Source organism: Oratosquilla oratoria, chromosome 20 (assembly GCF_046742065.1).
Source record: "Oratosquilla oratoria isolate Oo_2021 chromosome 20, ASM4674206v1, whole genome shotgun sequence".
NCBI lineage: Eukaryota > Metazoa > Arthropoda > Malacostraca > Stomatopoda > Squillidae > Oratosquilla > Oratosquilla oratoria.
In genome coordinates this window covers 51,762,484-51,893,145 of record NC_134796.1, presented here as the reverse complement: position 1 = coordinate 51,893,145, position 130,662 = coordinate 51,762,484, and the positions used below count along the sequence as shown (strand labels likewise).

At 41.1% G+C, this 130,662-nt stretch overlaps 2 protein-coding genes across 8 annotated transcripts; both read right to left on the bottom strand.

Annotated features, from left to right (window-relative positions):
* Positions 1 to 16,736: 16,736 nt before the first annotated feature.
* Positions 16,737 to 60,839, bottom strand: Ankle2 (ankyrin repeat and LEM domain-containing protein 2). 5 transcript variants are annotated; one of them, XR_012967377.1, is made up of 16 exons: positions 60,406 to 60,645; positions 56,329 to 56,483; positions 54,985 to 55,172; positions 53,090 to 53,239; positions 51,028 to 51,161; positions 48,382 to 48,507; positions 47,225 to 47,470; positions 45,577 to 45,810; positions 44,205 to 44,365; positions 39,761 to 39,887; positions 38,817 to 38,946; positions 29,026 to 29,188; positions 26,141 to 27,262; positions 24,397 to 24,528; positions 23,592 to 23,694; positions 21,571 to 21,709 (listed from the first exon to the last, which is right to left on the bottom strand). XR_012967377.1 is itself a non-coding variant. In XM_076204123.1 (15 exons), exons 2-15 carry the CDS (start codon positions 56,439 to 56,441, stop codon positions 21,520 to 21,522), a joined length of 3,216 nt encoding a protein of 1,071 aa, XP_076060238.1. In that variant the 5' UTR covers positions 56,442 to 56,483; positions 60,753 to 60,839; the 3' UTR covers positions 16,737 to 21,519. The 5 variants fall into 5 exon arrangements, 4 of the variants coding, with proteins under 4 accessions (XP_076060238.1, XP_076060240.1, XP_076060239.1 ...); XM_076204123.1 differs by lacking the exons at positions 23,592 to 23,694; positions 60,406 to 60,645 and adding an exon at positions 60,753 to 60,839 and having other exon boundaries at positions 16,737 to 21,709; XM_076204125.1 differs by lacking the exons at positions 23,592 to 23,694; positions 60,406 to 60,645 and adding an exon at positions 60,695 to 60,733 and having other exon boundaries at positions 16,737 to 21,709.
* A 2,960-nt stretch (positions 60,840 to 63,799) lies between these two features.
* On the bottom strand, positions 63,800 to 127,962 carry LOC143036578 (protein regulator of cytokinesis 1-like). 3 transcript variants are annotated; one of them, XM_076204121.1, is made up of 14 exons: positions 127,855 to 127,962; positions 124,998 to 125,124; positions 123,736 to 123,834; positions 123,475 to 123,618; positions 123,170 to 123,283; positions 120,831 to 120,986; positions 119,889 to 120,053; positions 118,851 to 118,998; positions 118,092 to 118,315; positions 116,071 to 116,229; positions 112,749 to 112,925; positions 106,783 to 106,920; positions 89,853 to 89,970; positions 63,800 to 64,117 (listed from the first exon to the last, which is right to left on the bottom strand). In XM_076204121.1, exons 1-13 carry the CDS (start codon positions 127,866 to 127,868, stop codon positions 89,875 to 89,877), a joined length of 1,761 nt encoding a protein of 586 aa, XP_076060236.1. In that variant the 5' UTR covers positions 127,869 to 127,962; the 3' UTR covers positions 63,800 to 64,117; positions 89,853 to 89,874. The 3 variants fall into 3 exon arrangements, with proteins under 3 accessions (XP_076060236.1, XP_076060234.1, XP_076060235.1); XM_076204120.1 differs by lacking the exon at positions 63,800 to 64,117 and adding an exon at positions 78,799 to 78,938; XM_076204119.1 differs by lacking the exons at positions 63,800 to 64,117; positions 89,853 to 89,970 and adding an exon at positions 76,312 to 78,938.
* Between the last annotated feature and the right edge of the window lie 2,700 nt (positions 127,963 to 130,662).

Sequence of the window (130,662 nt, the reverse complement as noted above, 5' to 3'; positions counted from 1 at the left end):
ATAGAGAAGGAATTGTCATTATGAAGTTTTTTCAATTTCATTTTAGGTTGTCGAAACCAAAAATGAAACGTACTATATACTACACTGAAGATGAGTTAGCACAGCATGTAAACTCTCATGAGTTTCAACGTGGTTGTGATAATACGGCGGTGACAATAAATGAAAGTAATATAACCATCGTGACTGTAAATGAGGGTTCTAGGAGAGAGTGCCAAGGTGGCACAGTGCACGCAACATCACCTATTTATAGTTTTTGCGTCGCCAGAGACATTTATTGAATGCTTAGAAGGTCCTCATAGGGATTTGAGTGCTGTCATTACATCCTGTCTTCCCCTCCCCCTCTATATTCCACATCCGGTTACCTCCTCTCCCTCAGTGCATAGGCCTACGCACCAAACCCCCCCTCCCCCTCTCACACTCCACTTCCGTCTCTAAGTGCAATTTCATACAAAGAATATATTTTTCACATAGAAACACAATTTCATAAAAGAAAAATAATTACATGCATCATTTTTACACATTACACATATTAATTCATTTCCAAAATCACCCATTTTCATTTAGTCAGGACGAAGTTTTTTTTGTACAATTGAGGTTTTAAAGGTTTTGTGTGAGATGAATTGACATATGTAGGTCATTGTTATAATGTTTTTTTTTACCAAGTTCCTCTTATATTAGGCTCAGGAACACGTAATCTCAATCCTTTGATTTTCTGTCAAAGTTTTTTTCAATTGTTCATAGTTGTCATTTTTTATTTTGGAATTACGTTAATTTTGTATTAGCAGGACTCTACGAACCCTATATTTATATTATAGTAACTTTAAATGGACAAAAAACACACGCATATATTTTATTTTAATTTTTTATTGTGTATCCATCTGGATACATGCCCACCGGAATCGCCAGCGCGCGCCACCTCCACCAATCTAGGGCATTAGGAAGTTGCTCACCAAATACTGTTGTAAAAATAAAATTCCGACATAGTATTTTACTTAGCAAATGTTAGTTTGTAGACTATAATAATTAAGTTCTTCTTGGTAGAATGTTAAACCTAGAATTACCTTCGCAGTCCATTGACCCGTATAATTCCATGACAGAACTGCACGTACACTCCAGTAAACAGTACAGTAACAGTTAGCTAAATGTATTGTTGCGATGAGATGATAATCTATATTTGAAAAAAAAAGTTATGACATGAAGTATGGGTTTTATAGTGCCTTTGACATTATCAGAATTAACTTAAAAGATAGGCTTATCACTGTGTTGTCGTGGACAATGCATATGAAAATTGCTGGAGATATTCAGTTGTTGTGATGAGGTGCGTAAAGAGAATAAAAGTGGCAAGATCCTCTTCTGCTCAGAAACAAGAGATTAGCTGAGCCCCGCTTACGTCTGTGTCAGCTTTCTACGTTATTAAATTATCTACTAGAGACTTTTGTTGAGATAATTTGATAACATAAAAGGGCAGAAGTAAAAATAAACGGGACAGTCCCACCAGTGGCGGATCCAGGATAAAAATTTGGGGGGGGTTAACCTGAATTCCTTCCTCTGAGTAGTCTGATGTATCAGAAGTCTGAGGTATACTTAACTTAATAATGTTTTTTCAGATTTTTCTGTATTTTAGACATATATAATAGAATGTATATTCGTTTTATATTGTTACACGCTTGTGCTAGTCAGTGATAAGGCACTGGCACGCGTATACTCTCGCAGAGATAAATTATTGCAGGATCCGTGTGTAGTGTTAGTGCACATGGACTCATGGAAGTAATAAAAAATCAAAGTAGCTTTAAAAAACAGAAATACAAACAAAAACGTGTATGAACTTCTGAACCTGTTAATAAAAGTATCTAAATTACACTAACACACAGCATTGTTCATGGGATCTCACACGAACATCAACCTCCAGTTTTTTGTTTTTTTTTGTTTTTTTGGCAAATACATTGATTACACTGTCTGTTTCAATATTGATGTCGGGAATAAATCCCGACAGAGGCATTTTTTTAGAGTAATAGACTATTATTACATATTAATATAGACATCTGTGGTTTCGGCCTCAGTTAATTTAGTGAATTGATAGCTGTAGAATTAGGATTAAGATTGAAATACAGCAATTAAGCATATCAAGCTGTATGAAATTGGTATTCTAGAGACTTAGTATATGAAAGCATGCATAACAGATTATACAGTATTACTTTTTCCATTTAGATAGAGTGGCCTATCATTTTTGTTTCTATATACGAAAATATTATATAAAGCATTTTGTAAGGACTCGACACCCCTTAGTTACCACAAGCCGGTTGTTCTAACCCCTCTCAGGAATGTCGAGTTACCGATACGTCATTTTCATTATTAATCATTTTATTTACCACTTGGTGTCTTCTCCGTCTTGAGTATTGGTTCTGGTGTATTACCCAGCTATAGTTCCTATGCATGGGGATCATATGATATATGTATCGTGCAACATTTTCACTTCAGTTAAGGTGAAGTTGTACTTCCCATAGACCCTTGGCAACGAGAGGCCAAAGGTCACTAGGAGTTCGGCACCAAGGAGGCCCCTCTGGCGCCAAAACAGGCAGTGTTGGCGTGGTTGAGTTCAAGTTGAGGACAAGACAAGTCCGAGACAAGAAATGTAATTGACCAAAGTGTTAGTGATTAGTGACTAGGGGATGATATGAATTCACCCCAATCACAGACCTCATATAAATCATGTGTGAAGTGCATATACGACGAAGCGTGTCTTAAACCAGTGAGGGGATTCTGTGAGAGAACCATTTCCCCTCAGCCTACCTATATCCTTTCCCATCCCCATACTCCCCCTCCATGCCACGCCCGAAGTTCGTTACGCACATCACCGTCATTAACCAGAACAAGACGAAGAAGATTTCCAAGTGGCCCCAAGGCCACGGTAAGTCACAAATTTAGTTCAATGAAATATTCAAACCAATATGAATAATGGAAATAATTACATATTCATAAAGATACATGATGCTTTGTGATGCCATTATACGTTTCAGGGTTCGATGAGTTCCCTGCTGTTCACAGGTACGTAGTTTTGGAGTGTTGAATGTTGTATACAAAGTTCACGCAGAGTATCCCAGTATTAACTCGGTGGGACGGTCACCTAGATTATCTTATACCGTCAACATTCGTATTAAAAGAGATGGGAAATCTGTTGGAAGTCATAATATTCTCCACAGATTGCATAGTCCAATTTTCTTTTAAGCTGTGGTCCACAGATTGCATAGTCCAATTTTCTTTTAATACGAATAATTTACTAGCCAAATCTCTGAGTATAAAGGATCTTTGAGAACCTTGGTCAAAAAATGCTCGTGTTCTTTCTACCTTTCCGGCTCTTGAACACACTGTCACAGTTGCTGTTGGCAAGGCTACACTATAATTGGCTCCCTGTCTTTTGTCAGAGATGACCGACATAACCTGCGTGGCAGATTTTGGACCTCGTGAGTTACCAGAATCTGACGAGTCATCATTTGTTTCAGGCTGGGGTTTAGACTTTCCAGTCAGTTCAACGGAATCACTGTACTGATCATTCCGATTGCCGCTATTAGCTTTATGAACATTAACTACATTAGATAGTTTTTGTTTGCTTGATAAGTTGCTTACGCACAAAAAGGAGTGATGTTTTCCCTTTTGACAGTGAGGGCATACTCCAAGTACGGTAGTGCATTCATTTGTGTCATGTGCCTTGACGCACCTTTGACATCTATTCATTTCCTTGAGTTTATCCTTTCTGGCCGGCAGTGTGTTGTATTGTGTACAATCATAACTTTTATGATCTTGCTTGCAAAAGAAGCATGACCTCCAGCCTACTGTAGTTGAATAAGTTCCTATTGATGCTGCTATGTTGACGCGTTTCGGAACTTGGTTACTGTTATCAGGACGTTTAGCTATCGTTTTGGTTAGTGTGACTTTCTTTTGACTTACCTCCGGAATCATTATTCCTAGAGTTTGGTCTACACCCATAAATTCTACTAGGGTTTTAAGTCCCTCTTTAATCTGGTCTATAGTATAGTACATTGACTTGTAAAAATCGCAGAACCACTTGCTTAAGTCACCTGGGAATTTCAGCAGGAGTAATTCCTCAATCACCCAACTCCCACCTTGTATATCTACACGTGGATGATGTTCCAACTGCTTTAATGTATTATCTATTTCCAATTTGAAGCGTAACATGTCTTGCTTGTTATACTTCGGTGATTCAAGTTGGATGAGTTTCCTTATCAGGGTTCGAGTAACTTTCTTCTCGTCCCCGTAATGTTGCTTAAGGGATGTGACCGCTGTGTCATAGTCGGACGCTTGTCCCTTAAGTCCTGTGAGGTATTGCCTAGCTGAGCCCTTTATACATTGATTGAGGTAGGTAAATTTCGTACTCTCACCAATGTCGGACCTTTCATGTACCATGGAATTGAACTGGTTCCAGAATTGGGTCCATTCTAAATGATTTCCATGGAATTCCGCTAATTTGATATCAGGGAGTTTTGCTCTAAAACCTAGATGGCTGGGACTTGCAGATCGAGAGGGAGTTGGTTGCGCCCCCTGGCATGTGACGTATTTGGCTGCCTGCACTCGTAAGTCCTGGATCTCTTCTACAAATTTTAAATGGCTAGCTAATTTCTCATCGTAGTCATTTTCCTCCGAATGGATTAGAGAGAATTCTAACCATTTATCTACATAGGTCTCCAATTTAATTTCTAATTTATTGTTGGCCTTTTCTATAAATCCAACACCAACAATATCATTAACCCACTTCATCAGTTCATTTTTCGCGCACGTTACGTGGCCGCGATAGCTTGTAATACTATTCCATCTGACTTCGTTAGCCATGATGATGGTACTAAATGGTACATATAATTGACCTGTAAACTATGAAGCTTCTTCTTGAAGCGTAAATGACTGGCAAATAACCAATATACATTATTTATGATCATGAATGCAATGTTTGTTTATAGGTCAATTAAAATGGTAATAACAAGTATGTAGTTTTGCGTAATGAACGTTGTAATGTTCACAATCCACAGGGTATCCGGTTCGAAGGACCAGCTTAAAAGAAAATTGGACTATGCAATCTGTTGGAAGTCATAATATTCTCCACAATTGATTTCATTGTGAACGCCGAGTAGCACCAGGCCGTTGAGGCGATCTTGACCCATAGTATTCCTTAGGTAGGTCTTCAGTCGCTTCAGGGTTGAAAATGAACGTTCGGCCTCTGTGTTCGAGACTGGGAGCGTGATCAAAACTCGGAGGAGCTTGGCCAGGTTCGGATACATTCGGGTCTGGGCGTGGGCCAGGGCATCTCCAATGGATTCGAACTTCATTGTTGTTGAATACCAGCGCTCTGCTTCCGCCTTCACGAGGCTCAAGGTCTCAATGTCAGCCTCATAAGCCTTTGCCGCTTCCAGTACAGCAGCAATATCTCCGTCAGCGCTGCTGAGCAGATTCTTGATCTTGAAGCCAACAGGAATAGTATCATTCCCGAACCGGGTCTGCAGCTCAGTCAATACATGGTCGAGGAATGGGACATATACAGATCTTCGGTAATACTCCTCAGCTGTCTGGAAGTGTAAATTCGCTCGCTGCGTTTGGCGCTTGCAAACTCGAGGTACAGGAATGGTGTCGTGTGATGAACCGATCTCCTGGAGGAGCCCCTCTGCCTTCTTGAAGATGTCCTGGAAGCTGGTCAGTGCACCTTCCCGGTATTGGTGGGCAGATACCGGTAACAACCTTAATGGTACTTTACCGGTAAAAAATCTGGTACCGTCAAGGTTCCGTTAACCGATAACTCGACAAGCTATACCATAACACTCAGACAGCGGTAAGCACGTCTCGCCTTGGTGGTACTGAGTGACGGACTGACGGCACGGGCCCAGTGTGCCGCTAACTTTACCGGTAAAATACCGTTAAGGGGTGAACCGCTAAGGTCTCGGTAAGCGCGTCTCGGCTTGGCGGTACTGGCGGCATGCTGGGCCCAATGTGCCGCTAACTTTACCGGTAAAATACCGTTAAGGGGTGTCCCGCTAAGGTCTCGGTAAGCGCGTCTCGGCTTGGCGGTATTGACGGCCTGACGGGCCCAGTGTGCCGCTAACTTTACCGGTAAAATACCGTTAAGGGGTGTACCGCTAAGGTCTCGGTAAGCGCGTATCGGCTTGGCGGTACTGACGGGCCCAGTGTCCCGCTAATTTTACCGGTTAAACTTTTACCATTAACAAGTATGTACCGCTAAGGTCTCGGTAATTTTTTACCATTAAAACAGTTTTTTCGGCACTTTTTTAAATTCTCAATAGCATTAATGTTATTTCTGTGATCAGCATACGAAACTATATTAATTGTGAAAGTTTCATAAAAAATTCCGCGTGTCGCCAAACGAAGACCCACATATATATATATATATATATATATATATATATATATATATATATATATATCTATATATATATATATATATATATATATATATATATATATATAGTGATGACGTTACAAAACTTGAGTTGTGACTACATAGTAGGATGATTTTTTTTTAAAGATTTAAGTCATAAAGGCGAGTCGAACTTGGAACGTCACTACTACCTCACGAGTCTTTTACCGGTAAAGTACCGGTAATTCCGGTAAAGGCATTGTTGTTTACCGGTAAATCCGGTACTGAAATTAGCGGTATTTGCCCAGCACTACTTCCAGGGTCTTGTTTAGATGCGTCACCACATCACCAATCGTAGCGTACGCTGAGACTAGATCGACCATAGGGGACTGCAGGGCTCGGCTCGGCTCCACAGTGTGAGCTAGCACAGACTCAGCGATGGCGAGACCAATCAGAAAGCGCGGCTCTCGGATTGCTATTAGTAGTAGTCCCGCCGTCGCGTCCGAGTTGCTCTCGTTCTCCAGAAAGACGGCAATAACTGGCGGGAATTCCATAAACACAATGACTGAGTCGTGTCGCTCAACCCATCTAGTAGCGCAGAGGCTGACCAGCTTCTTCCGCTTCGTGGACGTGTGGTCTTTTACGAGCTCAGTAAACCTCATCGAGCGCATGTTTGAGGAATAGATGTAGTTATACACTTTGCTGGGAGTCTGGAGAGCGAGCTTTACCTCCTTGGTGTCACAGGCCTTGGTCAAGACGAGGTTGAGACGATGACTGAAACAATGAATCGTCTTTGCGAGCGGGTATTCTCGCACTACCACAGCTGCACACCCGCGAAACTTTCCCATCATGGCACTGGCACCATCAAAACAGAGGCCACGGCAGTTGCCCATGTTGAGGCCGACACTCTTTACTGTGCTAAGCAGGAGGCCAGCCAGGCCTTCCCCAGTCAGATCCTTGGCGTGAACAAAGCCAAGGAAGTCCTCCCTTAGCGGACCTCCGCTGAAGTGACGGACGCAAATGGTGGCCTGTTCTTTCCCTGAAACGTCGGTCGTCTCGTCCATCATGATGGCTAAGACCCCAGAAACTGATGATACCACCTTCTCTTGCACCAATCGCCCTGCAAACAAGATATTTAACCCCCGGACCTGGTAAAACATCATTAAGTACTAAAATCGATTAAATGACATCCTTCCAATGATTCATGGAAGAACAATTTTTTTTTGGGGGGGGGCTTCAGCCCCCTCAGACCCCCCCCTGGATCCGCGCCTGAGTCCCACCCAAATGAGTGTGGGACAAAACTCCCCTGGACGTAACACCCCTCGGACAAAACACCCCTAATATATTTAACCAATTCACTTACCAGAGAAAGTGCATCATAAATGCCTTTCAATGGTACTAAGTTTGTTAAAATTGAATTGAAGTGAATAAGTGTGAATTACGGAACAATTACCACATTATTTTTTATTAGTATAAGATGTAAATTCGAGGAATATTAAAACCTTTCTGAATCATTCTCGGTAAGATTGCCTGACCATTGCTGTGGATAAGAAATGGATGATATTCTAGAGCACCTGTTGTAGCCCATTTACTAACGATCACTAATTCACGAAAAGAATATGGGTTTTTTGAGTGCTCCCTGGCAATAACGTCTGGAACCGTTTTATCGAGTCTACTCTTCCCACAACAACACGCACTTCCACTGTTTCTTGGGACAATGCATCGGCAATAACTTGCCCAGGTCGTACTCTGTTCGAAGAAATTATGTCTTTTATTTTTGTACGGACCTTCCTTGCACTAGCGGGATTCGTATTTACCTCGTGACCGCGTTTTCTCCCCAATTACCTGTGTCGTCTGAAAAGATAAAAAGTGTCTACTTGTAAAGAGTTTACTTGTAGAAAATCAGTATTCACACTTTGGTATAGTACTAATAAAATATGTGATTCAGTTATTTATAAGATTCAGTGTTTAATTTGTGTGTGGCTTTAGTTTTCATTTGTTAGGTAACCTTGATAGTTTTAAAATTTCATAATAAATGTCTATCTCTTACCTCCAGATCTGTATTACAACAACTGCGACGGTAGAAGTCAACAGCCGACAGCTTACAGCACTGCCCTCGTATGCTACTATTACTGAATTTCTGCTTGTCGTACATAAATCCTTCAAAACACAGTTTCATACCACCTTTGTTCCAAATCCCCTAGACAGTGGAAGAGGAAAAGGTGTCAACCAGCATGAGAATTTCTCACACATAGGGAATTAGAGAAGGGAGGTAGCTACAGTTGGGAGGTGAAGTTTGGGAAACTTCGGGAAAAAGCTGGGACTGTGAACACCCCTTCAATACAAAGTTTCGTAGGACCAGAGAAGTAATGCTTCTCAGAGAGGGAGGGAGGTAATACGTAAAACGTGAAGTAAGAAGTGGGAATATCTGTGTGAATTAATCACGACGTGAAAATCAGACCCCAATCTATTACTTGGACCTTAAACAAGTAGAACTCGCGTTATGCATAGCAATTTTATGCAATGTATTGTCAAGTTTTTTCTCAGAAAGGTCTACAACAATTAGAAAAGATTTTTACATTTATTGCAATTCAAGGTGTCTCCACAATATCCAGACATTGAAGTAACATTATCAATCAAGATTAGAACTTTTCTTACAATCATTTATTTAATGAATTAGTGAGAATGTCTAAACGTAAGATAATATACATGTACATGGTTGGAGATACCTACCCTAGACTAATCCTGCGCGCTCTAGTATCTAGAACACAAATACCTCATCGTAACATTCATCTATTTATCCTGGTGATGCAGCACTAGCTGGATAGAATCTTTTGATTGAGAAACACTCCCAGTCGAACAGGAAGCCCTTGGTAACCACATAGTTTTCAAGTCATGTTGTCGGGGGTGGTGAGACCCAAACGACATCCCTCATGGGCCTCAGAGTTCACGCGGGGTAAATTCACACATCTTTAAACACGATTCACAAGATTTTTGCAGTCTGTTCACATTCTATGCACTTCAAGAGTTATTCATGTGGGCACACGGGCCCCACAATGCAGGATTACTGGGTGCGACTTGCGAAGACCGATCGCTTCATCCCTCCATCCGGGATGTGGTTAGTGAGAGGGTCGAGTAGCTATTAAGTGACGCGACGCTGGGCACAGTGCTAACAGAGCGTGATGCAGTGTTTTTGGTGCGCGAATTTTCCAGTTGTTTATTTGAGGAATGTAGCATGACGTCGGGACAGGAGTTGACGTAATTTTAGGGGGGTCTTGTGAGACAATTAACAGTTATAAGGAAAGGGCCAGATGATTCTAAATAACCTAAGCTAGCTAAAATAAGAAATGGTAAGCGCGCAGGGGGTATGAGATGCCGCTGGCTCTCCAACAAAACAACAATGATGAAAACAAAAGGTGAAACATAGGCAAAAAAATGTATTAAATATAACAAAATGTAAAGACTGTAGGTGTAGATTCGTAGTTGTAGTCGTAATCCCACCGCTGCCACCAGAATGTAGGTTTTGGTACACTACATTTGGAATTGATGAAATAAACTCGGGCGGAGTTCTTGGCTTTAATTTCCCAAGTTTAGATCTAACTACAAAATGTGCGACAAGCCCTCAGTAAGGCTCGGAGGATTGCTAGAAATATATTATCTACATATGTACAGTTGCCATATCAATTGAAGGAAAATTGGAAGGCTGGGTCGCGTCGGTTGAGACGTCGGCCGGTCGTGCAGGTGGCTTGTCAAAAGGGCGTTGTCAAGAAGGTCGGTTGGCTTGGTCACTGAACAATGAATATTCCCTTAGGAGATGGTAGTCTTGGTTGACACTACCATCTCATAGCATATATTTACCTAGTTGTATTATACAGGAAGGGAGCTATGCTCGTGGTGACCCGTCTTTGTATCTTTCAGCATCAAGTTTTTTCTTAAAATCTTGAATAGTATTTGCACACACTGTTTCTTTATCTAAGTTATTCCATATATCCAGCACTCTGTGTGGGAAGCTATTCTTTTTCCAATCTCCTCTGTAGTTGTCCTTTTTTAGTTTCTTTTCATGATCTCTTGTTTTTCCATTGTCATTTTTTAGTCAATCTTTTCTGTCAAGGATTTCCATTCCTTTCATGATTCTAAATATAGTCAGCAGATCACCTCTTTCTCTTCTTTGCTCTAGTGTTGGTAGTTCTAATTTCGATAATCTTTGTTCGTATGTTAATTTGGAGAGAGCTGTGTGCATGCCAGTCATCGAAGGGAGACACAACTACGCGCCTACACCGAATATAGAGATCCAGTGTATTAAATGTAGGATTACACAACCCAGCTAACATGTATAGCTTAGATAACTCCATATTGAAGAAAACAATGTCAAAGGGACAGTGACCTTAAATCCAGGGAACAGTGCATTAGTGCCAGGAATAGGGTTAATAGGGCATTAGGGTTTTGTGTTTATGATACGCAGCTTAACTTACCTTGATGATCTACCGGTACATAGCTGCTGTAGGGCAGGCTGGCAATGTCACTTTTAACTGTCTCACTTACTACTATCCCCTATTTTTAGCCTACGCGTTAACTCTTATAATTTTAGAAGTACCCTTCCCCTAGTTAGCCTTTATTTTTCCTCCCTCTTCACTTCTCTCCCTCACACCTTACGCTCCCCTTTTGCACAAGGAACTGGTCCTGGGCCCCAGCTCCCCTCAGTCAATGCCTCACCCGCATCATATTACAGGTGACCTTTACCCTCGTGCCGAGAGTGCCAGCCTCACACATATTCACACCACACACACTCTTGATCTCAAGATCAATCTATTCTTTGTCCCCCACATCTACTTCATAGTCCTTCATACATCCTGGACACATGTTCCGCTGTGGTCGGTGCAGTGTTGCTCCCCCGTTTACTGCCTTGTGACAACTCTCTTAATTTCTTTCTCCGCCACCCACTACCTGACAAAGGTCCAAGATATGTCGTGGCATTCCATCAACGGAAATATTGTTCCACGAATTTACATCTGTCACAACACCTCTCGTCCACTGTGAGGTACATTTACTATCCCGTGGTTCCACTCAGGGCCGGTTTAAGGAGCTGCGGAGCCCGTAGCACAAAGAACAGCGGGGCCCCCATCCCCATATATATTCATATATGTGTGTATATATATATATATATATATATATTGCATCACACCCACCCTCCATTTTCCTTTGGAAAGAGGAAAGAATGATCTGAATAATTTAAAAGAACTGCTAGTATGACTGGGAGGACTGACAAAAGAGGGTTTTATTTTGTACACTTTTTATTCCTTTTTTGAAGAACACCAAGCATACCCAACCAGTACCTGAGCCAATAGTCTATTTCTGCTGCCTCAGAGAATCTTAGAACCATTTACTGAACTCAGTGCTTCACACCAACTAGTTATGTGGATCATATGATGCACTTATGAGACTTGGCAACAGAAAACTCCTTAATTATCCTTGATGTGTTAATTTCCCTCAGTAATTTGCACTCGGTACTCATTAAAGAGAGATGGCTCAATCTTGTTTGACCCATACTGACTTACTTCATTCTTGATTCTCTTTAATTTTAAAAAGGAATGTTCACCACTGCAGTTGGTAGCCATTAGTTAAATAGATCAACGCAATCTTGACATTAGGAAAACAAGACCCAAAAAAATTATCAACTATCAGATGATACAGTGTCAGTTCATAAAGGTCTTGTTAAGATCCAGTAACAGTATCAGCTAGGTCAGTTTTCAAAAGTTCACTAAATTGGATCAGTTCCTCTTTGAACTCCTTTTCCAATTGTTGAGGTTAAGCATGAATCAATTTTGTTGCACCAGCCTTTACATCATTTGGAGTGAGTTTTGGCAGCTTTCAAAGAGATCCAAACATACCTTTCAACTTCTTATATGCTATCTGCCCTTTTTGAAAGAGCAGCAACCAAGTTGTACACAATAACCAGAAAAGCTCCAATTCTGAATTATTCAAATAGCTGGATGAATTCTATGCTGCTATCATCAGAGTAGAACCATTGTAATGGTCATATCTGTGATTCCTTCGTCTTTGTTGTGAAATGTCCTTGCAGTAGTGATTGCAATCAGTAAGAATTTTGACCTGATCTTCAAAAGCTGTGGAAGTTGGTCAAAGAGCTTCAACATAACCTCACAAAGATTCATACAACACACAAGCAGAAATTAAATCCTGATCTGAGGACTGCAAGGAAATACTGGTTTTCTTATATCTTTCCAGAATTTGATCCCACAGTATGATCATAAATCCTGTCTCCAATGTTTTCATAATTACCAAGAGTCCTTTAGCCTGTTGTCTGCAGTCAGAGTTGACATCAGTATCCTCAGCAATGTCTTCCAACACATTCATGATAATAAAATAGCCTTTATGGAGAGCTAAAATTGCATCTGCTTGAGCAGACCATCTAGTATCAGACATTCTTTTGGACAGTGGAAGGGGAGACTTGCTATTTGATAGTGCCTTTGCAAGGAGGCCCTGTCGATGAGTAGAAGCAGAAAAGAATGTGTGTATATTTTCAACAAAAGCAAAAAACTGACTGCTTTTGGACAACATTTTGCAGCAAATTTTCCTGCCAAGTTGAGGGAATAGACAAAACATGGAATATTACTCCACAAATCTACACCTTACTGATGAATATCTCAACTCAACACTGAAGGTAGCCACTGCTCAATCCTTAGTGCTAAACATTGATGCACTTGTACAGGCCAAGAGGTGCCAAATTGCTGGAATCAGCAGTATTATAAATTAAGGTAAATAATAGGTGGTTTTGCTTTGCACCTTTGTTTTTAGATTACACATGAACACTAGCATAGATTAAATCCACCTTTATTATAATTACTTTTATCATTATTATCATCATTATTATTATATTATTCTCATAATAAGTGGTATCAATCTACTCATGATTATTTGGCCTGTGTAATGTATACTATGATGAAATATGGCCCAATGGGATAAATGAGCTTGACAACCCTGATCTAGAACACTCAGAAAGTTAAAAACAAATTACCATTTGATTTCAACCAAGGAGAAAAAGGAGTTAGAAAACGTATTAAAGCAAATCTGACAAAAATCTCCAACACTCAACTGGGTGAATGCAAACACAATGCAAATATTCATTTATCAGTAGATATCTCTGTTTCTGACTGGCACTTTCTGTATAAAAACTACTAAAAAATGTGTACACGATACAACAGTTCCACAGATTCCTTTAATCCTACAATTAAAAGCTACATTCCATTCACTGGAAAAAAGGATCATCCATGTTTGTGTTCTATAATATCTTAATACTTACTCTTACTCTTACTCTGCTGGTCTTCGGGCCACTTGGTGATCCATAACCGCTTTCAAAGCGTCTCGCCATGTCTTTCTGTCCTTTGCCACCTCTTTCCATTCTCTTGGTTCTATTCTACATATCTGCGCATCTCCTCCAGTCTTTTCTAGGTCGACCAAGTGGTCTTAATATTCATTAAAAATATATATATTTACCAAGAGGCTTCTACTTTACAAGGGAGGTAGGCAGCCAAGGCATACTCCCACCATCACCCATCCCACTGCCTGGGTATGCAATACAGCGAGACAGAGCATATCCACTGTAAGGCCAGCAGTTTCATTTAAACAGCGACTCTCCCACCTTGTCCCTTCATGCAAAGAAAAAAGAGAAGACAAGGAGAAATCTTTTTGAGCTACATCAAAATATCCATACTCAACCATTCTCCACTCACTCTTATGCCCTGCCATCTCCCTTTCCTGGTCAACAGACATTCACCTCTTGCTTAAAGTCCCTTTCACTCAATCCATCTCATTTTTTATTGTCCCCTCATGTTCACTCCACCTGTTTTCATAATCCTTTTGCTAATCTTACTTCACTCATTCTTTCTACATGCCCAAACCTTCCCATAACATTTCATTATCCCTATCTACTAGCTCCCTTCCTATTGCTGCTCTCCTCATTTCTCACTCTATCCATCCTTGTAACCCCCACCATATTTCTCAGGCACTTCATCTCAAAACATTTAAAATTCTCATTTCTGCCACTCTTAAATTCCAAAATATTTAGAAATCACTAATGTTCAATGTCAATAATGTTTACCTAATTTTAAAGCTTGAACAATTATTTTTCTACATAGTCACCATTTTGGTTGATGCATTTTTGTAGGTCCTATGGCAGTTTTTGTATCCCCATGTCATTGAGAAAGCACTGACCTTCATCTTTCACATCATCATAGCTGAAGTGCATTCCAGCCAAATGTTCTTTCAATGTAGGCAACAGGTGGTAGTCACTGGGTGCCATGTCCGAACTATAAGGTAGGAGAGTGATGATGTCCCATCCAAACTGTTGCAGGAGAGCAATAGTTTGATAAGCAACATGGGGGCGAGCGTTGTGGAGAATACTTACACTTTTGCTCAATATTCCTCTTCTCCAGTTCTGAATTGCCTGTCTTGAGTTTTTTCAGTGTCTCACAGTACTTCTCAATATTTATTGTGGTCCCTGAAGCCATGAAGTCAACCAACAATACCCCTTTTCGATCCCAAAACACAGTTGACATGACTTTACCAGCATGGTGGCGAGCTGGTATGATATGGGCATACTAAAATTGCCACAACACCTACAAAAATGTATCAACTGAAATGGCGATTATGTAGAAAAATACATCAATGTTCAATCTTTAAAATGATGTAAGCATTATTGACAAAAAACATTTGTGATTTCTAAATATTTTCGAAACCTTACTTTTGGGATTATCCTCATACATGTGACCTTAACCACTTAAAACTATCCACTTCCTCCTTTAAGACTTACTTCCATCTTGCTGCCACCCTCTCCCCTTGCACACCTCGATCACCTTGCTTTTACCCAAATTTATTTTCAATCAATCCATTGCCCCTGGTTTCTCTTGCAGAAGACCCAGAACCTCCAGGAAACTGGAAACAGTTTCTGGAAGGAACCAAGTCACTTAGAGAAGAGATACTGTGCTGTTGTCTGGGGACAGTCAATGTGGGACATTGTGGTATGAGGGGTTCTGTGTGTCTTCCTCCTATCATATACCTTCCCAAACTCCATCACTACCTTAGATCATCCTCCAACCCAGCCAGATGGGCAAAGTCATCTGTAAACAACTGTTCACCTCCTACTTTTCTCTATCTTTAACCATCTCCAACCCTCTGACCAACATTTAATTCCTGTACCAAACTATCCATGTAGACATTGAACAACTATGCCAACATGACAGCCCTGACACCCCCCCATCTTAAACCACTCACTCTAACCATTCCCAATCCTAACAAAAGATCTACTACTCTTGTAAATACTATTGAGGGCCTTAACAGCTTTCCCCCAATCCCATATATCTGCCATACCTCCTACAATGCCTTCCTGTCTACCCTGTTATACATACATAACCTTCTCCAAATCCATAAACGTCCAAAAACTATCTTTACCTTTTGTAAAACAATTCTTGTAAATCTACCTTTCCACAAAAAAATTATCCACACACCTTCTACCTTTCCTAAACCCAAATTTTACATCCACTGCAGGGCCAGCTGCTTCATTTCCATAGCAATCCCTCCCCCATTTGAAAAATAGATGGCATAAAATCCCACAGAAAAAGACTCCCACACCTAATAAGAACCACAATGGCATGCCTGCACTCAGGACACCAACCAGCTTTATAAACAGTGATATATGATATGGTTTAACATCACAAACTCCCCCTCATTGGAAGGCTAAGATGGTGTCCATCACAGAGGACTTTGTAGCATAGAATTTAATGAACCATACCCTTGGTTCAACTTTGCCGGTGGCAGGATTCAAACCACCATTCCTTCAGTCTTCGCCACAAGTAACAGCGCCCTAACCTGCTCAGCCACCAGCACAAAATAATCCTGGCCACAGATTCAAACTGCCCCAGATACAACAACCACACAAGAAGACACAAAACAACTCATACTTCCTGTGCCCCACACTACCAATCCCTGGACAAGTCAAGAGTGACTTGTAGACCTGACTGGAAGTTGTTGCTGATTACCTGAATGCTGCTTGTCTTCAGCAAGAGAGATAACTGGCAACAGATTGATGAATAGGTCTTTTGCTTACGAGACATTTAATCCAGGATGCACTCAAATGGAAAAAAGTCGAACCAAAACAAAATTGCATCATCAACTGATGTTTGTGATTACCTCTGATAAAGCCATCAATTAAATTGATTTTTGGTTTCTTAAACCAAGAAAAAAGCATGATAAATCAGATATAATTGAAAATAAAGCAAATGGTGGAATAAACTTCCAGATTACAATTTTGCCAGAGGTGAGGCATGAGTTGCAATGAAAAGCAAACTGATGAGAGATCTTTCTTTTATAACGAAGTCAGATAGAGAAAATAATTTTATTCAAGTGCTTACCTAAGTGAATCTTAAAACTTTGAACTGTATTACATTCAACTGCCTTGATTGAAACTTTATTTCTTTTAGTGATGACAGCAGGTGGTAAAACAGTTTCTACCAACTTCTAGGTGAAATCTGTCCTAAAAGCTTCAGGCCACTCTTTCTCTTCTGATTGGCATTTGATGTGAAAGTATTTTCAATTTTATATTACTGATTCCCTTTCAAATCTGAAGTTACCATTTCTATTTCAGTACTTAGTTTGGATCACGTAACTCACTTCTAATAAACATTTCAAAAACATTGCACATAACATATGAGTGATTAAAGGGATGGAAATAATTGAAACAAGAAGGTACATGATCAGATGAAAATCAGTATATATGGTTTCAGGCATCAATAGGTATCTTAGGTACCTAACCTTTGACAATAAAGCAGGTGTTGTATATGATCAGTGGAGAAAAAAAAACAGGACCTCATAAGTGTAACACATTTTCCATTTGTTACAATTAAGTATATACACACATCATCAACAAACAAAAGCCACGTTACATATAATTCAAGGAAATAAAAGATCTACTAGTTATTTGAGGCATATTCTAATCTGCACAATTCACTTCAATATACTTAAATATCTGGCTCTCTATAAGATGGGTCCCTATCCAAAAAATCTGTTTTCCTAGGATAGGCATTTACCTCATTGTAAAATTATGAATTGGATACATCCTAAAACAAGCAATGCCATAAGAGGGTCTGGGAGGAGTTTTCCAACCAGAACTCTATGGTTTGGGTCTTTTAATGTGTGTGGGTGTCATACAGACAAGAGTAAGAGAAGAGATAGTATGTTTGTGAGAAGAAAGATGGATGCATTGGCATTGTGTGAAACTAAGTTGAAAGGGAAGGGCAAGTTTGAGTTTGGGAGCACATTGGGGAGGGTGTCAAGTGTGAAGAGAGGACAAGGGAGACTAGGGGTGGCTATATTAATAAGTGAAGAGATAGGTAAGTGCGTGGTGGAGTTTAAGAGTGAGAAGAGTGTACAGGAAAGGGAAGCTTTTTGAATAGATTTAAATGAGTGCATACAGGGTTTACAGAGAAATGTCAATGTAGTGGTATTGGGAGACCTCAATGCTTGGGTAGGAGATGAACCAATAGACAGAGTGGTTGGAGAGTGTGGAGTGCTAGGAAAAAATCGTAGTGGTGAGTTGATGGTGATGTGTCTAGAGAGCTGATGATAGCTAACACGGTGTTTAGGAAGAAAGTCAAGCATAAGTACATATGGCAGAGGATGGTGGATGGAAGGGTGGTAGACAGGGCTTTAATGGACTATATAGTGGTAACCAAAAGAGTAGGAAGAGCTTTAGATGTACATTTTCTTAGGGGAGTGAGTGATGGAATATCAGATATATTTTTTGGAAGATAAGTTGAGAGTGGAGAATAGATGGAGAAAGAGGAAAAAGACAGAAGGTAGGGAGGTGCTTGGGGACTGCTTAAATGAGAAAGAAAAGGCATAGGAAGCTGAGAGAAGAGTGGTAGGATGATGAAGCAAAGAAGCTTGTAGAAGAAAAGAAATGAGGATTCACAGATTGGTTGCAAAATAGGATGAGAGAATTATATGAGAGGCACATATAAAAGGGAAGTAAAGTGTAAGATAAATGAGGCAAAAAGGAGAGATATGAAATGGGGAAAGAGTATGACAGAAAATTTTGAAAGTAATAAAAAGCTGTTTTAGAAAGAAATTAAGAGAGGAAGGGGAGGCGAATCAAGCAGAGAAGAAAAGGTAAAAGGTGCAGATGGAGAGATGATAATGGAAGAGACAGCAGTAAGACATAGATGGGCAGAGTATTTTAGGGAGTTGTTAAATGTGAAGGAGAATAAGGAGGGAAGGTAGATGCAGTGGGAGGCAATAAGAAAATGACAGTGATGAATGAGGAAAATGGAGAAATAAGAAATGATGTGGTGAAAGTAGTTATTAAGATGATGAGAGTAGGTAAGGCACCTGGGTTAGATGGAAGTCATGCAGTGTCTAAAGAAGGGAGGTACAGTGATGGTGGACTGGCTGGTGAGGTTGTTTAATATTTGTCTAAAGAAGGGTAAAGTGCCAGAGGACTGGAGGAATGCATGTATAGTTATGATTTACAAGAGAAAAGAGGACAAGTGTGAGTGTAGTAGTTTCAGAGGGATCAGTTTGTTGAGTGTAGTTGGAAACTTTTATGGGAAGGTTTTGATTAAAAGGATTAGGAGAGGAACAGAGGGAGCAATTGGTGAGGAACAGTGTGGGTTTAGGAAAGGTAGGGGTTGTGTGGATCAGATTTTTCTGTTAAGGCAGATATACTTACCTAGTTGTATTTACCTAGTTATATTTTACGGGAAGAGAGCTATGCTCGTAGTGACCCGATTTTGTATCTTTCAGCATCCAGGGCAGACAGAAAGGCACTATGGGAGGTATTGCAGATATATGGGACAGGAGGAAAGATGTTAAGAGCAGTCAAGAGTTTTTACAATAGTAGTAGAGCCTGTGTTAGAATAAGAAATGGAGAGAGTGAGTAGTTTAAGGTAAAGGTGGGACTTCACCAGGGATGTGCCATGTTGCCATGGTTGTTCAATTTATACATGGATGGGGTGGTGCGAAAGGTAACTGCAATGGTAATGAGGCCAGGGATTAGAGATTATCAAAGAAAATGGAGAAAAATTGGAGATAAGCCAGTTGTTGTTTGCTGATGACACTGCGCTTTTGGCAGGATCAGAGGAGGGATTAAGGAAGTTAGTGACAGAGTTTGGGAAGGTGTGCAAAAGAAGAAAGTTGAAGATAAATGTGGGTAAAAGTAAGGTGATGAGATGTATAAGGGGAGAGGATGTCAGCAAATTGGAAGCAAGTATTAACCCCTTGAATACAATGATGCCTACATAGGCATCTTGAGGTATGAATGAGTATATGGGGATGCCAGCATTGGCTTCCTGATTATATTTTGTAGTTGTAGCTGAGTGACCCTCTTATTCTGTGAACAGGCTTGATCACTTTTCCAGTGGTTACATTCTGGGTGACAGAGAACAAGTATAACAGTTGTAACTTTATATTTTATAATGTGTATATTGTGATGCATTATCATACATCAGGCAGCTAATGTGCACATGAATATTTGACTTGTATTGAAGAGGTTATGGGAGAGAGTCTGGAGGAAAAGGATAGCTTTAGATGCTTGAGAGTGAATGTGGCAGGAAAGGGAGGAGTGGAGGTGGAGGGAAAATGTAGATTGAAAGAAGCAAGTAAATGCCTTAGTGGATTAAAAAGTGTAATGAGAAAAAGACATTTGGGAACAGATACTAAGAGGAGATGGTATGACGGGATGATTGAGCCGACAGCACTGTATGGCACAGAAACATGGAAAATAAGAGAGGAAGTGTGTGTTTAAATGTGTCTGTAGATGAAATACCTGAGAAGTATGGCAGGGGTTACTAGGCTGGATAGAATGAGAAACAAGATGAGGAGAACGGGGGTGGAAAGGGAGTTGGGAGATAGGGTTGATGAAAGTGTATTGGATAGCTTTAGACACATGGAAAGAATGAGTGAAAAAAGATTAATAAAAGAAGTGTGGAAGGCAGAGGTGGATGGAGTGAACATGAGGGGGTGACCAAGGATGAGATGGATGGATGGGGTAACAGGAGTGTTGGGAAAGAGGGGGATGTCTGTTGAGGAAGGTAGAGGACAGAAGATAAGGGTGAGTGGAGAATAGTTGTGTATAGATGATACTGTGATGCATGGAAGGGAGTGGGTGGGGGATGGGAGGGGAGGTTAGGGAATATGTGTGAATGATATTCTGATGTAGCCCAAAGGTATTTCTCCCAGTCTTCTCTTTTTCTGCCTGAGGGGAGAGAGAGGGGGTTGCTGATTAAATGAAGTGGCCTTGCTGTGGGTGTGCTGTGTCTTGGTGCATTGCTTCTTACCCAGGGCAGTGGGTGAGATGCAGAAATGACCCATCATCCAAGAGGAGGCAAGAAAAGAGGGAGAGAGGGGTGGTGAATGGGTGTGGAGTATGTGGGGATGAAATGGGTGGGAGTGGACTTATGGCTTTGACTTTGGCTACCTCCCTTATAAGGGAGAAGAAGCCCTTGGTATATGTATGTATGGATACATGTTTTTTTAAGATATAATTCAGCCTTCTAAGTGATAAATTTATTCTGATAAATACAAAATTATCATGAAATTCAAAGCAGTGTAACTTCTTCCACTTAAAAAGCATAAATATTTGATATAAATCAGCACAATATATTTTGCTCATCTACAAATGCAGACAGAAAATGGCCTTATCACTAGTAAAAAGTACATTGCTTGACAGTATTTGTGTGTGCATGTGTTTCACTGATGGCCAATTGCAAATTTGATATTTTTGGACAGTGACCTCTATACCACTCAGCCAGGGAGGTTATATGACTGATTACAATATATTCACAATAACAACAGTAGTTAAAATAGTGCTTCTTATATAAAAAATACATAAAAAATTCCATAGCTGCAATACAAAATAAAAAAAATTCTAGTTTATATATCTATACAAATTCCACTTCAACTCATTTTCTATCCTTCAGGTTTATAAGTTTACTATTTCTCAAACCAACAAGTATCAATAGTTGTAGTCTCACAATCTTCATTATTACTGAAGAAGTGAAGTATGTTGTGATTGACAATGTGTGGCGATAGATAGTCATTTTTATGAAAGCAATGACAAGGTCCAATACATTCCATCACTGAAGAATTGGTGAAGATTCTAACTCGTGTAAAGGTCTAAAGAGTGTTCTAGTCGCTGTTAGATGATGAACACTACCAATGCTGCAGTCCAGTTGCTGCCCAGGGGTAGATAATATATTTCTATGTGCAGTTTCCGTCTGAGCAGATAGTCGTCTTCTACGATTTTGTATATATGGTGAAGCCCAACTGTAAGTGCACAACATAAAATATTATATTTTACACATCACTGGTACAAAATAAATCATGTACTTGTAACTTCAACCATTATTTTATCATATGCATCAACTTGTACACATACACACAAATAAAATGATTATACCAGAATTCACTGGAAGGAAGAAAGCATACATATACCAAGGCTTCTTCCCCCTTTCAAGGGAGGTAGCCAAAAAGGGAAAGGCACAAAAACACTCCCACCCATTTCATCCCCAAACACACTCCACACCCCTCCCACCCTCCCTCTCATCTGAGTACCTCCCGGATGACGGGCCATCCCTGCACCCTGCCCACCGCCCTGGGTCAGAAGCAGTGTCGCAAGACACAGCACATCCACATCCACATCCACAGCACATCCAAAGCAATTTTGAAATTGTAGTAGAAAAATGCAAAGATGAATCAAAACTGTTTTACTGGTTCATAAATGGCAAATTGAGACACAGGGAAGAAATCACCAAGTTAATTGTAGATGGTGAGGTCTATGAAAAGGTCTCAGCTCAGGCAGATATAATGAATGAAGGTTTCCAATCAGTCTTCACAAAAGAGCACAAATTTTTTGAGAAAAGCAAGGGGAGCAAAAAATCAGGTTAAGCAGATATAAATATAGAAGTGAAGTGTTCAATCTCCTGGGCTCATTGAATGTAACAAAAGCCTCAGGACCTGATGGGATCTCAAACTGGATACTTAAAGAATGTAAGGAACACCTAGCAGGCAAGATCCAATCTTATTTCATGTTCATTGAAAGAAGGCATTGTGCCATTTGATTGGAAAAGGGCAAATGTGGTGCCAATTAACAAAGGTGGAAACAAGGAAACACCACAAAATTACAAATCAGCATCACTAACCAGCACAATAGTAAAATTATATTAAATGATTTGCAAAAGATCAATGGACCAAATATTTTGAAAAAATGAACATTCTGACAGTCAGAGTAAAAAATTATCCGGAATTTTGCCATAACATATCTTTATTACTGTCACACTGTGTTCTGTGTATGCATGCTTATAGATGGTACTGTTACAAAGGATTACAAAAGAAGAGCATGCTGACAGGAGACCTTTTGGTCCATAACTAGGTTGGATGCTTGATTGCACCATTTTGCTTTCTGCTTTTACAGTGTAAACATAGCCACTCCACTAGCAGTATGCATCAAGGAAGAACAGAGAGCAATGACCCGATTTCTCTTCTCAGGTGTGTCAGAGGCTGAAATTAATCAAAAGCTTTTAGTATAATACTGGGGGCACAGCATTCGTGTGGGCAGAGAAGTTTAAAAGTGGCTACACAAGCAGCCACTTTTCAACTTCTCAATCCACTCATACACATTTGTACACAGTAGTGCAATGTCCCTATATTGTACTAAAAGCCTGATAAATTTCTGCCCAACACACCTTCCAATCAGAGAAATCAGGTCATTACTCTTCGTTCTTCCTTGGTGCATACCATTAGTGAGGCAACCATGTTTACAATGTAAAGACAGAAAGTAAAAGGACATGATCAGGCTCAAACTTCGATTATGTGACCACATTAGTACCAACTATATGCATGCATGCACAGAACATAGTGTGACAATAATAAAGATATGTTATGGTAAAAGTGCAGATAATTTCTTTACTCTCCCTCATATATATGTGCATATACACATATCAAGAATTTAAGAACTTGATGCCGAAGGATACAAAGATGGGTCACCACGAGCATAGCTCCCTTCCCATATAATACAACTAGGTAAATACACACACACATATATAATATACACATTTATACACACCAAAGGTTTTTTTCTCCCTTATAAGAGATATAGCCAGCCAAGGCATGCATCCATTCCCACCCAACCCACACCCATCCAACATACATTTGTTTCCCAATTTATCTTGGCTCCTTGTGGATGAAGGTCCTTTTTCTTGTAAAGCTGAAATGTGCAGACATCCCTCCAGTCCTCTGGGTGATTCCCCTACCTTAAGAACACATTAAAACTCGCTAGTCTAACCATTATAATCATTTCTCCCTTGTTAGACACTCCACATAACCATCTAACCCATGTGGCTAATCATCTTTCAAAGCTCTTTGTACCACATCTTTTTCTACAACCTTTTCATCTTCCTCTCTCATCACAATCACCTTCCTATCACCTCCCACTGCCACAACCAATCCTTTCCTAGTCTCCCCCCCCCCCGACATTCAACAATTCATAGAAATACTCTCCCATTATTTCCTATACTGTTTTCACTTCCACTCATATCTGTCCAAATGCACACTTTACCTTTTCCTTGCCCTCCCTTACACTCCCTTGCCTTCTTTCCAAAACATCTTTAATCTTTTCAAAATTCACTCTCTGTCCCATTTTCCGCCCGCCCTCCTCTTTGCCTCTCTTGCCTAAGGCACTTTGATTCTTCTACCTTCTTATACCTCTCATGTGCTTCCTTAGCTCTACTTTGCAACCAATACTCATACACATGCTTCTTCTCCTACTACTGCCTTCATCTCTCCATTCCACCACTCTCTCCCTTTCCTTCTGTTCCCCCCATTTACAATCACAGTTCCATTGTCATTAACTAATTCTAAAAAGTATCACATTTGTTTCTTATATCACATATCCAACAGCCACCAATATTGGAATGTTGCTTGCTCTAGGGAATCAAGTCTTGTGAAGTACTTACCTTTCCCTTTCCTCTTGTGAATGACTGTTAATGAGATGTAGCCAAGTGGCAACATTGGGGTATAGAGCCTCATCCACCTGACATCCTTCTAGTGCTGTAAGGACATCTTGATCAACTTTGCTCACTGTTGTTCTGCAAAAAAAACAAAAAAAAAAACAGTTAAAATCATCTTAAGTCACATCCTATGCCCCGATACTTGTGCAATTATCACTAGGTTAAGGACATAGTTACATGTTATTATAATGCCTTGGATGTATAGAAGATCAAAGGATAAAGTAAAGGTATACCCTGATTAAAACTGGTATTTCAACTACTTAACATCTATAGGAAGCTTCCCTTTAGTAAGACAGAAACATGTGGGTCTAATGACGATGTCAAAGGGTCAGCCCTGGTTTTGAAGATGGGCAACAGAGAGATTTTGCAGGCACTGGATAATCTTTCCAGTGTCCCTCTTGCAAAGCTACCACCAAGAGGCAGGCTACCCATCATTGGTCCCAACCAATTTAAAATGGACAAGAGGCCCAGAGAAGCAAGTACTGACATCTTGATATTGGAACTACTAATATTAGAGCAAAAAAAGCAAGTATACATGTTTGATTTAAAAACACTTCAGATTGCAAAGTAGAGAGTACAAGCAAAGTGCAACGTGGGAGACAAAGAAGAGAGCAGATATAAGGTATGTGACATTAAATCATCCAGTAGTTGGGACCTTCTTTTCCATTAACAACTATCCCTCTGCTCCCTTTACTTGCTCTCTACCTGATCCACCTTTTCATGCTCATTTCACTTCCTACCACATCTTTTCATTCAAAATTTTAAAACCTGCTATTCTCTTGGCCTCCTCATCTTGTGTTTTGCTTCTACCCTCTTTTCCTCTTATATGCTTCCTGCGACCAATGGCAGGTACCTGCACGAGGTAGTCCTGTGAGATGGACATCACAGTCATCTCCTTGTTACCTTTCTTCAAACCTTGTCAACCATCATCACCTACATCTAGACATGTAGCATTAAAGGGGCTGACACTTTGTGTTTAGATTTCAACTTCAATTCCATCTGATTCTGATTAACATCACAATCAATCCCTTCTCAGAGAGGGCTAGGGCAGTCCCTCCTTAAAGAGCATTTTTTTAAACAAGGAATTTAATGCAGTATGATCTTGCTATGTGACCCCCTCACCCAAATATTAACACTCTAAGGTATCAATCATATTTACTTCCCAATGCCTAGTTAATTCATTCTGCAGATATTGATGTGCAAGTTAAATAATATTAGAGATGAATATTTTGATACTCTTAACCACTTCACTCCGGGGCACATTGCACGTCTGGCAGCATTAGCTGCCAGGCATGTGATGTTGCGTCATAATAATCGCATTATAAGAAATAAAGTCACTGCTCAATCGCTCGTTCTCTTTCACCCGTGAATTTTGATAACCATAGAAAATATGAAGCCAGTTTAGAGAGAATGAGGGTCACACAGGTACAACTACAATAAATATAATCAAGACGCCGACGTCGGTATCATCGTGTACCCACTTGCTCCTCATGACGCCTACATAGGCGTCACCGTAAGGAAGTGGTTAAAATGATCTTGCTATGTGACCCCACACCCAAATATTAACACTCTAAGGTGCTCATCAACCATATTTACTCCCACATGCCTAGTCAATTCTTTCTGCAGATATTGATGAGCAAGTTAAATAATATTAGAGATGAACATTTTGGTACTCTTAAAATTTTCTTACCCATTTATGTAGACTTGGATTCCTTCCTCTGGTGTCATCATGTCCTCATCCACCGATGAAGGAGCAGTGGCAAAACTGTCATCGTCCGCCACCTCTTCATCATTAGCCGTTACTAACTCCTCGCCTTCACTTATGTCCTCTGATGCAGACAAGCAATTGGCTAAACTAGATAACTTTTCCTTTTCCATGACCTTTCTTTGTGATGTTTGCATAATATCACTGCCCCCGACACCAAACTTAACATGCATAACATTATCAGGTTCATCCTCAAAGTTCAACTTTTTAACAATGTCCACATCTTTCTGATTTTCCACCACTGAAGCCTTTGTTACATGAGGTTCTTTCCTGTCACTAAACAGAGTTTCATGGAGGAAGCTGTGCGCTTTGTTGAATTTTCTATTTGACAGCTGCTCTTTTCTCACTGCTGCATCGGTCTCCACAAGTTCCAGTTCACACGTCCAGCTGCAGTGACACTGTCCCAACTGCAATGCTGGACTTTCCTTATGGCCTGGATTTACATCAGATTTCTCAAACACTGTACTATCACAATTGTTATATGCAGCATTTAGTGATTTTTCCAAACACTGAATCACACAATTATAATGTTGTAATACATTTTTCCTTTTCAGTGATTTTTCACTAACATCACTCTGGGCTACTAGGCCACGAGGACTGTCGTCATCTTCATCGGATGAAAATGTTGCATTCACCGAGTTATTGATCAATGCACGAAAGGTCTCAGCTAGAACATTGACATCAGCAAGTGAAAGCTCTTCTTGAATAATTCCTGCTGTTTTAGTAGCCAAGAGAACGTGTATAAAGCTCATGTCTAATTCATTGTTTAGATAATCAGTGCAGCACTTACTTACAACATTCTTAAGACATACTATCTCTGGCTTTAGTTTAGACCACAAAGTTTTGGTTACCAATAGATTCACTACACTGGCATTCTGTAAATCACGTACAAAACTACAAAGAACATCTGCCATCCTGAGTGCGCATACTTTGCATGACTGCATGATGTACAACACCTGCGATTTCATTTCATCTGGTTCCTCCTCCACAACTGCTGTTTCAGTTTTGTCTCTTTCCTTCATATTTTTCATAAACTTCAAATGGTTCCTGAAAATGATGAATACATAATCAAACACTAAGAAGTTACAACACAAAAGTTATAAATATAAATGGAGACCCTCCTTCTCAAAATGTTGTTTTAAACTTAAGACTCTCAATACAGTTATGTACAGTAGGGTGTCCACATTTTGTAGCTTCCACACTTATGGGTCTCACATTTACCCCTCTGGTGAGCAAATGCAGCTGCAAAAAGTGATTTGAATCTCATCACTAAACCCCACCCCCACCACTCTCCTCTGCCTTTCTTCCTTACCCCTACTTAATCAGAGTCCAACCACTGTCATGATAATTTCACACTGCAAATCTACTATAATTTCATTATTGTGGGCTGTAACATTGTTATCTAGTATAATTTATTACAGGGGTGAAGTTCCTAATCCTGGCATTGCTAAATTTAGCTAATTCTGGATGTACACTTGTCCCTCCATTCCATCTGTGTATTTACTAATTGTTGTACACAGGAAAGGAGCTACGTCTCTTATTCTCCAATTTTCATAACTAGTTTTCAATGCCTCTTACTGGGGTATTGACTGCTGGTACCATGCAATAGTGACTGCACAGTAGCATGCAGCCAATGCCTTAGGGACTGTTTTGGTGTGGCCCTACAGACTGGGCCCACACACCAATTATTTATGTTAGCATACTCAACTCACAGAGGAATGATGCTACTTCTGTATGACAACTGTCCCTCCTTGCTATTCCCTTGAAACTGACTTTTACCTTTTCTATGACTTCCTGTTCTTATCCCTTGTAGTTTAACTATATACCATGAGCTTTTCCTTCCTTATAAGGGAGGTAGTCAAGTCAAAAGGCATGCATCCACAAGATAGGTGTGAGTGGAGAATGGTTGTGAATGGACTATAAATTGACATGGCACAAAAGTTTTTCTCATCTTTTGGGAGTGGGATGGGTGGGGTGGATGCATACCTTGGCTAGCTACCTATCTTATAAGGGGAAAGAAGCCTTTAGTATATAAATAAATAGTATCGTGTGGAACAGGTGGCTGGTTATAGCTCAATGCATGCTAATTTTTAGGTCATTTCAAATTTTAGAATACCGAGCTTGGGAATTTCAACTTATAGGTACATACACATTTGCTCACAAGTAATTTGTGCAGTAAATATTCATTGGTATTCTGCATTTGTGGTTGGTCTATGCCCCCCTACCACTACAAATTTGAGGGGTGCCTACTGTACTTTACAGATTTATTCTTCTACATCAGAATACACAATATGACAAGTTTAAGTCTTTTGGCCTGAAAGGAATAAACCTGAATTAGCCAACCCTTTACATATACAGTGAGTCCTCCTTATACAGTAATTCTTTATCTGGTAAATTCACAGTTATGGTATTTGATAATTACTACCCTCGATTCTATTTATGGTAAGAAAAATTCACAGATACGGTATCCGCTAGATATTTTGAAGAGGAAAGAGCAGGGAAAAGGTATGTCTGCCATATCCTATTATCACATGTTATAATGGGTTTGGTATACAGTAATTTCAATTTGCGGTAAGGTTTTCAGGAACGCATATGTACTGTATAACGAGGACTTACTGTATCAATATACTTCAAATTATACTCTGGGTTTAACAACTTTGTTTCACAATGCTGGGTAGTGATATATGGCATTATCAGTTCAAATGCAAAAAGATATATACACCAATATGCCTATGTCATTCATAAATCTTTACAACAGATAGATGTTCAACAGCTAACCAATGCCTGGATACAAATGCAAGCCACCATACCTAGTAACAGTCCTTACTATTCTTTCTTCATGGTCAGGCTGGGGTGACAGAGACATGTTCAGTCTCAAAGCCTCCATTTCATGGCACAGCTGGCTTATAGTGCTACTTGATGTCTGACTTGATCCCGTTACATCAAGTCCCAAAGATAGGTTGCTCCCATCTCCTGTTGTGGAAGTAAACAGTCATAACATGTTCACATGCAATATTCTAGAATCAAATATTCAACTGTTCAACAACAAAGAAAAAGAAAGACAAGTATGTGTGTGTGTGTGCTTGTGTGTATTTACCTAGTTGTATTATATGGGAAGGGGAGCTATGCTCATGATGACCCATCTTTATATCTCTCAGCATCTAGTTCCTTCTTAAATTCTTGTATGGTTTTTGCACACACTTGTTTCGTCCTATTTGTTCTTGACATGCACCACTCTGTGTGGAAAAATGTAATTTTCGCAGGAAAATTAATTTTTCCCTGATACAAACCTGAGGTACTCCTTACACTAGGATACTCTCGCGTAGCGCGAATATTTCTACTGCGAAATTAAAATCCTCACTCTGTGGGTCTGGGCAACGCTTATCCTCAGTAAGGGGCCCCATTGGGGCAAGGGGGGGGGCCCTTGCCCTCCACCACAAGTCTCGCACACTATAACCATTCTCTGAGCCAGGTATGATTTAAGCACAAGGTTGTCAGGCAAGGAGAAGGAACTGTTTAGAGGGGTGGTTGAGGAGGGCCATTAAAGGTAAGGAGTACCTCAGGTTTGTATCAGGGAAAAATTAATTTTCCTGCGAAAATTACATTTGTTCCGAAGAATACAAACTCTTCGGTACTCCTTACACTAGGAGACTCGGACTTAGGAGGGAAGGAAGTTGTTATCTAGCCTGGGAAACCGCTGTAAGGAAAATCTAGTGTGCTAAGACTATGTTGACCAGACCCCTATACATTCCCCTCACTTTGAAGTGCACCCCTTTCTGTTCCCTGGAGTGGAGACAGAAAGGTTATAATCACTTTTGTACCACTGAAGGGCTTGAATTGATTCCCTTGGAATGCTAGAGAGCCCGCGGGTGAGGTAAGGGAATGTAAGAGTATGAGAAGGACTATAGAAAGTTATCCCTGCAGTTGCCGAGCCAGAACCTGGATGAGTTGTCAGGGTCGGCTGTGTGCTCTTGAGGAGGGGTATATAATTTTCAGGACTTCTTGGGCGGCCACTATGGGGCCCAAAGATAAGTTCCCTAAAGATTCCCGCATAACTTCTTTGAGGTAAAAGGAAGTGAACGTATTCTGGCTTTTCCATATACCTGCTTGAAGAACCTGGTTGACTGACCGATTCTTTCTGATGACTAGGGAGGTCCCTACTGCCCTCAGGTCATGGGCAATCTGTGTGGTCCATGTCGCAGGCTCTGCGGATGACTTCCATTGTCCAGTAAGAAAAGGAATTCTTAGTGATGGGCTACCTTTAGTAGAGATGAACAACCACTTTAATTCTGGTCGAAGATGTTCGGTTCTCTTGAGGTAGGTCCGGATGGCTTGTACCGGGCATAGAACTGTTTCAGTCTATTCTCCCCCTGCAAATTCGTCTAAGGATGGAACACTAAAGGACCAGAATCTAGGGTCGGATTTGGCAGGATCTTTGTTTTGGCAATGAATTGAGGCATGAAAGTGAAGGAGACCTCTTTCCATCCTTTGGAATGGGCGACTCTATAAGAGATGGCATGTAACTCCCCTACTCTCTTGGAAGATGCCAGGGCTAGCAGAAAAAACTGTCCTCTAGGAGAGGTCCTTCAGATGTGCCTCTCGGAGAGGTTCGTAAGGGGGACCCCTCAGAGAGTTCAGGACTAATGCCACATCCCGCGGAGGAGAACTGATTTCCCTGGGGGGGGCATGATCTTTGAAGTGCCTGAAGAGCATGGAAATTTCCTGTGAAAAGGCTAGGACCATGCCCTTCAGAGAAAACACCTGATTTAGAGCTGCCCTATAGCTTTGTACTGCCGAGAGGGAGATCTTCCTGGACTTCCTGAGGACGTGGAAGGAGGCGATCTCAGGAATGGTGGCTCGAACTGGGACTAACTTCCTGGAGTGGCACCATTTGCAAAGGCGCATTTCCCTTGATAAAGGTTAGCTGAGGATGAGCAAATAGGAGCGGACATGTCCTCAACCACTTCTCTGGGAAAACCCTTCTTTAGGAGGATCTGGACCATAGTCTGAACGCGTGAAGATTGAGTGCTGAAGGGTTCTTGTGCCAAGGCCCGTTGATGGGTGGATACAGAAGATCTGGTCTTCCCTGAAGGGCCAGAGGCTCTTCTACTGCTAGCTCGAGGGCGTCCGGAAACCATGGGGCTTCGGGCCACCAAGGAGCGATCAAAGTCATCCGAAGGTAGGATGCGTGTCTTGCTCTGAGGTACCTTCTGGAGCAAGGGAAATGGTGGGAAGCGTAGGAGTCCAGGTTGTCCCAACTGTGCAGAAGAGCGTTTTCTCCTGCTGTCAGAGGATCCAGGAAAGGGCTGAAATATTGGGAGTTGGTGATTCCATCTCATTGCAAAAAAGGTCCACTAGAGGGGAGCCCCATTTGCTGAGGATGAAGTTCGCTACTTCTCGATAGAGGGACCATTCTGTGTTGATTATCTGATTCTTCCTGCCGAGGTGGTCCGCCCAGACATTCCTCTTCCCCGGGATGTAACGGGCTTTGAGTGACACCTGGAGATTCTTGGCTAGGTTGAGGATGTCCATCATCAGAAGGCATAGTTCCTGGGAGACTGTGCCCCCCTTGCTCGTTCAGGTAGGGTACTACCGAGGAGTTGTCCGACATTATGCCCACTACTTTTCCTGAGACTTGATCCTTGAAGTGACGGAGAGCCAGGAGTACTGCTTTCAACTCAAGCCAATTGATATGGGCTGTCCGCTCGACTGTGGACCAGGAACCGCTGATGTGATTGTCGTTGAGGTGGGCTCCCCAGCCCTCCTTGGAGGCATCGGAGAACAGGAGGACTTCGGGGGGAGATGGGCCGAGGGGCATCCCCATGAGAAGGTTGCATGGGCCTTCCACCAGAGAAGAGAATCCTTGACTTCTTCGGTGAGGGAGATGTGTTGTAGGGGTTCTCCCTCTTGCGGGGCCCATTGAGACTTGAGGAGCCACTGTAGCGGTCGCATTCTTTGTCTACTCCAGGGGATTAATTTCTATATGGAGGCCATATGGCCCAGGAGGATTTGGCATTGTGTAGCCGTCAGGAACCTGGTCGATAGTGCCTGTGCAACTAGAGAAGCGAGATTCGGGATCCCCTTTCCTACTAGGAAGGATTCCATTAGGGAGGAGTCCAGGACCATACCCAGGTACGTGACTCTCTGTTCTGGTAAGAAATCTGACTTTTCCGGGTTGACTACTGTGCCCAATTTCAGGACAAAGGTTAGGACCATTCTCAGGTGTTCTGGCATAGCTGGGCGGAATGCATCTTGGAGGTCCAGCGACACCATGAAGTTCCCTTCCCTGATAGACGCCCTTACGGACTCTGGGGAGGCCATTCGGAACTTTGTCAGGGAAAAGGAACTTGTTGAGTGGAGACAAATAGATGACTGGTCTCCACACCCCTGTTGTCTTTTCTACTAGGAATAGCCGTGAGAAGAACCCTGGGTCCGGAGTCGAGACTTCCACTAAAGTTCCTGTCTGGAGCAAAACGGAGGATTCCTCCGCTAGGGCCCGCCCGCGAGCCGAGTCCGGGTGGAAGCTGCTGACTTGGATGGGATAGAGGGAGAGGTTTGGGACAGTGGAAAAGGGAAGACAATAGCCCGTCTTAATGACTCAGTAGGTCCAGTCTTCCGCCCCGGCCTCTTCCCATGCTCTCCAGTAGAGGGAGAGGCAACCCCCTATCCTGTGCAGAGGGGCTGGCGAATTCCTAGGAGTCCTGTGGGGGAGTCCGGAGCCTCTATAATGTTTGCGTCTAGGATCTCGGAGTCCACCATATCCGGGGGAATCAGCGTGTGGGTGAGCATAAATCTCCCTGAGGAGGGGGTCACTGGGGTCCCCGAGGATGGTGTCTCTCCTGCGGGACTCGAAGTTGGCCCAGGACGTTGAGAGACAGGAAACCTGATGCTTCAGGGCTCTGCTCGCGCTTGCCAAAAAGCCTGGAGGTCGCATTCTTCCTGGGGTTGTAGTGCGGGTAAGAACCCCCACGCCGAGGCAAGGAGGCGTTCTAGCCAGGAGTTCACCGCCAGGGACAGAGCCAGTGATTGAAGGTGGTTGCTGACTTCCCTGCCAGAGAGGAGGACGTTTCGTCTGCGCAGCGACTCGGCGTCCGCCTTAACCAGCTCTGGTAACCTCGCCGGGATCGAGGCTGCTCCGAGGGTTGACCCCGATGGGGTGTAGAAGCGCTTCTGGTGTTCCAATGGGACCGGAAGCCAACGCGTCTTCTCGGTCGTCCTTGTTGCGAGAGCGTCGGAGGCCTGGGCCATGGCTCTCGCCGTCTGCGTACTCCATGGAAGGTGGAGGGGAGGAGGCTGGGCTTTCTGAGAGTTGGCCGTCATGAAGATGTCAGACTCGAATGTGGCTTCCTCTTCTTTCGGGTGGCCCAGTCGATTCGCCCTCCGAACCCTCGCGAGGACGTCCGAGAAGGAAGGTGGGACCACCATCGAGGATTCCGACTGGGAAACGGGAGGGGAAAGGGAGCGTGGCCCCCCCCCCCCCTACGGAGCTGTGGACATCGTCGTCGGCGTAGGAGGGGTCGGGACGGGCAGAGAGGAACCTCACGCTACCATCCCGGTCACTGATGGGTACAGAGGGGGGCCGAGCAAGTGGAAGATGGTCGAGGGGGGCCCTTGGGGGCGGTGACTCCTCACGAGCTTCCGTGCGGTGCACGAACCGCGCTTGAGAAGCGCGGAAAAATTCCCGTTGGGCCTCCATCTGTTCCTTCAACGTAGTGACGAGTGAACAGAGTGGGGAGGAGGTCCGGGGAATGTCCGCTTGAGTCCCGCCTGGGTGCGGATGGTCCGGGAGACGCCAATGGGAGACTGCCTCCTCTGGACGAAGCCGAGTCACCCACGACGAACGCGCGCGTGGGCACATCTCGGGCTTCCTGCCCACCGGGCATAGAAAGGGTTCCGGCGATGACCCGGCTCGTCTGACGACGGGGGGAAGGTGAACGTGGGGGCCACCCGAGGAGGAGAAGAGGCCGACGCGCTCCGAATCTCCGAACTCGGCTCCTTTGTCCGTGGGGGGGCGGAGCCGCCGGCAGCGTCGCGGGGCCGGTGGACGCTTCCGGGAAAAATCTCGTACCCGGGGGGGTTCGCGGGGGCCAGTCGTGCCCGTCGTAGCTAACCACCCTGTGGGCAGGAACAGGAGACAAGTGGCCTGAGACTGACTCGGGGCGGCTATTGTACAACCTTTCCGTTTACTACGCTTAGGAGGGGGGAGACAACTGCCCGCGTCCTCCGCCGACGTAGCATGCCTTCTCCTTGTGTCGGGTGAGGGGGGAAGCCATCTAGAAACACCGCGTCTGCAACCTCGTCCCTGATCTCTGTCCCTGTGAGCAAAGGGCATGGAAAGGGCACCGTTGATCACCCAGCTCTTCCTACGGTGGGTGTTGTGCGTACAGCGGGATTCCTGAGTAGAAGAGACTAAGGGGCTCTTTGCCCCCCCCCCCCTTTGTCCGTGCCGGCGTCGAGTTTCGGGGGCAGCCGCAAGCGACCACATCCGGGAAAAATGTCATACAGGAACGGTAGCTAGCGGTGGCTTGACGCGCATGTCCGACTACGCTAACCGTCCTTTGTTGAAGGAAGAGGACAACTTGGCCTGAGAATGACTCGAAGTGGCGTTGTACCACCTTCCTGGCGACTGTTGAGTTTCCGGGATGGGCGAGGGCAAACCGCAAGCGACCTCATCCGGGAAAAGCTCGTACAGGAACGGTAGCTAGCGGTGGCTTGACGCGCATGTCCGACTACGCTAACCGTCCTTTGTTGAAGGAAGAGGACAACTTGGCCTGAGAATGACTCGAAGTGGCGTTGTACCACCTTCCTGGCGACTGTTGAGTTTCTGGGATGGGCGAGGGCAAGCCGCAAGCGACCTCATCCGGGAAAAGCTCGTACAGGAACGGTAGCTAGAGGTGGCCTGAGGCGCATGTCCATCTACGCTAACCGTCCAGGTTTAAAGGAATAAAGGACAACTTGGCTGCCTGTCTACTACGCCGTGGAGGAGGGAGAGAATTGCTCGTCTCCTCCGAAGCCGTAGGCCGCCTTCCCCAGTGTTTGGGGGGGTGAAGAGGGAAGCCATTTTCTATGGCCATTTTCTATGCGGCGAAACCACAACAATACTGGAACCAGATTCCATACTTACAGTGAAGGGTAGGATACCCGGTGGCGGTTAAGGGAATAATACAGGGAATGGAGAAGCACTTAAAATTCCAGGACACAGGATGGCGTAGGGAAAACCCCGATGAAATTGAAGGACGACGAACTCCTTAGCGTCCTTAGAGTGAGCTGGCGACAATCGAAGCGGATTGCTTGATTTTCGGCACCGACGTAAACATGGAGATATCTTAACGCGGTCACTACTGCTAAGAGAATGATTATAGTGTGCGAGACTTGTGGTGGAGGGCAAGGGCCCCCCCCTTGCCCCAATGGGGCCCCTTACTGAGGATAAGCGTTGCCCAGACCCACAGAGTGAGGATTTTAATTTCGCAGTAGAAATATTCGCGCTACGCGAGAGTATCCTAGTGTAAGGAGTACCGAAGAGTTTGTATTCTTCGGAACAACTATTTTTTTCAGATCTCTTCAATAACTATCCTTTTTTATTTTATTTTTTTCATGTCCTCGTTTTTCTTTTATCCCACTTTAATAAGTCTACTACTCTCCAATTCATCACACCTAGCCTCAAATTCATGTACAGTTCCAACTTAGTCCTTGATTTCCAATGATCATATCTAGATTTGAATTCACATATTGTACCAGCTTGGGCTATATCATCTACACTATTTCAAGTATCTGTGGATCTATATGGAAAACTGTATTTCTTCACATCCTTTAGACTTTAGTCTTCCTTAATATGTTCTCATGTTCTCTTCAAACCCTCCTATCCTTACTCAGAGATCTTTTCTGTTAATGTAAGACATCCCCTTTAGTGACCTGAATACTGTAATCATATCACCTCTCTCTCTTCGATCTCTCAAAGTTGGCAGACCCAGTGCTTTTAGTTCTTCCTCATATGGTATATCTGCCAGACTCGGGACCAGTTTGGATGTTTCCCTTTGTATTCTCTCAATCTTGCTCACAGCCTTCACTCTGTATTTTACCCAATTGCATTTACATACATACATACATATACCAAGGCTTTTTCCCCCTTTCAAGGGAGGTAGCCAAAAAGGGAAAGGCATAAAAACACTCCCACCCATTTCATCCCTAAATACACTCCACACCCCTCCCACCCTCCCTCTCATCTGAGCACCTCCTGGATGGCGGGTCATCCCTGCACCTTGCCCACCGCCCTGGGTCAGAAGCAGTGTCGCAAGACACAGCACATCCACAGCAAGGCCGCTTCATTTAATCGGCGACCCCCCCTCTCCGTCCCCCCTTGCATATAAGGAGAGGACGGGGAGAAATCCCTTCGGGCTGTGTCAAAATTTACTCACACATACTACCTCACCCCCCACCCCCCTGCCCATTCCTCCTCATGCAATCACAGCATCATCCATATACAACTATTCTCCACTCACCTCTGTCTTCTGTCCTCTCCCTTCCTACCTCAACAGACATTCCCCTCTTCCCCAAAGCCCCCTTGTATTTACCTAGTTGTATTTTACGGGAAGAGAGCTATGCTCGTAGTGACCCATTTTTGTATCTTTCAGCATCAAGTTTGTACTTAAATTCTTGTATAGTTTTTGCATTCACTGTTTTCTCATTCAATTTGTTCCAGATATCCACCACTCTGTGTGGGAAGCTATTCTTTTTCAGATCTCTTCTATAACTATCCTATTTAAGTTTTTTTTCATGTCCTCTTCTTTTTCTTTTATCCCACTTTAATAAATCATCTCTATCAAGGACTTCCATCCCTTTCATAATTCTGTAGATGGTTAGTAGATCTCCTCTTTCTATTCTTTGTTTCAGGGTCGATAGTTCAAGTTTGGCCAATCTTTGTTCATATGTCAATTTGGAGAGTGTTGTTGTTGTTGTTGTCGTTCCCTGGACTGTCTGTCCGAGCAGTCCCGTCTCCCCAAGGAATCCCACAGCCGAAACTGGGTTTTCCCACAAATCCTTTATAGAGTGTATGTTGTGTTGTTTGCGTGCATGATTGTGTATAATGCAGTCTTCCATTATATGTTGTATGGTATGGGGTGAAGTGTTACATCCTGGGCAGCTGTTCACAATGCGGTCATCCAGCCTCTTCTGGTAGTTTAGAAGTGCTGGGTAGTGGCCACACCGCAGTCTGGCCAGGTGGACTCTGTCCTTTCGTGGGAGAGAGGATTCAGAAGGGTGGATATCAGGGGGTCTGGCATGCAGCAGTGTGTTGTCTTTCAGTGTGTTAATGGAGCGGTGAGTGATATGATTATGAATATGTTTCCAGAGACTGGTATTTGGTGGTTGTGGAGGAAGAGAAGAGAGTATCTGTGTGTGTCTTTGGGTGTTGTTTTAATGTTTCTTGGTGTGTGTGGGTGTTCTGCTATGTAGTGTAGCGGGTATGATGTGTTTGTGTGCCTCTCATGTCGAGGTGGTCCTTGACTTTGAGGACTTTTGTTTCATGGTGTAAATGGTCTGTAGGTGTTGTATTTGTGCAGCCTGTAATTGTTTTTAGGGCTTTGTTTTGTATGATTTGAAGGGTGTTGTGGTGTGTCTCACTGAGATTAGGAGCCCATGCAGGACTCGCATAATTCATCACTGAGCATATGCATTGTTTGTATATTGTTGTATTAGTTTCTTTGTTTTGTCCAAATGTTGTTCCAGTGATTGACTTAAGTGCGTTAAGTCTAGGTGTGCATTTGTTTTTTATGTTTGTGATGTATTGTTTGAAAGACATGGATGTATCGTATGTTACACCAAGAATTTTCAGTGTGTTTGTGTGTGGTATTAGAGTGTTGTTGATGTAGAGATGAGGTATGTATTTGTTCTTTTGTCCAGTTGGTGAGAAGTGTTGCTGTAGATTTGGATGGAGATATTTTGAGTCTGTGATGAACCATGTGTTGAGTGTATCAAGGTATGGCTGGATTATTTCTGCAGCTTTGCCTGTGTTACGATGTGTGCATGTGATTGTTATGTCATCTGCGTAGGAAGAGATTTGTATTTCTGAGGTGTCTGGTGTGGGTAAGTCATGCATGTATAGATTAAAGAGCATAGGGATAGAACAGAGCCCTATGGTACTCAATTCTTAATGTTTCTGATGTGCAATGATTGGCCATTATATGACACGTAAGCATTCCTAACTGCCAGATAATTGGTCAGCCATCTTTTGGTGTTATTGTGCATGTCTGTGTTATATATTTTATTTGTTAGGTTGTGGCGGGGGATAGCATCAAAAGCTTTACTAATGTCTAATGTTATAAGAAGTGTTCTGGCCACCGGTTCTATGCAGGTGGCACCGATCCCCAAGAGGAGCTATGTCTGATGGGGAAATACAACAATCCTTTTTTCTCAACATTTGGAGAGTGTTGGTGCCATCTTTGTCATTGATCTTCGAGTTATTTCTAATTTCTTTATATTCTTTTTAGTACTGGGTGTCCATAGTGTCGCAGCATACTCCAATCTTATGTGTGTGTGTGTGTGATACATAAAATTATAAAATTGTGTACAATATTCCCTTTTAATGTTGCAATTCTAGTCATACCTTGATTAGGAGCAGTTGAAGATGCATTTTGTGACCCTGAGTCACAAAGATCTACCGTACTACTTTCACAGGCTGATTCCAGGCATGCCTCCAAGCCTTGATTTTGCTCAAGTACTCTTTGACGATTCAACTGTAACAACAAAAATGTTGATTGGCTTCTATTCACTTACATACATACATACATGCATATACCAAAGGCTTTTTTCCCCCTTATAAGGGAGGTAGCCAAAAAACCTCTCTCACCCATTCCATCCCTATCATACTCCACTCCCCTCCACCCTCTTCCCTCCTTATCTTGGCACCTCCTGGATGATGGGTCATCCCTGCATCTCACCCACTGCCCTTGGTCAGAAGCAGTGTCACGAGACACAAGACATCCACAGCAAGGCCGCTTCATAAAATCGGGAACCTCCCCTCTCCGTCACCCCATGCAGAAAAGGAGATGGGGAAAAATCCATTCAAATTATATCTCAAACATACTCCCTCACCCCCACCCCCTACCCATTCCACCTCATGCATCACAGCATCATCCATATACAACCATTCTCCATTCACCCTGCCTTCTATCCTCTCCTGTCCTTCCTTAACAGACTTTTCCCTCTTTCCCAAAGAGCCTTTTACCTCATCCATCCGTCTCATCCTAGGTCGACCCCTCATGTTCACTCCTTCCACACCTCTTTTATTAGTCTTTCTTCACTCATTTTTTCCATGTGTCCAAACTATCCTAATACTCTTTCATCAACCCTATCTCCCAACTCCCTTTCCACCCCTGTTCTCCTCCTCACCTCCTCATTTCTCATTCTATCCAGCCTAGTAACCCCTATCATACTTCTCAGACACCTCATCTCAAACACATTCAAACTTCTCTCTTCCTCTCTTATGCTTCATGTTTCTGTCCCATAATAATAAAAATCATCATAATAATAAACAAAGAAAGCCCTCACCTTCAAAAAATTTTCCTTGAGGTAATTATCAAGCTTCATCAAACCTTCTGGGGTTGACAAGTTGACAAACTCGCCTAGGAAGTCCCAGTATTCACTCCAGACAACATTCATGTCCACAGCCAAATTTCTGTAAACAGAATGATTAAACAAATGGATAAATAATAAATGTATACACTATATCTATCTACATACCAAACTCCATACTCCAACATCAACCCCCTGACAGAAAAAAATAAAATAAAATAAATTAATCCCACACCCGACAAGAACCACCTCATCATGCCTGTGTTCAAGATACCATCCAATGTTAGAGTGATTGTGGTGAGAAGCCTATACCAGGAGCCACTGAATAGCTGAGTAGCCCTATTATGTGCTATGGGGACTGTTGGGGTAGACCACATTGCTGGGAATCGGAGAGAGAAAATAGTATCAACAGAGAATAGGCCTGGCCACAGATTCAAAATGCCCCAATGCAACCACCACATAGAAGACACTGAACACTTCCTACCACAATGCCCCACACAAACAATCCCTAGACAATATATCTCACCTGAAGGGCTAGTGGTTCCCACACAGAGGCTGTTGCTGATTACCTGGAAGCTGCAGGTCTTCTGCATGAGAGACCAGGGGCAATGGACTGATTGATTTATCCAAACATTTCTTCTTCCTGAAAAGGGAGGTAGCCAGCCAAAGCATGCACCCATCCTCCACCCATTTGTTTTCCCTTTTATCTGAGCTCCTTGTGCATGAAGGGCCATCCCTTCCTACTGCCAAGTGCCTGGGTCAAAAACAATGCAAGACACAGCACATCCACAGCAGGATCTCACAGCCTTAGCTGGTTTATCCTCACTGCTTCATTTCCATGGTGACCCTCCCTCATCCCCTTCATGCATAAATAGAGAAGACAAGGAGAAATCCCTCTGAGTTGTATCAATTTATCATCTGTTCATAACCATTCTCCATTCGCAATTACCTCTTGCCCTCTTGCTTCCAAGTTCAACAGACATTCTCAACCATAAGAGCCTTAACTGGTATTTTCAGCTACTCCTAGTTACATAAAATCCCACACATCTGGTAAAAAGCTTTCTCACACCTTATATTGAAAACAAACAACCTGAATACCCTGCATCATGAAGTCCATTCTCACTACAATCCACAATATCCAAGTTAAGAGAAAGGTTATATCAGTAAGCATCGAAACAAAAATACCCACCTCCCCCAATCAACATGGGTGCAAGGAAGGCCTCTCTACCAGCACATAGCTCACAAATATCACACAAGTGCTGGAAAGATTGAATTTAAAAAAAAAAATTGAAACCCCTGGTCTTTCTTGCACAACACCTGCAACCTTTAGATGATCAGTAACAGCCTTCAGGAAGCAGAACCACAAGTCACTCTTGAACTTATATTTTGTTATTATTTAGGGAATGTTAGTGTGGGGTACTGTAGTATAAGGTATTCTGTGTCTTCTGTGTGGTGGTTATATCTGGGACAGTTTGAATTTGTGGCCAGCCTTAATATGCATAGGCATGGTTTTAATGATGGATGGTGTTCTGATGTAGAGGTACATTATAGAGTAAGAGAAGCAATTAAATGTCATGGTGGAATGAAAAGTGCCATGAGAAATAGGTAGGAGTTTCCTTATATAAGAAAGGGATACATACCTTTAAACACTGTATTGATAATTTGTATATTGAAGCAATTTATCCCATAAGATCTTTAAGAGAATGTGGAGCTGTGTTCCTGGAGCACCCGCCCCCCAAGTAACCCTAAAGTACTAGATAGTATATACATACAGATAGTATATACATATATACATTCCCCCCTAACAAGAGAAGTAGCCAAAAAACAAAGGCATAAAATCCACTCCCACCCATTCCATCCCACATATTCCATTCCCATTCACCTCCCTCCCTCCCTCTTATCTTGGCTCCTCCTGGATGACAGGTCATCCCTGAATCTCACCCACTGCCCTGGGTCAGAAGCAGTGTCACAAGACACAGCACATCCACAGCAAGTCTGCTTCATTAAATCTCTTAAATCTACAGTTGTCTATTTGTCTATATACCAAGGGCTTTTTGGCTACCTCCCTTGTAAGGGGGAAAAAGCCTTGGTATATGTATGTATGTATGTACCAAGGGCTTTTTCCCCCTTACAAGGGAAGTGGGTAAAAGTAAGGTGATGAGATGTACAAGGGGTGAAAGTGGCAGTAGACTGGAAGTGAACATTAAGGAAGAGCGACTGGAGGAAGTGGATAGTTTTAGATACTTGGGTGCAAGTGTAGCAGGAAAAGGTGGAGTGAAGGTGGAGGTAGAATGTAGATTGAGAGAAGCGAGTAAATGCCTTGGTGGATTAAAGAGTGTAATGAGGAATAGACATTTGGGAATGGATGCGAAGAAGAGACTGTATGAAGGAGTGATTGTGCCAACAGCACTGTATGGGGCAGAAACGTGGAACATAAGAGAAGAAGAGAGAAGGAGTTTGAATGTGTTTGAGATGATGTGTCTGAGAAGTATGGTGGGGGTTACTAGGCTGGATAGAGTGAGAAATGAGGAGGTGAGGAGGAGAACAGGGGTGAAAAAGGATTTGGGAGATAGGGTTAATGAAAGAATATTAGGATGGTTTGGACACATGGAAAGAATGAGTGAAGAAAGACTAGTAAAAGAGGTATGGAAGGCAGATGTGGAGGGAGTGAACATGAGGGGACGTCCTAGGATGAGGTGGATGGATGGGGTGAAGGGGGCTTTGGGGAAGAGGGGAATGTCTGTTGAGGAAGGAAGGGAGAGGACGGAAGACAGAGGTGAGTGGAGAATGGTTGTATATGGATGATGTTGTGATTGCATGAGGAGGAATGGGCGGGGGGTGGGGGGTGGGGTAGTATGTGTGAGTAAATTTTGACGCAGCCCGAAGGGATTTCTCCCCGTCCTCTCCTTATATGCAAGGGGGGACGGAGAGGGGGGGTCGCCGATTAAATGAAGCGGCCTTGCTGTGGATGTGCTGTGTCTTGCGACACTGCTTCTGACCCAGGGCGGTGGGCAGGGTGCAGGGATGACCCGTCATCCAGGAGGTGCTCAGATGAGAGGGAGGGTGGGAGGGGTGTGGAGTGTATTTAGGGATGAAATGGGTGGGAGTGTTTTTATGCCTTTCCCTTTTTGGCTACCTCCCTTGGAAGGGGGAAAAAGCCTTGGTATATGTATGTATGTACAAGGGAAGTTACCTTACCTTACCTTATCTTACCTAACCGAGGTACCATGTCTTTAACATTGGCAAGCATGGAACTCCATCTTTTCCGATTCTGAGCCAATCGCATTAGGTCTTCATCTTTAGGGGAAGACTGACAGTGAGATGGATGGATGTGGTAAAAGGAGCTTTGAGCAAGAGGGGAATGTCTGTTAAACAGGAAAGGGAGAAGGCAGGGTATAGGTGTCAGTGGAGAATGGATGTGTATGGATTAATTTGACATGGCCTGAAGTTTTTTTTTTTACTCATCATCTCTCATCTCTATTTTTTGCATTAGGGGATGAGGAGGGGGGTTGTCCTGTTAATGAAGCAGCTGGCCCTGCTGTGGGTGTGCCATGTCATGCTATGTTGCTTCTGACCCAGACAGTGGGCAGGAGACAAGGATGACTCTTCATCCACAAGGAGCTAAGACAAGAGGGAAACAAATGGGTGGAGGATGGGAGTGGAATGGCTGGAGGAAGAGTCCCTAGGTATACAGATAGATAGATCTAATTGCAATATACAAGAAAGGAGCTACAATCATGGATCAAGTCTCTATTCCTCCAACTATCATTAATAATGAGTGCATAACTATTTAAGCCCTATATTTAACAAACATGTACCAACTCATCATTTAGATGAATCTCTCTCAATCACTAGCCTCTATGTTTTTCATCATACTCTGCTTAACTCAGGGACTTTTAAATTAACAGGGGTGAAATTGGCATTGAGCAAGAGGGGAATATCTATTGAGCAAGGAAAGGAGATGGCAGGAGATTGGGGTAAGTGGAGAATGATTGTGATGACTGTCTGACTGTAATGCAAGGAAGGGAGGGGATGGAGGAGGTGGGAGATGGTGGGGTAAGGATCAGTTATATATGAATGATATTTTGACACAGCTTAAAGGGATTTCTCCCTATCTTCTCTTTTTCTGTATGAGGAGACTGAGAGGGGATTTGTGGATTAAATGAAACAGCCTTGTTATGGATGAACTGTGTCTTGCTGCATTGCTCCTGACCCAGGACAGTGGGCAGGAGAAAGGGATGACCTGTCATCCATGAGGAGCTAAGATGAGAGGAAGGAAAAGGTGGTGGATAGGAGTGGAATGGGTGGGAGTGGGTACTTGCTTTTTGACTTGGCTACCTCCCTTGTAAAGGGGGAAAAAGCCTTTGGTATATAGATAAACACCTACCCAAAAGAGTCATGAATTGTGAGAACATCTTACCTCCCAACTTTCTCCAAACCCTTGTCTGGGTCCTCCAATCTGAGTGCTGCTAGCCTTGATTTCTTATTATTGCGTCCAGGTGATGGAGCAGGTGATGAACGCCATCTTTTGTGAAACACTTCTGCTTTCACAGGACTCATAGGACCAGCATAGCCTCGTACCTGTGCATGGGAAAAGGATCAGAATGATAAAACAATGGTTAAAGTATTACATACAAAAGAGAAAAATAAAAGTGGTGTGTAAGTCATGATGGGCTGAAAAATGAGAAAAAAAAAAGTCTTTATGGCAGAATAAAAAATGGGGAAACACACCTTAGATTTAAGTTTAAGAGATATGACTCAACTAATTAACTAATTCAGTACGATGACTCCTACACAGGCATCACAAGGCACGAGTGGGTACATATACCAAGGGCTTTTTCCCCCTTACAATGGAGGTAGCCAAAATCAAAGGGCATAATTACACTTCCACCCATTTCATCTTCACCCACTCTACTCCCATTCATCACCCCTCCCTCCCTCCCTCTTTTCTTGGCTCCTCCTGGATGACAGGTCATCCCTGCATTTCGCCCACTGACCTGAGTCAGAAGCAATGCAACAAGACACAGCACATTCACAGCAAGGCCGCTTCAGTTAATTGGCAACCCTCCCTCTCCGTGCCCTCATGCAGAAAAAGAGAAGACAAGGAGAAATCCCTTAGAGCTGCATCAAAATATCATTCACACACAGAAGCCCTCATCCCTTCCTTGCATCACAGTATCATCTATACACAGTCACTCCCTGCTCATCCATATCTCCTGCCTTCTCCCTTGCTCAACAGACATTCCCCTCTTTTTCAATGCCCCCTTCACCCCATCCAACCATCTTGTCCTTGGTCATCCCCTTATGTTCACTCTACCCACCTCTGCCTTCCACACGTCTTTTACTAATCTTTCATCACTCATTCTTTCCATGTGTCCAAACCATCCCAATAACCTTTCATCAGCCTTATCTGCCATCTCCTTTTCCATTCCCGCTCTCCTCCTCACCTCATTTCTCACTCTATCCAACCTAGTAAGCCCTACCATACTTTCATCTCAAGCACATTCAAGCTTTTCCTCTCTGATTTTCTTAAATTCCAAGCCTGCCCCATACATACATACATATACCAAAGGCTTTTTTCCCCCTTATAAGGGAGGTAGCCAAAAAACAAAGGCATAAAATCCACTCCAACCCATTCCATCCCTATCACACTCCATTCCCCTCCCTCTTGTACAAAAATAAATAAATAGATAAATAAATAAAAAATAAAAATAAATAAATAAATAAATTAAAATAAAATAAATACACAAATAAATTAATAAAAAATAAATACAATAAAATTAAAAATTTACCTTCATACTTGGACTCAATGGGCTAATTGTTCTGACTGGACTGCAAGCAGAATCAATAGGACTCGGTTCTGGACTTCTCAAATCATCCAAACTTGGAGACCAGGGCTGACCAATAGTGGGCTGGAGGCAGAGATCATCATCACGAAAGAGGGGCACATAACACTGATCCCCTAAAAGACATTTGATCTGTTCTACCACAGATGATGGAGAATCACTCTTTCGGGTGCATACAATCTGCAAAAATAAAGCAGTTTTAATAAGTATTTGTTCTTAACACCTGAATGTTCTACATCACCTTTAACACATACAGGGTTATGAGAATCTCATAGTCAAAAGGCAATGAAGGTTATAAAAAATACACTTTTCTTTTTAAATGCATCCATAATCCTAAAAGAATGAAGAATAAAAAAGTCTCTGTCATCAGGGAGAGGCACAAAACCATCATTCATAGTGAGTGTACCCTAAGAGTTCCAGGCAACTGTTAACTGGTGGGTCACAAGCAGCTGCCTTACAACCACTGCCTCCATTACTGGCAAGTATTCCAGTATTCCATCAGTGTTTGATATCACTCTATGCATTTGTTTTTTTACTCACGTACACAGTCCTTACATTTCAACACATTTATTAAAGGCTATGTACTTGATAGATATCACATGCAAAATGCCATACTATAAAGGGCTTTGTTTTCATATGGTGTTCCTTTTGATAGACATTTCTTGGAACAATATTAAGATTTAAGGCCTTACAGAAAAATATTGTGGCATATGGAAGGCTAAGTGGTAGTTATTAATGGGAGATCAGTTTTTCTTTGGTCAACAATCTTTGTATTTCTGAACACGATATTTTTGCATTAAATTAATTTCATTTTCAAGCACCAGTGGATTAGCTACAGAGAAAAAGAGAAAAAGAGAAAAAGAGAAAAAGAGAGAGAGAGAGAGAGAGAGAGAGAGAGAGAGAGAGAGAGAGAGAGAGAGAGAGAGAGAGAGAGAGAGAGAGAGAGAGAGAGAGAGAGAGAGAGAGAGAGAGAGAGAGAGAGAGAGAGAGAGAGAGAGAGAGAGAGAGTGAGAGAGGAGAGAGAGCGAGAGAGAGAGAGAGAGAGAGCAGAGAGAGATGAGAGAGAGAGAGAGAGAGAGAGAGAGAGAGAGAGAGAGAGAGAGAGAGAGAGAGAGAGAGAGAGAGAGAGAGAGAGAGAGAGAGAGAGAGAGAGCGCAGCAGCAGCAGCAGCAGAGGCAGCAATGTCAATTCATGACCTGATATTGAGAAGTTGATTGCAGGGCCATTTCTTGACTGCTTCAACTGGAGAGGTAGCTGCACTTAATGCTGGAGCACAAAGGTATAGCCAGAGCTTAGGTTTGGTTGGGTTTGGGTAGATTAGGGAGTTATTTTTTCTTTTCTTCCATATCACTTTCTCTTCCTCTCTCCACACCTCCATCTCTTCCTCCACACCTCCCTTCATCTTCCTCAGATCTACGAGTAGAGAGTTTACTCTAACAAAGACAAATGATGTGTGGCTCTGGTCTGTAGGGGCCTCCCAAAACAGTCCCTAAAGCATTAGGTTCATGCTACCATGCAATCACTAATGCAAGATACCATGAAGTCTATACCCCAGTATAAGGACCTCTTCATACAGGAACTAAAATCTACTTACATCCAAGGGTGTTTGATCAAATTTGTTCCTGCGATGCTTATCGCATGCTGGATACAAAGTTAACGCCTGCACACATTCCAAAGAGCCATGCTTGCTTGCAAAATGAAGAGGTGTCTCATTGAGGCCCTTGTCCGGCATATTCAGGTAAAGGTCGACCAAGTAGTTGCTTCTGCGCTCTGAACTTTCCAAGGAATCATCTGGATAGAGTTGTTGGAAGAATGATGGATTACCAACTGTTGATAACACCTGAAAAGACAAAAAAAATAAATAAATAAATAAATGAATAAACAAAATACATATATACATACATATACCAAGGCTTTTTCCCCCTTACCAGGGAGGTAGCCAAAAAGGACAAGGCATAAAATCATTCCCACCCATTCCATCCCCAAAAACACTCCACAACCCTCCACCCTCCCTCCCAAATAAACAATAAACAAAATAGAATAAATAAATGAATAAAGTAAATAAATATTACAAAATAAAATACTTAAATATGTACATAAATGCATGCACTAAAAGGCCCTTTCTCTTTTATAATGGGTGGCCGAGTCAAGGTATATACCCACCATTCACCCATCCCACACCCATCCAAACCCATTTGTTGTCTTATATCTTAGCTCCTAGTAGATGAAGGCTCAACATACATATATATACTCAAACCAAAATGCTTTTCCCCTCTGATGATTAATTAGGGTGCCAAGTTAAGACATATACCCACCCAACAAAACCCATACCCATTCCAAAACCTACTCATTGCATCTCCAATGTGCTCCTCTAGGACCAAGGGTCACACTCCTCAAGTCTGAGGCAATGCAACAAGGCAGCATTATTGAGTGATAGGGAATGGAAAACCATTGGAAAAGACCCAGATGCAAAGGCATCAACTCATACCCACCACTTTAATCTATATTCTTGACTTCCAATCATCATATTTAGATTTTAATTCAATATATGAAATCAAACCTAAATTTGGTAACTAGAAACCATGGATATAAATCAAGTTGGAACTGTATATGAATTTGAGGCTAGGTATAATAATTTGGAGGGTAGGATACAAGACCTAATAAGTGTTGCTTCTTTCCTGTTTACTACAGTGAGGTTAATACAATTAAGTAAATACATATACATTCCCAGCAACAGCTCCACTAACCTACCTTAGAGCACAACGCAGCTTGGTTGGTTCGACATGCTACGTGCAGGGCATTATAGCGAGAACCTTCTTGAAGAATTGCTGGAGTGTCACCACTGCTCACCAAATAACGTGGGTTTTCCTTGACACACTACAGAGAGAAAAGAAATTTAATAAGTTTACTAACATGTTGTTGAAGGTTTTGATAAAAAAAAATATATATATATATATATAAAAGTGGGAGGTGAGCCAGCTGTTGTTTGCGGACGACACTGCGCTTGTGGCAGGGTCGGAGGAGGGATTGAGGAAGCTGGTGGCAGAGTTTGGGAGAGTATGTGATAGAAGAAAGCTAAAGATAAATGTGGGTAAAAGTAAGGTGATGAGATGTACAAGGGGTGAAAGTGGCAGTAGACTGGAAGTGAACATTAAGGGAGAGCAACTGGAGGAAGTGGATAGTTTTAGATACTTGGGTGCAAGTGTAGCAGGAAAAGGTGGAGTGAAGGTGGAGGTAGAATGTAGATTGAGAGAAGCGAGTAAATGCCTTGGTGGATTAAAGAGTGTAATAAGGAATAGACATTTAGGAATGGATGCGAAGAGGAGACTGTATGAAGGAGTGATTGTGCCAACAGCACTGTATGGGGCAGAAACATGGAACATAAGAGAAGAAGAGAGAAGGAGTTTGAATGTGTTTGAGATGAGGTGTCTGAGAAGTATGGTGGGGGTTACTAGGCTGGATAGAGTGAGAAATGAGGAGGTGAGGAGGAGAACAGGGGTGAAAAAGGAGCTGGGAGATAGGGTTGATGAAAGAATATTAGGATGGTTTGGACACATGGAAAGTATGACTGAAGAAAGACTAGTAAAAGAGGTATGGAAGGCAGATGTGGAGGGAGTGAACATGAGGGGACATCCTAGGATGATGTGGATGGATGAGGTGAAGGGGATTTGGGGAAGAGAGGAATGTCTGTTGAAGAAGGAAGGGACAAGTGGGTTAGAGCATCACTTCTTGGACCAAAGGCATGGTTCATTAAATCCACGTTACGAAGTCCTCTGTAAGGGACACTGTCCTGGCCCACTGATAAGGGGAGTTTGTGAAATTAAACTGAATCAAATCAATCCCCATCCTATATATGATGGTAGGGGATAATCTCTTCATGAGTGACCTCCCAACCCCAGAACCAGAACTAAACCTATTTCTCTCATATACAGATGACCTGACAATAGTAACCCAGCACAATAAATACAAAATAGCAGCAAAGAATACTCAAGCCCACCTGAAGAAACCCTAAATATAAGATTGAAAACCTCACCCAAGAAATCAATAATGACATTGGTCACACCAGACTATCATAAATCAACTGTCTCACCTTCAAACAATATGCTCACTTCTTCTCTTCTACCACTTCCTTCATCTCTTCATCCAAACAATCATTATCCTTCCTCCTGTTCCCACCTATCCCCCTTGCCCCGCATACCACCTTTGTGCCCTTCATCACTTCCTCCTTGAAACATATACCTATTCTTCTTCTAATTCTACTTTTCCTTTATCCCTCACCACCTCCCACACTTCTCTCCAATTCTCATTGTATTCTTTCTCCTTTTCCTTCTCATTCTCCCACCATTTTCCTCCTCTAAATTTCCCTTCTACCAAAAAATTATCTGACACTCTCCAACTCTTTCCCCTGAAAGGATGAATGCCCAAAATTCTTTCTTTGGGTACCACTACATAGTCCATTAATGCCCTATCACCCACCTCTCCATCCACTACCCTTTCCCATGTGTACTTATGCTTAGCTCTCTTCTTAAAAAATGTGTTTGCTATCATCAATTCCTTTCTAAACACATTTCCATCATCTCTCCACTTAACCCTCAGATCTCCTTACTACTCCATCTATATAAGCTCATCTCTTACTCTTGCATTGAGATCCCCCAACACCAGCTGAATGGTGTTGGGAAATCTCAGTCCCATGGAAGACTCTCAAGAGAATAAAGACACTAGCATGCTTGCATTCTGGACACTATCCAGCTCTTAATTCTGAATCAGCACATAATAGGCTTGGCTACTATTCAAACTCTCCTAGATGCAAACATCACAAAGAGGACACTGAGCACTTCATTCTACAATACCCAAGACTATTTACATGGAACAATACAATATTTCTTCCCCTGATGACCTATGAGCCTAATTGGTGGGTGTTGCTGTTTACCTGAAAGCTGTGAGTTTCCTTCAAGGGAGACATCCTGGGGTAGTAATGGATTGATAGACTAGTTTACATCTACACGCTTTACCCTTTCCTCTACCCAATTCCCTCACTCTTTTCACTTCCTCCCTTTTATTCTTTCTAAAGTTATCCATCATCAAACACATATCCCTCTTCACATCTGCCCTCCTCTTAGCTCCCCTCACCATATGTTAGGCTTCCACCCACTTTTCTCTATATTTCTCATATGCTTCTTCACTTCTCATATACCTGCTTCCTTTCTGCCACCACATCCCTCACCCCTTCATCTCCTTTTATTCCCTCCTATCCTCCTCATCCCACATACTATCAATTTATAGCAAGAGGAATGTGGTTAATACATCTAATCAACATATACATAGGCCTCTCTTATTCAACAAAATTACAATTTATATCAAGATTAATCTACTGATTCTGGCAAAAATTATACTAACATCAGAAAAATAGGTAATATCTCCTTTCTCAATTGATTTTCGTAGCTTGACCAAGTCCTGAGATTTAGGGCCACGATAGGGACTAGACTTCTCTCCAATAACTCCTGTTCCATTGCAGGACTTCCCTGGGTCATCTACAAAAGATAAAGTAAGTTATCAGTCTTAGAATTAACAATGGCTAAATTCTTAATTGAAATATCAAATTCATCTTTTAATCAAGACAATGACAGAGTTAATAATGTCCATGTACATATCCACAGTTTGACCTAAATACAGTGAAGTTTTACTGAACAATAAAAATTAAATATAAATAAAAATCTAAAATATATTAGCTTTTGAAGGATGAGCCTGTAAATAAGGTTAGTAAGGTTTATGGGAAAGTGTTAATGGGGCAAATTAGAACACTTTTAATAGAATAAGAGGCAGAGAGAAATCTTTGGAATGAAATATTTTAGAAACATAATGACAGTATAACAAGACTAGATAGACTGAGAATTAGGAAGGTGAGACAGAGAACAGGGATAGGAAGGGAGATGTTGAATTGGATACATCAGAGTGCTGAGATGGCTTAGGCATGTGGAAATAATGCATGAGCAAAGACTAGCAAAAATAGCATGGGAAACATTAGTGCATGGATTGAGCTTGAGAGGAAAACTGAAAATTACATAAATGGATGGGATGATGGGAGATTTAGATGCACATGGAATATCTGTCGGCCAAGGAAGACAAAGTGCAAAAGATAGGAATGAATCAGGGATGCAAGACAAGAATGGATGGACCAAGAAATATGAAGGTAAGGCAGAGAACAAGGATGGGAAGGAAGCAGTCAATTTGGATAGATCAAAGTGGTGAGTTCAGGTCCATAGAAGGAATGATTGATGAAAGACTGGCAATGAGTAGAGAGCACAAGTAGATGGGGTATGCTTGGCTTCACAGTTGATACTCATACAACATTCATTCCATATATCAAAGACCTGATGGCAAAAATCCACATGAAAATGAATCTACTTAGATCTATTGTAAACAATGACTCTGGCCAACAGAAAGAAACTAATGATTATCCACAAGCTATTCATAAGAACCATCTTCAAGTATGCCTCCATAGCATGGTTCCCAACAATCTGCAAGAGACCTTCTGGGGCAACAGATTCACCATCAAATGATATTTACTTTGCCAGTTCTTAAGAACCATGATTAACTACCTTTCCACAGCACTGTTCCTAACAGTCAGGAAAATAAAAAACAGAGACAAAACAAAGTATGGAAAATAGAACATTTGCATACAGAAACCAAAGTCCTCCCAACAGAATATCACATGAAAAGTATGAGTATAGTGAGCCCTCAACCCTACTCACCCATCTCATTAAGTCATATGAGCACAACCAATGAATGCAATATAAACACTCCACTGGTAGCCTACTACTCCTACATCTACAACAACCTACCACCTACACCACACATTACATTCATAATACACTCAATCACAACACATGCACTGCAAGACCAACAGCAAAACCCCCTGCTCCATTGAACCCATCCAGACATTAGCCCCACAGAAAAATTCTACACAAGAGAGACAAGATCCACACTGGCAGGAATACATTTAGATCATTGTCCAGCATTTAAATATTACCAACACAGAAAAGGCATGGCCACAGAAACAAACTGCCCCCAATGGTACTACCATACAGAGGAAGCCACACCTTATCCTACATTAGTCATATACAGTGAGTGAATCATGGGTCAATCTGGTGGTTGTAGCTAGTGACCTGGGAACCATGGATCTACTGCAAGAGAGACCTCCTGGACCAGAGAATGGATTGACTGATCTTGGCATGTGTATCAAGCTCAACTTGTTTTCAAATAAACTAGTGTCAAACAGATGTTTTAGAAGGTTTTATGTGGACTTCAAGGGGGGGGAGGGAGAGAGGGAGGGAGGGAGGGAGGGAGGGAGGGAGAGAGAGAGAGAGAGAGAGAGAGAGATAGAGAGAGAGAGATAGAGAGAGAGAGAGAGAGAGAGAGAGAGAGAGAGAGAGAGAGAGAGAGAGAGAGAAATACTTACCACATGATGCAGATGATGCAGGGATGTCTGGTCCTGTCTGAGCAAAGTGTAGAGCATCTTCATAACTCTGAAAGGCTTTGAACCTAGATCCTTTATGCTTTTTCATAAGTTTTAAACATGATGTCTTATCATTTAAGACAGGCTCATAATCTGAAATGGTGGGAGATACACAACTGTCAAAGATTAAATCATACTTTCTTCATAAAAGAAAATATATATATGCTCCCTTCCTTTACAAATATATATATGTATATATATATATATACACATACACATAATATATACATACAATACATACATATACCAATGGCTTTTTCCCCCCCTTACAAGGGAGGTAACCAATATTAAAAGGCGTAATTACACTCACATCCATTTCGTCCCCACATACTCCACTTCCATTTACCACCCTTCCCACTTTTCTTGGCTCCTCCTGGATGATGGGTCATCCCTGCATCTCACCCATTGCCCTGGGTGGCTAGCAATGCAGCAAGACACAGCACCTCCAAAGCATGGCCACTTCATTTAATTGGTAACCCTCCACCTCCCCATCCCCTCATACAGAAAAAGAGAAAACGGAGAGAAATCCCTTTAGGTTGCATCAAAATATCATTCTTACATGACCACTCCCTATCTGCCCCATTCCCCACCCACTCCCTTTCATGCATCACAGCATCATCCATACACAACCATTCTTCACTCACCCCTATCTTCTGTCTTCTCCCTTCCTCAACAAACATTCTCTGTTCATCTCCTAATACTCACAATCAAAACCTCCCATAAGCCTTCCCAACTACACTTAACAAACTGATCCCTCTGAAACTACTACACTCACATTTGTCCCCTTTTCCCTTGTAAAGTGGAACTATATAGGCACTCCTCCAATCCTCTGGCACTCTACCCTCTTTTAGACAAACATTAAACAACCTCACCAGCCAGTCCACCATCACTGTACCTCCCTTTTTTAGACACTCCACATGACACCCATCTAACTCAGGTGCCTTGCCTGTTCTCATCATTTTAATAACTGCTTTCACCTCATCTTTTCCTATTTCTCCTCCATTTTCCTCATTAACCACTGTCAATTTTAGTGCCTCCCAATGCAATCACCTTTCCCTCCCTATCCTCCTTCACATTTAGCAACTCCCTAAAATACTTTGCCCATCTTCCTCTTACCACAGTCTCTTCCATTATCATCTCTCCATCTGCACCTTTTATCTTTTCTTCTCTATTTGATTTGCCTCCCTTCCTCTCTAATTTCCTTCCAAAACATCTTTTCATTACTTTAAAAAAATTCTGTCATACTCTTCCCCCATTTTATATCCACTCTTCTTTTAGCTTCTTTATCTTATGTTTTACTTCTTTTTTCTTTGTACCTCTCATATGCTTCTCTCATCCTATCATTTTGCAACCAGTCTGTATATACATAATACATAAAAATAATATACATAATAATACATAATATTAATAACAATAATATATACATACATTGTCCAGTAATGTCGTTACACATTAGTAATTGCACTAAAAACCCACTATTATTTGGATTTAAGAAAAGAAGGAAGTAACGAATTTCCGTATATTTCGATCACTTGCTGTGATCCTCTTCAAGTGGAAGGCTTTTTCACCCTTGCAAGGGTAACCAAAGTCAAAAGGCATAATTGCACTTTCACCCATTTCATCCCCACCTACTCCACTCCCATTCACCACCCCTCCCTCCCTCTTTTCTTGGCTCTTCCTGGCTTACCCCCTCCTCCTGGAGGAGGGGGGGGGGAGTTCAGGGAGTGGTTGTGTGTGAATGATATTTTGATGCAGCTCGAAGGGATAATAATACATAATAATACCAACAAAAATAAATATAAATACATTCTCATACTTCCAAAAGTAAATTTACTTACCACAGTCAGCTGTAATGTCTACATTTGGAGGAGGAAAGATTCCATAGTAGACATGAATTTCTGTCTTCTGTGTCACTGTTACATCTGAACACGTCATCTGCTCTGGCGATTCTTGCTGCTCAGACTCCAACACTGATTTAACATCTTTGCCTTGCAGTTTACGTAGTAATCTCTTTTCCCAAAGGGATCTAAAATTTTTTTTTTACAAAATTATTTTGCTTCTACAAAGCTTCCATGCATATACAGTAGCCGCAAAAAGTTTGGGCGCAAAATTATAGGTGCCCCAACTTTCCCCTAAACTCAAAACATGCGAAAAATACAACTTTCCACCCAAACTTTTCACTATTTTTCAATGCTAGCGTTTGTACCCGTATTTAGCCGAGACAATACACACTATTTGGCAACTCTGTTTAGGCGCACTCGATGTCACATGGAGTCAGTTTCTAAACATCTCTCACGGAGAGTAGTCTTTTTTTTGCAGTGGTCTCTGTTTTTGTGCCTTGATATCTCCGTAATGGGAAGTGGTAAAGAGCTAGAAAGAGACACAGTTGTTACAATCATAACCCTCTATAAGGAGGGTTATAAGTGTAAAGTTATTGCTACTCGTGTGGGAATTGGAGTGCGTCAAGTGCAAAAGTGGACCAAGAAATTTCGAGACGAAGGAAGTGACATCATTCGTACTCCAAAGCATCGCTCTGGTCGGCCAAGGAAGATATCAAATCGTACTTCTACGGTTCTAACTGCCTCCTACGGTTATTAGGAGGCAGTTAGAACCGTAGAAGTACGATTTGATATCTTCCTTGGCCGACCAGAGCGATGCTTTGGAGTACGAATGATGTCACTTCCTTCGTCTCGAAATTTCTTGGTCCACTTTTGCACTTGACGCACTCCAATTCCCACACGAGTAGCAATATCTTTACACTTATAACCCTCCTTATAGAGGGTTATGATTGTAACAACTGTGTCTCTTTCTAGCTCTTTACCACTTCCCATTACGGAGATATCAAGGCACAAAAACAGAGACCACTGCAAAAAAAAGACTACTCTCCGTGAGAGATGTTTAGAAACTGACTCCATGTGACATCGAGTGCGCCTAAACAGAGTTGCCAAATAGTGTGTATTGTCTCGGCTAAATACGGGTACAAACGCTAGCATTGAAAAATAGCGAAAAGTTTGGGTGGAAAGTTGTATTTTTCACATGTTTTGAGTTTAGGGGAAAGTTGGGGCGCCTATAATTTTGCGCCCAAACTTTTCGCGGCCACTGTATATATGTGGTGCATCACATAACTATCATGAATATATCTCAAATACAGTACTTCACAAACCCATATTTGGAAAATCTACCTTGTGGAGGGAGTAATGGGACCTATAGTCTCCCCAAATTTTTCCAAAGCTCCTCGCAGGTCACTGTCTGACAGCTGGGCGACGTCATTTACGTTAACTCCTGACAGCCCCATTGTACTATCACTACAATCAGAACTTCACCTTACATGATAAACCTGCAATTAAATAAAGCATACACTATCAAGTCAATGTATCACCTCCAGACTTAGTCACAATAACAACAACAACAACAATAACAATAATAAAAATAATAATAATAATAATAATAATAATAATAATAATAATGGTCTTCAACATAAGAGACCAGGGGAAAGAGATTGACTGACTGATAAAAATGGTTGCCTCAAGTTTCATAGGCTGGAAATATGCAATAACCACAAACACTCCCAATAATGCCTCTGAGAAGAAACTTTGGACTGGTGCCTGTGTTGCATTACTGTATTTACATGGACAGGCTAGTGTGGGAGGTAAAGCCAAGGGTAATGGACAGGGGACTGGAGATTGTTAAAAAAAAAAAAAAATTGAGAAAAGGGGGAGGTGATCTAATTGTGGTTTACTGACAACACTGCACTTATGGCAGGGTCAGAGGAAGAATTAAGGGAGTTTGTGACAGAATTTGGAAAGGTATGCAATACGAGAAAGTTGAAGGTAAATGTGGGTAAAAGCAAGGTGATGAGATGTACAAGGGTAAAGACATAATTTAAGCAGACATCCTAAATGAGTATAAGTTTAACTTGACAAATGGAGATACAGATAGGCCCCATAAGCATAGCTGTACATTAAAATTAGGTAAATATAAGCAAATACACACAATAACAATGGTCAATCTAACTATCCACAATAACAATTGGCCAGGATAGCTTTTTTTCTGTATCTCAATCCACTTCTCAACTTTGGTACCTTTTGGATGCTTCCACTACAGTCACTTTTATGATAAAACATTTTGATTTCTTTTCAGTGTGAAAATTTGGACAATTTATAGTTTTACCCAACCAACAATTTTGATATGTGGCTTATGTGTTTCTGGTGAGAAATGTTGTGATATGAATGATGGTGTACATCATTTTCGTCAGAAATGCGTACTTTTCAAGTAATTAATTATTAAAGTTATGCACTTGTGCCTACATCTCCCTAACGATCTGGGGGGACCTGTGGGAAATCAGGGTTTTTGGTTGGGGAGCACTAATAAATTGAGTAATGTGCATTGCAAAACAGGTATAGAATGAACAAGAACACTAAAAAAACATAAATTTCACCTTTGAGGTTGCGCTGTGTAACGCACACCCAGCCATATTTGTTTACCAATGATTTGAAATATTTGTTAGTACTGGTATATTTGCTAGATTTAGAGAAGCCGCCCGCCCATGTTGTTCAGGAGCGCTACCAAAGAATCGCTAAATTTGTCGCTATATCCACTACATTTAGGTTAGGATAGGCTAGGGTAGGTTAGGTTAGGTTTGGTTAGGTTATGTTGAGGTTAGGTTAGGTTAGGGTTAGTTAGGTTAGGTTAGGTTAAGTTATGGTTATGTTAGGTTAGGGTTGGGTAGGTTAGGTTGGTTTGGTTAGGTTAGGTTAGGTTATGGTTAGGTTAGGGTTGGTTAGGTTAGGTTTAGGTTGTTTAGGATAGGTTTGTTTGGTTAGGTTACATTAGGTTAGGTTACGTTAGGTTAGGTTACATTGAGCTTAGGTTTGGTTAGGTTAGGTTGGTTTGGTTAGGTTATGATTAGGTTAGGGTTGGTTAGGTTGGGTTTGGTTAGGTAAGGTTTGGTTAGGTTAGGGTTGGTTAGATTAGGTTTGATTAGGTTAGGTTGGTTAGGTTAGGTTATGGTTAAGTTAGGTTAGGTTTGGGTTGGTTAGGTTAGGTTACATTGAGGTTAGGTTAGGTTAGGTTAGGTTAGGTTAGGTTAGGTTTGGTTAGGTTGGTTTGGTTAGGTTAAGTTCCAGTTACGTTACGTTAGGTTAGCTGTAGACAAATTTGCAACCATCAGTCCTCTCCAAGCCTCATGCATTTATTCCCTATTTTACAGTTAGCAATTTTTCCGCAGGCAGAGTGGGCTTCACTAAATTTAGCGGATATAGCAACAAATTTAGCGATTCGTGAGCGAATCTGAACAACAATTTCACAGGCAGCTTTGCTAAATCTAGCGAATATACCAACAAATATTTCGAATCATTGGTAAACAAATATGGCTGCACGCGTTACGCAGCGGAACCTCAAAGGTGAAATTCTTTTTCTTATATGATTTTTTAGTGTTCTTGTTCATTTTATACCTGTTTTGCAATGCGCATTACTCAACTTATTAGTGCTCCCCACCCAAAAACCCTGATTTCCCATAGGTCCCCCCAAATCATTGGGGATGTAGGCATAAGTGAATAACTTCAATATTTAATTACTTGAAAAGTACACATTTGCGACAGAAATTATATACACAATCATTCATATCACAACATTTCTCACCAGAAACACACAAGCCACATATCAAAATCGTTGGTTGGGTGAAACTATAAATTGACAAAAAAATTTTTTTTTATTTTGGATTCACAACATGAGAAAAAAGAAGGAAGAGAGGAGTCCTTATTGAAACATATAGAATCTTGAAAAGGATGGAGATCATTGATTAAAGCGTCTTCTTTCTTTGGGTTCAATGAAAGCAGTACAATACCTAACATATGCTTGAAGCTAAGGAAACAAGGGCACTGGAAAACTCTAGTTCAAGCAAATTCATTTAATGTGAGGGTTGTGAATTTATGGAATGCACTTCCTGAGGATATTTTCATCACCCCAACTAATAGCAATTTTAAGGCAAGACTTGATCAGTGTCCCTGTGCAACTGAGTAGTGAACACACAAAATAGTTTATGTGATAACAGACCATTCAGGAGGCAGTCTCACTAATTGCCGAACAAACAAAACAAAACCGATAAAAGCCGAACAAACCAACAAAACCCAAACAAGGATGGTTTTTGCTCAAATGCACATTTCTATATATACATGGTTGCATTATTTGAACTATTTTCTTTAAAATGTGTGATTTCCATGTAATATGATCAAAGAGAAGTTACGTTTTTATCCAGCCCGTCCTCAATGATCATTGGTGGCATGGATCAAACTTCACTCTACTAAGTTTCTTACTATTGTGTTATTAGTGTAATAGACTGCATATAGTTGAATTATTTCAACTCTTCTTTAAAATGTGTGATTTTCATATAATTTGACCAAAGAGAAGTTGTTTTTAGCTTCTGCAAAGTTACCGACTGGTGGTTACAAATTTACCACTAGCCTGCCATCTATGTTCTGCGAGTGCAGATTATCACTGAGCGTCAGGGTTGTCAGATTGGCGTTTTTAATGCCAAATTTTGCATTTTTGGCAGGAAAATTTGTTGGGTGGCATTTTTGGGGGGCGTTTTTAAATACCCGGTCGTGATTAGAGATCATTCTTTTACTTGTATCAAGAATTAAATGATGATGTATATGGCTGGACGAATCGTAGCTGTGGTCAGTAATTTAGCAGAGGATAAAAACGTAACTTCTCTTTGATCATATTACATGGAAATCACACATTTTAAATAAAATAGTTCAAATAATGCAACCATATATATATATATATAGAAGTGTGCATTTGAGCAAAAACCATCCTTGTTTGGGCTTTGTTGGTTTGTTCGGCTTTTATCGGTTTTGTTCGGTTTGTTCGGCAATTAGTGCGACCCTTCAGGAGGTAACACATACATGTACTCAACAAAATGTCACACCACATTCCCATTAGTGATGTAGAAAGTTAAAATGTATATGAACAAGTAAATTTATTAAATTTAGTATAAGAACATTAATTTTCACACCCAAGATGTGTTAGAGATGAAGTCATATTAGATAGCCTCTTAGTCTTAATTTCACCACTAAACTGAAATAGGTAAGTAATTCTTTGTTGAGAATATATTTCATTAAAAAAATTAACCCCCAGCAACAAAAGGAACCAGTGAAAATCCTTGTATCAATACTAGGAAAATGGTACCTATGCTTGCACTCAGTAATTAATAAGTGTGATTCTGTGAAACTAATAAAAGTACTGACAATTCTTACCTGGTAGAAAATAATAAATAATGAAATTAACCATGTAATGGTATACTGTATGCCCTGATCACACAAAAATATGCAAATCACGTAAAAATTCTGTTACACCTCTTGTGATGCACGTATACCTGTGACTTGCTTGATGATGTTGTGGTTATTTGACACAGAGCCAAGTTGTACCAGCTGCCAAACCAGTATACCCCATTCCCAAACCCTCTACCTTATTAATCTGCCACTTTTTCATATCAAATATGCATTTCAATATACTTCACTATCATAATTATATATATCAAATTACAATAAACACGCTTCTCTAGATTTCTACAAGTTGTCACTAGCCAGTGTTAGTCACTTACAAAAGTAAACACGTCTAATGATTGCCCGTAGCCAACGGAGCACAGTCGAGTCTTAAGCCAAAGCTGCAGCCTGCAGACACGAATCTAATTAATAATTTACATTATGCCAATGACTAAAATAGTTACTTAATAATCATATTATCTTATTTATAAAATAATTTTATGTATATAAATTCGAGTGATGTTGGATTACAGGAACTATTAATATTTGTATAAAGTCAAAGGTAAGGTAAACGTGGCGACACACTAGGCATTTCTCGCTACCAATCTACTAGTTTTATTCGCTCAATTTGATGTTTGGTATCCAAAGTGAGTAGTTCGACTAACTCCTGCTGCCAGGAAAAGTGGAGAACTCGCTGGGAAGGACGTCAGCAATTTTGTCTACTCGAGTGTATGAGCCACAACTCCTGGAGTTTTTACAGGCCCATAGCCAAACTTATGACTTGGGGTTGGGAGGGAGCTGAACTAATAAAAATTACTAATCTTTTGCAGCACTAACGGTAACAGTAACACAGCAGTGTTGTGACACCACTGGTGAACCATTATAATAACTGACCATGATAAGTCAGGGGCAACAGTGCATTGGCCATCATGCACGGGTCATGCAGTACAAGCACGTGCAGGTAGTGCCAAGTTGCAAGATAATAAATTAAGGACATATGTTTACAGCAAAGAATATTCTCGAAACCCATTAGTTTGCACCGAACTGTAAACTGATTTTCAGTTTTATTTTGACAATCAATATATATGAATAATGAGTGAAAGATACAAATATACGAGCTTGAGAGTTTGGGGAGGGGCTGTCCCAAAATCCCTAGACAGTGGAAGAAGAAAAGGTGTCAACCAGCATGAGAATCTATCACATAGGTAATTAGAGAAGGGAGATAGCTACAATTGGGAGCTGAAGTCTAGGAAACTTCAGGAACAAGCCGGGACCATGAACGCCCTTTCAATACGAACACGTAGCTTCGAAGAACCAGAGAAGTAATGCTTCTCAGAGTGAGTGGTGAATTACGTAAAACGTGAGAAAATGGAAATAAGAAGTGAAAATACCTGTGTGGGTTGCTCACGACGTGAAACACAGACCGTAACCTATTTTTGGACCTTAAAGGTCAGCTGAGAAGGTTTTGGATTTCTTTGATTTTTGTTATTTCATGTATGAAAATATAACTTAGAGGAAGTTAGATTACCAAAATGCACGTTTCTAGCATTTTATAGTCTTGACTTTATTCAAATAGCATGATCTAAGTGCCTGGTAGCAGACGAACTTTTCAATGACGTAGTTACATTTTCCACCGCTAGGGTAACTGATGACGTCAGGGTTGCCAGCGAGCAACACGATGGGGCTACATTGAGTGAAAAATATTTATCGGATTTGGATGCCTTCTCGTGTTCCAATGTGAGTACGGTACAAGGACACATCTATGAACCAATTCGGACATCCAAACAAGACTGAACTGACGAAGAACATGTCGATAATCTTCAGAGAATGAACGCCCAGAACTTGAGGGAAATAAGGACTGGTGAGTTCGTTGGAATGCATTACTACATGCACAATTTACATACATAAACGCACACCACCAACCACACCGGACCAGACACATGATTTCGTTGGTTTGTCATCAGACATGCGGATGAAGGTTTGGAGGCATGCAATGGTAGGCCTAATACCTAACAAACGTTGATGCCCCTGGCCCTCAGTAACAGGCCCCACCACTGGGCATGGTTTGATTTTGTTGGAAAAACATCCACACGACCACCTAGATGACCATGTTTACAGTGCATGGATAGTTCATCTGTTCATGCAAGGAGGTTAGCATGGTTAGACTTATGGCATTCATGCCATGGGCCTATGAACAAGCAGAAGAAAATTTTATTAAATTTTCTAAGATTTGCTCAGGTTCTTTATTCCAGGTAGCCTATAGCTCCCAGAAGTAGGTATCCCCTCCGGCCCCCATTTCCCATTGCACGGTCTTGCTAAAATTAATTAATTAATTAATTAGACTATTTCAGGTGCAGCTGTGGACATTGTCTTCCACAGTGAAAGGGCAGAGAGAGCTTGTGTTGCTCTTATTACAGCGTAATCCGAGAAAAGAAGAACCAAATGGATCCCAGTGTATCACCCAGCACCAAGGATTTTCAGTGGTCTGCCTGAATCCATATGCTCTTGAATTGACAATGTAGAGATTTATCCACTTCATGATTGTATTCATGGAGAAACTGTCATGTACCGCCCGAGTCTGCCGTTGTTTTTTTTTTCTTGTTCCTGCAAGTGACGGTGACCCGGATCCGCGCAGTAAGCAATTATCGTCCCATCAACAATCGACCTGACCTCTCACCTGACCCCCACATGATGCGATGCTCACACGTGACCCCGATTCCTACGTGAGGTCGGAGTTAGCAGGCGTCGTGTCACATCTCATTGCAAAAAAAATAAATAAATAAACAAATAAATAAAATAAAAATAAATAGATAATATATATATATATATATATATATGTGTGTATATAAATATATATATATATATATATATATATATATATATATATATACACATCATACTAACATGTAACAAAAATAGATAAATAAAATAAAAATAATTCTTTCCTTAAAGGGAGAACAATTCAACATAAGCTTTGCTTCACGCTCTCCCTTTTCAACAAGTAATTTTGTAAAAAAAAAAAGAAAAAAAAAAAAATTGTGTATATGTATGTATAAGTTGTATTATATTTTGTTGGATAAACCTTAACTAACTAACTTAACTATATTTCATTATATTCACACTAAGGCGTGACAGGGTGCTAAAGCTGTCATAGCCGGGGATGGCAGTGGGGGACAAGCTCCCAGTCACCTATTGATACAGAGCAATTGATATTCCTTGTGCAAGAGAGAACAACTCTGTGGGGCAAATAACTTGAAGATTAATCCAGAACATACACAACAGAATGCTGGAGGGAGGTGTACATCAAGCTCAACCCAAACTTCGAGAGTTTATCAGAGGCAGATAAAAACAAGTATGGTAAGTGCACACATATATTTCTTCCATCCCTTTACTTCAAGATATTTACATAATTCTAACAAACTAGTGGTGAGGTGAGCGGGTGGCGGGTAGTTTTGACCCCGTGCTGTCTGAATACCAACGCGGAAGCGGGTGCATCCGCGCTTAAGCGCGGACACGGTCATCGCCCGCGCCATCTGAAAGAGGCCTGAGTGTGCTTGGCACACAGAGACTAACAAGTTGAAATTGCTTTGGCATTTCTATTATTCATGTGTGGCTCGGCATGAAGTAATTTCACTGTTATCTTAGTGCACCACCATCACTGTAGTTTCACTACCATTCGCACCGCTTGGATGACCAACACATTCTGCAAAGACAAGCACAAACACCACCATTAATTAACAAAGTATGAAGGATTATCAGTTGTATAGTATAATAATAATAATAATAATAATAATAATATTAATAATAATAATAATAATAATAATAATAATAATAATAATAATAATAATAATAATAATAATAATAATAATAATAATAATAATAATAATAATAATAATAATAATAATAATAATAATAATAATAATAATAATAATAATAATAATAATAATAATAATAATAATAATAATAATAATAATAATAGTAATAACAATGATAATAACAATAATAATAACAACATTGTTAATACGGTTTTTGGGCTGATATTTTAGCCTTGTTACATTGCACAAAATAATAATAATTTCTGCCGATTTTAATCACACTATAGAGAATTGAGTGCTCTCCTAAGGAAAATGTCTCTCAAAACCAATGGGACATGGCAGCCATTTTGGAAAAAAGGCTGCCATGCCTGACACAGACAAAGTTTCAAGTGCCCCAGTATCTGAAAATGATCATGACATATTAATCTACATGTTCGCCAATTTCCATGTTTTATCACAAAACTAACAATTATCCTGAAATTTTTGAGCTATGCCCCTTGACTAAATTTTGTTGGGGGAGGGGGGGGTCTGTCAGGTTGTAAGTTAGGATGTTACTCTTTGCTTTGTTTATGCTTAGACCACATTCCTCTCCAATCTCAGTTAGTGCTGTAAGTGTATGTCTCACTTCTAGAGTAGGAGTCCATCGCCAGCAAAGAAGATTTATATTATTTTTGCAATATGTGTTTTGAACCCTTCTAAATGTAGGTCTAGGTAGTTTATGATGAGGTAACTTATTAGTGGGAATAGTGTGGTGGAACCATTACATCCTTGTTTAATGCTGCTAGTGATCTTTAATCTACATGCTTCTTTGTTGTTTATCATAATCTTAGTGTCATCTCCTTGGTATATGTTGGCTACTGTAGATATGTCTGGGTGTGTGTTTGCCTCCTTTAATGTCTTTATAAGGGTTTCTCTTTGGTAAAGTCTATTGATAGAACGATCAGAGGTCTTATTTCCGTAGCCTTCTGGAACATTGTACTGCATGAAGATGTCTGCTATTCTTCTCTTTAATTGGTGTGAGGACACTTTGGGTTTCGAGTAGCTTTTGGTTGTGCCGTAGGTGATTTTCCAGCTTCTCTTTGATGATGCCCATGAGTATTTTGTAAAACACTTCCAGTAAAGCTATGGGCCTGAAAGCTTTGGTTTGAGGTTTTGACATTTTGGGAATGAGCTTAGTTTTTTTTTCCCAGTTTTCTGGGACTGTTTTGTTTGGTTATGTAACCAAAAGTATCAACCATGTATGCAGACTTGATAACAACATACCATGTACAACATTTCTAAGAAATGCATTATCGGAAAAGCAACGTTTAGAAACAGGAGCCTCACTGAAAGCAGCCATGCATAGTACCAGCAGAAGTGGCAGCAGCAGTGAAGATGGCAGCGTCGGCAGCGGCAATTAAGACAGCTAGCTTCAAACAGATATTCAATTAAGAAAAAAAAATGGTAGACTTACTCCAGTAATGTTGAATAATTATTATTGAAATGATTGTACATACACATACCAAGAATTTTTCCCCATTACCAAGGGGTAGCTAAAGTCAAAAGGCATATATCCGATCCCACCCATTCCACTCCCATCCATCACCCCTCCCTCCCCTTCATCTTGGCTTCCTATGGGTGACTGGTCATCCCTGAATCTCGCCCATCGCCTTGGGTCGGAAGAAATGCAGCAAGATACAGCAAATCTACAGCAATGCCGCTTCATTTAATCGGTGACCCCTCCCCCTATCTACTCTCACGCAGAAGCACTGAAGATGGGGAGAAACCCCTTTGGACTGCGTTAAAATATTATTCACACATAATCACTCCCTAACCCACCATCTCCCACCCACTTTCATGCATCACAATATCATCCATACACAACCATTCTCCACTCACCCCTATCTCCTGCCTTCTTCCTTTTCTCAACAGACATCCCTCTCTTGCTTAACGCCCCTTTTACCCCATCCATCCATCTCATCCTCGGTCGCCTCCTCACGTTGACTCCATTCACATCTGCCTTCCATATTTCTTTTACTAACATTTCTTCATTCATCCTTTCCATATAATTAAACCCTATCTCCCATATCCCTTTCCACCCCTGCTCTCTTCCTCACCTCATTTCTCACAAATGTTTAGCAAACACCAGGCGTGCACATTTCTGGCCTAAGATGCGCACTGACATCACTCGTCACATAGAGCATTGCACCACTTGTACCGAATTCGTGGAACTGACCCCAAACCACTCCAGATTGGCGAGGTACCCATCCCCTCAGAACCTTGGGATACTATGGGTATCGATCTGTTGAAGTTAGCTCCAAGCCGTCAAGGTTCCCACTATATCTTAGCCGCGGTAGACTAAAATTCAAAGTATACAATACTGGAACCCCTACTAGATAAATTGGCAGAAACAGTGACCCAAGCCTTAGTAGACAATACATTCTGTAGGTATAATATACCTCGTCAGATACTCTCAGACATTGGCATAGAGTTTCGAAATGAGGTCTTCCAAAACATAGTCTCATCGACAGGACATATGCTACAGTATACCACCCACAAAGAAACGGACATGTAGAGAGAACAAACAGAAAAATTCTCGAAGTCCTTCGTCCCCTAAAAGAGTGTCTGCGACATATTGGAGGACTGGCTTCCACAAATACAGGCCAGCATTAATGGCTCTATCAACTCGGCAACAAAGAAATCTCCTTTCTTCATAATCTTCGGACAACCTCTTCGTATGCCTTATGACATACTAGAGAAATCCCCCCCCCATACATTATAGAAGATTATAGCAAAGCGCGTAGAACTAGCTATGCACTTAATGAAAAAAAAAATCAAACAAGAAAAACAACAGACACGGATGAGACAACGTAAACACTCTCGATCCTTACTCTCACTCCAGGTGACGTTGCCATGATTAAACACATCAGACCAAACAAACTTACACAAAAATTCTTAGGACCCCTTGTGGTGGCCGAAATCCTAGGCAACAACAACTACCACCTTATAGACCCGTCCAACGACACCCTCATCACAGCACATGGAGTGAAACTAAAACCAATCAAATCATCACTTGATACCAATACCATCCTGGACAGACACGGTTTCCTACCAAACCAACCTTTACCTACCACCCAACATCACTCACCCACAATCAAGAAACCTCAACCCCCTACCTCCCAAATGTCACTACGCTTCAGATAGTAAGTCTCTATAACAAAACCAGATTCTTCCTCCCTTAGGTTGCAGGACGTCATGTTTACCTAAGTGAAAGTGATCACGATCCCTATTCACCAAGCTTATTCCCACTATAAAAATCTTCCCTACTTTACTTCAGGTCGTGTTCACTATGGCAGGATCATACACCCATACATTCTTCCATATACTCGTAACTAAAACAGAAATACACGCAGAGGTAAAATACCTAACCACACTCTCACACTTTCAGGACACCCCTACCTCTCCTGATATGCATCGTTGCGACCTTCTCTGGTGACACCCCAAGAATGGTCCCAGGCACAATCATCAACCCCACAGGCACAGTTCTGGTAACTCATGACACAATAACAGTCATGACTGAACTTGGACATTACAAAACCTCACAGACCTAGATACAATCCGTAAATATACAGACACAATAAAAAAAATCCATACCAACTTCAAACGTCACAGCCCCACAACAAACTCTTCTAAATCCAGGGACTGCATGTTCTTTTCAATTACCGAGAAATTAAACACGATATTAGCCCCACAACAAACTCTTCTAAATCCAGGGACTGCATGTTCTTTTCAATTACCGAGAAATTAAACACGATATTCCTCCAACTCTCAGCAAATGAACGAGGAAACATGATGACAAACCATGACACAGAACGCTACCATGCCTCCTTCAGACAAAAGAGAGGACTGGATTTCATGGGTTTCATTTCTAAGCCCCTATTCGGCATTGACACAGAAGATGACATAGAAAACGTACAACAACACATCGACACCATGGTTTCTCGACTTCAAAAAATGGGAAAACTTGTCCTGTCGAACTCCCAAAACTTAGTAAGTTCAGTTAACGCTCTCTTAGACAGTTTCGGACTTCACGAATATTCTCTCGCTCAGAATTCCCGACTTCACGAACTAGAAATGTTCACATTCTACACAGACAACCTCAATGAAATAAGCAAACACATAGACCTAGTGTCACGAACTAGCTTTTGTATTTGAGTTGATGCAGCGAATCTAGGCTGTGAATCGAACAGTTTCTGCAATACAATGGCCAGGACGATAATTTGCCCTTTTTGATATAGGATCAACCTCGTCTCACTGGAATAAGGAAAGGTGGAGTGCAACTAATTTAATTTACATAATATACAAGTGGTTCTCGACTTACAATGAAATTGAGTGTGAACGGAATGCGAGCGCGGGAGTCAAAGGCCGCCTGCGCATCTTATACCGCGGCCGCACGACACCAGTGCCAGTCACTTGCCTATGTGTACTCATAGCCTATTATATCGCTATTTGCCCAGCTCCGCACAATTTACGTGTTTCTTAATTTTTTGTGTGAAGAAGGCTCATTAGTTATCTAATAACCACTAGTTATCTAATACATTAGTAACATATAACAAATGCAATGACTCTTCGTATCGCCATCTTGTTTACGTGCTCTCTGACCTTTGAAGGCAGTAGTCTTCAGTTTTGTAGTCCTCCGCCGTTGGCTTGCAGATTTCCTGCAACTGGTTATATATAATAAGTTACCTATGTCTATAACAGGGGTTCTTAACCTTTTTTTCTCCAATTTCCCACTTTTTAGTGAGCCAACTCTCCATTTCCCACCACAGCATCGGTCTTTGACAAATTCGATTTTAACCCATGCAGTATTTAGTACGTAAATCCATTTCCCACCACAGCATCGGTCTTTGACAAATTCGATTTTAACCCATGCAGTATTTAGTACGTAAATATACGCTTTGCTTTCTTGTGCCATTTTACGGCCCATAATGTGACAACAAGAAGACACCAGAAACAAACAAAAAGAGACAAAAACATATCGATTAAAAAAAAAAAAAAAGACAGTGGTTCTTCTGTCCGACCGGTCATTCCCCACTTGGCAACTCCGCCATTCCCCACCAGTGGGGAATTCCCCACAGGTTAAGAACCACTGGTCTATAATCATACATCTTATTATCTAAATGTAAGGTAACCTAATATCATATTCAAATCACTTAGAAGACGGGCACTGTCTCTAGCTATGTTAGTGTCACCCGTCCTTTGTGTCAGTGACGTCCGCGTCCTTTTGTGTCAGTGACGCGTCATGGAATATGACACCTAGTTAGAAACAACTACCATGTGTTTCTGCTCGAACTCATTGACGCAGCCAACAATAAGGCCACCCCAAACATCCTCATCTTAGTTAAATATTAAAATCCACTCTCCATCGCATTGAGAAACTTCCACCGAAAAAGCATTTTTCCCACAGAAAAATTACGCTAGTATTAACCCCTCATAGAAACAACACTAAGTACGGATACAATCTATGAACATATCCCCCTCGACTCAAAAAAGATATTCAGAGGTTGGAATATCCCATTCCCATACACCTACAAGAATTCAACGATTACCCACAATATTGAACCCACTACCATTATCAAATCCGGGGACGGCCAATAGTACTCCTACATTCCCTCCTCTGACCTCCCTCTATCCAAACTCGCTGTTACTAAATTTCATGTTTACCCCGCCTACCTTTTATAGTTTCTATTGTATCACAGAACCTTCCTGCATGTACCAAATCATAACATCCAACGCCAACACATTAAACATCTGCCAGTTCAGAAATGTAAATGCCAAAAAGACCCTACACACACACATTTGCATGGATAATTTCTTATTTTCCCTCGAAACACCCTCGTTTCAGTAATCTGTAGACAATTCCACCACTTGGCAAAAATTAATCAATGGACCCGTCTCGATCCCCGACTCATGCCAAATATATTTTGACGGCACAAGTTTCCATCCCAGCCACCACCACATCATCACAATTTCAGCTCCACCCTATTAAATTCCTCTCAATACCACTAACATCCCCAAACCTCTATCTCTCTCATTAAACCAACAAGACTATGTAGTTTGGCTAAACACCACCCAATCGGACATATTAGACACACTGCGATTCTCCACACCCACACTCCCATCGGTCGCTATATCCCTCACTTAATTTGCTCTACTAATACTGTTCCTCTTCATTGGTAGACTAGTCATCTGCGTGTTCCAGCGCGTTGAACCCATAACCAAAACCCCCATACAAATAATACAATACAAGCACCCATTACTTATTACATTTTTAAAGTATATATCCTAAGTTTATGATAACCCCTACTTATAATTTATAAGGCTCTTATTGTATGAATTTATATATACATATGTAAACCTAGGGAACATATCTCACCAAGAGATGGTAAATTAATTTTCCTACTCACAGAAACGAATCCCGTTCCCCCAGAGGTGAAAATTATTTTAGTGTTGACTCATAGGAGTTCCGTTACACTTAGATGATTACAAGTGCAACTCAAAGACAGGAGTTTAACTCCATCACACAAAAACCGATACACTTTTTACACAATCTCTCAGAAAAGAGAGAAGTGAAAATAGAACCAAGTGTGTACAGATTTTAAAGAAAACTGGAGTTAAACACCCCCACTTTAAGTACTATCATACCTTGATGACCAACTGAGCATGACATGATACCTACCTGACTACACCCCCATAAACCTATAAATATTTATCCTCCCTCCATCAACTCCATTTAAAGACTCACAACAGGTATTGTGCCATACTCCCATTGTATATAAATATAATTCTTCTTTATGCAAACCCCCTCACCACTGACTCACTCCAGGTGACAGGAGTCACCTCTCAGGGAGAGGGAGGTATTATGGAACCTTACATATTATAACATTACCCATGGAAAACTACATCACAACACACATACGAACAAACACCCATCCACGCCCAAGGCAACCAACTATCACATGATCAGTATGTGACAATGGCTAAGTAGCCAGAAACACATCTCCAAAGCACATATACACCACACCCCCAAATAAACCCAAACCCAAATTAAATCACAAGAAATAACCACATAAGAGAAGAAAAGCTTTATGATATATGTTTAAACCTTCCATTTGTAAGAACAATTAGATTGTAAAACTGGCAACTCTCCTCACCATGATGGTGACCTCAGCATTTAAACGGTACATAATCCATGACTGAACCGGGGAGTACCAGTTAGTATGTGAAAGTAGATCGAGCAAGATGTACGCCGTGTAAATTAAGTGCCAAATATAGGTTAGAAAAGGCACAGACAAGTTTTATTGTCGTATTAGTTCACCTACTAATATACATTTAGGTGGTGGAGGTGGGGCAGGAATTATGTAATGGGTGAGGAGGATTGGAAAGGGATTGCTGTGGTGGAAGTCAGGTGATACTGACCAATCAAAATCAAGGTAGAGGTCAGGATGACATAGGGATAAATCTAGAGTAGGTTTGGGTTTGTAAATGGAAAGGTGTATGTCGGGTTGTGCTAAGCAGTAATATGAATGGTCAGTAAGAAGGGTTGTGATCACTCTTCTTTGTGGGGTTGTTGTGTCACCCCAGAAGGGATGTTTAGTATTGAAATCTCCTAGTAGGAGGCAGGGGAGGGGTAATTGTGTCATGGGATTAGAGCATGTTTGTAGTGATATTGTCTGAAGGGGGAGATAAAGAGAGATTGAGTGGTGCAGGAATAAGTTAGCTGCAATTGCTTGCAGGGGAATATGGAGAGTCAGTGGCAGGGAGGAGATTCCAGGGACTATCATTATGGCTGTTCCTCCCTGTTTGGCTTGAGAAGGGAGAGGGGTAGACAAGTAGGAAATATATCCCCTTAGTTGGGAGACTTCATGAGGACCTAGTGAGTTCCCTGTAAGCACACATTTAGGTTTGAATTCTTGGAGAATTCAATACCAAAATGCCTACCTACCACCAGAAACCAAAATTAACCACATACTACGATGCAATTGTTGTGGGGTCATCCCAGGTTGGTGATTGAAGCGATGACAGGGGTGAGGGTAATATTTGTGCATTTTTTAACATACATATCCTGTATTGAGGTGAGTTGGGAGTTGAGGATGAGCAAAGGTTAGTATCAATGTAGATGTAGGGTATTCTGCTTAATTTATTGTTCATTATGGATAGTACTCTGGTTACTTTCTGACTTGCTAGTTTGTCAAGGAGTCACAAATATGTATTGTGTGTTAGATATGGGGTACTTACTACTCCAACACATGTGTTGAAGGTTGAATTGTGTTCCACACAGAGAGTCTTCATGTACATCAAATGCATCTTACGATGCAAGAGGTGGTCCATTGGTGGATACAAGGACCAACCTTGGGTAATCCAGTTTAGGATCTACCTCTCTGGAAAGGGTCAAATTATAAACCAGTGAAGCAAGGTAGCTTGAGAAAGGCTGTATCTAACAATGGTATCATTGAAGCTGCACTGTTGTGGTTCTCTAGTCACTTCGCCACAACTGCTGTGGGAATGGCTGCCACCACCTCCATTTGATTGGGGGGATGGGGCACAACCTTTGGGTTGTTGTTGATTCCTGTATGTTCAAAGTGTGGGAAGAGGCCTCATTTCTGTTGTTGAGATCCAACAGGGTGGGGCAGGGGGAGCTGCTGCTCTCTACCTTCTTACTTAATATTTTCTTGGTCTTGACTGCAATTAGGGGAGACCCCACTGGGGGTGTAGGCAGTTCCCCAATATGGGCAAGTTTAGGTGGACTATGTTCAGGACACCTCATTCAGGAGGTGCTAAGATAAGAGGGAGGGTGGAGGGGTGTGGAGTGTATTCAGGGATGGAATGGGTGGGAGTGATTTTATGCCTTTTTCTTTTTGGCTACCCCCCTTGTAAGGGGGAAAAAGCCTTGGTATATGTATGTATGTTCAAGACACCTTTTCCAGCTCCTTCCCTTGTGGGGCAAGCAGAGTGGTTCCTAAAAAGGGCTGCTCAATTATATGGACAACTACTAAATTGCACTGCCACCTCAGTCACCGCACCAAGTGACTAATTCTATCCATGTTGCTGTATGGGGGTTTTTGTGAATAAAGACTTCCAGGGATCTCTGTCCCCCCACCCCAAATGGAAGGGGGGGGTGAGGGGTGTATCAGTATTAGGAACAGTATGAAGCATAGGGGTCAGCAAGTACAGGGGGTGTAGGAGAGAATGGAAAAGAAGTTTTGGGGCTTTGGTACACAAGGTTCAGAGAGGTGGTATAGCTTGGCATAAATCAAATCTATAGTACTCTGGCCGCTCCTTCCTTAATCTCTTGGCCATGGAAAGATGAGCCCCTTGGGGGGTGCATGGCTTATACATCACCTGGCACCAGAGCTCAACATTTACAAGAATAACACTGGGTAACAGCCAAAAAATCGTCAGGGGTTTCTCAGCTGATTTAGACTAATTTTGGTGTTCTGAGTCCGAATATCACATTGGTTTTGCTCAATCAGGTCAACTTTTTGAGATACAGCCATAGGCCTACCTGACGAGCTATACATATGATAATTTGAAGGGTTTTGAGTTCAATCCTATTTTTCTTGAAGAATATAGCGAATTATTCATATATAAATGGTTGCTTCTGGTGTGTTTCTGTTTGAAATTGACTAATTGACTTATTTCTTTCTTTTCAGGGTATTGATATGGCTTCGGCGCGACGGTCATGCAGGAATAATCCTGACATTTTCTGCTACATTTGCGGAGAATACACGCTGTCAATGCACAGGAAGAGCATCACAAGCTTTGTGAAGCGCGCATACCAGGCTTACTTTCAAGTCAAGCTGGGTGACCAAGATAAGTCCTGGGCACCGCACACGGTGTGCATGACGTGCGTGGAATACCTCCGGCGGTAGACGAAGGGCACGAAAACTTCACTGAAGTTTGGGATTCCGATGGTTTGGAGGGAGCCGTCTGACCATGAATCGGATTGTTACTTCTGCGCCATCAATACTACTGGCATCAACCGGAAGAATCGGAGCAGCCTCCAGTACCCCGACCTTCCATCTGCCCGCCGTCCAGTTGCTCACTGCGAAGAACTTCCTGTACCAGCGTGCAGAGAGCTTCCTGACAGTGACGACGAGGCACCACTGCATATGAGGGAGGAGATACAGAAGAAGAGTATGAAACACAAGATGGTCCGCAGCCCTTTTCACAATGTGAGCTTAATGATCTGGTTAGGTTAGGATCTCAGCTTGTCGAAGACTTCCGCCGAGCTGTTGGCCTCCAGACTCAAAGAGAAAAATCTACTCGGCGAGGACGCGCATATCACGTTCTTTCGTAGAAGGCATCAGGACTACATGGGCTACTTCTGCCAGGAGGAAGACCTCGTGTACTGCCGAGATGTCGCCGGTCTTCTTGTTAAACTCGGCGCTCCTCAATATGATCCGAGAGATTGGCGACTCTTCATAGACAGTAGCAAGCGCTCTTTGAAGAGTGTGCTCATCCACAACGGGAACGAGTTCGCCTCAATTCCTCTTGCGCACTCCACAACTCTCAAAGAGAAATATGAAGCAGTCAAGTACGTGCTCGACAAAATCCAATATGAGCAGCACCAATGGCTCATCTGCGTCGACCTTAAGATGGTGAACTTTCTACTTGGTCAGCAGTCCGGGTACACAAAGTACCCATGCTTTATATGTAAGTGGGACAGTCGAGACAGAGCCCAGCACTATATGAAGAAAGAGTGGCCGGCGCGAGAGCAGTTAGTACCTGGGGCGAGCAACATCATAAACGAACCTCTTGTTGACCGGGAAAAGATTTTGTTCCCACCGCTTCACATCAAGCTTGGGTTAATGAAACAGTTCACGCGCGCTCTGGACAAGGATGGGAGGTGCTTCAACTACCTGTGGCAAGCCTTCCCTGGAGTGACCATTGAGAAGCTGAAGGCCGGCATTTTCGATGGCCCACAGATACGGCAGCTCATCAAGGACACAGAGTTCGAAAACTCCATGAACACACTAGAGTGCGCCGCCTGGAGGTCATTTGTGCAGGTGGTGAACAACTTCCTGGGGAACAAGAAGGCAGCAAACCACGCCACACTCATCAACAGCATGATAAAGAACTTCCAAAACCTCGGGTGTTTGATGAGTATAAAGATGCATTTCCTGTTCTCACACATGGAGAAGTTTCCTGAAAACCTTGGTGCGGTCAGCGACGAGCAGGGAGAAAGGTTCCATCAGGACATGCGTCAAATGGAGGAGAGGTACCAGGGGAGGTGGGACGCAGTCATGCTCGCGGACTACTGCTGGTCGCTGAAGAGAGACAACCCAGCAGCTGCTCACACACGGAATTCGAGGAAACGGCGATTTACGCCGTGAACTCCGAACTTTTGTGTCACGTAACGCTCATGTACATGTATTAAGCTTATCAAATGTAATCGAGTATATAAAAAATGAATGAATTTGGATACGTTGACTTTTATTTCCCCAGGAAAACGGAAAAACCGAATTTTTATGATCCGCAGAAATTGGGTTTTTGGACGAAAAATCGTTTTTTTCTTAAATGTCTGTAGCAAACAATCCTGACCTGATTGAGAAAAACCAAGGGCATTTTCGGACTCAGAGCATCACAATTAGTCTAATTCCGCTGGAAAACCCTGGACGATTTTTCAAAAAAAAAAAAAAAAAAAAAAAAAAAAATTGTTACCCAGTGTAATCTATGCTACTCTCGCATTTGCCTCGCCCCAGCACAAGGTAGGGTGTATGCCATGCACCCTATAATGGGAGTCCTTTATAAGAAGAATCCCTTAGTGTATAGAATAGATATACACCTATTTCTTTTCTTGAATATTGATTTTCCCCCTTCCATCCATTTATGTCAAACTTTTTCTTCACTACTTCCATTTTGATCAACCTTTTCTTCTCAACAGTCACATCCATTGTCTCTCATCAAATTTCACTCTACAACCACACTTCTTACATCTCTACTGTAATGCTTCCATGTATACTTGTGTATTAATTTCTTGATGCATGTGCCACGATATATATTGCACATGCTTTAGGCCAGTAACACCAAGAAAGGAGAAAGTTATCTTTATTAGCATATAAAATACTTCACCTAAGCATACATTTAAGTTTATAAATAAAGCTGTTATGCATGCCAATAGTAATACAAGCAGACATACAGATAATTTCCATCTCTTTACTGTATATAAAGGAACATTGTAGTTTTCTACTGAATAATCAAAAAATTCTTTCAACAAATTAAATTAACCGACTTGTATTCAATGAAATCATAAAGTTTACAAATGAGTGATGAATTTATGCAGCTCTTATTCCAATCTGAAAATCCTTTATACAAATTCACTTAATTCAAATTAAATATTACATTTATGTATAGTTATGAATGTGTTTTGGTGGGCAATTTCTAACCCTGTGGTGGGGGAAAAAGAATACTGCCACCGAGTGTTTCCACATGAATTGTAAAAGGCAACAAAAATGGGACGGGGATAGAACTAGGCACCCTACTCTCTGCAGCCTAAGAAAAGTAAAGGCATAAGAGGGTCTGGGAGTTTTCCAACAAGAACCCTAAGGTTTGGGTCTTTTAATGTGTTAGGATGTGGTACAGAGAAGAGTAAAAGTGAAGAGACAGTATGTTTATGAGAAGAAAGATGATATGTTGGCAATGAGTGAAACTAAGTTGAAAGGGAAGGGCGAGTTTGAGTTTGGAAGCATAGTTGGGAGGGTGTCAGGAGTGAAGAGAGGATGAGGAAGAGAATGGGTGAGTATACTAGTAAATGAAGAGATAGGTAAACATGTGGTGGAATGGAAGGAAGTTTCTTTGAGGTTACTGTGGATGAAGATGAAACTGGGAAGGGAGATGTGGGTCTTTGTAAGTACATTTATGGGCCTGGTAGTGAGAAGAGTGTAGAGGAAAGGGAGGGTTTTTGGATGGATTTGAGTGCATAGAGGGTTTAAGGAGATGTGTCAATGTAGTGATATTGGGAGATCTCAATGCTATGGTAGGAGATGAACCAATAGATGGAGTGGTTGGGAAGTGTGGAGTGGGAAAAAAAAAAAAAAAAAAAAAAGTAGAGTTGATGGTGGAGATGTGATAGCAGTGTCTAGGAAGAACATCATCCATAAGTACACATGGGAGAGGGTGGTGGATGGAAGGGATTTCTCCCCATCCTCCTTTCTGTGTGAAGGGACAGAGAGGAGGGGTTACCAATTAAATGAAACAGCCTTGCTCCATTGCTTCTGACCCATGGTAGTGGGTGAGATGCAGGGGTGACCCATCATTTAGGAGCCAAGAAAAGGGAGGGATGGTGAATGGGAGTTGAGTATGTGGGAATGAAATGGGTGCTAGTGGATTTATGCCTTTGATTTTGGCTACCTCCCTTGTAAGGGTGAAAAAGCCCATGATATATGTATGAATGTTTTAGGAATTTAGGCATAATTCCCTTTAGTGTTACTGTTATGCTTACCATTACCATAATGACAGAAACATGTAAGGCCTCCTGAGATAGGTTAAGTAGCTTCAAAGTATGAAATTACTTCAGATATGGATAACTATACTCCATTTATTTGAACACAGTGAAGACTTTTTTCCTTAAATGTTGCTGAATAACTGGTTTCTATTCTTCACATCTGAATGTATCACAGCTTTTCCTATTTCTTCATTTTAATGTGTGTATTTTTGCCAAGACTGTTATTACATCAATCTCATTTTTAACAAGTATCTGCTATGTTTAAAGGTACAGACTATATGTAAGGATGATCTGAACAAAAAAAGTATAGAGTAAGATCTTTTCAACAATATGTACATTAAAAACATGAAGATGAGTCAGCAAAGTTTGGATACAACTAGAAGACTGGGTCTACATGTATCAAGAAAACATTCAATCAGTATTTATCAAAGGCTACTGGTGTAATTTTATTCAAGTCTTGGAAGAAAAGAAAAGAAAAGAAAAACAAAAAAAAATGTGGGTGGTGGGATATAATATCCTTTACATTTGTTTTCTGGTTGGTGTGACACATTTTAATTCAGTTGGAAGGGTTTTCCAACATCCTCTTCACTCATGTCCATTACTCTGGATACAAAAATATCTTGTTATACTAAAAATCCATAACACATGCCATATGTCAAAATATGTCAACATTATGGTAACATTAATTTTTTCATACAAACTAGTCTATGATTTAAATAGAGGCAAATCCCAGTTTCATGAAACATCTATCATATTTCAATCACTGTACACTTTAAATAGAATATTCACTGAATGCACCTAATTTCTAGTTCACAGGGTCTTATCATCCCTGCCAACTGTTGTAGCTAAGAGCTGCAATTTTAGGAAAATTACATGAGATAAGGAGGAAGTCGCCTTTTGTGTGCTGGAGAACCAAAGGCATGGAAGTCTCCTGTGCTCTGTCTCCGACCACCTCTGACAGCCTGGCTTGACATGAGACAAGGGTGTGAGGAGAACCTCCTAAGACCTCTTGCTGGACCGGAGCAAGGTTTGGAACCACTACCTTTAGGATGACCTCCTCCCTGCCTACCACCCTTCAATGGAGATATGAGGTGAAAGGTATCTTTCACATGTGACTCTCTGGTCCAGTCCACAGTGGGAAGGACCCTGTTGGAAGGATTGGCAGGGCCTTCCAGCACAGAGCTATGTATTACATTCTGTGCACAACGCTCATTCAGTCCTGCCTGTGTGTGTGGGGAGAAAAACATGTCAGAATGCTTGCCAAGATTGACAACTTCAGACCTCCACTGAGTCATGTTCAAGATGTTCATGAAATGCCCATCAGTGATAATTACCCCTTTTGTGTTCAAGAGCTATAACTAATGGGTATGTCAACACAAAAATTATATTACTGAATATTACTGTGATTGCTAAAGACGGCTGACAGTGGGAAAATAATTTTTAGTTTCAATAATGATTAAATTTTTGCACACATTTGCATCTAATGCCTAATATATCATTTGAACATGATGGGATATCTTTGTCAAAAGGCCTTTGAAACAAAGGGGTACTAACTTTGTCAACAGACTTTTTATTAACACTGTTGAATGTGGCTCTTTGTTACACCGTGTCACTTCTCAATTCAAGTTAAGATTATCTTGTTATCAATGGCACAAAATCAATAAACAAAGATGGCAATGACAAATATTACTTCATTTTAACTATAATTATTGCCTCAAGTTTCACTGACTGGAAATCTGCAACCCACAAAGGCCAGAAATGGTCATTAGGCCCTCTTATGGGATGAAACTTTGGACTGTTATTTGTGTTGTATTAATGTAGGGTTGTTTCTATGTTAATGTTGCTGAAAGTTGTACGAGAAGAGGAAGTCACTGGTTGTCAGCTCTCTATACACAAAAAGGTAAAGGAAATACAGTTGAAGTTGTTGTCATTCCCTACACTGTCTGGCCTAGCAGTCCCATTTCCATCAGGAATGCCATGGCTGGAAAGAGGTTTTCCCACAAATCTTTTATGAAGTGTATTGTGTGTTGTTGGTATGCATGATTGTGTACAATGCATTCCATTATGTGTTGCATGGTATGAGATGAAGTGCTGCATCCAGGCCAGTTGTCTGCAATGCAGTCATCCAGTAATTTCTGGTAACTTAGAAGGGCTGGATGGTGACCACACTGCAGTCTGGCCAGGTGGACCCTGTCCTCTTTGGGGAGAGAAGATTTAGAGGGAGGGATATCAGGGGGTCTGGCATGCAGCAATGCGTTGTCTTTCAGTTTGTTGATGGAGCAGTGAGTGATATGATTATGTATATTCTTCTGAAGAATGGTGTCTGGTGGTTGTGGAAGAAGAGAAGAGAGTATTTGTTTGATACAAATGTTTGAGTGTTGTTTTTGTTTCTTAGTGTGTGTGGATGTTCTGCCATGTAGTTTGGGTGGGCTGTGTTAGTGGAGGCTGCACCAAGTGTTTGTCTGCCTCTCACGTCAAGGTGATCCTTCACTTTGAGGACTTTTGTTTCATGGTGAAGATGATCTGTAGGTGTTGTATTTGTGCAGCCTGTAATTGTCTTTGGGGCTTTGTTTTGTATAGTCTGTAGGGTGTTGATGTTGACAAGAGATCTTGGGCCTGAGCTAGAGACCAAGTGCCAACTCCTTGGGCCTGTACCACAAGGGTTGACTGATTTTGTATATGGGTGGTTGGGAGATGATTACTTCTGCTGTTCATCTTAAAGGATTACTAAAAACAGGTACTTTTCATTGGTCCCTTATGTCATTTTAATTACATTAAGGGGTGACAGTGTAGCTAAAACCTACAAACTGATCTCTTTACCCTGTTTATTTATGTAATCTCACAACTTGCCTCAACCCAACCCCAAAGAAGGGTTGGAAAATCCTTACTTGAATAAACATAAACAATTCTACCAGAGATTACATGAGAAGTGTTGCCTGATACTGTGACCACCACTAAATCTGTCTGCCATACCAACAAAGATCACCAAATTGACATGACTGCCTAAACCAGTTTTCTTCAAAAAGAAAAGGCAAAGCAGTTATTAAAATGATGAGAGCAGGTAAGGCACCAGGGTTAGATAAGTGTCATGCATGATGTCTAAAAAAGGGAGGTACAGTGATGGTGGAGTGGCTGATGAGGTTGTTTAATGTTTGTCTAAAAAATGGTAGAATGCCAGAGGACTGAAGGAGTGCCTGTATAGTTCCACTGTACAAGGGAAAAGGGAATAAATGTGAGTGTAGTAGTTTCAGAGGGATCAATTTGTTGGGCATTGGGAGGGCTTATAGGAGGGTTTTGATTGAGAAGATTAGGAGAGGAACAGAGGGAATAATTGGTGAGGAACAGTGTTGGTTCAGGACAGGTAGGGATTGTGTGGATCTGATTTTTGTGGTAAGGCTGATAGAAATGGAGAAAGTGAGTAGTCTGATGTAAAGGTGAGACTTCACCAGGGATGTGTCATGTTGCCTTGGCTGTTCAAATAATATATGGATGGGGTGGTGTGAAAGGTAAATGAAAGGGTAATGGGCAGGGGATTGGAGATAGTTAAAGAAAATGGAGAAAAATGGGAGATAATTTACCTAGTTGTAGCTTGCTGAGTGGAGAACGGCAGTGTTCAGATGATACTGTGATGCTAGGGAGGGGGTGAGGGAGTGGTTATGTATGAATGACATTTTGATGGAGCCCAAAGGGATTTCTCCCAGTCTTCCTTTTTCTGTATGAGGGGACATAGCAGGAGGGACACCAATTAAGTGAAGCAGCTCTGCTGTGAATGTGTTGTGTCTTGCTGCATTGTTTCTGACCCAGGGCACTGAGCAGCATACAGGGATGACCTGTCATCCATGAGGAACTAAGATTAGAGGGAAGAAAGGGTGGTGGATGGGAGTGGAGTGGGTGCTTGATTTTTGACTTAGTTACCTCACTTGTAAGGAGGAAAAAGCCCTTGATATATAGATAGACATTTAATAAATTAAATATAAAGGCTTGTAATGAAATGGCATAAGTAAAAATGCCCTCTTTATAGAGTGTTTTTTATTTTGGGGGTTGGGACACATCTACCCTAATTTTGACAAATTGTGTTTTGTGGAAAAGAGATGTGGAAGGCAGAGATGGAAGGAGTGAACATGAGGGGGTGACTTAGGATGTGATGGATGGATGAGGTTAAAGGGGCATTGGGAAAGAGGGAAATGTCTATTGAGGAAGGACAGGAGAGGACAGAAGATAGGGGAGAATGGAGAATGGTTGTGTATGGATGATGCTGTGATGCATGAGGGGGAGTGGGTGGGGGATGAGGGAGTATGTATGAAAAACAAATTAACACAGACCAAAGGGATTTCTCCCCATCTATTCCTTTTCTGCACAAGGGGATGGAGAGGGGGGGGTTGCCAAATCTATGAAGCAGCCATGCTATGGATGTACTGTGTCTTGTGACACTGCTTCTGACCCTCTGACCCAGGGCAGTGGACAAGATGCAGGGATGACCCATCACCCAGGAGGTGCCAAGATAAGAGGGAGGGAAGAGGGTAGAGGGGAGTGGAGTATGTTGGGGATGGAATGGGTGGAAGTGGTTTTTATGCCTTTGTTTTTTGGTTACCTCATTTGTAAGGGGGAAAAAGCCTTTGGTATATTTCCCTAGCTGTATCTTATGGGAAGGGGAGCTATGTTCATGGTGTCTCACCTTTGTATTTCACAGTGTCTAGTTTGCTCTTAAATTCGTTTATGGTTTTTGCATGCACTATTATTTCATCCTGTTTGTTTGCTTGTGTTTTGGTGTCTCAAAAGCTGCCCTAACCCTGTTAAATTGCGAGATGTCAGTGTATTTGAAGATGAATGTTCTTATGGAGAGTGGACAAGGCTTGGTTTGTGGGAGTAGACAACAGGACTTTGTATTCAGTGGTGTTGCATGCATCAGTTATGATTACCTCTCATGTTGGCAAAAAGTGATTTTTGCATAAAGGAATAAAGAGAAATAGTTGGTGTAGTTGGGTCATTACATGTGGATGGACTTGTTGCACATGAGAATAAAAGGGAAGAGATTGGTGGTACTGTATGTATGGAGCAAAATGGATGAATTAATGTTAAGTGAAACAAAGCTGAAAATTTAAAATTAATTAGTTTGGGAACATGGAGGATACTGTTTGGAGTGGTGCGGGGGCATGGTAAAGGAGTGGCACATTAATAAATAATGAGATCAATAAAGGTGCAGTAGAGAGGAATGTCTTCAAGGTTTACATAGGCAAGGTGAAACTGCCTAGTACATAGTGTAGTTGTACATGCCTTACCCTCTGAGTGGCCATTTTCTCATGGCTGGTGTTCAGGTGGTAGTTCCTGACCCAACAATAATTGAAATGTCTGTCCTCTTTCAGTGAGATTCAACTTTTAGTTGAAGGTTGATAGGCCGCCAGCATCAGTAACATAAGTGCAGAGTTGCTGCAATCCATGGATTGCATGTAGTGCTGTTTGCTGTTTGATTGTCCACTACCGTTCTCCCTGAGTAGAAAGAGGGGTTGGTTGTCCCTATCTGTCACTGGCACAGATTTGTTCATATCTGCTAAAGTTCTGGAGGCCTGGGCAGTTCATGCCCAGTAAGTCAACAAATGAATGGAACCCAATACTTCTTTGTTGAGCACCATTGTGAATTTCAATGGGTTGCTTGCAGTCTATGTTGACCTTTATCAATCTGATGCCCCAGGTCTCTCTTGCAGGAGACCCAAAGCTCCAAGGTAACTGGCAATGGGCACCAGAATGATCTATATGCCACTCAGAGAAGAGGTACTGTGTTGTCTGGTAAGGCATAAGGCAATTTGCATTTGTGGTGAGGCCTATTCTATGTTGGTATTGTTTTAGAGCTAGATGGTGGCCAACATAGCCATATTAGTGTAGTTCTTACATGTTATTAATGCAATGCAGACACCAGTCCAAAGGTTCTTCCCAAAGAGATATATAAGAGGGACTAAGGACTAATACCGACTGCTTACCCGTCAGCAAAACTCAGGGCAATAACTGCTTGATAGATAATTAAGATTATCAACTAATGCTAAATTCAGTGCAAGCAAAACTAGGCTTTTTCTTGGTAATACTGTTGTATGGTGGACCTTCCATAAAAAAGCATCCAAGCAAAAACAAAATAAAACACAAAGATTAACCTCTTGAATACGATGACACCTATGTATGCATCATGAGCCATAAGTGGGGTATACAAGAATCCCAGTGTCGGCTTCCTGATTATATTTATTTTGTTGTAGTTGAGTGATCCCCGTATTCTGTGAACAGGCTTGATCACATTTTCTGTGAAGTTATATTTATACAGTGTGAAAGAGAATGAGTATAATGGCAGTAATTTTATATTTTGTAATACAAGTATTGTCATGCATCATAGTATGATGTGTGCAGGAACATTTGACTTGTATTGAAGAGGTTAAAATTTGTTGTACATACATATACCAAGAGCTTTTTCCCCCTTACAAGGGAAGTAACCCACCCATTTCATCTTCACACACTCCACTCCCATTCACAATCCCTCCCTCCCTCTTTTCTTGGCTCCTCCTGGATGATGGGTCATCCCTGCATCTCACCCACTGCTCTGGGTAAGAAAAAGAAGAAGAAGAAGAAAAAAGTGGTGGATGGGAGTGGAATGGGTGCTTGGCTTGACTGGCTACCTCCCTTGGTATATAGACTAAAACAAGACCAAGACTAATAGTGTCAACAATCAGAAGACAAAATCCTACTCATATTTCAGCACTTGTGAATGACATAGTTCTACACATAAGCATTTGAACCTACCCATCCATATCACATCACACAAAAAGCAAGAAAATATCTCTTGCAGTACTTTATTCAGGCATCTACAGTAACTTACAGTACTCCACAATATATGCATACAACAAACATAAACTCACACAGATCACAATAAATACATACACATACCAACAGATTTTTCCCCCTTAATAGGGAGGTAACCAAAGTCAAAGGCATAATCCACTCCCACCTATTTAATCTCCACATACTCCACTCCCATTCACCACACCTCCCTCCCTATTTTCTTGGCGCCTCCTGGATGATGGGTTGTCCCTGCATCTCACCCACTGCCCTGGGTCAGAAGCAATGCAGCAAGACACAGCACATCCAAAGCAAGGCTGCTTCATTTAATTGGCAACCCCCCTCTCTGTTCCCTCATGCAGAAAAAGAGAAGACGGGGAGAAATCCCTTCGGGCTGCATCAAAATATCATTCACACATACTCCCTCACCCCCATTCCCCACCCACTCCCTTCCATGCATCACAGCATCATCCATACACAACCATTCTCCACTCACCCCTATCTTCTGTCTTCTCCCTTCCTCAACAGACATTCCCCTCTTTCCCAATGCCCCTTTTACCCCATCCATCCATCTCATCCTTGGTTGTCCCCTCATGTTCACTCCCCCCACCTGCCTTCCACACCTCTTTTACTAATCTTTTTTAACTCGTTCTTTCCATGTGTCCAAATCTTTCATCAACCCTATCTCCCAACTACCTTTCCACCCCCACTCTCCTCCTCATTTCTCACTCTATCCAGCCTAGTAACCCCTACCTTTTCAGGCATTTCATCTCAAACACATTTAAACTCTTCTCTATGTTCCATGTTTCTGCCCCATATAGTGCTATTGGCACAATCACCTCTTCATACAATCTCCTCTTAGCATACATTCCCAAATATCTATTTCTCTTTACACTTTTTAATCCCCCAAGGCATTTACTTGGTTCTCTCAATCTACATTCTACCTCCACCTCTACTCCATTTCCCACCACATTCACACCCAAGTATCTAAAGCTTTCCACTTCCTCTAGTCTCTATCCCTTAATACTCATTTCCAAATTGCTACCATCCTCTCCCCTTGCACATCTCATAACCTTACTTTTAGCCACATTAATCTTAAACTCTCTTCTTTCTCACACCTTTTCAAACTCCGTCACTAACTTCCTTAACCCTTCCCCAGATCCTCCCACCAAGTGCAGTGTTGTCAGCAAACAACATCTGGCTTATCTCCCACTTTTCTTTAACCACCTCCAATCCCCAGCCCATTACCATTGCATTAACCTTTCGCACCACCCCATCTATGTGTAAATTGAACAGCCAAGGTGACATAATACATCCCCTGGCAAAGTCCTACCTTTACCTCAAACTACTCACTCTCTCCATTTCTAATTCTAACAGAGGATCTACTACTCTTTTAAAAACTTGACTGCTCTTAACCTCTTCAGTACGGTTCAAAATCTTGCGGGCAGCATTAGCTGCCAGACGCACGATGTGTCGTAATAATACTCGCATCATAAAATATAGTCACTGCTTATATCGATCATTCTCTCTTTCACCCGTGAATTTTGATAACCATAGAAAATGTGATGAAGACAGTTTAGAGAGTATGTCATTATGCAGGGGCAACTGCAATAAATATAATCAAGACACTGATATGGCAGCCTGGCGTATCCACTTGTTCCTCATGCGCCTATGTATGCGGCACCGTATGGAAGGGGTTAAAAGCTTTCCTCCTATCCCATATATCTGCAATACCTCCCATAGTACTTTCCTATCTACCCATCATAAGCCTTTTCCAAATCCATAGGTGCCAAAAAACATCCTTACCTTTTCCTAAAGCTTTCTCACATATCTGCCTTACCACAAAAATCTGATCCACGCTACCTCTACCTGTCCTAAACTTATGCTGTTCTTCACCAATTACTCCCTCTGTTCCTCTCCTAATCCTCTCAATCAAAACCCTCCTATAAGCCTTCCCAACTATGCTCAACAAACTGATCCCTCTGAAACTACTACACTCACACTTGTCCCTTTTTCCCTTGTAAAGTGGAATTATACAGGCATTCCTCCAGTCCTCCCACACACTACCCCCTCTTAGAGAAACATTAAATAACCTCACCAGCCAGTCCACCATCAATACCTCCCTTTTTAGACACTCTACATGACACCCATCTAATCCAGGTGCCTTACCTGTTCTCATCATTTTAATAACTGCATTCACCTCATCTATCCTTATTTCTCCTCCATTTTCCTCACTCAAGATTGTCATTTTCTTTGTGCTTCCCACTGCAACTACCTTTCCCTCCCTATCCTTCACATTTAGCAACTCCCTAAAATACTTTGACCATCTTCCTCTTACTGCCATCTCTTCCATTATCATATATCTGCACCTTTCACTTTTTCTTCTCTACTTGATTCGCCTCCCTTTCCTCTCTTAATTTCCTTCCAAAACATCTTTTTATTACTTTCAAAAATTTGTCATACTCTTACTCCATTTTACATCTGCTCTCCTCTTTGCTTCCTTTGTCTTATGCTTTACTTCTCTTTTTTCTTTGCACCTCTCATATGATTCTCCCATCCTATTTTGTAACCAATCTGTGAATGTTTTTCTTCTCTTCTACAACCTTCTTTGCTTCATCATCCCACCACTCACTACCCTTCTATTTCCTCATGTCCTCCTTGTTCTACACACTATCTTTGCACATCTTGTGACTCCCTCCTTAACCCCTTCGTTACCGACCTGTCAACCTTACCTCAACAAACATTTCAAAATGTCCCGTGAATGGCTGGAGCCTTATGTTTGTAAACAGACACTTGCCACCATGTGGGTAGAAATAACCCAGAAACCGAGGCCTTGAGAGCCCTCAATAAACACAGCTTATAACTGTGACACGTGCATGTCACGGGGAGCATGCTCGGTTCCTGGCGGGTGCACTCAGCCTTGACACGCAGGCGTCACAAAACACACATCCGGTACTCAAGGGGTTAAACCATCCCCATTTCTGGTTCTACTTTATCCTTCACTCCCTCCCACTCTTCTCTCAGCTTCTTGTACTTTCTACTTTTTAAATAAATAATAAAAATAAATCACTCTACAATGGGCTGCCAAATTCTGTACTTCATCAAAATTTCCCAGAAATTAACCCTGCAGAGAAATCACTCCCAGGACAAGCAAAAATTTTTCTAGCAATCCTACATTCAACTTACTAATCCTTGCTAAGAGTACCACCAGACAACCAGTCTGGTATGAGCCACCTAGTGCTTTTCAGATGCAACCACCACCCAGAGGACTGACAACACTTACTCCTTCTAGACTGCTACACAAAATCCCACTGTGGATGTGCTGTGTCTTGTGACACTGCCTCTGACCCAGGGCAGTGTACAAGGTGCAGGGATGACCTGTCATCCAGGAGGTGCTAAGATAAGAGGGAGGGTGGAGGGGGTGGAGTGTATTTAGGGATGAAATAGGTGGGAATGGTTTTATGCCTTTTTCTTTTTGGCTACCTCCCTTGTAAGGGGGAAAAAGCCTTGATATATGTATGACTTATGGACTGAACCAGAGGCTTGTCTCCTGGAGATGGATGAAACAGGTCTCCTGCAACATACGAATCAATGGAGTGACTGACCAGGACCTGTGACAGACTAACTTCTTTAGTAAAACATTTCTCTCAAGGCTACCCCCAATTTAAATTGAAACTATGATATGGCCTTATTCTTAAACAATTGCAGTACAAATATACTGTCAAATCAACTCCATCTTTGCCCTGAATGTGGAGCTAACCATGAGGCAACCTTAAAAAAACCTTAACTGCCTTGTAAATAAAAATTCACAAGTGAAATACTTGTCCAAAAAGCAGTCTGTCAGAAGTAATGGTCTACAAGAATCTAAGCTACAGATAAGCACTTTTGAAAGCAACACCACCAGAAACAATAGAGCTTATCCAAGGCTACAGGAATCACAACCAAACCAAATGATATTGCTATTCAACATGCCATGTATCTTTGGTATAATGTATAAATATATATTCATACACTCACATTATACCTCATGATATTCATGGATCTAAAACATGCAAAAACAAAAAATAAAGCAAAAGTAATTCACAGGTGCAGTGAAGGGGACATCAAACATAAGTATATCACATATATCAGTAATTTCAGACTTTTTCTTATTGCAACCCACAGTAGCTATTTTGAATTAGTTTTCATACAAAATATTTTTATTATCCATCTGATCACAAAATGCTTACATTATCATATTGTTAGAATTACCTTTTGGATCACTTGACTGAAAATATGGTATCCACATTTTCAAATGAGGTGATAAGATGTACAAGGGAAGAGGATGGCATCAAGTTGAAAGTATAAAAGAAGAGAGGCTAGAGGAAGTGGATGGCTTTAGGTATTTGGGGTTGCATGTGGCAGCAAAGGGAGGAGTGGAGGTAAATTGTAGACTGAGAGAAGCAAGTAAATGCCTTAGGAAATCAAGAAGTGTAATGAAAAATAGGGATTTGGGAATGGATACAGAGGAGATTATATGAAGGGATGATTGTGATGACAGCACTGTATGAGGCAGAGACTTGGAATTTAAGAGAGGGACAAAGTTGAAATGAGTTTGAGATGAAATGTCTGAGAAGTGTGGTAGGGGTTTCATGGTTAGAGTGAAAAATGAGGTGAGGAGGGGAGCTAGGGTGGAAAAAGAGATGGCAGACAGGGCTGATGAAAGGGTATTGGGATGGTTTGGACATATGGAAAGAATGAGTGAAAAAAGATCAGTAAAAGAGATGTGGAAGGCAGAGGTGGAGGGTGTGGACTTGAGGGGATGACCAAGGATGAAATGGATGGATGGGGTGAAAGAGGCGTTGAACAAAAGGAGATAGAGATGAGTGGAGAACAGCTGTGTATCGATAATACTGTGATACAAAGAAGGTAGGGAGTGGTTATTTGTAACTGATATTTTGACACAGACTAAAGGGATTTCTCCCAGTCTTTTTTTTCTGCATGAGGGGATAGAGGGGGGTGTCACCACTTAAGTGAAGCAGCCTTACTATGGATGTGCTGTGTCTTGCTGCATTGCTTCTGATACAGGATAGTGGGTAGGATACAAGGATGGCCCATCATCCATGAGGAGCTATGATGAGGAGGAAAGGGTGATGGGTGGGAATGAAATGGGTGGGAGTGGGTATATGTGCACTGACTTGGTTACCCCCCCCTGGTAAGGGAAAAAAAACCCTTGGTATATAAATATACATATTTGCAAATACAGTCTGGGAACCACTGATCTGTGTGAGACACACAAACACACATCAAAGCGATTAGGAAGGGAGAACAGTACAACATACCCGATACACAGGCAAAGCGGCATTAATGTGTTAGTGATGTGGGTTTTGTGTGCAATGATTTTCCATCAGCCGAGAGGGTAGTGCTGTTTACATTCTCCCCGGTCTTACGTAGCCTATCCTGCAAGTGCATAAAAACCCATTAAAAGCTTCCAAATCACCCAAACCACACACCATAGAGTGTCTATACTTCCAAGTGACAGGATAATCAAGAGGACAAAACATAAACATAAACATGAAAACATATAGTAAGACACTTGTATATACAACTACACATATATGACACAAAACACAAATATACCTATGCAAGCAATTTGCAATTAGTCATAAATCCACATACATGGAACACAAAAAAATTAAATATGTAGTGTGATCTGATCAGTCTGAACCACATACTCTCATTTTACATGACACACTTTTTCTTCTAGCTGCTGCTATGGTATCTTATTGACCTGTGTGGTATCCCTTGTGAAGGGGTCAATGCGAACTGATAAATTGACTGACATTTCTGTCTGCAAGATAATTCTGCCCTATCCAGTTGCTTCTTCACCATAGTAGTCTATGAGGAAAAAATACATCACAGTTTTATCTCACTGTTTAATACAAGTATATACTAAAAATTAATTGGCTTTATATATATATATATATATTTTCCATTGATTGACAATAAACAATAAAGCTGACAATAGAGATGTTGCATGCTGATAATATGGATGGCTACAGATAGTGACATGCTGAGGAATATTTTTCATTTATTCACAGGTAGATAAAAACTGTAACAAGAAATAGGTATCTGAGGATGAACACAAAGGGAAGACTGCACTGAAGACTGGTTGATTGCACTCATAACACTATATGGGTCAGACTTGGATCTTAAGGCAGAAAGGTAGAGTGTAAATGTGTTTGAGATGGAGATGAAGTATGGTGGGGGTTACATGGATGGATAGAATGAGAAATCAGGTGAGGCAGAGATCAGGGGTGAAAAGAGTTGGTACATAGGGTTGATCACAGATAACTGGGATGGTTTGGTCTTGTGGAAAGAATGAGTGAAAAAAGACTAACAAAAAGAGTAGAAGGCAGAAGTGGATGGAGTGAACTTAAGGGGGAAGACCAAAAATGGGATGGATGGATGGGTGAAGGGTACCTTGGGTACAAGAGAAATATCTGTTGAACAAGGAAGAGAGGGTAGACAGGAGTTTATAATCATGAATGGATAAGAAACTTACACAACCCAAAGGGATTTATTCTTGTCTGCCCTATAAGTGTTTGAGTGAACTAGAAGGGCCTGGTCACCATGGAATGAAGTGGTAAGGGCAAGCCAGGTTCAGCTGTTGCCCCCCCCGCCCCAAGTAGAGGTGCTATGTTTTGCTGCATTGCTTTTGACCCATGCAGTAGGTATGGAGTAGGATGAACCTTCATCCACAAAGAGCTAAGATGAAAGGGACAACAAATGGGTGTTGGATGAGTGGTCAAGTCAAAAGCACACACCTACCTTTCACCCATCTCATATACATACCAACAGCTTTTTCACCCTTACAAGGGATGGTTTGGACACATTGTACCCATCTCACATCCATACAAAACACATCTGTTGTCACTTCTATCTTAGCTCCTTGTGGATGAAGGGTCATCCTTGTCCCCAACCTACTGTCTGGTTCAGGGGCAACACAACAAGATGCAACACCTCCACAGCAGGGCCCAGTAGCTGAAGCTGGTTAATCCTCATCATTTCATTACAGGGTGACCTTCCCCTCTCATCCACTCGAGAATTTGTGGATCATAAAAAAAGAAACTCATTTGGGCTGTGCCAGTTTTTCATCCACTCAGACCCTCTTGGCCTCTCCATCCCTTGCACAATAGATGTTGCTCTTGCACCAAAACACTATTTTACCCTGGCCATTCTTTTCTTCCCCTCAAGTTTACTCCATCCACCTCTGCCTTCCACACTTGTTTTGCTAGTCTTTCTTCGCTCTTTCCATATGCCTAAACCATCCCAGTATTCTTTGATTTACTGTCTACCAGCTCTCTACCCTTGCTCTTTGCCCGATCTCATTTCTCACTCTATCCATTCTTGTAATCCCCATCATACTTCTTAAGCACTTCATCTCAAACATGTTTAGATTCTTCCCTTCTGCCTTCTTTAAGTTCCAAGTCTCTGTTCTGTATGGTGTTGTGGGTATAAACATCCCTTCATAATATTTTCTTTGCATGCACTCCCAGACACCTATCTTTCATGACACTTTTCTTTCCTCCCACCCGACATTTACATGCTTCCTTTACTCCACAACTTATCTCCATCTGTGTTACATAACCCTAAGTATAAAGTTCCTCATTTTTCTCCATTCAAATTTGCCTCCAACTCATTCCCATCCTCTTCCCTTGTACGTCTTATCACATTACCTTTGCCAACATTTACTTTCAGCTTTCTCCTCTCACCCTCTCAAGGTGCTCCACCAACTGCCTCAGTTCCTTCTCCAAATCAGTTACATGTGCAGTGTCTTCTGTAAATAACTGTTTTACTTCCCACTTCTTTCCATTCTCATTTACATGCTCCAAACCCCTACCCATAACCCCTGCATTTAATTCCTGTACCACCCCATCCATGTACACACTGAGCACTAGCTAATCTACCATAAATGATCCTCCTTTTGTGTCACACTCCAAATGACACCCAACTAACCCAAGTACCTTAATAATTTTCACCTCTTTCAATGCTGTGTATTTCATCCTTTTCTATAGCCCTACCAATTTTGTTTCTCTCTGGTCATTTTCATGATATCTCCCACTGCCAGTCAAACCCTTCCATCTTATGTATACATACATATACCAACGACTTTTTCCCCTTTACATGGGAGGTAACCAAAAAAACAAAGGCATAGAATCTACTCCTACCCATTCCATCCCCACATACCCCACTCCCATTCATGCCCCTCCCTCCCTCTTATCTTGGCTCCTCCTATATGTATACATATAGTAAAAATCACAATTTATCCCTCTCACTAACCTATAGTGTAAGTTGCTACCCCCACCTTAATTTAGTTAATTTTGGCTTTATATGCCCCTACATAGAATGGGTACATGGGACACAATAATACAATTAGGTGACATAAGGCAACTTTTCTTCTTTTTTAAGGCTGCTGGTGCAAAATGTATACAAAGTGCATATTTAAAAGTATGTGTAACACATCAAAATATGCCCAGGTCCACATGAAATCAATGAACCCATAAAAACAATAAATATGCATACTTGTATATGTAATTACTAAGCATTAATCTAGCTCATGTAAAGTAAGATCTGGTTTAACACGTATAACTGGGAAAATACAATGGAAGAAAATTAACAAGGCCCCCAAGCAAATAACATGGTTTCATAAAATGTAATTTTCCCATCCTTGCATGTTATTTTGTCCAAACTATAATCTGGTCTTCGCAAGTCTTGGTGGTCAGCCCTGGCTCTCCAAAATGAACCAACCATTACTTCTTTCCATACCAGGTAGCACTTGTCCTATTTACTGAGTGCTGTCATGCTTTCTATTCATCTCTGGTACACCTTCAATAATGAAAGGGGTCATAAGCCTAAATCCCTTGTAGCTAAAGTAGATGTCCACATCCAGGAAACGTGGCACCAACCTAAGAAAAATTTCCTATCATAAATCTCAACATTTGGGTGGATCAATTTTAACGCAGATAAAATCTGGTGGTTTCATTCATTTGAGGAAGAGAGACCCTGAGAATGGTATCTTGAATAATCAAGACTCTTCATCAGGATCTACTATAAGGTTGAATACAACAGCCTTGCACTAGCTAGAACAAATTCTAAGTAATGCACTCTCATGCTGAGATTAAATGTAGGACTGATCCAACACCACAGAACTAGGATGATCAACACTCCTAGGTCTCTTAATCCAACACTCACAAACCACCTCTTATGCAGATGTTTGGGCCCAGGAGATAAACCCACTTCTGGAATTTGTGGTGTTTTGTCCTGGGCCCAAATGTCAGCACAAATGGTGGTTGGCAAGTGTTGGATTAAGTGACCTAGGTGTACTACAATCAACAAATTCACACAGCACAAACACATATGAATGTTCTTGACATTCAAATAATTATAAACATTATCTTTGGTATCTAAAAGTCCGAAAAGTTATCAACATAAACATTTCTATACATGCACACACAAACATCCAATTAAAGTCTACAGCTGTGATTACCATTCAACAATTCTACAAAAACCTTTATATCCAAACACAATCCTCGATATAAAGTAATTCTACACAAGTTGTCCAGCACCCACACAAGTTACGAGTTACAATGATAAAGCATTCCAACAGAAGACCTTTCAGTCTGTAACAAATCTACGACCAAAGGCACCAAGAGGAAACCTGTGCCTCCCAAGCGACTACCTTTTCTAAGAAAACCAGTGCTCCCCACTGTTGCCACAGAGGCTCCCTGTAGGCAACCAAAGGCATGTGAGATCATTTCAAAGCTGAATGTGTTGTGCCAAACAGTGTGGCACAAACACAATTATATCAGTTTTCTGATACCAATAGAATTATACTATTACTTGAATTGGTGGTGAAAGTGGAAGGTAAAGCTGGGGCACAAAGTTATGCTACAAATAAAAACTATTTACATAGGATGAAGTTTGATAGATGGAAAGATTATAATATTAATGTGGAAAAGAATTAAGAAATAAGGTGAGGGGGGAGTGGAGGGAGAGGGAGGGAGAATGAGAATGGGGGACAAAGTAGGTGGGAAGGAGGAAGAGAAAGGAGAGGGTCAATAACCTTCTAAAAATAGAAATAAAAGCAGAGAAATTACTATTATTATTATTATATATATATAAGAAAAATCTATATCTTACACAGGAGACTATATATATATATAAAGGGAGGAACAAAGAAACCTGGTGACCACTGGGTTGGCCCAAAGGAAAAGCCGATTGATTCAGTTTAACATCATGAAACTCTCCCCTATCAGGAGGCTAGGACGGTGCCCTTTACAGAGGGCTTTGTAGCATGGAATTTAATTAACTATGCCCTTGGTTCAACTCGCCAATGACAGATTTCAAACTGCCATCACCTTAACCACTGTCACATGTAGTGGTGCCTTAACCCACTTGGCCAGCGGGCATCCTAAAGAGGATAAGATGGTAATGAAGAGAGTACTTTGCTACAAGGAAATATTTGAAGCAAGAACACATCAAAAGGAATGGCTTTAGAAGAAAGAATATTTTAAAAATAATTAGATTGAATGCACCACATTTCTTCCCTAGCAATACTGCCAGTTCATACTTGACATATTCCTACAACAGAACAAGCAGTTACCTTAGTCTATACATTCTTCTTCAAATTGGTCACCCACTCATCCACCCAGCTTGTTTGACATACTGACCAATACAGTGTTTACCGCTTCATTCACCCTTTTCATCCATATTTCCCTGTCTTTTCCTGATTCTAGCTCACTTCACCACAGTTTCACGACTCTCTTTAGCTCATCTACATTTTAAGCATGACGGAGCCACATGAGGTTGGCCTATCGAGTTTCACTGACAGTCACAATCCTCAGACCTTCCAGTATATATATCTGCCCAGGGAAGAAACTCTGGACTTGTATATGTGTTGTATTAGTGAAACCATTTCTGTCATTGGGTTGTAGTACTGGGAGGGAAGCAGTTACTGACTGTCAGTTCTCTTTTGTGAAGAGGTGAAAGTAATACAGTTGAAGTTAAAAGATATTTAGGGCCCAGTCTAAAGACTGCTGCACAAGATGGAGGTGAGGATATTGATGGGCATTGATGATGGGACGGTGCCCCTCACAGAGGGCTTTGTAGCGTGGAATTTAATGAACCATGCCCTTGGTTCAACTTCACTGGTGGCAGGATTCGAACCGCCATCCCCTCGACCTTCGTCGCAAGTAACGACGCCCTAACCCGCTCAGCCAGCGTTAAACATTGATGTTAAACCATATCATTGATGATGGGCAATGGCAACCATTCACTTTGATGTCTATCTCTCAGGGCTATGTGCTAGTTCATCATAGGTCCCTCTGTCTCTGGATTCATGTCACTACTAATTAATACCTCTAGTTTGAAGATTTGGTAAAAAAATATTACTATTACCATCTACTTTTTTTTTTTAATAAATATCTATATTTCAATTTTCATGTACAAACTACCAAGAATGGCATTGTCATACTAGAGCTTTTCTTATCTGAATATTTCACAAAAGTACATAATTGCTGTAGAAGAGAAGAAGCAAGCTTTCACAGATTGGTTACAAAATAGGACAAGAGAATCATAGGAAAGGTACAAAGAAAAGAGAAGTAAAGCATAAGATAAAGGAGGTAAAGAGGAAAGCAGATGTGAAATGGGGTAAGAATATGAAAGAAAATTTTGAAAGTAATAAATATGTTTTGGAAAGAAATTAAGATAAGAAGGGGAGGCGAATCAAGTAGAGAAGAAAAGGTAAAAGGTACAGATGGAGAGATGATAATGGAAGAGAAGGCAGTAAGAGGAAGATGGGCAAAGTATTTTAGGGAGTTACTAAATGTGAAGGAAGATTGGGAGGGAAAGGTGGTTGCAGTGGAAAGTGTTAAGAAAATGACATTGATGAGTAAGGAAAATGGAGGAGAAATAGGGAAAGATGGGGTGAAGGCAGTTGTTAAGACGATGAGATCAGGTAAGGCACCTGGGTTGGATGGGTGTCATGAAAAAAAAAAAAAAAAAAAAAAAAAAAAAAAAAAAAAAAAAAAAAAAAAAAAAAGGGGGGAAAAAAAAAAAAAAAAAAAAATTATAGTGGACTGGCTGTTGAGGTTATTTAATGTTTGTTTAAGAGAGGGTAGAGTGCCAGAGGACTGCAGTAGCACCTGTATAGTTCCAATTTACAAGGGAATAGGGAACAAGTGTGAGTATAGTAGTTTCAGAGGGATCAGTTTAAGTGTAGTTGGTTTTCATTAAGAGGATTAGAAGAGGAACAGAAGGAGTAATTGGTGAGGTACAGTGTGGGTCTAGGACAGTGAATAAAATTTTGTGGTAAGATATGTGAGAAAGCTTTAGGAAAAGGTAAGAATGTTTTCTGGGCCTTTATGGATTTGAAAAATGCTTATGACAGGGTAGACAGGAAGGCACTGTGGGAGGCATTGCTGATATATGAAATAGGAGAAAAGCTTTTAAGAGCAGTTGAGAGTTTTTACAATAGTAGTAGAGTTTGTGTTAGAATCAGAAATGGAGAGAGTAGTTTAAGGTAAAGGTGGGACTTCTGGGAAGTGTTATGTTGCCTTGGCTGTTCAATTTATACATGGATGGGGTGGTGTGAGAGGTTAATGAAAGGGAAATGGTCAGGGATTGGAGATGGTTAAAGAAAATGGAGAACAATGGGAGATAAGCCAGCTGTTGTTTGCTGATGACACTGCACTTGTGGCAGGATCAGAGGAGGGATTGAGAAAGTTAGTGACAGAGTGTGGGAAGGTGTGCAAAAGAAGGAAGTTGAAGATAAATGTGGGTAAAAGTAAGGTGATGAGATGTACAAGGGGTGAAAGTGGCAGCAGACTGGAAGTGGATAGTTTTAGATACTTAGGTGAGAATATGGCAGGAAACGGAGTGGAGGTAGCGGTAGAATGGTTATGTTGCCTTGGCTGTTCAACTTATCCATGGATGGGGTGGTGTGAGAGGTTAATGAAAGGGAAATGGTCAGGGATTGGAGATGGTTAAAGAAAATGGAGAACAATGGGAGATAAGCCAGCTGTTGTTTGCTGATGACACTGCACTTGTGGCAGGATCAGAGGAGGGATTGAGAAAGTTAGTGACAGAGTGTGGGAAGGTGTGCAAAAGAAGGAAGTTGAAGATAAATGTGGGTAAAAGTAAGGTGATGAGATGTACAAGGGGTGAAAGTGGCAGCAGACTGGAAGTGGATAGTTTTAGATACTTAGGTGAGAATATGGCAGGAAACGGAGTGGAGGTAGCGGTAGAATGTAGATTGAGAGAAGTGAGTAAATGCCTTGGAGAATTGAAAAGTTTAATGAGAAATAAACATTTGGGATGGATGCTAAGAGGAGATTGTATGAAGGAGTGATTGTGCCAACAACATTGTATGGGGTAGAAACATGAATCATAAGAGAGGAACAAAAGAGGAGTTTGAATGTGTTTAAGATGAGATGCCTGAAAAGTATAATAGGGGTTACTAGGTTGGATAGAGTGAGAAACAAGGTGAAGAGGAGAATGGGGGTGGAAAGGGAGTTGGGAGATAGGGTGGATGAAAGAGTATTGGGATGGTTTGGACACATGGAAAGGATGAGTGTAGAAAGATTAGTAAAAGAGGTGTGGAAGGCAGAGATGGAAGGAACGAACATGAGGGGGCTGTATAGACACGGTAAAGGAAACATGGACTGGAGGTGAAGCTTTTATTCCTGACGTCTCAGCGGGCTAATCAGAACACAGCGTTATACGCATGCATACCCCCTTGAGCCGTAAGGCGTGTATATAAACTCTGTATGTATCTAGTATGCTCATTCCTTTGAGAAAGTCGATAGACGAAACTTCAGGAATAAAAGCTTCACCTCCAGTCCATGTTTCCTTTACCGTGTCTATACAACTTGTTCACATAGATTTTCATGAGGGGGCTACCAAGGATGAGATGGATGGATGGGGTAAAAGGGGCAATGGGAAAGAGGGGAATGTCTGTTGAGGAAGGACAGGAGAGGACAGAAGATAGGGGTAAATAGAGAATGGTTGTGTATGGATGATGCTGTGATGCATGAGGGTGAGTGGGTGGGGGATGGGGGGGGGGGGAGTGAGGGAGCATGTGTGAAAATTAATTGACGTACCCGAAGAGATTTCTCCCCATCTCCATTTCTGCATGAGGGGACAGAGAGGGGAAGGGTCGCCAATTTAATAAAGTGGTTTTGCTATGGATGTGCTGTGTCTTGTAACACTACTTCTGACCCAGGGCAATGAGCAAGATACAGGGATGACCCATCATCCAGGAGGAGCAAAGATAAGAGGGAGGTAGGTGGGTGGATGGGAGTGGAGTATGTGGGGATGAAATGGGTGGGAGTGGATTTTATGCCTTTATTTTTTGGCTACCTCCCTTGTAAGGAGGACAAAGGCTTTGGTATATGTATGTACTCACACCAATGTTATCAAATCATGGTATGGTACAAGTAATCTATCTGAATGTAGCAATATACTCAATAAATCTGAGACATGTGTGTGGTGGTCCTCCATGATGGACTTAAGAATAATCTCTTTTCAACTCATCTTCAAAATCCATCAAGACCCTCACCTCCATCAGGGGATGCAGCCCCAAAGACATTCAAGTCTTCAGACGGGTCCTAAGATCTCTATCAACTTTAAATTTATTTCCTCAACAAGAGGATGGAGGGGAGTGGAGTGTGATAGGGATGGAATGGGTGGGAGTGGTTTTTATGCCTTTGTTTTTTGGCTACCTCCCTTCTAAAGGAGAAAAAAAAACTTGGTATATTATGTACATTTTCAATAAGAAGGAACAAATGCCAATGGCTGCCCTCCTCTCTTATAACTGTAAACTGGTGGTATAGAGTGTTCCACACTAATATGAGGGTCATTCCAAAAGTAATGCCTATTTGTTTTATTCCGCCCAAAGGGATCCAAGGGGATTGCAAATTGCATAGTTATGATGACTGAACTTATGCATTCATGACCTGAAAGTTTCATCTCTCTGTTGCAGATATTGATGGTGTGACACTCTAAGAAATCAATCCCTGTCATGGACGTGCATCAGAAGCAGAGATGCGTCATTGAATTCCTCCATGCAGAAAAAATTTAACCAATCAACATTCACTGGCACCTGGTGAACATTTACGAAGCTGATGCAGTTGATGTCAGCACAGTTAGGAGATGGGTTTGTCGATTTCAAAGTGGTGACAGAGATGTGAGTGACAAAGTGCGCTCCGGACACCCATGCACAACCACCACCCCAGAAAACAAAGTGCGCCTCGATCAACTCATCCGCACTGATCGGCGGATAATGGTTAATGAAATGTGTGTAGAGTTGGATGTAGGGGTTAGTGCACTGGAAACGATGTTGTCATCCCTAGGATACAGTAAAGTGTGTGCTAGGTGGGTTCCACGAATGCTCAAGCAGGACCAAAAGGACCACTGACGAGATGTCTGTCAGGACTTGCTGGATCAGTACGAAGCCGAAGGTGATGGGTTCTTGGACCGCATCATCACTGGTGATGAGACATGGTGTCACCACTACAAGCCAGAGTCCAAACAACAGTCGATGGAATGGTACCACTCATACTCCTCAGCAAAGAAGTTCAAGATGCAGAGTATCTGCAGGCAAAGTGATGTGCACCGTCTTCTGGGACAGGAAGGGCATCATCCTCCTGGATTTCTTGGAACCAGGGGTAACTGTCAACTCTGACCATTACGTTGAAATGTTGACCAAGCTGAAGGCCCGGATTGCCCATGTAAGGCCAGAGAAAAGGGAAACATTCTGTTCGCAACACCACAACATCAGGCCACACACAAGTTTGAAGACCACCGAATGTGTGACAAAGTTCAGCTGGACGATGCTGTCTCATCCACCGTATAGTCCCGACCTGGCACCGTCAGACTTCCACTTGTTCGGACCTCTGAAGGACACCTTACGTGGGCAGCATTTCCCCAACAACAACGCCAAAATCGCAGCCATGAGAAAATTGACCACCTCGGCAGTCACTGACTTTTACAACCAAGGCATCAAGGCTCTCGTTCATCACTGGCAAAAGTGCATTGAGAATGGTGGTGACTATGTAGAAAAATCAATTCTGGAGCACAAAAGGTTGCTCATTTTAATGGTGCTACTCCCGTCTTTTTCCTATAGGGAGGGTGGAGGGGTGTGGAGTGTATTCAGGGATGGAATGGGTGGGAATGATTTTATGCCTTTTCCTTTTTGGCTACCTCCCTTGTAAGGGGGAAAAAGCCTTGGTATATGTATGTATGTACTCCTGTCTTTGTAGCTCTTCAACTTTTTGAGTTAAAAGATAGGAGGCATTACTTTTGGAATTACCCTTGTACATCACAAATAATGGTTCACATTGTTTTTACCAGAGATCTAAGAGAGGCCCAAGGATCACTGTGTACCAATGTAGTGCTGGAGGTTTCTGGTTAGTGAAATTTGAAGTAACAACTATAATTATTACTCAAAAAATATATACTTGGCCAGCCCCCTTATTAGGGGAAAAATGCATTTGGTATATGTATGTAAAAAAAATACACAATATATGATCAATCAGTGCACTGCCCTGGTTCTCTCTTGCAATCTATGGCCCCCAAAGAACCAGCCACAGCCACTGGTACAACATGCAGGTCACTACAAGACACAACACATCTACAACACAAATTAAGTGACAAGGAAAAAGACACAGAATACCCAGAGAAACCAAGACAACTATGGGAGAGACAGGAATAGATGGCCCTACTGGGGGTAGACAGTTGGTATATAAGATTAATGAAGAATACGGGGATGGTCTGAGCATATGGAAAAAATGAGAGGGAAAAAAGAGAGAGAGAGAGAGAGAGAGAGAGTGAGAGAGAGAGTGAGAGAGAGAGAGAGAGAGAGAGAGAGTGAGAGAGAGAGAGAGAGAGAGAGAGAGAGAGAGAGAGAGAGAGAGAGAGAGAGAGAGAGGGGAGGGAGAGGGAGGGGTGGGCATGGAAGGTGGATTTGAAGAGATGAGATATGGCTCAAAGTGATTTCTTGACCACTCTGGAAAATTGAGTGGCTAAGGGGGTAGGGTTGCCATAAAATGAAGCAAGTGGTGGTAAACCAGATCTGGCTGTTATGCCTTCCTGTAGATGTGCTGTGCTTTGCAGTAATGCCTCTGACCAAAGCAGTGGGTAGGGATTGGGATGACCCTTCATCCACAAAGACCTAATATGGAACGGACAACAAATTGTTTTTGGGTAGGAGTAGGATGAATGAAGGGAGGGTATATGCCCAATGGAACAACACAGGAAAATGATAGGTATAGAGTTCTATGCAAGAACCCTTGACCCTACTAACACAAGCACAACCAACTGAATACAACAAAAAAAGCATGCAAACATGTACAACAATGTACCACCAGCACCACACAATAATATCTATCTATACACCAAGGGCTTTTTCCCCCTTACACGGGAGGTAGCCAAAGTCAAAAGGCATATATCCACTCCCACCCATTCCTTCCTCTTATCTTAGCTCCTCATGGATGACAGGTCATCTCTGTATCCCAGCCACTGCTCTGGGACAGAAGCAATGCAGCAAGACACAGCACATCTACAGCAAGGCTGCTTCACATAAACAGTAACCCCCACTCTCTGTCCCCTTATGCAGAAAAATAGAAGACAGGGAGAAATACCACACAATACACCCATACAAAAAGATTCACATTCAGATCATAAAACAAGTATTTGAAGACTGACCACCAAATTCCCTACTCCTCCAAACATTTGCATTATGGTAAAACCCTTTCCCAAAAGAAGAATCACACTAGCATTACTATATTCAGGTCACATCCAGCATTAAAATACCAACAAAGGAACAAACTACCTGAGATGCAATCCTTGCACACAAGACAGCAAACATCTCATCCTACAATACCCCACCCCAGCCATATCCAGATAACATAATTTCTTCCATGGGAAACTTATGGGCCAGTTCTGTGGCTGTTACCAATTACCTGAGAGCCATGAATCTCCTGCAAGAGAGATCTAGGACAATGGATTGGTTGACTGACTGATAGTCTATCTATTTACTAAGTGATTCTTCCCCCTAACAAGGGAAGTAGCCAGTCAAGTCATGTAACCAATCCCACACACCACCCTCGTTCCCCTCTCACCTTAGCTACTCATAGATGAAGGATCATCCCTGTTTCCTTCTCACTGCCTGGGTCAGAAGGAATACAGCAAGATACAGTACATCTACATTAGGGCTGCTTCACTTAAACAATGAACCTCACTCCTTATCCCCTTGTGCAGAAAAGAGATGGGGAGAAATCCCTTCAGGCTGCATCAAAATATCCATACACAACCATTCTCCACCCACCCTTATCCCCTGCCTTCTCCCTTTCCTGCTCAACAGACAATCCTCTTTCATGATTTCCCTAATTTCCCTTTCATACCATCTCATCTTGTGTGAGTAAATTTTGACGCAGCCCGAAGGGATTTCTCCCCGTCCTCTCCTTATATGCAAGGGGGAACGGAGAGGGGGGGTCGCCGATTAAATGAAGCGGCCTTGCTGTGGATGTGCTGTGTCTTGCGACATTGCTTCTGACCCAGGGCGGTGGGCAGGATGCAGGGATGACCCACAATCCAGGAGGTGCTCAGATGAGAGGGAGGGTGGGAGGGGTGTGGAGTGTATTTAGGGATGAAATGGGTGGGAGTGTTTTTATGCCTTTCCCTTTTTGGCTACCTCCCTTGTAAGGGGGAAAAAGCCTTGGTATATGTATGTACCATCTCATCTTCAGTTGTCCCCTTAAGTTCTCTCCATCCACCCCTTGCTTTCTTCACCTTTTTTTGCTGGAAACCAGATTGCTGAATACAATGTTGCAAAAGCAAAGCAGTTATTATAAACTGTGTATAAAGTGTTTCATGTTTCTTTCTGCTGTCAAAACCTTATACCTGCAACTATTTTGAGTGTTTTAGTTTGACATTTGCCTTTATTCCAAAGTCTTTTGAACATGAGAGGTAAAAGTAACAAGTATCAAGCATAAATCTACACTGATTTTTCCCAATGAAGCTAACCATTTAACTTGACCACCGAGTGATTCATTTATGGCAGTCAGGGATAAATAATATCAATGAGGATTCCTAAGGAGATTCAAGCATTGTTTTGTACAAGCCAAAAATCTAGATCTTTGAGGTAAGTCAGTTTTTTCTGACTGCTAATTTGTAGTTTCACTGCTGGGCTATTATTATTAGGTCATATTCATGTGAGAATTTTGGTGTTGTGATCTAGGTTTACAGTAGAAAAGGTCATGTATATGTATATACAAATACCAAAAGCATTTTTTCCTTTTTTTTTGAGGGGAGGGGGGTGGCCATGTTAAAGCATACACCCGTCCTTCATCCATTTGTTGTCCCTTGCATCCCAGCACCTCATAGATACAGGGTCATCCCTGTTCCCAACAGCTCTGCTAAAGTTCCACCTAGTAGTTGGAGCCAGATGCCTATGTCTGCAGGTTACATGCAAGAGAGATCCAAGGCCACAAACCAACCGATTCCAGGAAGGTAGCCAAATTGAAAAGGCAATTCCACCCCCACCAATTCCACTCCCATCCACCCCCTTCTCCCTCCCATCTTGGGTCCTCATGGATGATGGGTCATCCCTACATCTTGCCCATCACCCTAGGTCAGAAGTAATGTAGCATGACACAGGACATCCACAGCAAGGCTGCTTCATTTGAATGACAATCCCCCCTCTACATTCCCTTATGCAGAAACACTGAAGACAAGGAGAAATCTCTTTGGGCTGTGTCAAAATATCATTCACACATAACTGCTACCTGACCATCCCCTACTCCCTTCCATTTATCACAGTATCATCTATACACAGCCATTCTCTACTCACCCTTATCTTCTACCTCTGCCTTCCTTCCTCAACAGACATCCCCCTCTTGCACAACACCCCTTTTACCCCCATCCATCCATCTCATCCTCAGTCGCCCCCTCATGTTCACTCTATCCACCTCTGCCTTCCACATTTCTTTAACTAATCCTTCACTTATTCTTTCCATGTGACCAAATCATCACAATACTCTTTCATCAGTCCCATCTCCCATCTCCTTTTCCATCCCCCTCTCCTTATTTCTCACTCTATCCAACCTTGTAACCCTACCATACTTCTCAGACATTTCATCTCAGTCTTCCTCTTTAATGTCCCATGTCTGCCCCATACATTTTTTAATTCCCCAGGGCACTAACTTGCTTCTCTCAATCTACCTCCATATCCATTTCTCCCTTTCCTGCTATATGTGACCCCAAGTACCTAAAGCTATCCACCTCCTCCAGCTTCTCTCCGATAAGACTCACTTCCAAATTGCTGCCATCTTCTCCCCTTGTACATCTCATCACCTTACTTTTACCCACATTTACCCTCAACTTTCTCCTCTTGCACACCTTCCCAAACTCTGTCACTAACTCCCTTAATCCCCCTCTGGTCCTGCCACAAGTGCAGTGTCATCAGCAAACAACAACTGGCTTACCTCCCACATTTCTCCATATTCGTTAACCATCTCCACTCCCCTGCATTTACTTTCAAAATAATGTAACTACTCTAAATGTGCTAAGCATATCTGAATACATTCACCTGTCCATTACATGAAAATATTTCCTTTGCATACAATTCAGTACAAATACTGATATTTTCTAGGAGTATCTTACGAAAGTGTTTTACATAAATCAGTACAGGATAGTTCCTCCATATGTAAAGCTAATTCTGATAAGATTTTCTAAATAATTGGTAAAATCTTATGCCTTCCATCATCACATTGTCCTGAGGATCATATTTTTCGAGATTCAAACTTAGTAACTTTTTACTATAGTTATATATACCATATATACACAAAATTCTCTTTTCTTTAAAAAGATGGCTTACAGCCATTCAAAAACCCCTTCAATACCCCTCCCACTTGGCTCCGTTCCCCCCACTGCTCAAGTCAAAGACAATGCAAGACACAGGACCTCCACAGTAAGGCATGACAGCCAAAGCTTTATACATGTATACACAGACATACATATATATATTATATCTATCTACATATATATTATATCTATCAATAAGCTTCTTCCCCCTTATAAGGGAGATAGCCAGCCAAAGCATACACTCGGCCCCCACTCATCCCACTCCAATCTGTCATACATTTCCTTTTCATCTTAGCTCCTTGCGAATGAAGGATCATCTTTGTCCCTTGCCCACTAAGGTCAGAAGCAGTGCAGTAAAACACCACATCCACAACAAAGCCAACCACTTCATTTAAATGGCAACCCTCTCTCCTTGTCCAAAAATAGAGAAAACAAGGACAAAGGGAAAAGGCTTTTGTTATATGTTGGTAAAACATACACATTTTGACATAGCCCAAAGGGATTTCTCCCCATCTTCTCTATTTTCTGTATGTACATGGGGGGGGTTCCTCTGATTAAGTGAAGTGGCCTGGCTGTGGATGTACTATGTCTTGCTACATTGCTTCTGACCCAAGGCAGTAGGCAGGAGACAGGGATGACCTTTCATACACGAGGAGCTAAGATGAAAGGGAGACAAGGGTGGTATATGGCAGTGGGTGCATGCCTTTTGACTCGGCTACCTCCCTTATAAGGGGGGAAAAAGCCTATGGTATATAGATAGACAACACACACACACACTCAAAAACCATTTCTCTCTTTACAAGACAGGGGTTAGTTTAGTTAAATCACATACACCCACATTATAAACAAATGAAACTCATTCAACCACCTGTCCCATCTCAGTACCTTAGGGATGAAGCGATACAAGTTTACTGGAAGAAAAGAAAAAGAAAAAAAAAAAAATATATATCACACAATAAAAAGACCTTTTCCTTTCATTGTTGAAACAATTTCCTTTCCAAACAATGAAGGGTATTTTGAAGCTCTAAAACCTCAACATTTGAAAGTCATGAGATCAGAGCAGGAAACTTTTGTCCAAATATAATGCATGGGTCATCAGACTCAAACTGAGGTCAACCGAGGTCAAACTGAGGTCACCTTTGACATCTGACAACTGGAATCTCTCATTCCCCAGTACATAAGACAAGAACTCCTTAGGCAAAAGCTGCACAATCAATTTCATCTCTATAATTACTTTTCCTTGCAAGCATACCCACACAAAGACAAACATACAAAAAAAAAAAAAAATTACTTTCAATAGGAGATTCATAAAATAAATTCACAACTCAACTACAACTTCTCCCTTACAGCAAAACGCTCATAGGAGAGCCCCGAGCAACGATTTTCCGTGTTTTTCCCCTGGTTCCTTGTTCTCAGTGTGTTTCTGCGTGAAGTAGAGTTGTGTGGTCCAAGAGGTCTAGGGCTGGGACAGGACCAAGGCTGGGACTGCAAATAATAAAATTAATTATATCAGTACAAATTATACATGACAATTATGATTCGGTTAATATAATAAAATATTGCCCTATCAGGAGGCTAGGACAGTGCCCCTTACAGAGGACTTTGTAGTGTGGAATTTAATGAACAATGTCCTTGGTCCAACTCACCAGTGGTAGGGTTTGAACCAGCATCACATCAACCTCCATCTCAAGTAGCGATGCCCTAACCTACTCAGCCAGTGAGCATCCAAATTACATATATACACACACACACACAAGAATAACATTAAACAAGATAATGGAAGATGGAGGAAGAATAGTTATGAAGGGCGACTTTAATTGCAAAGAAGTCTGCTGGGAAGAGATGACAGTAAAGGGTGGAGACGACTCATGGGGAAATGTTCTACTTGAGATGATTATTGACCACACAATGACACAATGGATTCAAGAGAACACTAGGTATAGAAATGAAGAACCATCGAGACGAGACCTAATGATCACATCAGAACCTGAAATAGTGGAAAAGATAGAATACCAGGCACCAATAAGTAAAAGTGACCACATATTGATAGAACTAGAACTAAATGAGAAAAAATACATGAAAATAAATTAACAATATAGATAAGGAAGATTGATGTATGAATTTTTTTTTTTTTATAAAATAAGAAAATTCTTTCAAAATGAAAACTGGGAAAGAATACACAAAGAAGATACAACAGTAGAAGAGAAATGGAATATTTTGACAAAAAATTATAAAAAAGGAGTGGAAAAGTATGTCCCAAGACAAAAACAAGAAAAGGAATATGTAAAGTTGTAAGGAGTTGAAAGACAAAAAGAGATAAAGCTTGGACCAAATGGAAGAAAGACAAAAGACCTGAAAAATGGAATATATATACTAGCTATAGAAATGAGAGGGGGGTCGCCGATTAAATGAAGCGGCCTTGCTGTGGATGTACTGTGTCTTGCGACACTGCTTCTGACCCAGGGCGGTGGGCAGGGTGCAGCGATGACCCGTCATCCAGGAGGTGCTCAGATGAGAGGAAGGGTGGGAGGGGTGTGGAGTGTATTTAGGGATGAAATGGGTGGGAGTGTTTTTATGCCTTTCCCTTTTTGGCTACCTCCCTTGGAAGGGGGAAAAGGCCTTGGTATATGTATGTATGTATGTATAGAAATGAATATGTACAAGTGTGCAGAGACGAAAAAAGAAAATATGAAAAAGATGTCATAGAAAAATGTAAAGATCAACCAAAACTATTTTACAGATTTGTAAACAAACTGAAAAACAAACAAGAATTAGATAAATTATGACAAGGAGTTGAATACACAGAGGAAACAGAAATGGCAGAAATTGTGAACAAGCATTTTAAATCGGTGTTTACAAGGGAGAACATACAACCTGGAGAGATCGAATGGGAAGAGAAAGTCCCCCCTATGAAAGAAATAGAAGTAACAAGGAATGAAATAATGAAACACTTGAGTAATCTTGATGTCAGAAAATCGCATGGACCAGATGAAATAGCAAACTGGATTTTGAATGAATGCAGGAATGAACTGGCAGACAAAATACAAAGCATAATAAACAGTTCATTGAAAGAAGGAAAAGTTCCAAAAGATTGGAAAAGAACAAATATAGTACCTATATACAAAGGAGGAAATAAAGAGGACCCTACAAACTATAGACCAGTCTCTCTAACAAGTACAATAGCAAAAATCTGTGAAAGAATTATAAAAAGTAGATGGGTAAAGTATTTAGAAAAAAACAATGTACTAAATCCAAGGCAGTTTGGATTCAGACAAGGACGATCATGCGTCACCAATTTAATATGTTTCTATTCAAGGCTAATAGATATAATACAAGAAAGAGATGGATGGGCTGATTGTGCATTTCTAGACCTAAAAAAAGCTTTTGACAAAGTACCACATAAGAGGAAGAGGAGGCGAATCAAGTAGGGAAGAAAAGGTAAAAGGTACAGATGGAGAGATGATAATGGAAGAGATGGCAATGAGGGGAAGATGGGCAGAATATTTTAGGGAGTTGCTGAATGTGAAGGAGGATAGGGAAGGAAAGATAGCTGCAGTGGGAAATGCGAAGAAAATGAGAGTGATGAGTGAGGAGAAGGGAGGAGAAATAAGGAAGAATGAGGTGAAGGCAGTTGTAAAGATGATGAAAGCAGGTAAGGCACCTGGTCTGGATGGATGTCATGCAGAATGTCTGAAAAAGGGAGGTTCAGTGATGGTGGACTGGTTGGTGAGGTTATTTAATGTTTGCTGGAGAGAGGGTAGAGTACCGGAGAACTGGAGTAGTGCCTGTATAGTTCCTTTTTACAAGGGAAAAGGGGACAAGTGTGAATGTAGTAGTTTCAGAGGGATTAGCCTGTTGAGTGTAGTAGGGAAGGCTTATGGGAGGATCTTAATTGAGAGGATTAGGAGAGGAACAGAAGGAGTAATTGGTGAGGAACAGTGTGGATTTAGGACGGGTAGAGGTTGTGTAGATCAGATCTTTGTGGTAAGACAGATATGTGAGAAAGCTATAGGAAAGGGGAAGGATGTTTTTTGGGCTTTTATGGATCTGGAAAAGGCTTATGATAGGGTAGACAGAAAGGCACTGTGGGAGGTTATGCAGATTTATGGGATAGGAGGAAAGCTTTTGGGAGCTGTCAAGAGTTTTTATGAGAGTAGTAGAGCATGTGTTAGGATTAGAAATGGAGAGAGTGAGTGGTTTGAAGTAAAGGTGGGACTTCGTCAAGGATGCGTTATGTCGCCCTGGCTGTTCAACTTATACATGGATGGGGTGGTGCGAGAGGTGAATGCTAGGGTAGTGAGTCAGGGATTGGAGATGGTTAAAGAAAATGGAGAAAAGTGGGAGGTGAGCCAGCTGTTGTTTGCGGACGACACTGCGCTTGTGGCAGGGTCAGAGGAGGGATTGAGGAAGCTGGTGGCAGAGTTTGGGAGAGTATGTGATAGAAGAAAGCTAAAGATAAATGTGGGTAAAAGTAAGGTGATGAGATGTACAAGGGGTGAAAGTGGCAGTAGACTGGAAGTGAACATTAAGGGAGAGCGACTGGAGGAAGTGGATAGTTTTTAGATACTTGGGTGCAAGTGTAGCAGGAAAAGGTGGAGTGAAGGTGGAGGTAGAATGTAGATTGAGAGAAGCGAGTAAATGCCTTGGTGGTTTAAAGAGTGTAATGAGGAATAGACATTTGGGAATGGATGCGAAGAGGAGACTGTATGAAGGAGTGATTGTGCCAACAGCACTGTATGGGGCAGAAATGTGGAACATAAGAGAAGAAGAGAGAAGGAGTCTGAATGTGTTTGAGATGAGGTGTCTGAGAAGTATGGTGGGGGTTACTAGGCTGGATAGAGTGAGAAATGAGGAGGTGAGGAGGAGAACAGGGGTGAAAAAGGATTTGGGAGATAGGGTTGATGAAAGAATATTAGGATGGTTTGGACACATGGAAAGAATGAGTGAAGAAAGACTAGTAAAAGAGGTATGGAAGGCAGATGTGGAGGGAGTGAACATGAGGGGACATCCTAGGATGAGGTGGATGGATGGGGTGAAGGGGGCTTTGGGGAAGAGGGGAAGGTCTGTTGAGGAAGGAAGGGAGAGGATGGAAGACAGAGGTGAGTGGAGAATGGTTGTATATGGATGATGTTGTGACTGCATGAGGAGGAATGGGCGGGGGGTGGGGTAGTATGTGTGAGTAAATTTTGACGCAGCCCAAAGGGATTTCTCCCCGTCCTCGCCTTATATGCAAAGGGGGACGGAGAGGGGGGGTCGCCGATTAAATGAAGCGGCCTTGCTGTGGATGTACTGTGTCTTGCGACACTGCTTCTGACCCAGGGCGGTGGGCAGGGTGCAGGGATGACCCGTCATCCAGGAGGTGCTCAGATGAGAGGAAGGGTGGGAGGGGTGTGGAGTGTATTTAGGGATGAAATGGGTGAGAGTGTTTTTATGCCTTTCCCTTTTTGGCTACCTCCCTTGGAAGGGGGAAAAAGCCTTGGTATATGTATGTATGTACCACATAAGAAGTTACTTAAGAAATTAGAAACTGAAGGAGGAATACAGGGCAAACTGCTGAAATGGATGGAAGACTTCTTGCATGAAAGAAAAATGAGAGTAGTGATAAGAGACAAACACTCAAAATGGGATGAAGTAATAAGTGGTGTTCCACAAGGAACAGTTTTGGCCCCAATAATGTTTGATATATATATTAATGATATAGATAAAGAAATTGAAAGTTACATGAGCTTCTTTGCAGATGATGCAAAACTGTTAAAAAAAGTTAACACTGAAGAAGATTGTGAGGCACTACAGAGTGATCTCAATAAAGTATGGGAATGGAGTAGGAAGTGGGAGATGGAGTTCAATACCAAAAAGTGTAATATAATGGAATTTGGAAAAAGCAAAAAAAGAATAGAAGGATCATGTAAATTGGGAGAAGAAATAAAAAAAAAAATAGAAAATGAGAAGGACCTGGGAGTCATTATTATGAATAATATGTCACCTGAGAAACATATAAACAAGATTTTTGGAGAAACTTGTAATTTAATAAGAACAATCAGTGGCATTTACATACCTGGATGAAGAAATGGTGAAGAAAATATTAATCACTTTGATAAGACCAAGATTGGAATATGCAGCAACAATGTGGTCACCAAATACAAAAAAATGTATAACAAAACTTGAAAGAATACAAAGAGCAATTACAAAATTGGCACCAACACTCTCAAAACTATCATATGAAGAGAGACTAGCAAAACTTGAGCTACAGACACTAGAGCAGAGAAGAGAGAGAGGAGATTTGATAACTATTTACAGAATCATGAAAGGCATAGAAATTATTGATAGAGAGGATCTAATAAAATGGGATGATAGAAATACAAGAGGACACGGAAAGAAAATCAAGAAAGACAGCTATAGAAGAGATCTGAAAAAGAATAGCTTTCCTCACAGAGTAATAGACATTTGGAACAAGTTAGATGAGAAAGTGGTGTGTGCAAAAACAATACATGAATTAAAAAATAGTCTAGATAAAATGAGATACAAAGACGGGACACCACGAGCATAGCTCCCCTTCCCATAAAATACAACTAGGTAAATACATGAAAGGGATGGAAGTCCTCGATAGAGATGATTTACTAAAGTGGGATAAAAGAAAAACAAGAGGACACAAAAAGAAACTTAAAAAGAACAGTTATAGAAGAGATCTGAAAAAGAATAGTTTCCCATACAGAGTGGTGGATATCTGGAATAAATTGGATGAGGAAACAGTGAGTGCAAAAACTATACAAGAACTTAAGAACAAACTAGATGCTGAAAGATACAAAGACGGGTCACTACGAGCATAGTTCTCTTTCCGTATAATACAACTAGGTAAATACTGATACAAGCTCTGCTACTTATATAAAAAAAAATTGACTGCCCTCAACAGCCCCTGCCCTACACCTTACATTTGGAACACATCTCAAAATGCTTTCCTGTCAACCTTGTCATGTACCTTTTCCAAATCCATAGAAACCTAACAGCCAAAGCTTCATCATACAGCAATCCCTTCTTGTTTCACTCATCTATAGAACAGATACGAAAAATACCTCTCCACACATTCCTATTTCTTGCATCTATTTTTTCAGGCTAGCTATTACAATGTGATTTTACTTAAGCAAAAGATTTATGCCATGATTTATGGTTTACAGACTATCTCAATTAAACCAAAGACAACAGCAGTCTTAAGAATTAGCCCCCAGACAACAGCAGACATTTTTCTATATATCTTTAATATTATCACCAAACAGTCCTCCTCAGCTGAAGTGAAGGAAAGATTAGCAACAACTTACTTTTATAACTTTGGAAGCTTGTTTTACTGGTGACCTGAACATGGACAAGGCTTTGGCCCTCTTGGATTGTACCTGTTCCTTATCCTCATCCCTTCCTCTCTTCTTAGCTCCTGGAGTCTGACTTTGAGAGGGACCTGTTCTGCCAGATGTACCCATCATTGCCACTTTTGCCTGTTGCTGTGTACATAAAAGAAATCTCATAAAAAGATATACATACATATACCAAAGGCTTTTTCCCCCTTACAAGGGAGGTAGCCAAAAAACAAAGGCATAAAAACCACTCCCACCCATTCCATCCCTAACATACTCCACTCTCCTCCACCCTCTTCCCTCCCTCTTCTCTTGGCACCTCCTGGATGACAGGTCATCCCTGAATCTTGTCCACTGCCCTGGGTCAGAAGCAGTGTCGCAAGACACAGCACATCCACAGCAAGGCTGCTTCATTAAATCGGTGACCCCACCTCTCCGTCCCCTCATGCAGAAAAGGAGAAGATGGGGAGAAATCCCTTCGGGCTGCGACAAATTTTTCTCACACATACTCCCTCACCCCCCCCTCATGCATCACATCATCATCCATATACAAACATTCTCATTCACCCCTGTCTTCTGTCCTCTCCCATCTTTCCTCAACAGACATTCCCCTCTTTCCCAAAGCCCCTTTTATCCCATTCATCCATCCATCTCATCCTAGGTCACCCCTTCATGTTCACTTCTTCCACACCTCTGTTACTAGTCTTTCTTCACTTATTCTTTTCATGTGTTCAAACCATCCCAATACTCTTTCATCAACCCTATCTCCCAACTCCTTTTCCAAGCCCATTCTCCTCATCACCTCCTCATTTCTTAGTATATCCAGCCTAGTAACCCTTATCCTTATCAGACACCTCATCTCAAACACATTCAAACCCTTCCTCTCTTATGTTCAATGTTTCTGCCCCATACAGTGCTGTTGGCACAATTACTCCTTCATACAATCTCCTCTTAGCATCCATTCCCAAATGTCTATTTCTCATTACACTTTATTCTTATTACACTCATTTACACAAATGTCTATTTCTCGTTACACAAAAGATATACAATATCAAAAATACAATGACAGATGTAGAAGGGAAGAATGAAGGGAGCATATTATATTAACCTCGTATGGGGTAGAGACATGGAACATAAGAGGAATACTTCAAATGTGTTTGAGATGTAAAGTCTGAGAAGTACAGTAGAGGTTACAAGCTTGGATCAAGAGAGAAACAAGGAGGTGAGAAGGAGAACAGGGTTGTAATAGGAGATGGGAGATAGGGATGATGAAAGAGTATTGGGATGGTTTGGACACATAGAAAGAATGAGTGAAAATTAGTAAAAGAAGTGTGGAAGGGAAAAAAAGTTGTTGGTATATGTATGTACTTTGGCTACCTCCCTTGTAAGGGCCCCTTGGTATGTGTATATGAATGTAGGCATACATACATACATACATACATATACCAAGGCTTTTTCCCCCTTACAAGGGAGGTAGCCAAAAAGGAAAAGGCATAAAATCATTCCCACCCATTCCATCCCTGAATACACTCCACACCCCTCCACCCTCCCTCTCATCTTAGCACCTCCTGGATGATGGGTCATCCCTGCACCTTGTCCACTGCCCTGGGTCAGAAGCAGCATCGCAAGACACAGCACATCCACAGCAAGGCTGCTTCATTAAATCGGCGACCCCCCCCTCTCCGTCCCCCCATGCATAAAAGAAGAAGACGAGGAGAAATCCCTTCAGGCTGCGTCAAATTTTGCTCACACATACTATCTCACCCCCCATCCCCCCACCCATTCCACCTCATGCATCACAACATCATCCATATACAACCATTCTCCATTCACCCCTGTCTTCTGTCCTCTCCCGTCCTTCCTCAACAGACATTCCCCTCTTCTTCAAAGCCCCCTTCACCCCATCCATCCACCTCATCCTAGGACGTCCCTTCATGTTCACTCCCTCCACATCTGCCTTCCATACCTCTTTTACTAGTCTTTCTTCACTCATTCTTTCCATGTGTCCAAACCATCCTAATACTCTTTCATCAACCCTATCTCCCAACTCCCTTTCCACCCCTGTTCTTCTCCTCACCTCCTCATTTCTCACTCTATCTATGCTGGATGTAGGCATACATCCAGCATAATGGGTGAGATCATGTTGGTAGATGAGAGACAGAACAATTCACCTTAGCAAGGAATCATTTTGGAGGTAGTTTTAAGATTGGTAGAATAAACCTTACTGGTGTCTGCTACATAAGGCAGAAAGGTCAAACTTCTTCACTGTATTTTCATGTTGCTAGAGCTACTGTCTCCTTTTTCCATAATTGTTGGTAATAATGGAAATCTGCCAATAAGTCAATTCAATTCTTTCACTTGTAAAAGGAGGAGGAGGAGGAGGAAAAGAAATAAATTAACTGCTGCTGGTAGTTGTAAACAAAAATAGCAACATGTGTGTGTGTATTCCACTTCATTGTATTAAAGAATTAAGCCTACTGTGTAATATCCAACCCCTTTACCCATGTACATAAACATTTATATCTTGGATTTTTACCAACACTGCTTCATTACATGAAGCAATGTGGGAAACCACATTTTATCAGACCTTGCTGTGGAGGTGGTGTGTCTTGCATTGTATGTACAAAACTTTAAGGCAGCAATTATCATTACATCTCAGATGACAGTATCTATCTCTATATCTTAGCCCTCTTCCTCATTATAAGGGAGGTAACCATCCCCACCCATTCCATATTCACATCCACAACCTATTTGTTTCCCTCAGTTTCTTGTGGATCTAGGGTCATCCCTGTCTTCTGCCCACTGTAAGGGGCAGAAGCAATGCAGCAAGACACAGCACATCCATATCAGGGCCAGCTGCCTCATTTGCAGAGCAACCCTCCCTCATCCTCTCTAGCAAAAAATAGAGATGATGAGGATAAATCCCTTCAGACTACATCAAATTACTATCTATACACAATCCTTCCCCACTCACATCTATCCACTGCCTTCTTTATTCCTTGCTCAACAGACATTCCCCTCTTGCTCAAAGCCCCTTTCACCCCCATCCACCAATCTCAGAAGACATACTTATACATATACATATGTAAATATTATCTATTTACGAAGGGCTCCCCTTATAAAGGGAGGTAGACAAGTCAAAAAGCACACACTCATTCCCATCCACCACCCTTTCCTCCCTCTCATCTTAGCTCCTTGTGGATGGTCATCCTTGTCTCCTGCCTGTTGCTCTGGGTCAGAAACAATGCGGCAAGACACAGTACAAAAATTATAAATTAAAAATATGGCTTACCCTTTTCATTTTCTCTTCATCCTGCTTATTCTGGTGGTCGTCCCACACATCCTCCACAAAACGAACGAGTGGTTGCCCGTGGACCATAAAAGGCTCTCCATGCTCCAATTCCCACTCTTCAGCCTTTTTGAAAAGAATTTCCTGTACCCTTGGGAGTTCCTACAATTTAAAGAGTTATGTATCAGTGATCATTGAATAAGTACACTACTTAAAAGCAAAATTTGCAGCAAGTCATATACCAACCACGGCTGAAAAAAATACTTAATTCCTTTCCAGTGATGGTATCTTTACAGAGCTTGTTTTAGTTAATGCCAGAAATTTCTATTTAACTCAGAGTAAGACCCCATACTAAATGTTTGAATTAAAAGTACATACACTATTGTTAAAAATATCATACATACAGTATTTACAGTATATACAAAGGATTTCTTTCCCCTTATAAATGAGGTAACCAAGTCTAAGGCATGCACCCACTCCCTTGTTTCCCTTTTATCTTAGCTTGCCTAGTAACCCCTATCATACTTCTCAGGCACCTCATCTCAAACACATTCAAACTCCTCCTCTCTTATGTTCCATGGTTCTGCTCCATACAGTGGTGTCTGCAAAATCACTCCTCCATACAATTTCCTCTTAGCATCCATTCCCAAATGTCTATTTCTCATTATACTTTTTAATTCCCTAAGGCATTTACTTGCTTTTCTCAATCTACATTCTACTTCCACCTCCACTCATTCCTTTCCCACCACATTTGCATCCAAGTGTCTAAAACTTTCAACTTCCTCAAGTCTCTCTCCCTTAATACTCATTTCCAATCTGCTGCCACTTTCTTCCCTTCTACATCTCATCACCTTACTTTTACCAACATTTATCTTCAACTTCCTTCTTTTGCATACCTTCCCAAATTGTCACTAACTTCCTCAGTCCCTCCTCTGATCCTCCCACGAGCACAGTGTCGTCAGCAAGCAACAACTGGCTTATCTCCCACTTTTCTCCATTTTCTTTAATCATATCCAATCCCAAACCTACCCTTGCATTTACCTCTTGCACCACCCCATCCATGTATAAATTGAACAGCCAATGCGACATAACACATCCCTAGCGAAGCCCCACCTTTACCTCAAACCACTCACTCTCTCCATTTCTGATTCTAACACAAGATTTACTACTCTTGCAAAAACTCTTAACCCCTTCCATACGGTGCCGCACACGTAGGCGTCATGGACTTAGATCTCGGTGGCAGCAGCCAATGCCAGCCGTACGACGTGTCGTAATAATACTCACATCATAAAATATAGTCACCGCTTATATCGATCGTTCTCTCTTCACCCGTGAATTTTGATAACCATAGAAAATGCGATTACAAAAGAATTAGAAAGAATGTCATTATGGAGGGGCGACTACAATAAATATAATCGAGACGCCGATATGGCAGCCTCGCGAATACACTCGCTCCCCATGACGCCTAGGTGTGAGGCACCGTATGGAAGGGGTTAAATGCTTTCCTCCTATTCCATATATCTGCAATACCTCCCACAATATTCATAAAACTTAAACAATTCTGGTTGCTACTGTTCATAAACAACTGCTTTAATAGGAGGGTTAACTGAGATGAATCTTAACTTATAATGGTAGGTTAGCCACTGTTTAATAATCAACCCCTTTTGTAATGGGTGGTTCTTGTTGTCAACCTATATCCACATCCCATTTGCAGCAGAGATTAAACCTACTGCAACTAAACTATTGCACAGATTGGCACTCCTTTCCTGATTTGGACTTCCATCAAGCTATTCTATTTAGCTGGGAGCCAAAGGGCCAGTAAGTGGATGCTAAAATATTTTCTGTTCCACATAACTAAACATCAAGATATGAAGAAAAAATGAGCCAAATTTCTTATGTAATCTAGAATGAAAAACTTCTCTAAAATTAATAACATGCAACATTAGCTAGAATGAAACATATACTGGCCATTTCATATCAATATTTTAAAATTCCAACATAACCAAATTGGATAAATATCTTACAGTTCTTATTCGTTTTCTCTCCTTTTCCTCTTGTAGCAAGACTCCTCCTCGTGTATTAAACAGACGACCAGGATCTTTGACTCTCTCTTCCAAGTCCAGAAGTTCCTTGAAAAGTCTCATAAATTTGTCTACTGAAAGCAAGACATCTTTGTCTCTTTTATACCTTGTCTCCCACTTTTCAACTTCAGCTTCATGTTCCTCAAGAATTGCTTCTGTTGATTCATCTGCATGAAAACAAGTAAAAGGTATGGTAACCAACATAAAGATCTATCTATATGATGATGATATGGTTTAACGTCACACACTCCCCCCCTATCATGAGGCTAGGACGGTGCCCCTCACAGAGGGCTTTGTAGCGTGGAATTTAATGAACCATGCCCTTGGTTCAACTTCGCCGGTGGCAGGATTCAAACCGACACAAGTAACGATGCCCTAACCTGCTCAGCCAGTGAGCTTCCTTGTAACCAAGGGCAATTTTCCCCCCTAACCAGAGAGGTAGCCAAAGTCAAAAGGCATATACCCACAAAAGGCCCAAAAATAAACAAGAATTATTCAATAAATGGTAAATTTCAACCAATTTGGATCCCCAAATATTTTCTTCATTCAGATATACCAGTACTAAAAAGTTTGTTCTACTTTATTTGGAATACAGGGAACTCAAAGTAAACACCCACCCATAACCCATTCATCACCCTCATTGCAGAAGGGGGAAGTTAGGCAAGAAAAAAGAAGGGGTTAATGTAAACACTAAAGGATTACCAGAGTTGAAGTGAGCAAAGGCTTTCATTTCTGCCTCTCCAGCATAACACTGTTCCCAAAGCTTAGCCAATTCCTCTCTTAGTCGAAGAATAAAACTGGAGAGATTTTGCACACGGAGACATTTTAGGCGTGTCAATTCCTCTTCCAACTGCAAGAAAAAAAATACATATATATCACAAATATGTAAAAATTAAACAATGCACAAATTACTTTAATCAATCTAATAGTGATGCACTTGACAGATTTTGTCTGTCAAACAATCTGATAATAACAATTTACTGAACCTTAAAATTTATAATCTTAAGAGAAAAAGAAATTATCTTAAATTCAATATACAATGTCAAAAGACATTTCCCTCTTGCTCAATGCCCCTCTTACCCCATCCATCTCATTCTTGGTTGTCCCCTCAAGTTCACTCCCTCCACCTCTGCCTTCCACACCTTTTACTAATTTTTTATTCATTCTTTTCATGTGTCCAAACCATCCCAGTACTCTTTCGTCAGCCCTGTCTGCCATCTCCACCCCAGCTCTCCTCCTCACCTCTAACACATTCCATAAGCTTCTCTATCAACCCTACCACACCTTCAACTATATGAATTCCAAAAGAACATCCCTTCCTTTTGCTATATACTTCTCACACATGTCTTACCATAAAAACTCTATCTACACATCCTCTTACTCTTCTAAACCTTCACTACTGTTCCCCAGTGACTTCCACTGTTCCCCTCCTAATCTGTTCAATCAACACAACCATACACCTAGGAAATGGAAGGAAACAGTCACCATTTGTTACCTCACCCTGGGTTTAAAGGTAGAGGAAATATAGGTAAAGTTGATCAAGACAGAGCTTGAGCCCAGTCCAAAGAGTGAGTATCTGCCCCTCTAAATGGCCGTGAGAAAGTTAACAGGGTTTGAGCAGGGAGATAAATATCTCTGATACCCTTCTTCTGGGACCACCTTGTGCAGGTACCTGTCATCAGTACCCAGCCATGGTAAATGGTATATATCAGTATATTGTACACTGGAGACCATACATACCTTGTTTATACATGATGGGGTGTGCTTGGGGGCAGAGGCCAGGAAGGCTTCCTTGTCTTCCTGGGATACCTGGAGCAATGTCCACAGAGACTCAATTTTCTCACGAAGCTCCAAGGACTTCATTTCCATTTCGTGAGCTCTGAACTCCAACTCACTGTGAAGGGACTAAACAAGATAATGTCTGTTAATAAATCAATAGATTGATTTGGTTCTTTCTTGCAGGAACCCCATGGCCCCCAGGAAACCAGCAACGGCCACAAGTTCAGCCCGTAAGTCACTTATTGAAGAAATTGTGTTGCTGTATAGAAGGAATGGGTATAGGACAATGTAACATATTATGCTGTGTCTTCCAGGTTTGTATGGCTTTAATGTGGGGTCATAACTTGAACATCAGCATGCCAGTGCAACTCTTGTCTATCTGGAAGTGATTTCTCAGCTAGGTTTATTTCTGGGGGAGTTTGGTAGTCTATTAAAGAATATTTGTTTTATGATTGAGAGAACCAAGTAAATGCCTTGGGAGATTAAGAAGTGTAATGAAAAAATAGACATTTGGGAATGGATGCTAAGAGAAGATTGCATGAACGAGTGATTGTGCCGACAGCACTGTATGGGGGCAGAAACATAGAACATAAGAGAGGAGGAGTTTGAATGTGTTTGAGATGAGGCGGGATGGCCAAGTCAAAACATACACACACTTCACCTATCCAACACCCATTAATGTTCCCTTTTATCTTTGTTTCTGGCTAAAATGGTTGGGTGTAGATTGGCTGTGGGGTGGGTTGACTTGGCCACTTGGCAATTAACAAAATAAATTTCACCTTAAAACAAAATACAAGCTCATACCTATGAATTATATACAAATCATTAAGTCTATATGCAATGTTAATGTGTATACATAAGATGCTATATTTTTATAAAGGAATGAGAAGACAAGTGCCATACCTTGACCTGCTGCAGATACGATTTACTCAACGACACTTCATCTTCGTCATAACACGCAATTTCCTTGCACAACGTATCGTCTGGAGACTGTTCCAAAGTCTCAAGAAAACCCATTATTCCTTTCTTTAAAACAATGAAGGTTGCTTGACGATCATTCTGAAATTTCACAGTGTAACATTAATACCAGGGCACTCTATTAATACAAAAACAGAGGGGGTATTCATAGTCTCCTCACTCTAGCATACTTCTCCCACTAACCACAGGAGATCATTAACAGTAAAGGTAAATACACACAAAGTACAAAAAGCAAACTCGGAAAAAGATCTTGGAGAGATGATTGGAAAAGACATGAAACCAGATAAGCATATAAATAAAATATTTGGAGAAACCTACAATTTATTGAGGTCAATCAAAGTGGCATTTGCTTATTTGGATGAAGAAATGATAAAGAATATACTAACTACACTAATAAGACCAAAACTTGAGTACGCAGCATCACTTTGGACACCCAATACCAAAAAGAATATTAAGAAACTAGAAAGAATACAAAGAGTGACAACCAAACTAGCACCGACTCTCGCCGAACTAACATATGAGCAAAGACTGTCCAAACTGAATCTACCAACTTTGGAACAAAGAAGAGAAAGAGGAGATTTACTGACTATCTACAGAATAATGAAAGGAATGGAAGTTTTAGACAGGAATGACTTGTTAGTGTGGGACAACGGTAAAATGAGACACGGAAAAAACTGAAAAAGGACAGTTATAGAAAAAACTTGAAAAGGAACAGCTTCCCACACAAAGCGATAAATACATGGAACAAATAAGACAACGAAACAGTATGTGCAAACACTATACAAGATTTTAAGACAAAACTTGATGCGGAGAGATACAAAGACAGGTCACCACGAGCATAGCTCCCTTCCCGTGTATTACAACTAGGTAAATAGATGTACCACAGCTTTTACTCCCTTACAAGGGAGGTAGCTAAAAAAACAGGCATAAAATCCACTCCCACCCATTCCATCCCCACATACTCCACTCCTATTCACCCCCCTCCCTCCCTCTTATCTTGGCTCCTCCTGGATAACAGGTCATCCTGCATCTTGCCCACTACCCTGGGTCAGAAGCAATGTAGCAAGACACAACACATCCACAGCAAGGCTGCTTCATTTAATCAGGAAAGGTAAATACAAAACTGAAAACACTTAGAACGGTTGTAGACACAGGATATGGACAGCAGAAACACTAACCACTGTATACAAATGACAGAAGACCTACACTTAACTATGCATCCACATCAGTTTCCAACTATCAAGAAAGTTACCAGACAACCTAAATACAATATAATATGAAGCACTATGAATAACAACTGGTTGAACTAAAATATCACTAGAACTACATACTAATCCAAAATCTTTCCCAGATGAGAATGGTAGTCACAATTCCATGCAAGAAAACACAAACTCATTCACCTTTCATATCTCACACAAAGCCCACAAATCCAACACAGAAACAATTCCAGTATTCTACTCAAACATCTACAACACGCCAGTGTCCCCACAATAGGCTCATCCAAAATTACATACATGTATGTATCAGAACAAACTCGATCACTATACCACTTAATTCTATATTTGACCAAAATTCACCCAGAAATCAACCCAGTAATGAGACCATTGCCAACACGTGCAAGAATAGTTATGCTCAAGTCATCACCTTGCACAAAAAAAGTTCCAACACAGAATCAGTCTTGCAAGTCATCAATTACTCTTGATGCAACCACAACAGTTGATACAGAGCATACTAATCTACATTGTCCTACACTCACTCTTTCCAGACAATCTACATCTATATATCAAAGGTTTCTTACCCCTTTTAAGGGAGATAGCCAGCCAAGGCAAGCATCCACCCACACAAACCCCAATCTCATCTGTTAGCCATTTTCCTTTCTTCTTAGTTCCTTGAGGATGAAGGATCCTTCCTGTACCCTGCATACTGCTCAGGTTAGCAGTTCAACAAGCAATAGTATATACATATACAAAAAACAAAAACTCCCACCCATTTCATCCCTAACATACTCCACTCCCATCCACCCCCTTCCCTCCCTCTTATCTTGGCACCTCCTGGATGACAGGTCATCCCTGCATCTCGCCCACTGCCCTGGGTCAGAAGCAGTTCAGCAAGACACAGCAAGGCCGCTTCATTACATCCATGTGGAAGTGGATTTTATGCCTTTGTGTTTTTGGCTACCTCCCTTGTAAAGGGAAAAAAGCCTTTGGTATATGCATATATGAATTGTTGCAAAATAACCATAAGCCTAATCAATACAATATTACCTTTTCTTTCTCCATTAACAGGATGTGATCTTTAACAGCTTGCAAGTCCTCTACAGATGGGAGACAACCACTTGGTATATAATGAGGAGTCTCGCATAGGTATTCACACAAACCCTGTTAATAAAAACAATCCAGAGTACAAAAATTATTTAAAGAATTAACAAACACATATATAAGGCCCTTCCTCCCTAATAAGAAGGGTAGTGAAGTCAAATCATACACCTAAATAATACACAGAATTAATTTAACCATGGCTCTGAACATATCTAAATATTTTATGCTACCCATTTTTATGTCAAACACACCTGATCTTTTTCATGAAGAGCAGCAACCTCTGCCATTCTTTCTTCTTTCTTAGTACGTAGGTCATCCAATACACTTTGGAGTTTTTCATCCATTTCCAAGGCTGTCAAATCTTCATCTGGGTAATAGGTATCAACACCAAGTTCCTAAAGATAAATCCACATATTTTATCCAGGAATTTCTATAAGGAATTTCTTTGTATTACTTCTTAGTTTTTTAATTACACAATATAATATTGACCAAAGTATTAGAATCTTTCTTACCCTTGAAAGTCGAACAATTTCAAAAGTGTTGTACTCTATTCGCCGAGTAATTTTTTGCTTCAACTCCTTTTCAGAATCATAAATATTTTCACATACATTCTGTTGGTTAAACAAAATGATTAATGTTATATAATATACATGAATATACATTTCCTTTTCCACCAAACCCTGTAGTAAGGGGAGAAAGAATACTGCCACCGAGTGGAACCACTGAGTCGCAAAAGGCAACAAAAATGGGACAGGGATAGGACTAAGCATCCTACTCTCTCTAGCCACAAAGGGGACATTCCTTAAAAAATAAATAAATAAATAAATAGAAATAAATAAATAAATAAAAATATATAGAAAATAAATAAAAAGTGTGTAATTTCCTTTTACTTTTGATTCCAATGTTGGGAAAAGACAATAAAAAAGGGAAGATGAGTTATCTCATTTTTGCTGGAAATTTTACCTTCAAAATAAATTTTCAAGTAAACTATTGATAATAGATAAAAATAACTGTTATTTCCATAATCAGCATGAAAAATACTATAAAAAGAAGTAATAAAAAATTCATTTTAAAATAAAAAAACATTTCCACCAAAAAAAGTTGCCAGGTAAGGGGTTAAAATAGGCATGTAGCAAAACACATATAAACATCAAATCCTCAAAATAAAAATGCTAACATATAATATTTAACCCTTTAATGTTGTGGAGAAATTTCAACCAAAAATTTTTTTCTGTCTAATTCATGAATACCTCATTCAGTTTAGTTGTAAACCCTGGACTGGGTGAACTTTCTTTTTCTTATATGTTTGATATGGTCCTCCTCTTCAACATAGGATCATTCTGTTAAAAACACCCATCCACCTACTCACATTTTACTTTCACTTATGGCAGTACCATAGAATGTGCATTCTACGTTCTGGTGGGCAGCGGTGAGACTACGAATCTACATTCTACATTCTGGTGGCCATCGTTGGGACAAAGATATTACACCTACATTACAATGGGCAGCTCAAACACTATGACTACGAAGACTATAAAACTTACACCTACATTCTAGTGGGCAGCAGTGGGATTATGAATCTACTCCTACATTCTACAGTACTCCCAATGGAAGTCCTGCCAATCCAACCAACATCAAAGGATCCTTCCAGTACCCAAAATCAATGGATGAGGGATGGGTGGATTAACTCATCTGTCCTTCTACACGAATCAAATAACTTCTACTTTTCAGCAGTAATTGTAGTAATCGGCAAATAGGTGTCTATGTCACTCACCGAAATATTCAAGAAGAAATGCTTCCTTCTCTCTTCTCTCTGCTCTTTACTAAGCCCAATATCATTCCAGATTGTGACGAGTTTGCCAAGAGTTGCATCCAGCTTATCATGGCAGGATTGGTGCAAACTGTCAAAAAATAAAAAATAAATATATATATATATATATATAAAATAATAATAATTCTAGATCAACAACTTTCCCAGGATGGACTGATTTTATTCATGATCCAGTAAAAAAATAAGGATAACCCTGCACTGGTCTTATAGGACCGAGAGGGACTTTTGATAGGTACCTGCAATGAGGATGTTGGAAGAGGAAAGAGACAGAAAGAGAGAGAGAGAGAGAGAGAGAGAGAGAGAGAGAGAGAGAGAGAGAGAGAGAGAGAGAGAGAGAGAGAGAGAGAGAGAAAAGGGAATAGAGAAATGAGAAAAGAGGGAAGAGAGAAAAGAGGGAAGAGAGAAGAAAAGAGAAAAGAGAGAAGGGAGGAAAGAGAAAAGAGAGAAGGGAGGAAAAGAGAAAAGAGAAAAGAGAGAAGAGAAGAAAAAAGAGAAGTGAGGAAAAAAGAAGAGAAGAGAGAAAAGACAAATGAGAAATAAGAGATGAGAAGAGGGAAAAGGGGGAAGAGAGAAGAGAAGAGAGAAAAGAGAGAAAATAGAGAAGAGAGAAAAGAGAGAAGAGAAAATTGCTGAAGCAGTCATTTTGGGGATAGGATCAGTAATTCAAATTGCAATATATAAAAAACTAAAATTTTTGTGTAACTTATTTAGCTATTAGTGACGTCAGTAAGTACTAAAAACGTACTCCGATAAAATTTCTATCTATTATACCAAGGGGTTCTTCCCCCTTATAAGGGAGGTAGCCAAATCAAGAGGCAAGTACCTACTCCCACCCATTCCACTCCCATCCACCATCCTTTCTCCCCTCTCATCTTAGCTCCTCATGGATGATAGGTCATCCCCGTATCCCGCCCACTGCCCTGGGTCAGAAATAATGCAGCAAGACACAGCACATCCACAGCATGGTTGCTTCATTTAATTGGCAACCTCCCTCGGCCCTTATGCAGAAAAAGAGAAGACAGGGAGAAATCCCATCAGACTGCGTCAAAATATAATTCATACACAACTACTCTCTCCATCCCCTCCCTTCTTTGCATCAGCCATTCTCCACTCACCCCTATCTCCTGCCTTCTCCTTTCCTTGTTCAACGTCCATCCATCTCATCCTTTGTTGCCCCCTCATGTTCACTCCTTCCACCTCTGCCTACCACACCTCTTTTACTAATCTTTCTTCACTCATTCTTTCCATGTGTGCAAACGATCCCTATACTCTTTCATCAACCCTATCTCCCAACTCCCCTTCCACCCCTGTTCTCCCCCTCACCTCCTCATTTCTCACTCTGTCCAGCCTAGTAACCCCTATCATACTTCTCAGGCACCTCATCTCAAACACATTCAAACTCCTCCTTTCTTAATTTCCATGTTCCTGACCCATAGTGCTGTCTGCACAATCACTCCTACATACAATCTCCTCTTAGCATCCATTCTTAAATGTCTCTTTCTCATTACACTTTTTAATCCCCCAAGGCACTTTGTCAAATACTTTTGGAAAATCAAGGAATATGACATCCATGTTTTTCTTTACCTCAGCCAGATTTTAAAGCACATAGTCATGGGTGTTGTTGTTTTAAGAGCCTGTTTGAGGGGAACATAGCAATCTGAAAGGTTTGTTAGTATTTTGGTAAGTCTGTGAGTCATATTACAGTTGATCAACTATAATATGACTTACACATCTTTTGGTGTCAAGTGTCTGAACTCAAAACTCCAATCATACATCAGGATGTGTAATCATGAACATGCCCAATCTTGTTATAGGTTGTTACATGGTTCAGATTCATATAAAGCTGTTTCTTCTTGGAAAATATATTAGAGAAACACTACAATGTGACCACAGCCAGGAAAAGGCAGACATATTTTCAGGTCAACAATTGTCTTTATTGGTTATTAACACAAGATCCAGAATGTCTCCAGAAGAAACAAATCTAGGTTCTTGAACATGTTGGGTTAGTCCTAAGGTGATGAACAAGTTGTAAAATGATTCATCAGCTGCACTTATTTAAATAGGCATTGGGAGATCCCAGGCTATGGAAAGCAATTTGAAATCCTCTAGAATTATAAGTTCTTTGCCAACACTCACATCATTCACATAACCTATTAGATTTGCATTATGATTATCATCCTGCAGAACTGGAGGTCTGTGTACCGTACCACTAGTATGTAGAAGACACAGATGTATAGGAATACTACCAAATTGTTTGGTAATTGAGTCTGTAGGTTGCATTGTATAGCATGTGCTATCTGATATACAGACATACTCCATTACCATGCATCATCACATAGAATATCATAACTAGGATTATTAACCACAGCGTCCAGTATTATGAGGTTGCGCCAAGACTCAGTTACTGCTAAAATATGGATTTTATAATATTTCCAAAGGTTATGTGCATAATACATCTTGTTGCAAATACTGTTTAAAGCAAAATTTAACAGAAATGATGACCAGTTGAAATGGGGTGGGGATATGTACGAGTTAGTTTTGTGGTTGGAGTGTTTTTAATATTTGTAGAATTTCCACTACTTAATTTCGAGTTGTTACTAATAGCAACTATACAGCAATATCACAATTAATAACTACACCATGTTGAAAACATAAAGACTAGAAATATTAACATGAAACATTATTTCTGACTTCAGGATTATTTTATGTTATATCTATTCACTACACAAAGTTTAACCTATTGTTTAGTACTAAATATATACTACGGTGCTTCATAACCAATCATAACTTATATAAATACCTTGTATTTTCCATTTTTGTTGACAAAAATCCCAAAAATATAGACTCAACGTATTTTCCAACTTAAAAAATCTCACAACGACATTTCAACAGGCACACAACTTTGAATTTGACAGCAGCTGTTTTCACAGACAATGACAAGATCTAGTAGAGTCTTTTATGTTCTATTACGATGGAACTTTTCTACGTAAATAAGTAAATATGTATTATATAACAAAATATTATATTACTTATTTTGAATCAAGGTAATTTAATTTATCTAACGTAGTTTAAAACCATTGAAATTTAACATCCGAAGAACGTTCGTAAATCATATACACGTGAACTTTGAAATGGCTACACCCCACATTCTACGGGGGTTGCTGATGACATAATATGCAATGTATCCTACATGGGCTACAGAAAATTAAAAATTATTTTTCATCTAATTAGTTACGTATGTTTAGTCAGGGGAGTCATTCATTTGCCAGGGGAATTTTAAACCTGTCAAATAAGCATGGTTTAACATAACAAGTTGGCGTTACGTCATTGCCACCTCTGCTAGCCCCATTGATTGGACGAGAAGTCACACCCATTATTTTTATAGATTTATTGAAGCAACATCCCGGTTTATGGAACACCAAGACCAAGGAATATAAGTTCGAGGTATGATGATATAGAGAAAGAGTTTTTCTGAACCATGTCTAAAAATAAATTAGATTAGGACCTTTCGCAGTCAGGCTCGTAGATTCCTATTAGCGCTAGAATTTTCAATTGTCTCGGATTTCACGAGGCAAAGGAGTGACTTAGCTAATTTGGAAACCGATATCTAAAAAAAGATACGCCATAAATTGCTGCATAAATGTATTTAAAATTAAAAACATGACTCTTAATTTTATAATTTTTACTTACTGGTGTGTGATAAGGCTTTGTTAATTCAATTATAAGGTAAAACTAAAAATAGGTAATTATTTTTACTGAAGTAAGTATGAGCAGTAAAAATAAGAGGATGTTGATTTCGGTTTGTGCACTTTATCTGAGAGTGTTGAAAAATAATGGATATCACTCTCACGTCCTGTATATGAAGATAATCAGTGAGATAAAAAAAATAACAACAGTGGTGGCGGACGTACGAAGTTAGCGATATTTTTGTAAAGAATAGCCTCTTAGATCTGCTGGGAGCTACTTTCAAACAAATATGACTAATTAAACGTGTGCCGTAGCAAACTGTACGTCAGATTCAAGAAAAAATAAGAGAAAGACAAAGTTTATCGTACCCAAAAAATTAAGTCTTCGATGCAAAATTATATTTTCGATACATTACATGGATTTGCCTATTGTTTGGTGATTCAAATGAAAGTATATATCAGTATACGTCCATTGAAGTCGGTAGAAAATGACAAATTGCCTGGGTTGATACAATTATAGGCTGTTTTACGAATATCATCTGTAATTATATATAGAGGCTCAAACAATGCTATATGCCGTTTGCAATCATGAAATTAATTTACTTAAATTTCAGACACAATAATGTACAACGATACACCTCTTATAAAACTTGCCCAAAAAAGTACTTATTTTCCGGCAAGAATTACAAAATCTGGCGGTATCTGGTATCAAATTGCTCACTGCGAAAGGTCCCATTGTGCTATTTTCCACGGCAGCGGTACTTATTTATGGGGTTCAAAATACTAAGAATGATAGGATCTCTCCAATGGCATAGATAAGAATTGTATCTATGAGACTGGAATTCTTCCCTCATGTCCACTCAGTGTGGGCATGAGCGACCAACACAGCCACTTGCTACATGGCGATCTGCATGAGGCACAGTGCGGACCCGGCTCAAGCCTCTGAGGTTCTGTAGTTGACAATGAATGAATAAACCATATTTGAATTTGAATTGGACAAAATTGCACTGTTTCATTGTTTGGTAAGTCCAAATATGGTCTGGGAAAACAGATCCAAGTAAGTTAGTAGTAACTTTCATATACGGTCTATCTTTATAAAGTACGTCACTATGGCATCCATAGCAGCAGTGTTGAGTGGCTGGCATTTAGAACTTAAATTAAGTCGGATGCCTTTAAAATAGGTGATAAATGTGGATATTTTTCACAATAAAATAAATAGTGTAGCAAGGCTTACGGATTCGCTTAAGGTACGTTTACACGAAAAGCTTGCAGTACAACTTTTGCATTTGTTCATCCTATGATAAGTGATTACACCTAAGTCCAGCCTTACCGTGTAGAGAAATTACCACCAATCACGTAAAAGGAACCACGGCAAGAAGCCCCACCCTTTATTCAGAATGAGGAAGCTCATTGGCAGAGCCAGTGTATATGTCACTTTCTCAAAAAAAGTAACTTTGAACAACTCGCGATTTATCTAAAATACATAGTTGACGATTTTTGCATGTCTTATACACACCCACGCATGAACACACACACACACACTTATGTTATACAGTATGTGTTCACGACGGCGCATTGGTACCATTTGCAGTCGCTGCTTCAGCGGTCCAAGTTCGAATCCCGCCCAGGGCTTGAATAATTTCAGTATCGCTGTGCTGCGAGTCGTTACACCAACTCTCGTGGGCGGGGAGTTGGGTGTAAGGTTACAGCATTACTCATAGATCGGTCATATATGAGCTCTCTTTCGGAAAGGAAATAGCTGTCGATCACGAGTCCAACACTTGATCCAAGACCATGGTGAATCACACATATACACATATTATCGAGCAATAGTCAGAATATGAGAAAGATGAATGGTTTTATATAACAACAGGAGTGAAACAAGAAAGTGTGTTGTCCCCAATATTATCCATAGCATATAT

Coding starts and splice junctions, on each gene's coding strand:
- Ankle2 (XM_076204123.1), bottom strand. CDS start 56,441: ATGGGGCTGTCAGGAGTTAACGTAAATGACGTCGCCCAGCTGTCAGAC. Junction 24,529..26,140: donor ATCCAAGTCTACATAAATGG/GTAAGAAAATTT, acceptor TTTTTTTTGCAG/AACAACAGTGAGCAAAGTTG. Junction 21,710..24,396: donor TCACAAGAGGAAAGGGAAAG/GTAAGTACTTCA, acceptor GTGCACTTACAG/TTGGGCTTCACCATATATAC.
- LOC143036578 (XM_076204119.1), bottom strand. Junction 123,284..123,474: donor CTCTTCATGAAAAAGATCAG/GTGTGTTTGACA, acceptor TTTTATTAACAG/GGTTTGTGTGAATACCTATG. Junction 116,230..118,091: donor AGAGAAAACGAATAAGAACT/GTAAGATATTTA, acceptor TTTAAATTGTAG/GAACTCCCAAGGGTACAGGA.